The sequence below is a fragment of the Pectinophora gossypiella genome, chromosome 26 (genome assembly GCF_024362695.1).
Source record: "Pectinophora gossypiella chromosome 26, ilPecGoss1.1, whole genome shotgun sequence".
NCBI lineage: Eukaryota > Metazoa > Arthropoda > Insecta > Lepidoptera > Gelechiidae > Pectinophora > Pectinophora gossypiella.
In genome coordinates, this window is record NC_065429.1 from 4,700,728 (window position 1) to 4,810,342 (window position 109,615).

The window sequence follows — 109,615 nt, forward strand, 5'->3', positions numbered from 1 at the left end:
ATAGTGCAAATACAGAATTTTGTTCTCAATGCCTTAAATTGCAACACAATCGAAACATTGTCCGAAAATAAACATTTCCGAATTTAAATAAATTAAAAGCATTTTGAAAAATAATTTACTTAAAGCGCTCTTTAATTAAATATAGTTAATATAAATTATTTACACACAAGTCATGGTATTATTAAAGACTTAAAATTATTATTTCTTGTTCTTTGTTACAATATTATGTACAACTATTTTTATTATTAATATTTACAAAAATGCTATAGGCACTTATGAATTATTATTATTTTGGATGTTGCGATTTCGGCGACACTTTTAGTAAGTAAGTTAAAATTTCACCATTATCACATTTTCTTTTCTAGTAAGACTAAGGGAATCTTAAAAAAAGTTGTTCTGCAGTTTTTTTCTCTCTCCCACTTGGGAACGAATGTAAATCGAAAAATCTTAGAGAAGACATCAAGTTTTTTTTACATTTGATTATTAGAAGAAACTGGCAACATTAACAATAGTTTTTGTGAGTGTTGCCATTATTATCGCTTGTATAATTGTAAAGATTACAGTATAACATTTTTTTAAAAATAAGTACACGAAATATTCATCCGAAATTAAAAAAATATAATTGGAAAAAAAAATGACTGAAATAAAATTACAATTTGACTTTTTAGTATCCACATTTTATATAGGGACCTGATACGAGTTTACTTTTCTGACCACTTATTACGTTTTACTTTTTTTTTCGAGTGAAAATGTATGGGCGTCCTATTAGTCCCCTTACGCGGAATTATGCCCCTTGCATGTGAATTCCCCTACATTTTTACTTGAACTCAATAAGATACGACAGAACGTTTGTTCCAACACCACTGAACGTGTCTTGACTCTTGACAAATTCAAGCGTCATTGCTTCGGTCGTCATAAAAAAGTTTTGAAACTTTCATTATTTAATTTTAGCAGATGGGCAGCTAAAAAGCCGGACCTGTCAAATCTTCAGGTTAGGTAAGCGGACCCAGAAAAAAAATCGATATCGCTAGGGAGATGATGATGAGTTTGGAGCATGTCACGATCAAGATCAGCATCATCTTCACGTGGTCTGCCTGTCTGACCTTCCAACCCGCGAAGGGAAAACCAGCCCATTACAGATTAGGTTACATACCTCCGAAAATGTATTTCTCGGGAATGTGGGTTTCCTCACAATGTCACGATCAAAATGTCTTTTAAAATCATACTGGGGACTAATTATTACAAATGAAAAATATTCCATAAACGACTTGAAAGTAGTGACTTTATACAAATTTATCCTTCGAAAATACTTTTCATTCAGGAATGGCCTTATTTTTACTGAATGACCCCATTAATTAGTGAGCGTCAGAATCGCTGGTTGTCTGAACCGTTGCCCAATGAGAGTTGATTCAAGAATTGCTACATATTTGCTTATATTTGCTACATAGTTTAGATAATTGCTACATATGATATATATTTCGAAATAAGATTTTCTTTTTTGACCAGCCATACTGACGTTTGGTTAGCTGGTGGCCTCCTAGTTTAAGGTCAAGCATACGGAGTTACCCAAAACGTGTTGTGCCTATAATTGCTACATATTTACTTCATTTATATATGAATTTAGTTGTAGCCTTATACGTACATTAAATAAAAAGACAGCTTTAATTTGAATTTGTCCAAGGAAAAAGTGCCTGACAAAATTATAAAGGCAAATACCTAATTATGCAGCGCAAGCCGAACAATATTTTTAGGCTCTGGCAACCGAATGTAAGCTGTCTTTTTATTTAATGTACGTATAAGGCTACAACTAAATTCATATATAAATGAAGTAAATATGTAGCAATTATAGGCCCAACACGTTTTGGGTAACTCCGTATGCTTGACCTTAAACTAGGAGGCCACCAGCTAACCAAACGTCAGTATGGCTGGTCAAAAAAGAAAATCTTATTTCGAAATATATATCATATGTAGCAATTATCTAAACTATGTAGCAAATATAAGCAAATATGTAGCAATTCTTGAATCAACTCTCATTGGGCAACGGTTCAGACAACCAGCGATTCTGACGCTCACATTAATTATACAAGATGTTAGTGACAGTGTACCAAATACTGAAGGGGATGAGCTCATGATTCTGAGTTAATATCAAATGGAATTTTCCGTCGCGGAATCTCCCTCAGTATTCCGTTCTGTGTCACTAACACCATGTATGTACAGTCATGAGCAATATAATGTACCCACTTTAGGACTCTGTCGCACTAACATATTTGACATTTAGTGAGACTTGCAGTTCAATTTGTCAAAAAAGTTAATGTGACATGGTACCAAAGTGTATACATATTAATGCTCGTGACCGTACTATACATGAGCAATTGCTATTTAATGCTTAATAAAATGTTGGCAACATACAAGTTAGAAATATCTACAAGAAGTAGGGTCTTCCCTCAAAAGAGTTTTGCTGTATTTGACAGCCAAGCAGATTTATTGCGAATTGCGGTCACTCGGCGAGTTTAAAGTTGGAATGGTGCTTAACCATTGGCCCCGATTCCTGCAGACAGCTCCTAATTTTAAGTTATACCTGTCATTTTCATATGCGCCGAAAAGAAAAGGGACGGATGATTGACAACTGTTAAAGTGTGTGAATAAAATAATATTATGCATCTCGCTTATATGCAACCCGTTTGACGTGTGCTGTCAACTTAATTCTGTCGGGTTGGCCAATATAAAATTTTGGAAGGGTTTCTTAAGTTTCTGCCTAAAATTGACGTGTGTTCCATAAATTTTATGCCCGTCCCTTTCTTTTTCAACGGATAAGAAAATGACGTATATAACTTAAAATAAAATTAGATAGTATGTACAGGAATCGGCAGCATTGCTCGTATAAAATAATATTTAAAGGTGACCGGCCAAATTGTTGTCACGGTGGCCGCTCACATTTAAACATTAAGTACTTAATTTCTAAAATACGTTGGAAGCAAATGTCTGCTAATAGGCACTAAGCGGCACTAATAGGGAAGCATTTGCTGAACAGCATCTCAACTTCAACAGTACATTTACCAAACAGGGTCTTAGTGACCCAGTAACGAAAACTTTGGACCATGATTCAGACCATGATTTTGAGTTGGATTTCCTGTTGGAAATTCATGTTGATTTTGACGTTTTTTTTTTTGAGTCCCCTAACGTGCTCTGAGCTGCATAGAACCAAAGTACTTCAATAATAAACAAGTACAAATACTAATAAACTTTTCGCGTTGAACGATTTCCATTGCGTCACAGCAAAAAGTTAAAATCTTAATTAACCATTTTCGACAAGAAAAACACCTACCATCGTTTTTTAATACAATCAAGTATGCCTTCGAAATGTTTTGTTACGGTGACACTAACACCTTGATGATCGAAGTTCATATCCAGGAAATCTACCAACATCTCTTGAGCCTCTCTAAGTTAAACTATCGCTATGACAACGTTGTAGCGTGTGATATCCAGTCGACGGTGTGCGCGACGCGGTGGTAGATGCCGGGTTGGCCGCGACTTGCGCAGGAGTATCCGGCAGAGACCACTCCTATGAGGTACCAGCGTCCTGTCCGCTCCAACATTAAAGGGCCCCCACTGTCCCCCTGACAGCTGTCCTTGCCGCCCCCTCGGTACCCCGCGCACAGCATCTCGGGATAGATTACCACGTTTATACCTGGAATTGGAAAGAAATATTATATTCATCTTCTTCTATCGTGTGGGTTGTGAGGCGGAGTACCAACCTCATCAACCCATGGTTGACCAAATCACTGACCTGACCAAATCAGGTCAGGGTTACTATTGAGCCGCCAAAGGCCCCTGAAATGGCTCATGTGACAACTGCTTACTTACATCAATAAGTAGTAACCGGGACCAACGACTTAATGTGCCTTCCGAAGCACGGATCGTCTTACTTTCGGACAATCAGGTGATCAGCATGTAATGTCCTAACCAAACTAGGGACCACAAAGTGATTTTTTGTTTGTAATTAATAATGTGATACGTGGTAAGTCCGTGGTCCGTAAATTGGGGGATTCGTTCGCTCTTCTTTCGGGTTTCCCTCCGCACAAGGTCACAGGGGCCATTCGGGCTTCCCTCCGCACAAGGTTACAGGGGCCATTCGGGCTTCCCTCCGCACAAGGTCACAGGGGCCATTCGGGCTTCCCTCCGCTCAAGGTCACAGTGGCCATTCGGGCTTCCCTCCGCACAAGGTCACAGTGGCCATTCGGGCTTCCCTCCGCACAAGGTCACAGTGGCCATTCGGGCTACACCAGCCCGACCCATTTCTATTTTATATTTAATAATAATCTTTAGTAAAGATTCTTAGTAAAAACTTCGGAAGGCATGTTAAGTCATTTTTACTTAGATGTAAGCTTGTTACATGAGCCATTGGTGGCTCAATAGCAACCCTGAAGCCAGGGTTGAAAAGGTCGGTCTTTGATCTTACAACTCACACGAGAGAAGAAGCATGATCGTATCAAAAGTGGTATCGAATCAATTTATGTTTATTCTATTTGATTGTCGTTACTATTATTATTATTATTATTATTTATTTTTTACGCCTGAAATAAATGAATATTATTGTTTTTAAAAGTAGTAAGTTGTCTACTGCTTGGTGTTCTGCCCATCAAGGCTTCAATGTGTGTATCCCAAAACCCACCGTTAGCGCGATGCCACCGCTCGCAGACTCTGTTGTCGAGCACGGGTACGTCGACCGCCTGCAGCGTGCGCGGACGCAACCGCGAGCCGGGGCTCAGCGCGCCCCAACCCGCCGCCCACCCGTACTGGCCCAAGAAGTCTGAGCCGCGCTCTGGAAGGCATATTGGTGCTGGAAAGAGAGAAAGATAGTTTTAAAAAATGACGGAAATCTACACCCACGGCACAGCCATCGCGTCGCGCGTGGCGCGATATATCGAGGGTTTAGACCAGTAGAAGCAAAGAATGCTATCTATGCAGATAATATACGTGTGGCTGATAGCAGTTTTCAAACTTTTATGGATACCAGCTGACTCACAATAATCATGTTACAGCCTGTAACTACTTATAAATGTTTACAAATATTGTCATATATTTAAGGCTTATATAGTACAAATAAAATATATTATTGTGTAAGACAATCATGTCTTCCAAGTGAATTATTATTGTTATTATTTATTGAAAGTGTCGAGGTTTTGTCACTACGTTTAGGACATAGATGTCACGACTCGACTCGCGACTTTGCTGCGACTTCGCCTAGACATATTCGCGACTTCGCATCGACTCTGCTGCGACGTCGCTTCGACTGCCGCGACGTCGCTTCGAGTGCCGTGACGCCACTTAGACATTGCTGCGACGCCGCTTAGGCTATCGTGGGAGCGACGAGTCTTACGCCTAAAATTATACTTACCTATATGCGGCATGTAATGAACATTCCTGTCCAACGTTAGTACTGCGACGTCAAACCTATCGGCTTGAGGCGTAAACTTGAAGAGTGGATGCACTTTTATGGCGCGGACGCCGAAGGTATACGCCGGGAGGGGTTCCGCAGCCGAGTTGATGACGTAATCTCCGAGTGTCACTCGAACATGTCGAGGCTGCGCACGCGCCACGCAATGGCCAGCCGTCACGACGTGGCGACGAGATATTAGGGAGCCGCCACACCTGGAATGTCCAAAATTGAGATTTTAGTTTTTGGTATTTGAAGTGTTTTGAACACCCGTCCTGATGAGTTCTGACCTGGTGAGCGCGTGGAAAACGCAAAATTGGGTGGCCCAAAGAGACCACACGACGCTCGGTTAACCGGGAATTAAAAACTCGGCATGTCATGGGAGCAAGCAAAATATCGCGAGGAGTCGAACATACATGATGATGATCTCCGACCGATTTCGGCCATGGCGACCACTTGGACTCCTAGTCGACAGACGCTGATGCGCCCGAAGATGACTTATATAGCCTGCTATGGCTTATGTAGGAACATACATACATAAACTCACGTCTATTTCGCACCGGGGTAAGCAGAAACTATGGAATTCCATTTGCTTCGACTCAGACATACTTCTCTTGCTTCCTCCACATTCATCAATCGTTTCATACACGCACGCCGGTTCAGATTACGTGCATTTAGTAAGTAGGAAGGCTATAACGAGGAAAGTTATGAGGTAGGGTAGGGGACGACCCAAGGAAGTGTGGATGGATTGTGTAAGGGATATATGTGTAAAAGATGTGACCACGCCGGCGGGGTCGGTATTAGAGTCCTCATACAAGTACTTAATACCAATAATAAAAATACAACGGTATATAAAAAAATTGCAAAAAAATCTTTACCCATCTCAGAAGGCCTCTATCATGAAGATAGAAATCTCACATCGACTTTTGCGCAACTCAGTGATTACCCTGTCTGAAAACCCCCTGCGCTCTAGTTAGCACAAACCAGAGATCACAATGACAACCGGTTGCATAAACCAAGATGGCACTTATTGTGTAAGATTTGGAAGTTTTTTTTTGTTAAAAATTATTTGTACGCATCCTTTTTATGATTGAGAAGCGAAAACAATAAATAGCAGGCGGGAGACTTGCTTCCTTCCTTTATCGTGTGGGTTGTGAGGTGCATTACCAACCCCATTAACCATGGTGTCAGGGTTACTATTGAGTCGCCAAAGGCCCCTGACACGACTCATGTAACGACTAACTTACATCAGTAAGTAGTAACCGGGACCAACGGCTTAACGTGCCTTCCGAAGCACGGATCATCTTACTAAAACTAACTACAAGTTAAGTGATCAAATGAAATCAATTTTCTTTACTTTTTCTTGAATTTTAATTATATAATTTATACATTGTGCAATTAACTTCAAAGTAGCATGGAGAGTATTTTAAATGCTACACCGACAAGAGCGTGGCTCTTAATTTGATGATGATGACAATTAACTTAAGGCTGATTACTTATAACTGGTTCCCCAGGATACGCCAGGGTTGATGATAACACAACCCACACAACAGAAGAATATTTTTCTACCAGTCCCAGAGAAAAGAAAAATAACTTAAAGAATAATGAGATATTGAACCTACAAAATATGTACTATACCTAATATATGTATTTATAAAAAGAAACGAACGGAAACCAGGCAAATGACCTGTACAATATAAAACATTCACTTTTTATATCGCGTCGAGATTAACTACTTATATCTTTGCACTGGGGTTTTAAAAGTGAAACTTTTTGCCGTTCACTTGAAGCCTATGTAGCACCATAGAATTTTCATCATTCAAAAGAAGAAAAAAAAAAAGAAAAGAAGAAGAAAAGAGAAAGAGCAGTTCACGCTATTTATAATCTGCGTCGTCGGGACTCTTTAAGGGAGCTGTTTAAAGAAACAAATATACTGACGGTCGCAAGTCAATATATTTATGAATACATTATGTATGTACGTAATACATACTTACAATACAAGGAATAAAAATAAAATTGCTATTCAAAATTCTAGATTAAGTAAATTAAATTAATCTTTTTTGGGGTTATGTATACGTTTTTACAATAAAATACCAGATAAAATCTTAAATTTGTCAGAGATTAAATTTAAAGCTCACGTGAAGCTTACTTTATGTAAAAAAGCTTATTATAAGATTAATGATTACCTAAATGATAAAAATGTCTGGTATTGAATGTGTTCCTCTAGTTATTAAATAACTTGTAATGTACCCCCATTGATTTAAAAGATGTGTTGCTATTGCAGTTTCTTGACATATCTTCTGCTCAGCCATAACACCTTGCGAAATGACGTAAATTCAAAAATGTTACATTGACCTTCAACAAGTTTATCCATGATAATTACGTTGGATAGGTTGGAATCCAGCACAGGCCTAAACCGTCGACCCTAGTGGGCCGATAGCGACTCCTTCTTCTTTTCGTGTCGATGGCAAAAAAGATAGCAATAAGTGGTGAATGAGGGGAATAGTCGACCACGCGGGCGGGATCGATATCGGGGTCCTGAATTAGGTTAGGCTCGCTCAAGCGAGCTGATTGGCCGCCTCTGAGGTTTTGTAAGAAGGCGGATTGTAAATAAGTATTAAACTATGTTCTTTTGTTAAACTGTAACAATGTGAAATTTCCACCCTATCAAACAATGGCACGGCGTGTACCATAGAACAATGATTAAGGTTTCACATATCGTGGTCGCTTTTGCAACATATTCCACTTAGTTTCAATAACATTTCTTACAAGGTTCTGTTACCTTAGCTTAGCGATTGACAAATGCCTTAACAAAAAGATGATACTTAAGGGGCCAGTCTTGAAATGCAGTGGTTTTATGCGGATGAGACGTTCGTTATTTAAAATTTGACATACAAACTATGTTACCTACGGGCTTAGCACCGTAAGCACGCGACTCTTTCTCGCCGCGACAGAGATCATCTGTCTCTTTCTGTGCAGTACTGTGAGAGAGTGACGGGTGACGTATGTCGAGGCGAGAAAAAGTTGCACGCTTAAGGTGCTAGAGCCTGCTACTGAATAAATATATTTTTAATTTGAACTTTGAATATAGAATTCAGAATTCTTATTTTTTCACCTCTCTCGGTGAGCACCCACGCTGTCACTATACCTGAAGTTGCTCTACTTAACTACTCCAAGCAATTGACAATAAAAGAAGAAAGTGTCAACTTAATGCTAGTCCTAATAGGGTCTGGAATTGAATCTTCCCCTTATCGTGATTGTCCGAAAGTAAGATGATCCGTGGTTTGGAAGGCACGTTAAGCCGTTGGTCCCGGTTACTACTTACTGATGAAAATACGTAGACGTTACATGTGTCATGTCAGGCGCCTATGGCGGCTCAATAAAAACCCTGACACCAGGGTTGATGAGGGTGATAATCCACCTCACAACCCACACGATAGAAGAAGAAGAATGATTCTGATTCTGAGTTGGAAGAGGAAGACCTAGGCGTATACCGTGATCAGTTCCAGGATGTTTTAAAGAAAACCAGGTCAAGAGTATTCTTAACCTGAAGACTTTGATGAGAGTGGAAAAAGCGACAGTGGTGGGTCAGGATCGTAGTAACTGGGATTCCGTGGTGTCTGCGTAACCCAATGGGGAATAGGCGTGATCTTATATACGTATGTATGTTTTATACCCACGGATGATAAGCAGCTGGTTATTATTTCAAGTTCAATTTGAATATATTTTTTTCAAAATAAAAAATTAAAATTATTTTAAGCTTTATACAGGTTTAAGCAGGTCTTTATATATGGTGTATCTACTTACTGAAAAATAAAATAAGCACTTACCTTGTTCCAAAATATTAAGTAATTCTTAGTTATATTAGTGTGGTTAGTAAGCATGTTAGATGTTAAGTTAAAATATAATGTACAATACATTATAAACATATTTACAAATATAAAAAAGAAGAGGAATGTGCGAAAAAGTTTGTGAAGAAACAATATAACCTAATACGATAATCATAATAATAATAAACAATAATAATTAAAAAGAAATATAAAAAAATAAATTAACTACTTCACTAAACCTGAAATTATTTTAAGATGTATTTACAATCATGCATTTAAATAATGAATTTCTAGATTAAAATAAAAACCTGTCTACTTATTTGTTTCATATAAACATGCTCAAACAACTCTACTGTAGAAAAAAATAAAGATTCCAAATAACTACACATTACTAACAAAAACATACGAATACCCAATAGTGTCGTTTCAGACAGACCGAACTTAATTTTAATTTAGTTTAAGCGGTTTTAAAATCGTAGACCACCCCGCCCCAATTCGTATTGGGCGCCCACCTCACCCCTTTGGGTCTTCCTTTAGTCTAAATGGCCGTAAGGGAGAGCGCACGCGGACTATACAGTGCGAGCGAGACTTAAGTCACTTACGCAGTAAGGTGGCTTACGATAGAATAAAACTAACGCCATTTCTTATAAAGAGATCATGTATGAAATAAAATCAATGAACCAGATTTACTTATGGTATTTTACATCTGGTAGAGTCGGAAGATATATTAAGATGAAATGGAGGATATTTTTAAAACTTTTTTTTGATGTAGTTTGCCATTCACTACTTGGCCGGCCATTTTTTTTAAAGGAGGTGCTTGCAACCGGCCAGCTAGAAACGTATAATTTTGAGCACTACTTTTAGGGCTTTTAAACTAAAAGGAAATTAAATTCAGTGCACTAAAATCGACACTAACAACTAAACAACTCCTTCATGAACCTTGAACTCTAAAAACTGCTACTACCATTGAAAGTGTAACTGACAGACATAGCCATCTCTTTCGCACATTTACCTCTCTATCCAACATTGCTTCCATCCGATCAACTCGAATATTGACATTAGCATGTTGCATCTGAAATGTAATTTTATTAATTGTATTAGTAACAAATTAAATTGTTATACACAAACACACAATGAGGTACTTTAAAGGCCACGTTTCCCAAAAAAAATAAAGATGGCGCTGTATAACGTTACCTTCGTCTAATCTTCTAATTTCATGGATAACGACATAAACCTTTTTTTCTTTATCTTTTATGATTTACTGTTTTGTTTTTTTCTATTATTATTTTTATTTTTATGTTATAGTTTAGTTTTTAATTCCGAAATTATAATTTCCTTTAGTGTTTTTCATGTTATTTATAGTCTTATTTTCCTTTTTGTATCTTTTTTTTTCATTCAATGTTTATTTTTGTTGTATTAGTTTGTATATTGTTTTCTCGTCATACAGCGCATTGGGCCATGTTGTATGTACCTTAATAAATAAATAAAACCTTTGTTTTTGGATATAAATGATGACCCTTGTTATTACACTCAGACGTTCCACCCGTTATCATTCTGACCAAAATAAAGAGAAGCAATTTAAATAACAACATAATTTTATATATAGATCCAAATATCAATCAACAATTTTTATGACTTGACAATGCCATTAAGTACATTATATTTTATAATAATTATGTTGCAGAGTAAGGTGAAAATAAAGCAGATAAAGGTCTACAGCGCCATCAATATATTTTTTTGGGAACGCAGCCTAAAAATTCCGTCATTAAATATAAAATTGAATAAAATTCCTCAAAGATTTCTCTTCAAATATATTGTGCTTGAAAAAATATACAGGGTGTTAGTGGCACCGTAACGAACGAACAAATTAGAACGTTTACTTGATCGTACTAAAAAAGAAACAAAATAAAAAAAATATGGTTGAAGTTTTTCTTGTCGGAAATATTTAATTGGCTACTTGACAGTTTCCAGATAAGTACTTTAGAAATTACAAGCGCTTATTTTATGCTGTTAAAATATTTTATTTTCTCGAAAAAGCTTTATATAATAGAAAAAAAAAATTTTTTTTCTTCAATAATTTCAAATTTCGAAAACGGTTGGTGACGTGTTTTTGTCCACTGACGTCACATTTTCCATAAACAAAGAAACTACCGAACAGTATAACTTAAAACTTGACAGATAGTTTTAGTTTTTTTGTGATATGTGATGGTCTTGTAATTCTACTTTTAATATTGACTCAGAATAATCACACCCCAAAGTTTTAGTTTTTCGGTGTCACTAACACTGTAAGTGCCTTACCTTAAATATATTATGAAATTATAATATTGTAAGTATGGATTGTGAGGTCTTCAGAACCCCGATACCGACCCCGCCAGCGTGTTCGACGATATCTCTCATTCAGCGCTTATCGCTATCGACCCGCACGGGCGTGGTCGGTATCGGGGGCCTATGCCTATATACCGAACATAGGCAATACACTCATAAGCCTCAGAATTTAAGCATTGATTAAACAAACATATAAAAATAAATTTATTTCTCCACTATTTTACATTTATAAAATTGTGGTAAAATACTGTACTGCTGTTGTGGCGGTGTATAGTGGTGAAGGAAAACATCGTGAGGAAACCCACATTCCCGAGATTTGAATTTTCGGAATAATAGTTTTTCTATAAAAAAAACCGGACCTCTCAAGTGTTCAAGTTAGGTACGCGGACCCTGTGTAAAACGGAGATAAATATTATTTAAGTTAATAACATTTTACATTACAATATTTCTACAGTAATGAATGTTAAATGAATTTATTATAAAAAATGGTAATGAAAGTGTTAGATTAAAATTAGTAACATGTAGTGTGTATGACGAAGTTGATAAAATCGTGTACTTCCTTGTTAATATTTGCATGCATTAATTACAAAATGAATTATATTACAGGTAATGTACAAAGTATTAGGTAGGTATATTCTGGCTTTTACTTGAATTTTATATAATGGCCCCGATTTCTGCGGATACATCCTAATTTTATTTTAAGTTATACCTGTCATTTTCTTATCCGCCGAAAAAGAAAGAGACGAATAACTGTTAATTTTAAACGGTATTAATAACCCGGGTGATTAAAATAAGCATCTCGCTTGACGTGTGCTGTCCACTTAATTTTGTCGAGTTATAAAATTTTGGAAGACCAACTTGTCTTTAATTTCTGCCTTAAATTGACGTGTATTTCATAAATTTTATGCCTGTCGATTACCCGTCCCTTTATTTTTCAGCGGATAAGAAAATGAAAGGTATCCATTAAAATTAAATTAAATGGTGTATACAGGAATCAGCACCATTGTGTATAATCATGCGTAAAAAATAAAAAATCATAAATATTACTAACAATATCCGTAATACGAAAACATACTGACATTATTGTATTGTTTAGATATGTGTGTATATGGTTGGCTCAACCACTATAGACGGCGATACGGCTCGCCACCTATCACGTTGGTCAAACAGAAAACTCGGTGAGGTGTGGGTACTTAGTTCATTTTGTAATGAATGTACATCTACCCAATCTCGCGAGATTTCGTCAAATTTTTCGGGATCAGTCCTGAAGCATAATATGACGAAGCTACACTTTTGTTTTGATCATGTTGATTTCCAAACAAAACTTAATTATTTAAGTACTTACCTAGTAATATTGAATGATAAAGGTTTTTTTTTTTTTTCAAAAAATTTTTGTTTTAATTTACCACAATTTAATCTATCACAACAGTTTTCAGATAGCTGAAAGATAGATGAAAAGTTTGCATAGGCAAACTTTTCATTTTTTAATGAACTAAACGAGATTCCGAAAATTTCGGGATCTCGCGAGATTGATATTTCCAATCCCGCGGGATCTCGAATTTGCGATCTCGAGACGGTATTGCATTCCCTACTATTGAGATGCCAAAAGCCCTTGGAATATATCGTGAGCATATGTTGTGTGTGTGTTTACTGTGTGTCATGAAGGAGTGTTACCTAGAGGAACCGATGCGTATGTAAGCCTGCCAGGGAAAGGTGCCGAAGCCGGCATCATCGCCACCCACGATGCGGCGCTGTGCAGTCTGCTTGTTGACGGCTATGCCACAACCTGGAACAGACGGACAAACATTCTGTTAATACCTAATACAATACCACACCCCGGATACTTCATACAAAACACCTCGTTTTACGCAGACACTATACATTGACGTTATCGTACACACGCATCTGTGTGTATGACATCTGAAAAATAGATGACGCTACGCAATGTTGCCTTCGTTTAACCTTCTAATTTCATGGATAACAGACATGAACTTAGAAGACATATTCTTTTTTTTAATATACCTAATAAATGATGCACACCCAGGCACAACACCTCCTCCACCCATTATTTTTACGATCTAAAAGATGAGAAGCAACATAATTCTATAAAAATCCTTTCGCGATCTCATTAAGTGTGTGAAGTGGAAGTCAGGGGCCATTCGCTTACGAGATTAAACTTCGTACTCATTGTCACTTAATTCCAACTTAATTCACAAATAAAATTCTAAAATAAGTAAAAAAGAAATATGCGATTGGATGTCGACCATCTTAAGGCTTCTATGTCTACATTAAAATTGTATATAATTTATCTTTAACCCAATCATGTCAGATTAGAAAAGAGATACATAGTACCATAGTCCTCGAAAACAGTACTTAATCATTACTATAAGTACATCAATGCATTTAGGTATGAGAATCGCCTTAAGCTTAAATAAGTACATTATATTTGTATTTGTGATTCTACCTTCTTCAAATCCAGAAAAGATTTGATTCTTCACGCCCGGCAATGGTAGGGGGTTGCGTTGAAACCAGTTCCTTATCTTCACCACTCTAATCCTACATCTTGTCTCCAGTACAAGTAGGAATAGGAAGAGAGTAAAGTATAAAGTCTTCATTTTTTTATTTCATTTTTATGACTTTCACATATTAAATAGTATTTTTTTAATAGTTATTATTTTATTTTTTTATTATTTATTACAGGCACATAAAATATTACATAATTTATTATATGATTTTACAAATAAAATAAATATTTGTAATTGACACGATGTCTTCTTTTCATCTTCTAATAAATATTTTTTGTTTGTATTTAGGTATATTTTTCTGTTTTACATGTAAATAATTTTGACAATTTTTGTAAGAATATAATTTCGTCATTTAATTGTTAACTATATTTACTCAGATTATTTTAAATGTTTTCAGTTCTAATTTTAAATATTTTTTTTAATAATAAGTATTCTACTTTGCACTTTTTATTTTGCTCGTAGTCATTTATTACTTTAGAAATAAACTTATTGTCAAATACATGTATCATTTCAACGTTACGATTAATATTATTTAAATTAAATCATTTTAAATGGAATTTATTTTAAACACACGACACCCCCATCTTCGTACCTCTTTCATTTCACTCGATTTTTTCCTATTTATTATGTTTATCTTTGAGAAATATAGTGTTATAATATTTTATTACAAAATATATGGAATCTTTTCACTCAACACAAAAACAAAATAAAATCACTAGCTAAAAAATCCCCATATTTGTAAAGCCCAATTCACATCAACTCCTTCCCCTGTCAATCAAAGTTACATACTTGAAAAAAAATCTATTACACCACCACTTTTTCAACGTCTGCCACTTAGTAATTATTCGAACACACTACCGCCAACACGTAACTGTTATTACGAGCAGAACATAATAACACTTCCTTGCGGAAATAAGTTACTACGTGCAATATGGAACGAAAATGAGAACGTAGTTAACGTACTTAACAACGTAGTTAAGTAATAGGCTTATTAAAACCGCGTAGTTGTCCCTTTCATTGTTTTAATACTTTTACTGGATGGCAACACTGAATCCTCGATTGGGATTAAGACTTGGCCCAAAGAACTTGATTCCAGGCCTTAAAAAAATGGGATCTAACACCCGTATTAAGGGATGTTAACTCAAAATTTACTCGACTCCGTCTTCAATTAAGTTAATAAAAAAGTGAAGTTAACAGTTAGTCTGATTGCTGAAATTTTAGTTATGTGCAATAAAGTATATTTGATTTGATTTGAAGTAAGGAGCAAGGAAGGAAGTCACTCGACCCGAGTGAACTTCTTAGAACACGAGTGTAAACTACTAAAAGTTTTGAATTTGAATTCATGTTTGGATCTATTTTGGACATATTTTTGAATTTGAATTTGAATTTGATCATAGATAATTGATGTCACGTGGTTCTCAGGATTTTAGCCTGATTAACGGCAATAGGCTCGCCCCCTTTACATACATACATACATACATAAACTCACGCCTATTTCCCACCGGGGTAAGCAGAGACTATAGAATTCCATTTGCTTCGATCCTGACACACTTCTCTTGCTTCCTCCACATTCATCAATCGCTTCATACACGCACGCCGGTTCAGAATAGATCGTATTGAACCTTTTCTAAGGACATCTCCAATTTGGTCATCGTAAGTCCTTCTCGGTCTTCCTCTGCCAGCCCTACCATCAACTTTCGCTTTATATACCGCTTTTGCAATTATGTTATCCCCCTTTACATGGGACTTAAACTAAACATATTTGCATTGTCATCTTTTTTTTGACGTGATTTATTGTAGATTTGCCGCAGATGGCATTAACTACTTGGCCGGACAAATGGGGAGCGCTGAAGGCTCTCACCCGGTACAAAGCTTAAGACAACAGGCCTGAGGGTGCCCAGTTGGGCGCGAACCTCGGGTCAGGGCGTCGTCGTCCGAAAGGGAAAAATATTTGAAAGAATGAATCGACCCTAGAGGATCGATAGCGATAAACGCTGATTGGGGGAAATCGTCGACCACGCCGGCGGGGTCGGTATTGGGGCATTGTCATTTATATTTAAGAATATTTTAAGGTTTGAAAATTCCAAGATTATACGTATAATGTTCAGTTTTTTTCCAAAAAGACTGTAAGTTAAAACTTGTACCCAGACGAAATCGGATCAAACTGCTTGTATTAAAAATAAAAATGATAGTTGCGATAAGAAACAATGGAAGTTATACAAAAACTTAACATGGCCATGTTTATCTTTAAACAAGCATCTAATGCTTAATATTCATTTAACATGACGGGTCGTGAAGAGGTTTACGTTTGGAAGATCTATGGGAACATCTGCATTAAAAATCTAAGGCCCTATTCACATATACGTAAAGTACGAACCGTAGCATACAGAGGGGCTTATTTCTTATTCTTTTTTTTTTATTAAAATTATGTACTGATACTTTTGTTATTCACCTTACGTATTATATTTATTGTTATAATTGTGCTGTTGCAGTGTTATTACCTATTCTCTATTAATATTTATGCATACCTAATATATAATTGTTCAAATATATTTTGTTTATATATGTAACTCTTTCTGATAGATACCTACATTGCTTATTTGCGCTATGAGTCATGTCAGCTTCGCGGGATCCAACAAACGGAAAATTAAGGAGCGACTGAAAAACAGCGTCTGTTTCTTCGGAAATAGACACAATGCTGAGTTCGTGTCCTATTCACTGCTGTGCCACATTATGTACTGAGTCTTAAAAATTGTTTTATGATATTCTGTTGTTTTTACTCTGTTTGTAACACTTCGTATGTAATGTGTCACAATTTGTTGAATAAACATTTTCTCTCTCTCTCATTCTTGCATGTTGATTATCATGATTATTATATACAAAAATATTAATTTATGTTCACTGAGACTGTGACTGGGACTGTAGTTGTTTCTGACTGTCTTATGTTCTATTTTGATTATTTACTGTATTTTTTCAGAAAGATATAACATACATACATACATATACAGCCTATATACATCCCACTGCTGGGCACAGGTCTCCCCTCAATCAACCGGAGGGGGTATGGAGCATACTCCACCACGCTGCTCCACTGAGGGTTGGTAGATTTCACGGTTAATAGCCGGGACCAACGGCTTAACGTGCCCTCCGAAGCACGGAATCATCTTACTTTTTCAGACAATCAGGTGATTCAAGCCTGAAAAGTCCTTACCAAACAAAGGACAGTCGAATAAATAATACCTAGTTACTTAAATAATATATTCAATAATAATAATATTATACAGTGTACTGCGGGGCGGAAGGGGGAAACCACTGCCCTATTTTCCCTAAAAAAGTAGCATGGAGAATTAGGAGAATGCTACACCGACAAGAGCGTGGCTCTTAAATTAGTGATGATGATGATGATGAAATAATTATATTACATTATAATTATTTACCTTTAGTCAGAGTCAGTTTTTTTTTTCTTTGTAAGTAAAAAGAGTTATTAAGATGGTTTACAAATATTTTCACGCCACTTCGTAACTGCAACTACACGAATTAGAATCCTGCGATGCGCCCACCCAGTCTGAATCGAACCTAACCGTGACATCGTCTTACACATTGCGACATCACGCGTATGACGAGTCTATGTGCGCGTGCGCCGTTTTCATGTTTGGCTGACAATACACTTTCACTAGGAAGACTTAGCTATTATGATGGGTGAGATAATAAATGTCATGGCAGAACTATAGTTAATATTAATAGTATTTCTCAGTACAATAAGATGTTTCAAAAATCATCATCTTCCTAGCAATATCCCGTTTTTCACAGGGTCCGCTTACCTAACCTGAAGATTTGACAGGTCCGGTTTTTTACAGAAGCGACTGCCTGTCTTACCTTCCAACCCACGAAGGGAAAACCAGCCCAATATTAGGTTAGGCCACTTCTCGGGAATGTGGGTTTCCTCACGATGTTTTCCTTCACCGCTGAGCACGTGATAATCATTTATGATTCAAACATGAATTCGAAAACAAATACGACAATCATTAGTTTAGGCCTGTGCTGGATTCGAACCTGCGACCTCAAAGTGAGAGGCAAGCGTTCTACCAACTGGGCTACCACGGCTTCTTAAGACATTTTAAAAAAATATTAGTTTAAAATCTAAAAGCGGCTAAGGCAAAATCACGCTCTAAAAAGTATGAAATAAGAAAAAAAATCTCTGTTTTTGTTTAGGAGATAACCGTGGTCAAAAGCCAATTCGTTCTAAGAGTCTGCTTCCTACGGAATACACCGCAGCCCTGTTCAGTTTGCCTGGTTTAAATCTCGGCTCAATCTCTAAACCACTGAATTCGACTTTGTAAGTTTGAATTCATATTTGAATCATGGATAATTGATAACACGTGTTTTCCAGGATTTGTGACGGTATATTTTGTGTTTTTTATTTTATTCTTAGGTTAAGTAATTAATGTTGTTAAATTGTGTAAGAAAATGTATAAATATGTGTGTTGTGGTTTGTCCGAAATAAACTTTTTAATAATAATAAAATAATAAAACACTTTATTGCACACAAATTCACAAAACATTTACAGGGTAAACTTATTCTAAGGTAGGCAAAGGCGGCCTTATCGCTAAGAGCGATATCTTCCAGACAACCTTCGGCAGAGGATATAATATTATTATATTATTTTAATATTATTTTATTATTTACTCCTGATATTTCAACACTTGCAAGTGCCATGATGAAGTGGTATATATTTTTGTATTTTTTTACCTTTGATGGGTTTGCTCTTGGCCCCCAGACTTGCCCGAAGGCATTGACGAGGCCTAAGATGGAGCGAGCTTGCCCAAAAGGTGCCTGTTCACTCTGGCTTTGAAAGCACCCGAGTTATATGCATTCGGAAATACTGAAGACGGCAGAGAATTCTACTCCCTAGCAATGTGTATGTTTTAATTATGATAATAACCGCGTAAACCTCAATGCATGCATATTGTTTTTTTTATTATGCTACGTTATATCCAGATCCCCTGGTAGTTGCGGCTTCCAAATACATCCCACTTAGGGACGATATTGAAAAGTATCGGCGTCCGAAGGATGTAATATACGATCCCGACGAACCGATTACTCTAGCCATAGACGCAGCCAATCAGCTCGCGACACCAAACACTTCAGGACCCTGATACCGACCCCGCCGGCGTGGTCGACGACTTCCCTCAATCTGCGCTTATCGCTATCGACCCTCGTCGTCGATTAATCGTCGTCGATTAATTCTTTCAAATATTTTTCCTCTCAGACGACGCCTTGAGCCGAGGTTCGCGCCCAACTGGGCACCCTCAGGGCTGTTGTCTTAAACGTTGTACCGGGTGAGAGCCTTCAGCGCTCCCCATTTCTCCGGCCAAGTAGTTAATTCCACCTGTGGCAAATCTACAATAAGTCACGTCAAAAAAAAACTACGTTATGCTATGTTTACTGTAGATATATCAGTACATATAAAAACAGCTATAAGTATAACTAAACAGATATCAATAGCAAGTGACAGTTGAGGAAATCGAGACGATGCGACCGCAAGCGAAAGTTCACGCGAAACTACGCGGAATATCTCTTATGTTCACGCTCGTTACTTTAGGGGGAAGGCAGAGAGGTTTTTCAATCAATCAATATTTTTTATTGAACAAAACATCATACGAATAAAAATAAGCACAACATAATATTATTCATAAATGTTCTTAAGACTTGGAATCAATTTGCTCTTTTAATTTTATGTTTGTAAATTTTTATGTTTGTAAGTTTTTCATAATTATTTAGAGTCTCATTTTTCTTTTTTTTCACTCATTTTTTATTTTGTATATTCGTTTATATATCGTTTTCTCGTCAAGCAGCGCATTAAGTTACACTGACATACGTTTATATATAAATTAATAAAAAAAAAATACAAGTCTATTAACCGGGCACAAACACTCGAAACCACGTGATATCAATTGTCTATGATCCAAACATCAATTAAAACACACACACGAAATGACAAAACAAAAAAAACAATAAAAAATCCGAAACTAAAATAAAAGATGCTAATGGAACGCGTTGATGTCTTTTGTACCAAACTGTTGTCGCGTAGCGAAGTTTACAATATTTAATTATTATTTTTTTTACTTATTGTAGATTTGCCGCAGATGGCATTAACTACTTGGCCGGACAAATGGGGAGCGCTGAAGGCTTTCTCCCGCTACGACGTTTAAGACAACAGGCCTGAGGGTGCCCAGTTGGGCGCGAACCTCGGCTCAGGGCGTTATCTGAGAGGATTATATTTAAAAGAAATAATCGGCCCTAGTGGGTCGATAGCGATAAGCGCTGAATGAGCGAGAATTGCAAAGCTGAAGTGGCAGTGGGCAGGACACATAGCGAGGAGAACCGATGGCCGCTGGGGCGGAAAGGTTCTTGAATAGCGACCACGTGTCGGACGACGCTCAGTGGGTAGGCCCGCTACAAGGTGGACCGACGATCTGGTGAAGGTCGCGGGAAGCCGCTGGATGCGGGCAGCGCAGGACCGATCGTCGTGGAGATCCTTGGGGGAGGCCTATGCCCAGCAGTGGGCGTCGTACGGCTGATGATGAGCGAAATCGTCGACCACATGGGCGGGGTAGGTTTCGGGGTTCTGAAGTGTTTGTTGTCGTGAGCCGATTGGCCGCCTCTATGGCTAGAGTAATCGGGTCGTCGGGATCGTATGTTACTTCCTTCGGACGCCGATGCTTTTCAGTCCATTCTAGACTTTATTCTTTGATACTAGAGTGTAACCCTCGACGCCACTTGATAACATTGTAACGCTTGTCAAGTGAGCGTGAAATGAGCCTGTGTGTTTGTTTGTGCAATATCCTGTCTTAGACAACTACAAGCTTGCTATTAACTTGATCATGACTTAAAAGTGAGCGTCTATAATCTAACATCACCATATAGGGGTGGGCAGAGCCTCAATTTATCACCGAAACCATCTACAATGAAGCAATTTACCTAAAAAAAAATCTTCTGTCGTGTGGGTTGTGAGGTGGATTACCAACTCCATCAATCCTGGTGTCAGGGTTATTATTGAGCCGCCAAAGGCCCCTGACAGAGCTCATGTAACGATTACTCACTTACATCGGTAAGTAGTAACCGGGACCAACGGCTTAACGAGCCTTCCGAAGCACGGATCATCTTACTTTCGGACCATCAGGTGATCAGCCTGCAATGTCCTAACCAAACTAGGGATCACAAAGTAATTTTTGTGATATTTCCCCACCGGGATTCGAACCCGGGACCTCTGGATCGTGAGCCTAATGCTCAGCCACTGGACCATGGAGGCCGTTGGCTCGAACGGTATGCCAACGGTACTCTCTACTTAGCCGGACAAATGGGTACCTTGCATCTTACCGGGTTAACTCCTCATCTATTTATGTCCCCAGACACGCGCACGCGCATAACAGCTTACGATAAATATTGGTCAAATAAATGTAGGCTTCGACTTTCGCCGATGACATAACGAGTTACGTGCTACATCTACCAGAGAACGTAACAAATTCGGGTCAAACTGCCTGCTACGCCATACACGATGCAGTTTGGCTGTATTTGGTGGCTATAATGTCCTAACGCGACTAAAAAAAAATATATGTATAATGTCCTATCCTGAGCAAAAGGTTAGGTGATTGAGTATATAAGTGTTGATGTAATGTTCATTTTTTTAGGAGATTTAATTTAGCAATGGCTCTCATTTTGAGGTCGCAGGTTCGAATCAAGCACAGGCCTAAACCAATGATTGTTGTTCTTGTTGATTCAAATTCAATTCAAATTCAAAAATATCTTTATTCAGTAGGTAACATAGTTACACTTTGAATCGTCAATTTTTACATAACGAACGTCTCATCCGCCTAAAACTACTGCAGCTTCTCACAACCTGTATAGCCGGGGAAAAGAAGCTGCAAGAAAAACCTCGGCACAGGGCCCTAGACGTTCTTTAAAAAAAAATATATAAACATAAAATATTGATATACAATTGAGTAATTTAGCTGCCTAATATCAGTTCTCAGACAGTTAATCCCATGCATTCATATCTTCTAAATAATCACTAACTTTATAATAAACTTTTTTGTAAAGTTTTTGTTTAACTACTGTCTTAAAGCAGTTGAAAGGCAAATTCTGATGTCAATGGGAATCTTATTGTAAAAACGTATACATTGCCCCTTAACAGATTTAGTAATCTTATGTAATCGACTGACTGTGATTGATTCGATTGATTGATTGTGATTGATTGAATTAAATATGTTTTTATATTGTTTAAACTTAAGTTTCATATGTTTTTTATTATACTGTTTATATTTAAAGTTTCACGGCGCATTGGAGCTTTTGCACTGTAAAGTCGCGAAATGTAAATAAATTAATAATAAATAATTGTCAAATTTTCGAATTCGTGTTTGGATCGTGGATTCGGAAGGCACGTTAAGCCGTTGGTCCCCGTTACTACTTACTGATGTAAGTTAGTAGTCGTTACATGACTCATGTTTGGTGCCTTTGGAGGCTCAATAGTAACCCTGACACCATGATTGGTGAGGTTCAGTGCAAAAAGAAATAAATACCTAAAGTACACTAAAGTTAATATAATAAATACTCTATATGTCTATATGTGTATTAGGGAAGCTACAAGGAAAGAGAGGAAGGGGAAGACCAAGAAGAGCTTACATGGAACAGATTAAAGAGAAGGCGAACGTCGTGTCTTATAAGGAGGTGAAGGAATTGGTCTTTGATAGACAAGAATGGAGAATGCTACACCGACAAGAGCGTGGCTCTTAAATTAGTGATGTGATGTACATATATTAATAAATACTCAATATAATATAATACATATTTAAACGTAATGAAAAGAAACTATAATAATAAATAATAGACTATAAACACACAGACAAAACAGTATTGAAACAAATAAAATACATCATACATCCCAACATCTATTAAATATTAATTTATGTCCAAGGCTAAATCTTATCAAGGACACATACTAATTCGTACCTAGTATGTAACCAGTACGTAACTAGTGCTGTCCTATTTAGTATCGCTTCGTGCGGAATACTGATATTGTAAATACATTATTGATACTACGTTTATACTTGTGATGCATAGTTAATTGTTATTATATAATCGGTTGTAGTAACAGCCTCTGTGGTCTAGTGGTTACAGCGTTAGGCTCACGATCTGGAGGTTCGGGTTCGATTCCCGACGGGGACATTGTCGAAATCACTTTGTGAGACTGTCCTTTGTTTGGTAAGGACTTTTCAGGCTTGAATCTCCTGTCCGAAAAATTAAGATGATTCCGTGCTTCAGAGGGCACGTCAAGACGTTGGTCCCGGCTATTAAAAAAAACACCTCCACCAACCCGCAGTGGAGCAGCGTGGTGGAGTATGCTCCATACCCCCTCCGGTTGATTGAGGGGAGGCCTGTGCCCAGCAGTGAGACGTAAATAGTTTATGTTATGTATTAACTGCGGTCATGTGGTACATCGGCTTGCTTCTCGCCAGTTCGAACCCCGGTACAGAACAGTCGATTAAGTTTTCAAATATTTTTCCTCTCAGACGACGCCCTGAGCCGAGGTTCGCGCCCAACTCGGCACCCTCAGGCCTGTTGTCTTAAACGTTGTACCGGGTGAGAGCCTTCAGCGCTCCCCATTTGTCCGGCCAAGTTGTTAATGCCATAGCAAATCTACAATAAGTCACTTCAAAAAAAGATACCGAATGTTTCACTAACACAGTTGGCTCGACCATTATAGACGGCTATAAGGCGTTACACGTTCTACAACTCTGCCTACCCCGTTAGAACAAGGAGCGTGAGTTTATGCGTGTCTTGGTGATATTAATGTATACATGGTGTTAGTGACATTGTAACGAATACTGTGGGGGATGATTCAGACCATGATTTTGAGATGAAATCAAGTGGAATTTTCTGTCGGAAAATTCATGTCAATGTTAAGTTGTTAATTATTTTCAGTTTCATACTTTTGCGACGGAAAATTCTACTTGATATTAACTCAGAATGATGAGTTGAATCATCCCCCTCAGTATTCGTTACGATGTCACTCCCAAGTAGCATCGGTCTGGAGGCTTAAAACGAAATTATCTATTGATAGTCTATTCGTGGTTTATTTCTAGACAAGGGCTTTCTACAGATGGCTTCTATAAAGTATTAGTATTCTTATAGAGTATCTTCACTAATATTTGATTATTTTTAGATAATTTGCTCTATAGAGAACTTATTTTAAGTACATTTCTAGGTATGACGATTATCTTAAGACAATATTATCTATAAATAATGAATAAAGCCTAGAGGAACCTATTTTCAAGATATTTTATAGATAAGATGGTATATTTTAAGATATAACTTTCTACAAATATTCAATTTTAGCTAGAGGTACTCTTATCTTTGTTTTAGAGAGACACTAAAGTCTAAATAAACTACTTTTATAGATATGTTATAGTTATTCTAAAAATTTGCTAGTGAAACAGTGTTTCCAGTGTTTATTTGCCTAACAATAGCATAACTAAGTGCAATTTTACTAGATCGATTGGCTTTATGCAACGGAGACAGTAAAAATTTAAAGATCACGATCTAATTTTTTGGGGTTCCCAGCTGGTCCTGACGTGAGCGTTCAGCCGATATATTGCCTCATACTCAAGATATAGTTCAAGAGGCGAGAGATTAAATGCTTTGGACAGACTTAGAGGTCTTAGAGGACCTTGGATGTGTCAATTTCTTAGATCGTAATGACATAACATTTTATATTATTCATGGATGTGTACAAATTGACGCAGCGCCGAGTATAAAGGTGATTTTGTGGTGGTGCCTTTGAGATGGAGAGGGCTGGTGAAGCGATTTGCCACTTATACCTGTAAGAGGGGTATTAATCTATCCACCAATTTAAATTTAAAACTTATTTGTCAATCATGACTTTTATTCAAACAAAAATCGACTTTATTATTACTTCACTGTAATTGTTATTGGTATTTGTAGGGTCGTATGCTGATTGACGGATTGCCATGGACAAACCACCAAACCACCACCATAGACAAAAGAAATGCACAAAAATGAAGTTTAGAAAAAGCGACCTTATTATTACTGCACTGCGGTCACAAATCATTTTAGGGTCGTGTGCTGATTGACGGAATACCACAGGGCCCCCAACTACCTGCGGTCGGCCACCGGCAAGACCGTGCCTCCCAATCCCACTACCCTCCAGAGGGAGCTTCCCGGCCTGACGTCGCTTAAGGAACCAAATCGGTTCTAAGCAACACAACTTATTAGTTGTGTTGCTTACATCCCCTTACATCCCCTTACATCCCCTAAAGGCACTGGTACTCCCGCGCACAGACGGAACGCAGCAAGTGGCTTGGCGCCTGGCTCCGGCGGGAGGGTGGTAGCTAACCAGGTGGCGGGGTCTACCACCAGCTAAAAGAGGTGTTATGTTTGGAATTACCCTTAGTCAACTCTTACGACACCCACGGGAAGAGGGAGGCGGCGACAATCGTATTCTTTCTCCGTCGCCGCACGGATAAAAGTGAATTCTATTTTGCAATAGCGAGTTCTATTTTGCAAAATGAATAATATCAGGAGAAAATAACGGACCTGTGTCATCGTCATTATATACCAGTAAAAAAAAAGAAATATGCTAGATTTGAAAAAACTAAATCTCTAGGAATCTCTAATATTGCAAGTAAGTCCAATAATAAAATTCACCTAAGAGGTAGAAAAACGTACAGAACGTCTATCATTAAATTTCTTTATATTTAAATAAAAAAAAATATTAAAATACATACATACATAAACTCACGCCCGTATTCCCTGAAGGGGTAGGCAGAACTACAAATCAAGAAACTATTTGCAGCCACTTATGATACAAAATCCTAAGGTGGATAATGATGAACACAAAAATTTGAAAAATGTTACAAATATATAATATCGTTTTGACGCTAATATCATAGGGTTACGCATACGCACGAAGTGTCTTCACGGGAGTTAAAAACAAAGTAACTATGTTTATATACAAGAGGTTATCGTCTGAGCATTTTTGGATAGATGTAATACCACTCATACATTTTATCGCCTTCTTTAAACCATACTAGACTGAATTTAACGAAAGATCTAAATGACTTAAGATTATATTTCGCATTGTTTACAAATAAAAATATTTTAATTTCCCTCGTCAATTAATGCAATCGATTGCTTCTGTACAATTCCATCCATAATTGTTTACAACGTAAAAAATACAGTTCTCTGATGAATGTCTAGAAATACTCCGAGAAGATAAAACAGTATACAAAAATGACAGTTTATAGGCAATCTTAAATCACTCATAAACCTGTTTTTTCTTCGACTAGTAAGTTTAGTATGTAACAAGTACAAATAGTCTTGTCATTATCTAGAGCCATACTACAGATAATTCTTTAGAATGTTTGTTCTAAAGGAATCGATTTTCTAGACAATTTTAACTAGACGCCATTTTTATTGCTTGATACGTTTTTACATTATTATAACGAACTATTTATTCGTGTTTTTATGAATAAATTATGTCTAATAAATCATTCTACACGTTTTAAAATACTATATTATAAATGAAATAAATGGTTAAAGCATTTAAATCTAATTTAAAAAATATTATTTTTACAAAATATTTTTTTATTTGGTAAATTATTAATTAAATATTACATTTAAGGTGGGCGCTCTTATTTTAAGAGAGTTTTACACAAATTCCACGAGAGACTTTCATCCGCAATAGGTTTTTCATGTCTAGGTGTCAGTATCAGCCCGTATAAGCGGTAAATAAATAGGAATTTAGAAATTTGTAACGCCATGTTGTAATATTAACTTTTACTCTTGTGAGATCTGCGCCATTATGAATCGTTGTCTATTTCAAATAAAAATTATCTTAAAGCTGTTAATGATAAGAAAATTTGGTCTTAAAACTTCACATGCAAAGATTTCTGTTTAGCTCTTAACATTATCTATAGACTATCTACTAGTGCACATTGTGGTCTATAAACAGTTTAGAAAGACTCTAGAAGTACGCCTTTAGACTTTGAAAATTTTCAACTCTTAACTCTATCTATTCGTGCGTTCTTAACTCCTTCTTATGAATAGCTACAAGGTTGTGCCCACTTGGCTAGAGGTTATCTATAAGCGTTCTTGAAGATAACTTGAGGGATATTTTACTCTAGAGGTAGACAATCAAATCGCATTCTATTAGATATCTAATATCCCCTTTTTAGACTCGCCAATGCTACTTGGGACTTGCAATGCAGTACTAGTACGTATGGGTGTTAGTGACACCGTAACAAATACTGAGGGGGGCGATTCAAACCATGATTCTGAGTTGAAATCAAGTGGAATTTCCTGTCGGAAAATTCATGAAAATGTTAGTCTTTTTTTTAATTATTCCGTCGCAAAAGTATAAAACTGAAATTCAAACCTTTGCGACGGAAAATTCCACTTGATACCATGGTCTGAATCATCCCTCAAAAATTCGTTACGTTGTCACTAAGAACCTTATTATACTCAGTGATATAACTCCAGTCTAGACGGGGTATCGAACCTTTGACCTGTGGTTACGAAACGCAGTATCAACTGAACTATCACGTATACATAATTAACACAAATATTACGCCAATGTTTTTTTTAATAGCCATGTCGCAATAATTATTAATTATCACCTTCCACACTAAACTTTTTCAACTTTCTTCTAGTTGTTTGAGGATATCATAACATAACTCGCCACATAGGTTAGTCGAAATAAATTTCTATGTTTTGGGATAAGGTTACCTGTACTGTGCGTTTCTTGTGTCTGTTTCTTTGTTTACAAAAAAACGAAAAAACATGCTTGCGACTATAACCCAATGGGGTAGTCAGAGGTTACATCCATCGCAAGATGAATTAAGCACCCACACCTCACCGAGCTTTCTGAGTCCAGTAGTTGAACGTTGGTCTCACGATCCCGAGGCCCCGGGCTCGAATCCCGGTGGAGACATATCACAAAAATCACTTTGTGATCCCTAGTTTGGTTAGGACATAACAGGCTGATCACGAGATTGTCCGAAAGTAAGATGATCGTCAAGCCGTTGGTCCCGGTTACTACTTACTGATGTAAGTAAGTAGTCGTTACATGAGCCATGACAGGGGCCTTTGGCGGCTTAATAATAACCCTGACGCCAGGGTTGGTGAGGTTGGTATTCCACCTCACAACGCACACGATAAGAAGACTACAATGCCTTGAAGGGGAGTGATTCAAACATAAACAACAAACCTCATCAATAAAACATAATGGCCCATCATTACTCTTGATGACATAATGATGGACAATCTATCTGATGATGTAATCATGACGACAGTAGGACCACCCCTTCCGATGCAGGAAGTAATTGGTTGCTGGTAGATGGTTGCAGATCCTTGATTTGTAATGGTGGTGGTTGATTAGCGCAACCGCCGACGGAACTAGCCGGTTGACTGCCGAAGGCTTGGGGTTGTCTAAGTTATGAGAGATGGGTGCATGACGGAAGTAGGACTTAAGGAAAATTATAAATAATCAATTCGCGTTGGCCTTGGTGAGAACGTGGCATTTAGAATAGAATACTATACTAAACCACTGAATTTGACTTTATAGATTTGAATTAAGAATAAAAATAAGAAAAAAATAATTTATTGCCAGTAACAATTTACATTGCTATAACAACTCTGAATTATGAATATTAGTAATTATGAATAATAATAATAATAATTAAATTAATAATAATTAATTATTATTAATTAATAATTAATTATAATTATGAATGCGGGCAAAAGGAAATGGCTCAGCTTGTGCTGTGATGGAGTCATGCTATGGCGCCATCCAGCGCTGGTTTTCAGTCATTTCCTCTTCCTGGGATGCGCGGAAGTAATTGTCAACGAGGGCTATAGGACATTTAAATAGAAATATATACAGCAGCTTTAGGTAAAAAAAAACATAAAACTCAAAAGACAATCAAATGAAATTATAAGTAGGTACTCTTGAGTGTGTCTGTGTGTGTGTGTGTGTGTGCGTGTGTGTATTTGTTTGGGATAGTTTCCAAGATTTGTGCCCGGTTAATGACCATATTATTTATTCCGTGCTTCGGAAGGCACGTTAAACCGTTGGTCCCGGCTGCATTAGCAGTCGTCAATAACCATCAATCCGCACTGGGCCCGCGTGGTGGTTTAAGGCCCGATCTCCCTATCCATCCATAGGGAAGGCCCGTGCCCCAGCAGTGGGGACGTTAATGGGCTGATGATGATGAATAAGCTCGCCTCCTACTACAAGGGAAACATAGCTGGCGAGGACACACATACACACACTCACCCTCACACACATTCATAAGCAGCCACACTTACTTCAAAGAAGGTGACAACCCTAACTGGAAGAGCTATGGAGCATATTCCACTAAAGCGTTTATATAAAAAAGCGGTTATTTGACTTAAGGTGGTATTAATAAACTAATCTCAGCTGAGACTGCCCTCAAGATCATGCTCAAGTCCCTATTTTTATATAAGAACTGTCACATTGACAGGATCTTGAGGGTATGTGTGTGTATGTGTATGTCATACACACACATACATACACACGTACCCTTAGGGTGTAATAACATACATACATACATAAACTCACGCCTATTTCCCACCGGGGTAAGCAGAGACTATAGAATTCCATTTGCTTCGATCCTGACACACTTCTCTTGCTTCCTCCACATTCATCAATCGCTTCATACACGCACGCCGGTTCAGAGTAGATCGTATTGAACCTTTTAGGGTGTAATAAACTAATCTCAATGTATGTGTATATATATTTATTTACGGTATTTTTAAGGGTGGTATTAATAAACTAATCTCAGCTTCGAGACTGCCCTCAAGATCATATCAATGTGACAGTTCTCATATAAAAACAGAGACTTGAGCATGATCTTGAGGGCAGTCTCAGCTGAGATTAGTTTATTAATACCACCCTTAGTTATGTTGGTATCATTATATGTTTATTGCACCATCCCGTGCTCCAATGCATAAACTTCTTTCACCTTGAGGTTGTCTGGCAGAAATTGCTGTTTAGCAATAAGGCCGCCTATTGTTTTTATTTTTATGTTTATGTCATTATCCCGTGCTCAAGTGCATAAACTTCTTTCACCCTGAGGTTGTCTGGCAGAAATTGCTGTTTAGCAATAAGGCCGCCTATTGTTTTTATTTTTATGTCATTTGTATATGTCGTTGTGCAATGAAGTATTATTGATTAATTGAAAATGACGGTGACAAAATGTTATTACGTTGCGCAGTTAGTCCTACTGCATCGGCCAGGATGGATTCAACGACCTCAGTGGTCCAGTGGTTGAGCGTTGGGCTCACAATTCTGAGTTCCCGGATTCGTTTCCCGGTGGGGACATATCACAATAATTACTTTGTGGTCCCTAGTTTGGTTAGGACATTACTGGCTGATAACCAGATTGTCTGAAAGTAAGATCACCCGTGTTTCGGAAGGCACGTTAAGCCGTTGGTCCCGGTTACTACTTACTGATGTAAATAAGTAGTCGTTACCATGAACCATGTCAGGGGCCTTTGGCGGCTCAATAGTAACCCTGACACCAGGGGTGATGAGGTTGGTACTCCACCTCACAACCCATACTAGAGAAGAAGAAATGGGATTTGGGAGCCACGTAACAGCGGTAAAGTGCTCATGACTTATACCACACCCCAAAACCGCCTGCAACCGCAGCGCGGCGCATCGTTTCCGCCACTCGTTCATCGCCTTTCACTCCACCATTCCAACAACACTATCTATATAGGAAACATTCTAGTCAATAATGTAAATAATATTACACTTAACAATCGGCTGTCTTTGTCTGGTAGTTGGCAATTTAAAAAAAGCCTGAGGGTGCTCAGGTGAGCGCAAACCTCGACCATAGAGTAAAGATTAATTCTACTTATATATGTTACCGGCCGAACCCGATTTTAGGACAAACCAGTTTTGCCTAGACTCAACTAGTTCTTCCTATACGCGATAGGATTAACTAGTATAGCCTTGTCCAAACTAATTTGTTCTAAGCCCGATAGGATAGACTAGTTTAGGCTAGGCCAAACTAGTTTTGCAGAGTGTCATTGCCTTCTTCCACTGGCATCTGTTGGTGGAACAGTTCTTGTTGCAGCTGCATCTCACAAAACCTTGGCCTGATCCAACAAAATGTTTCGTAGCTGCAGTTCATATGTTTTGACTAGGCTATACCAGTTTATTCTAGAGTGTGCGTACTTATATCAGGATCAACTAGTTTGGCCTAGCCTAAACTAGTCTATCCTATCGGGCTTAGAACAAATTAGTTTGGACTAGGCTATACTAGTTAATCCTATCGCGTATAGGAAGAACTAGTTGAGCCTTGGCAAAACTGGTTTGTCCTAAAATCGGGTTCGGCCGGTAACATATACATTGTTTTAAGTTTACGCGGTTATTATTTTTATTTTAAGTTATATCCGTCATTTTCATATCCGTCAAAAAGGAAAGGGACGGGTAATCGACAAGCATAAAATTTATGGAACTCGCCCCCAGGGCTGTTTTCTTTTTTATGTGACTTATTGTAGAATTGCCGTAAGTATATAGCATTTACCATTTAGCTGGTTACACTTGTCCAGAGCAGAGTGCAAGACATAGATTTACACAAAAAACATCCCCCTAGTATTATCCCGTTTTCACAGGGTCCGCTTACCTAACCTGAAGATTTGACAGGTCCGGTTTTTTACAGAAGCAACCGCCTTTCTTGGGAATGTGGGTTTCCTTGCGATGTTTTCTTTCACCGCTGAGCACGTGATAACCATATAAAATTCAAATATGAATTCGAAACCAAATTCGAAAATCATTAGTTTAGGCCTGTGCTGGATTCGAAACTGCGACCTCAAAGTGAGAGGCAATCGTTCTGCCAACTGAGCTACCACGGCTTCAGTCTGTCCACATAATAGAGCAGTTACAGAAGGGATAAAGGGCCCTCGGAGAACATTTCCTTTCTATCAAATTACCCATGTTGTTAAGACTGTGACAGAGGCCATTTTGCCTCTTTACTATATTGATTGCACCTTCAATTTCCTGTATAAAATAAATTGCACTGTGCAGTTATGGCTTTCATACTACACTTCAGGATCAGATTTTTTTTTACGTGACTTGTTGTAGATTTGCCGCAGATGGCATTAACTACTTAGCCGGACTAATGGAGAGCGCTGAAGGCTCTCACCTGGTACAACGTTTAAGACAACAGGCCTGAGGGTGCCTAGTTGGACGCGAAATTTGGCTTAGGGCGTCGTCTGAGAGGAAAAATATTTGAAAGAATTAATCGACCCTAGTGGGTCGATAGCGATAAGCGCTGATTGAGGGAAGTCGTCGACCACGCCGGCGGGGTATCGGGGTCCTGAAGTGTTTGGTGTCGCGAGCTGATTGGCTGCCTCTATGGCTAGAGTAATCGGGTCGTCGGGATCGTATATTACGTCCTTCGGATCAGGATCAGAATCATTTATTTAAGGTAATTAAATCATAGATGAGCTTATTGAAGGTGAATAGCATTTTTTAAAGTGTTATGTTGATAAAAAATGACTAGAAACCGCAACAGCAACACATCTTTCTTCTTACTACTTATCTTCTCGTACATTTCGTAAAAATCACATAAAATAATATAAAGCTCACGACTATGTCTAAATCGGAATAACTACTTACGGAACAAGTTATGAAAAGTATGTCAAATCCGTCCAACAACTTACTTATTCATTACTTACTTAAATATATGAATCACACATTTCTCACTCTATTACAAACATTACGACACTTATGCAATAAGACGCTATTTGTGAAATAGCAAAGGAAATCCCATATTCTGAATGATTAAGCTAGAGTCGAAGGCTCATTGTTAACCTTCATACAACGGTCGAAAAATATTGCATATTATGGAAAATACGAATTTGATGGCGAAATAATTATAGTGTACTTATTTGAAAAGAACGTCGCGTTTCATATTCACTCTTATAACAGAAAAGGGTTATTACGGGTTTTTTTTTAGAAAATACAGTCAAAGGCACTTGCAACCATGATTAGTAATAGTTATTTCGCGATCAAGTCATTTTACGATGAGGTCAAGTAAAATTATATACATGGTGTTAGTGACATCGTAACGAATATACATTGTTTTAAGTTTACGCGGTTATTATCATACTTAAAACACATAATAACGGGTTCTTACCGCGTTTAAATGGGAATATGAGAGTGATCCCGTGATCATGGCACTTGCAACAGTGTCGAAATATCGGGAGTCTCATATCCCCATTTAAACGCGGTAAGAACCCGTTATTATGTGTTTTAATTATCGTAACGAATACTCAGGGGGATGATTCAGACCATGATTCTGAGTTAATATCAAGTGGTATTTTCCGTCGCAATATTCATGATTTCTTAAGTTCTTTAAAATTATTTTCAATTATATACTTTTGCGACGGAAAATTCTACTTGACATTCAGAATAATGAGCTGAATCATCCCTCTCAGTATTCGTTACAATGTCATTTACACCCAGTACAAGTGCAGGTAGCCATACAAGTAGGTATGAGTGTTAGTGACACCGTAACGAATACTGAGGGGGATAATTCAGACCATGATTTTGAGTTCATATCAAGTGGAATTTCCTTTTGGAAAATTCAAGATTTTTTTTTACTTATTTACAATTCCATACTTTTGCGACGGAAAATTCTAAAAATTCTCAAAATTAAAATCATGTCAGTAACACCCTGTATACGTAATGTGTTTATGTAATACAGAATATAGGTACATTCTTCATTCTTATATTTTGCAACCATTGTACAAATTAATTAGCATAAAACTAAGTAACCCAGTCAAAATATGTCTAAAATGCTATTACTCTCTTAATAGCACGTAAAACTTATAAAATGCTACAGTAATTTTTGTAAATGACTTATTTTAACCAGACATTTTGCGCAAACGCGTAAATATAATGACTTTATTTAAACGAAGCATAATTTTATGCAAAAATCTGCGTATCTCACTTCGACGCGACGGGTTAAATTGGTCAGTTGGCAAAGATAAGTAAAAAAAACAGAAGTTACATCGGTTTGTTTATACCTACTAACACACACGGCCTCCGTGGTCCAGTGGTTTGAGCGTTCGGCTCACAATCCGGAGGACCCGGGTTCCAGTCCCGGTGGGGACACATCACGAAAATCACTTTGTGATCCCCAGTTTGGCTATAGGACATTACAGGCTGACCACCTGATTGTCCGAAAGAAAGATGATCCGTGCTTCGGAAGGCACGTTAAGCCGTTGGTCACGGTTACTACTTACTGATGTAAGTTAGTAGTTGTTACATGAGCCATGCCAGGGGCCTTTGGCGGCTCAATAGTAACCCTGACACCAGGGTTGATGGAGTTGGTAATCCACCTCACAACCCACATGATAGAAAAAGAGAGACACACCGGATCATCGTCACTAATTTAAGAGTGCCTCTCCGGGGCGGAGAGTTGCCGTTATATAAGATAAAATAAAATAAAAAAAATAAAAATGTTTATTTCTTTATCTTTGTTATTTTTACATTATCATTATCATTGCATTATCATATTTTTTTTACAATATTCTATATATATATATATATATATATATTCTTTATCCTATGCTACTACTACACGAAGATCATAAATAACATTATTCGTGAGACTATATCCCAATCGGGGCAGTCAGAGTGTTTTAAATCTACGCAGATATTATCATAATTAAAACACATAATAACGGTTTCTTACCACGTTTAAATCAGGGATATGAGACTCCCGATATTTCGACACTGTTGCAAGTGACATGATATGTCTAGCCGTAGAAAATTATGGATCTACCTACTCCACTCCAATCTCATCAGTCATCCCGTGATCATGGCACTTGCAACAGTGTCGAAATATTGGGAATCTCATATCCCTATTTTAAACGCGGTAAGAACCCGTTATTGTGTGTTTTAAGTAAAAGGCTTCTTGATACAAGTTCGATACCGAGGTTCGAATCGGCGCTCCCCGTACGATGGGGTTAAAACTGCATCTCAGAGAAGTTTCGCGTCTGCGTGACCGCGGGCCTGCGCCGGCGCCACGCCAAGAGAAAGTGGCGCTTGCGCAACGATCAGCTGAGCCGTGATGTAAACTGATGATACAGGACCCGCTAACTGGGACACACTCGTAATGTTGTGATCAGCTGTGTGGTACTCTGAAGCTTTCAGACCTTTCTGTGTCTGTTCGTCGACAATTCGTTTCATTCAGTGTTACCTATCGATAGATTACAACAACAATACTACAGACTATCGATAAATAGTCCTTGCAGTAGTATAAACAATATTATGAAATGAAATAATATAATATAATATCAGCATCGTGGTTCACGCCGCGACTTGTGCTGAGTGAGGAATTTATCTCAGGACGTCCACCACCACATTATGATCATTTCGACAAATATCCGTCTTGCTTTTTTGTAATTGTTTTAGTGGAAAGATATGATGTTGTTGTCTTTTTTTGTGTAGCGCCCTTTTATAATAAACTATTTCTATTCTATTCTAAATGAAATGGAATGGAATGGAATGGAATGGAATGGAATGGAATGGAATGGAATGGAATGGAATGGAATGGAATGGAATAGAATGGAATGAAATAAAATGAAATTAATTTTATTGTCATAAATGTGGTAGGTATATAGATGGAAGTAACGCTTTTAGTGCGCGCATTTAGTCATATTGTGACATACAATAATAATTACATAAGGTAAGTAAGGTAGGTAGCCTAGAAATATCATTAACAAAAGCAGAATCGACCTTTTTTCTAATTACTTCTACTTATAATTAAAGTTGGCACTTATAGGTAGGTATGTCACAAATTTTCAAGCAATAGTTTTCCTAACATCCGGCTTACAGTAATCAATGACTGTTTCAGCATGTTGAAAAATACGATGCATGATCGCACTTAGGCGAATATTGAATGAAATAGCACTTATGCTGCACAGTACAGTCATGAGCAATATAATGTACTCACTTTAGGACACTGTCGCACTAACATATTTGACATTTAGTGAGACTTACAGTTCAATTTGTCAAAAAAGTTAATGTGACATGGTACCAAAGTGTATACGTATTAATACTCGTGACCGTACACGTTATTAATGCTATCTGAACCAAACCCACAACAAGTCACGTTATAAAAAAGAAAAAAAATAGTTGCTCATCCTCCTGGGCATGTCATAAAAACTAAGGTGTGTACTTTCTAAAGGGAGATTTTCTTTTCAAGAATTAAAAATTAATAGTTCTCAACAACCCGCTAGATGGCGCTTAACCAACTACGTTACTGGGCCATTGCCAAGATGCCAAGGATAGAAAAAAAAACTTTCATTTAAGTAATTTAAGAATTAAACGAGACAAAGATTCCTTTTCTTATTCTCATTCTCTCGGGACATTCTGATAAGATTCCGTTTTCTTTATTCGTTATTTGTTAATTAATTTTATTATCAAAACATACTCATTGTGAAAAAACGTTTCGTGATTTCAAAAAACAAATCACAAATAATATTTAACAACGTTCCGTTCCTTGCAGTACCCTACAAATTTCAGCGCCATCTGTCCAGCAGCTAGGACAAAAATAAAAAATAAATAAAAAGGAATTCCCTCATTCTCACTCCGTATTTTGAACTAGAAAGAACCTTTTTAGAAAAAAAGTTACATCAAAATGACAGACCGTGGAAAAGGCGGGAAAGGAAGTAATTGAGTCCAGTTCATATTGTAATTATTGTATTGTATTAATTGCTTTCTTTGGTCAATATAATTAATTATTATTATTTCTTTTTCTTACATACATACATACACATACATAAACTCACGCCCGTAATCCCAAATGGGGTGGGCAGAGCCACAAGTAATCAAAGACAACTTGCAGCCACTGTTGATACGAAGTCCTAAGATGGATATGATGAACCTTATGGTGATAAGGGATCAGCCTATCGCCCATAACATTAGTCCATCATGTTAGAGGACGCAATCCCTCTTCTTTTTCTTTTTCCGTGCAAATTAGTTCTTTTACTGATATTTATCAGTTTTTATTTTTCTACATCAATTTATACTACTTTGAATGATCTCAATTTGCTTCTACACACAATAATTTATGATGAATATGGAAGTGTTAAAAGCATAAATTAATATAATTAGGTATAATCATGTTTAATAAAATCGAAAAATAAACATTTAAAACGTAATCACTTACCTTACATCCTGTTGAAAGTCATTACCAGAAAAAAACATAAATAAAATAAAATACGGAAAAAATATATACAAGAACAAAAATTTTGTTTTGTTAGTAAAATAAAATATATAAATAAAATCTGACATATACATACAAAGATGTGAGAAAGCAAGACATAGGTAGTTAGAAAGAGAGCGAAGATTAGAAAGAAAGAGAATATATATATAAAAATTACAGTATTTTACACATGTAATACCTGTGATGTCCGGAAAGTAAAATCTGGATCGAACTAGAAAATTCTGGAACATTCTAGGACATTCTAGACTCTTCTAGAACTAGCTATGTCTTGCCAACGACCACATCAGCTCATTAGTCACATTGTGCTGTGTTATTCAATTCTTCTTCTGGATGCTTATCACACCGAAGCGTAATGCGTGTGAACCTGACTAAATTCTAAATTTAAAAATAAGTAGTTTGTTTTTTATCAGAAAAAAACTCAATGAATATTTTAGAGAGAGAGACATACAAAAAGGTAATTAGGTAATTATTATATTTGTTTGCATCTAAATAAATTAATTTAAAGGCAAAATCCTTTCGTAAATGTCTGTTAGTAAGTAAGTAGCTTTCTTAACTTCTTACTGACTACTAATCTCAAATGAATGTAGGTAATACTTCACTATTTAAAAAAAAGTGTTCTGTTAGGTATGTCGTGTAAAGCCAAAATACCGAATGCACCCACTACTTAATTTACACCGACATAAACATAAAATACCAAGCATTCATTACTTAAAGTGCCAATAAAATACAGTTGAACATTACGCGACAGTGTGACAGGCCATTCACTTACTTTCATCATTTATCACTGGACCGTAACTTAGTCCTTCGTTGCCCGAATATTCTATGCTATTCGAGTCTTGTACTCCCAATATGCCAGCCTTCGCTACTCTGTGACAACAGCCTTTAAGCAAGCCTCCGCAGGACCCCTCAAGCAGGCCTCCGACCATCCAACAGTAAAAAAAAAACTCACACGTCCCTCCCTGAGGGCACCCCTCCTGCCGGTCTTTCTTGTCTGTTTCACTCACGGCTTCCACCGAAGCGGTTGGAACACTTGGCACTTCTAAGAGCCTGCCTTTTCGGGTACTTGGCATCAAACTCGGCATGTGAGTAGGTTTACTCAGTCTCGGCATATCTTTCAAAATCTGGCTCATTCTCAACATCTGCTCGTCGGATATAGGCTTGAATTTCGGCAGGACTGTACTTGTCACGTTTGGGAAATAATAATCTATTCTTTTTAGATTCCCGTTTTTAATTCCATCTGTTTGTATAAACATTGGCTTTTGAAAAAACGGTTTGCGGTTCTCCGTTATCCGAGCTCGATGGTGGTCGTTGGCATCTGTCGTAAATTAAAAAAAAGAAGTATTTTAATAAAAAAAATAAGAAAAAAATATTTCAATGCACAGAAAAGAAAAGGAAATGTAAAATCTAAAATTAAAATGTGTATTGTATATTTATAAGGCAAAGTGTAAGCGGAATGAATGAGTTCGTTTTTAATGAAAGAAATTAAAGTTATGTAAATGTAAAATACTTGTAAGTAGTACAGTTTTTGTAGAGATTGTGAATATGCAACGAATCGATTATAAAATACAGGGTGTTAGTGACATTGTAACGAATACTGATTAAGCCCATGATTCTGTGTTAATATCAAGTAGAATTTTCCGTCGCAAAATTCATGATGCTTTTCATGTTTTTTTTAATATCTTTTCAATTCTATAAGTACTTTGGCGATGAAAAAATCTATTTGATATTAACGCAGAATAATGAGCTGAATTACCCCTCTCAATATTCGTTACCATGTCACTTACACCCCGTACAAGTACGTATATGTACCCGTACGAGTACGTATGGCTGTTAGTGACGTAACGAATACTGAGGGGGATGATTCAGCTCATTATTCTGAAATGATATCAAGTGGAATTTCCTGTCGGAAAATTTATGAAAATTTTAGTCATTTTTAAAATTATTTTCCGTTCACTTTTGCGACGGAAAATTCTATTTGATATCAACTCAGAATCATGAGCTGAATCGTTCCTCAAAAGTTTTAGTTACGTTATCACTATTAAAATGTGTAAATATTTTACAAATTAGATTTTTTAAAATGCGGTGAACGAAGTGTTGTCACTAATACTATGTTTTTGTGATTCATTTAGATAGATATATAAAATCAATTATTTGGTTTACATGTACTTATACAAAAAAAAGTATAAAAAATTAGGTACGGTCACGAGTACTAATATGTATACACTTTGAAACCATGTCACATTAACTTTATTGACAAATTAAACCGTAAGTCTCATTAAATGTCAAATATGACAGTGCGACAGGGTTCTAAAGTGGTTACATGATGCTCATGACTGTACAGACAGACAACGCCATCTAAATTATTTTTGGAACGAAGTCTTTATTTCTTTGTCTATTAATTCAAATTAAGTTAGGTTCGAATATTCCAGAATAAAGACGGGATAAAAATAAACAAATTTGTAAACAAAGTAGATATACAGGGTGTTAGTGACATCGTAACGAATACTAAGGGGGATGATTCAGACTATGATTCTGAGTTAATATTAAGTGGAATTTTCCGTCGCAAAATTCACGATTTTTTTTTTAGTTTTTTTAAATTATTTTCAATTTTATACTTTTGCGATGGAAAATTCCACTTGATATTAACTCAGAATAATCAGCTGAATTATCCCACTCAGTATTCGTTACGATATCACTTACACCCCATACAAGTACATACGGTAGCCATACAAGTAGGTATGGGTGTTAGTAACACCGTAACGAATACTGAAGGGGATGATTCAGACCATGATTCTGAGTTGATATCAAGTGGAATTTCCTGTCAGAAAATTCATGAAAATTTTAGTGTTCTTTTTAATTATTTTCCGTTCCATACTTTTGCGATCGAAAATTCCACTTGATATCAACTCTAAATCACGGCCTGAATCATCTCGCTCAGTATTCGTTACGATGTCACTAACACCCTGTATAAAAATAAAAAATAAAATATAATAATTAGCGTGTTTTAAAGACTTGTTTGATATAAAAGAGAATGAAAACGAAAAGTGCAATAACACTAGGAGAAATGTATAACTTACAGCGCATGCGCGTAACACGATCCTGTAGTGTTGTGCCATGTAACTGGTATAAAAGTAACTGAGTATCAATTATAATGTTATTTTTAATTAATAGGTACAAGGTGCCGTTTCTGGAAGACAAAATTATTTTATTTTAGCACGATAGTTCTAAACCTATATCTTTCTTGCGTCTGTCGTAATTAAACTATATTTTTAGAGGTGTTAAAATAAAATGAAGTTTTATCCGATGGAATTGCCGACCGATTTGATTGGCGATCGAGTTCGATTCCCGATAGGGACATTGTCGAAATCACTTTTTGAAACTATCCTTTGTTAGGTACGGAATTTACAGGCGTGAATCACATGTCATGATTGTCTGAAAAATAAAATGATTCCTTGCTTCAGAGGGCACATTAAGCCGTTGGTTCCGGCTATTAGCCTTAAAAACACCTCCACCAACCCGCAGTGGAGCAGCGTGGTGGACTATGCTCCGTACCCCCTCCGGTTATATAGGATTGAACTGTATCTATCATCATCTGTGTTAATTTGTTTTGTATGTTGTGTGCAATAAAGTATATTTGATTTGATTTGATTTGATGTTTATGTTTTTAGCATTAGCACCTTTGACTTTGTAATTAATGTACGGTGCACACAGAGGCCGAAAACAGGTCGGGCGCGAGATTTTGTATAGAACCGCCAACAAAATCACGTATGCAAAAAAGCTTGTTAGTTATAAGATTAACGACTACCCAAATGCTAAAAATGTCTAGTATTGAATGTGTTCTTCTAGTTATTAAATAACTTGTAATGTATACCCTCATTGATTTAAAAGATGTGTTGCTGTTGCAGTTTCTTGTCATTTCTTCTCCTCAGCCATAACACCTTGCGAAATGACGTTAATTCAAAAATGTTACATTGACCTTCAACAAGTTTATCCATGATAATTACTTTGAAATGATTCTGATTTTGATTTCACGCTTTTCTCGCTATTCAGCCTAACTTTGTTTGAAATTTTAAATATTATATCAGTTGGCTAGATCATTATTTATAAGAACTATTTGTACATATTAAACCAGAAATGAATGAATTACCAATTACGGCGATACGGCTCACCACATGTCACGTTAGTCTAACAAAAAGCTCGGTGAGGCGTGGGTACTTAGTTCACGTTAAGCTGTTGGTCCCGGTTACTACTTACTGATGTAAGTAAGTAGTCGTTACATGAGCCTTGTCATGAGCCTTTGACGGCTCAATAGCAACCCTGACACCAGGGTTGATGGGGTTGGTAATCCACCTCACAACCCACATGATAGAAGAGAGAGAAGAAACTTACTTCATTCATGTAGCGATGGATGTACCTATGACAACCCCAATGGGATATAGTTATCAATTCTTAGTCAGAAGATGAGCTATCAATTCTATCGATAGTATAGATGATTTTCTAGGTCAATAATCGATAATCTAATTAATGACAGTTCGGCAACAGTACCTGTGAGTTATATCTGTCAAAGTGCAAACCCAATGTTGTGACGTTCATTAGCCTAGTGATGTATTAGATTAGGTCGATAGATTATCTTCTAACACTACTAAAAAATCTTTTAACTCATAGCTGTTCAAACCAGTAAAACCATATATTTCTATAATAACATCGATATCCATAGATAACATCTATAAATTAGATTGCGCAAGGCTCCGTAATAAGTGGACCGTAGCGTCGACAAAAAAAAAGAAAAAAGAAAGAATCAGGCATTCGACGCAGTCCCAATAGAATTGGGGTTCTAACCGTGAACGCGGTCTCTATGGTATTTTACTTTTTTATTCTATTTTTAAAAGTGCTTCTTTCAACTCTAACGAGGGTATTAAAATGTTGTGCCGTGTTCAATTTAAGTTTAAAACGACGTTACAATATACCTTCTTTGCTTTACTCTTGTAGGTTGTAAGATCAATGATGACCAACCCAATCAACCCTGGTGTCAGGGTTACTATTGAGCCGCCAAAGGCCCCTGACATGGTTCATGTAACGACTAAAAGAAAGAAAGAAAGATACGTTTATTATAAAGGGACACCACAGTAACAAATATAAAATAAATAACAAATATATAATATAAAACACGGAGTAACACATAACTTACAATCAAACACATAATAAAAAAAAATTAAAAGACAACATACACGAGAAATACAAATAATTGTGTGTATGGACTGGTCAACGATGGTGGCCCTTTATAAAAGGGCCTCACTCAGCATAAGCCGCGGCGCGAGCCATAACGCTGGTATTCTGTGGACCCTGCTAAGTGAGGCACGGAAGCCGTGTCTCCCACAAATACAACTTGAATGAATACATAATAATATTTACTTATAAAATACTAAATATAAATTACTAAAGTAAATAACGGACAGACTGCTTCATTTGCTCTCCGAAGCACGGATCCTGGGCTCGAAACCCGTATTACAGATCACCAAGCTCCCCCCCTCTGAACTATATACAGTGCTATACTAATTAATTAAATGCATTATAGCACGTAGTATGTTACACATGTTACATATCAACTAGAAAGAGAAAGAATACATTAAAATAAAGGATAAAAACAATAACAGAACAGCAAAAAAAATTGAAAATTAACTAACCAAGATAACAGCCTCCGTGGTCTAGTGGTTAGAGCGTTAGGCTCGTGATCTGGGGCCTGTTTAATAAAACTTACAATTGTAAATTACAACGACAATTTGATGTTCATTACGTAGCTAATTTGAAACTGCAAAATATTTGTGATCACACACTCCGCAATGTACATCAAGTTGTCATTGTAATTTACAATTGTAAGTTTTATTAAACAGGCCCCTGGAGGTCCGGGTTCGATTCCCGATGGAGACATTGTCGAAATCACTTTGTGAGACTGTCCTTTGTTTGGTAAGGACTTTTCAGGTTTGAATCACCTGATTGTCCGAAAAAGTAAGATGATAGCGTGCTTCGGAGGGCACGTTAAGCCGTTGGTCCCGGCTATTAGCCGTAAAAATACTCCAACCCGCAATGGAGCAGCGTGGTGGAGTATGCTCCATACCCCCTCCGCTTGATTGAGGGGGGCCTGTGCCCAGCAGTGGGACGTATATAGGCTTTTTATGTATGTATGTACTTAATAAATAAATAATTAAATGTCATTTTCATGTTATTGCGCACTGTACTCACTTTCACATGCAATGTGCGTTATCGTTGCATAGCGTTATTCAATCAATACTATTATCGTCTGTCCGTCTGTCATATAATGTGTATGTATGGCATATGTATATATGCATACATTGCTCAACTATTACACATTAGAGATGTACCTTCTACTGTTTTGGCCGATTAGTCGATTAGTCGGCTTCACACAACCGACTTGAAGGGCATTTGACTGAGTCAAAGATAAATTATAAAATGCTTATCTTGAAATAGAAGCCAGTCTAAGAAGACCGAAAATCTATATAAGCAGACTTTGAACTTGTCACAGAACTTGTACTTACCGTCTAATTTTGATAAACCCGTAAAAACTAATTACCAAAAAATCTGAACATAATAAAAAAGGAAAAGAAGAAAGTACTTAATAAAAATAAAATAATATTAATTAAAACAAATAACAACGGGTTCTTACCGCGTTTAAGAACCCGTTATTATGTGTTTTAATTATGATAATAACCGCGTAAACTTAAAACAAAATAATAAATAATAATACCTGATTGTCCGAAAGTAAGATGATCCGTGCTTCGGAAGGCACGTTAAGCTGTTGGTCCCGATTACCACTTACTGATGTAGCTAAGTTAATAGGCGTTACATGACCCATGTCAGGGACCTTTAGCGGCGCAATAGTAACCCTGACACCAGGGCTGATGAGGTTGGTACTCCACCTCACAACTCACACGATAGAAGAAGATACTAATATTATGGTAATAATAGTTGGCGATTATGATATTGAACACCTAGTCGACTTTCCGGACTAGTCGGCGACTACTCGGTACATCTCTACACGACCGTGACATTAAAAAAGGGCGGGAAATTGGTCAAGAAAAATTGAATGACATAGTTTTTATTTTTTGCGTAGTCCTAAGGGTCCTATCATGGATTTAATAATTATAATTATATCGGTTAAAATAAGAGTGAAACTACTCTTACATACATACATACATACATAAACTCACGCCCGTAATCCCTAATGGGGTGGGCAGAGCCACAAGTACTCAAACACAACTTGCAGCCACTGTTGATACGAAGTCCTAAGATGAATTATGATGAACCTTATGGTGATAAGGGATCACCATAACTCTCTCAACTCAACTCTCTCAACTCGGGACTCTTACAACTACGAATATACTATTCTATAGTTTTGTATGTTGTGATACAACGAATAGGGTTCAATAACTTATTACTAAACATGTTTTTTTTTCTTCCACAGATTTTGTAATGAAAACCCAATTCTCTATGAAACCCGCTATGCGATGTCATTGACACTGTTGGAGGGGGACAGGAAATAGGGAAACTAGCGAGAGTGAGCGGGACAACTGTATGTTTGTATGTGCAGTCACATGCCACTGCGCATGACAGTGAAATCACTTAAGGAGATGTCGTTGACTTATAAAGATATCAATTTTACTTTTATTTAATGACAGTTTCGTATAGATGTAATATAGACGTAAGTCATTTTAGTCCTGTACAGTCATGAGCAATATAATGTACCCACTTTAGGACTCTGTCGCACTAACATATTTGACATTTAGTGAGGCTCATAGTTCGATTTGTCAAAAAAGTTAATGTGACATGGTACCAGAGTGTTGAAGTTAAGCAACTTTCGCAAAGGCCGGTCATAGGATGGGTGACCACAAAAAAAAAAGTTTTCATCTCGAGCTCCTCCGTGTTTCGGAAGGCACGTTAAGCCGTTGGTCCCGGCTGCATTAGCAGTCGTTAATAACTACCAATCCGCACTGGGCCCGCGTGGTGGTTTAAGGCCCGATCTCCCTATCCATCCATAGGGAAGGCCCGTGCCCCAGCAGTGGGGACGTTGATGGGCTGATGATGATGATGATGATACAGTTTCCACTAACACAGTTGGCTCGACCATTATAGACGGCGATACGGCTCACCTATCACGTTGATCTAACAGAAAGCTCGGTGAGGCGTATGTGCAGGGACAACTGCTTAACGTGCATTCCGATGCACGGATCATCGTACTTTCAGACAGTAAGGTGATCAGCATGTAATGTTCTAACCTAACTAAGTTCACAACATTTTGTTAGACAATAACCTCTAAATTAGTTTAAACTAAGGCATGCAATTTACAACTCTGTGTTTGATGCTATTAAGTCTAGAATATACTCCTCTCGAGGGTGGAATTAACCCTCGGGGGAAACTAAAAAAAAAAAAAAAAAAAAAACTAGAGATCGCAAAGTGATATTTGTGATATGTTTCCACCGGGATTCAAACTAGAGTCTTCCAGATCGAGACCCCAGCACTCAACCACTGAACCACAGATGCTGCTACCAGGGTTAATGAGCTTATTCATCCACCTTACGACCCACACGATAGAAGAAGAAGTAGCGACGAAAACCCACCCCAAAAGCACCACCTTTAACAATCGCACTCAAATTCAATTCAAATTCAAAAATATCTTCATTCATCAGGTAACATACCTAGTTACACTTTGAATAGTCATTTTGCTCTATCTTAACAATTACACTCAAATTCAATTCAAATTCAAAAATATCTTTATTCAGTAGGTAACATAGTAACAATTTGAATCGTCATTTAATACATAACGAACGACTTATCCTTCTTAAACTACTGCAGCTTCTCACAACCAGTATAGCTGGGGAAAATAAGCTGCAAGAAAAGCCTCGGCATAGGGCCCTAGAAGTTTTTTTTAAAATAGACATAAAATATACAATTTAGTAATTCGACTGCATAATATCATTTTTCAGACAGCTAATCCCATGCATTCATATCTTCTAGATCACTAATCTTATAATAACCTTTTTTACAAAGTTTCTGTTTAATTACTGTCTTGAACCTGTTCAAAGGTAAATTCTGAATGTCAATGGGAATCTTGTTGTAAAAACGTAATACATTGCCCCTTAAAGGAGCCACTTAAAGGAGAGCCTATAAAAAGCTTATCCAATTTATTTTTCGGTGAAGATTCTACCAGCTTTGATAAGCGTGAAATGAGTTATAGGAGAGGTATACTTTTTGTAACAATACCAAGTAACTTCCACCTTATATGTGGTCAACGGGGCATTCCAAACTACAGGAGGGATAATAAGCAAATTTCCAGGCTAAATTCAAATTCAAATTAAAAAATATCTTTATTCAGTAGGTAACATAGTTACACTTTGAATCGTCAATTTTTACATAACGAACGTCTCATCCGCCTAAAACTACTGCAGCTTCTCACAACCTGTATAGCCGGGGAAAAGAAGCTGCAAGAAAAACCTCGGCACAGGGCCCTAGACGTTCTTTAAAAAAATAAAAATAAACATAAAATATTGATATACAATTGAGTAATTTAGCTGCCTAATATCAGTTCTCAGACAGTTAATCCCATGCATTCATATCTTCTAAATAATCACTAACTTTATAATAACCTTTTTTGTAAAGTTTTTGTTTAACTACTGTCTTAAAGCAGTTGAAAGGCAAATTCTGAATGTCAATGGGAATCTTATTGTACGTGCTACGTTCACCAAAAACAATGTAGATCGCGTTGTATAACTTCAACATGATAATTACCTATTTTCTCATTACTCGAGTACAAAAATATTCCAAAGTACAATGTAACGGCAGAAGCCTCATCATCATCAGCCCATTAACGTCCCCACTGCTGGGGCACGGGCCTTCCCTATGGATGGATAGGGAGATCGGGCCTTAAACCATCACGCGGGCCCATTGATGGTTATTAACGACTGCTAATGCAGCCGGGACCAACGGCTTATCGTGCCTTCCGAAGCTCGGAGGAGCTCGAGACGAATTTTTTTTTGTGGTCGCCCATTTTGACCGGCCTTTGCGAAAGTTGCTTAACTTCAACAATCGCAGACCGAGCGCGTTTACCGCTGCACCACCGAGCTCCAGAGGACCACTACTTACTAATACCTAATTATAATAACGTCTAAGATATGCCCCTTAAGTTGCATACCCATGCACCGGCTGCGTTCTATGCAAGTATAACGGTACTATACATCTTAGAACAACTTACGTAATTTCGGCTCTCAGGCCAGTTAACAAATACATTTGGATATACTACAACTAATTATTTGTTATAACATTCTTATGAAGATTTACTTAACTGTGAATATGTAATAGAATTATTTAGTGTTATTGAATCAGGAAATGTTGAATAAATTAGAATCAGAATAATTTACGTGATTATCATGGATAAACTTGTTGAAGGTCAATTTAACATTTTTGAGTCTACGTCGTTTCGCAAGGTGTTATGGCTGAGGAGAAGAAATGACAAGAAACTGCAACAGCAACACATCTTTGAAATCAATGAGGTACATTACAAGATATTTAATAACTAGAGGAACACATTTGATACCAGGCATTTTTATCGTTTAGGTAATCATTAATCTTATAATAAGCTTTTTGATGTAAAAAAGATATTACATTTATTTTCTGACGAATTCAAAATATTATCTGGCATTTTATTGTAATTGTATACGTTAATATTTGTTTCAAAATGTAGAAAATACATAAAATTCTAAACACTACTAAGCCACGCCCTATATTTTATCTAACATGTAGAGTTTTTAACTTAGGGCTTGTATAGTTAGGGTGTGTAGAGTTTAAGCTTGGCTCTACATGAGATCTGATAACTTTTTGACATTCTTCTTCTATCGTGTGCCTTGTGAGGTGAATTACCAACCTCATCAACCCACCAGGGTTACTATTGAGCCGCCAAAGGCCCCTGACATGACTCATATAACGACTACGTACTTACATCAGTAAGTAGTAACCGGGACCAACGGCTTAACGTCCCTACCGAAACACGGATCGTCTTACTTTCAGACAATCAGGTGATCGGCCTGTTTTGTCCTAACGAAACTAGAGATCACAAAGTAATTTTTGTGATATGTCCCCACCGGGATTCGAACCCGGGACCTCCGGATCGTGAGCCCAACGCTCAACCACTGAACCACGGCGGCCGTTTTTGACATTGCGATCGATATGATCTCGTCGTAATAACAAGAGTCATCAATTATAAGTACCTAAAAATAAAGAAAATAGATGATGATGATGATGGATGAGCCTGGAAAATCCCTCATTGGCCAACAAGTAGACTAGTCGACCTAACAGGGTCCACATAATACCAGCGTCGTGGTCCACGCCGCGACTTGTGCTGAGTGAGGCCCTTTTATCTCAGGACGTCCACCACCACCTTATGATTATTCTAATGAACATCCTCCTATGCTATTTGTAATTGTTTTGTGAAAATTTTTAATATTGTTTTGTCTTGGTGTGTAGCGTCCTTTTATAATAAACAATTTCTATTCTATTCTATTCTATACTAGCCGACCGAACCTATAATAGTCCCATCTCATAAACCAACACACCTTAGCTGACTAACTAGAACAGTTACCAAGGGCCTGTTCACACTAGTGTGATTTGTCCGGCGATTTTTTAGCGATTTCACAGCGAGGCGAAATCGTGGCGTCGGCGCCGCGTGCCGTCGCGATTTACACATCGACGTGTGCCCGCGGCGAGCACACATAAAAACAAATCATAAATATTAATTTTTCAAAATTGGCTTACATAGTCAGCGTTTTTTAAACATCAAAAATTAATTTACATATTATGTAACTAGCTGTAAAACTACTACCAAATCTGTAACGGCTGAAGGAAAGACGTGGCCAGAAAACCTCCCAGCACACTGCGATCTTGCCGTTGTAACCGTCACGGGCTTTCTTCATTCACAAAATAATAGCGGCGAAATTGCGGCGCCCCGCGAGCACACAGCGATATCGTGGCGATGGATAAATCGCTGAAAAATCACTAATGTGAACAGGCCCTTGAAATTTCTTAAGGCGTGAAAACCAGGCAACTATCCAATAATTAAGTAATATTGATTGATTAGTGATTAGATAGACCAAGCTTAACTATTTCCTAGATCGATCGATTGGTATTCGTGCAGTCAGTTTCTGTTTAACGTGCGTGACAAATTAGGATTTAAAGGAGGTTAGGTAAACCCAGCTTGCTTGGTGGAATACAAGTTGCACTTTAAGGTGTCAGAATTACCACACGGCGTATTAACTAGACGGACAGGACAGGTTGCAGGACGGAAGGAGCAAGTCACAGGGACTGTAACCTGGAACCTGACAGAGGGCAGCAGTAACTGTCAGTACTATTCAGAGGTGGAGGACAGGAGTCCTAGTCATCATCATCACCAGCCCATTAACGTCCCCACTGCTGGGACACGGGCCTTCCCTATGGATGGATAGGGAGACCGGGCGTCAAACCATCACGCGGGCCCAGTGCGAATTGATGGTTATTAACGACTGCTAATGCAGCCGGGACCAACGGCTTAATGTGCCTTCCGAAGCACGGAGAAGCTCGAGATGAAATCTTTTTTTTTTGTGGTCACCCATCCTATGACCGGCCTTTGCAAAAGTTGCTTAACTTCAACAATCGCAGACCGAGCGCGTTTACCGCTGCGCCACCGAGCTCCTCATTTACCGCTGCCCTAGTATCCTAGTATGACTTTGTAATAGACTACTCTGGGTGCCATCCCATTTGCGTCAGACAGAGTACTGCGGGGCAGAAGGCAAGAGGGAAACCACTGCTCTATTTTTCCCTAAAAAGTAGCATGGAAAATGCTGCACCGACAAGAGCGTGGCTCTTAAATTGATGATAATGTATTAACTAGTTGTATTAGACAAAAATGAAATATACATAAATACATTCCATTCGACTACAATTGTAACAATACACACAATATTAAAAACATCATCCCCCTAGTAAGGTAAACGCTCCTATTACCGCCAGGTTAAGCTATGCTCTGATTACCTCTCAGAAATTAAGTACTTCTGTATTTGCTAGTGCAGCTTATTTATTTTATTTGTATTGTTATGACTGTCTTCTGCTAAATACATCAAGAATTTTTAATTTTGAGTGAATATTTTGGATAAAAAATAATTTTATGTCCGAAAACATACTTTCCTCTATTACCGCCACATAAATTGCGGTTTCTTTCTATTACCGCCTTTGCTGCATCGAATACCGCCAACGAGATATCTAACCAACTATTCAGGTACAATAAAATACTTTATTTAAAAAAAAAAGTTGTTTTTACCACTGTTAATGTAGTTAATAGATACATAAATTGGGAAGGCACTGTCTCTCAAAATACAGGTTCACCTAGTTTGAAAGACAGCGTTCCAACAAAAACTGTAAACGAACTGTTTTCAATAATCATCATCATCAACAGCCGTATGACGCCCACTGCTGGGCATAGGCCGCCCCCAAGGATCTCCACAACGATCGGTCCTGCGCTGCCCGCATCCAGCGGCTCCCCGCCACCTTCACCAGATCGTCGGTCCACCTTGTAGCGGGCCTACCCACTGAGCGTCGTCCGACACGTGGTCGCCACTCCAGAACCTTTCCGCCCCAGCGGCCATCGGTTCTCCTCGCTATGTATCCTGCCCACTGCCACTTCAGTTTTGCAATTCTCCGAGCTATGTCGGTGACTTTAGTTCTCCTGCGGATTTCCTCATTTCTGATTCGATCAAGCAGGGAAATACCGAGCATAGCTCTCTCCATTGCCCGCTGAGCGACACCGGGCCTCCTCACGAGACCCATAGTAAGCGGCCACGTCTCACTGCCGTAGGTCATCACTGGCAACACGCGCTGGTCAAAGACTTTCGTCTTGAGATACTGGTATTTCGGACGAGAAGATATTCCGCAGCTTCCTGAACGCTGCCCATCCGAGTTGGATCCGACGAGAGATCTCTTTCTCGAAGTTGGACTTACCTAACTGGATTATTTGTCCTAGGTAAATGTACTGGTCTACAACTTCGAGTGTAACGTTCCCAACCTGAACTGGAGTGGGTGCGACATGGTCGTTGGACATAATTTTTGTCTTTGCCATGTTCATGCTAAGACCCACTCGTTGGGATGCGTTACTGAGATGCTCGAGCATGGTGTTCAGTTCTTCCAGGGTCTCAGCCATTAGGACTATATCATCGGCAAATCGAAGGTGCGTCAGGTACTCACCGTTGATGTTGATGCCAAATCCTTTCCAGTCCAGAAGCTTAAAAATATCCTCCAATGCAGCAGTGAACAGTTTTGGAGAGATGACATCTCCCTGTCTCACTCCTCGCTGCAGTTGGATCGGATTAGAGCTCTGGTTCTGTACTCGAACTGACATAGTGGCATTTTGGTAGAGGTCTCTTAGCTTTTCGATGTACCTATGGTCCACTTGGCACCTCTGAAGAGACTGCAACACCGCTCAGGTCTCGATCGAATCAAAGGCTTTCTCATAGTCCACAAACGCCAAGCAAAGTGGCAGATTATACTCTTTGGTCTTCTGTATAACCTGCCGCAGCGTATGGATGTGGTCTATGGTGCTAAAGCCTTTTCGGAAACCGGCTTGTTCGGGAGGCTGGAAGTCGTCAAATCTGCAAGCGAGACGATTCGTAATGACCCTCGAAAACAACTTGTAGACATGGCTCAGAAGCGAGATAGGTCTGTAGTTCTTCAGTAGGGCTTTATCACCTTTCTTGAAGAACAGGACCACCTCGCTTCCGCTCTATGCCCTCTGCGTTTTGCCCTGAAATATGACGGAATTGAAGAGCCTCTGGAGGGCTTTGAGTATTGGCGTTCCGCCCGCTCTCAGAAGTTCTGCTGTGATTCTGTCATCTCCTGCCGCTTTGTTGTTTTTGAGCTGTTTGAGGGCCATCCTAATCTCGTACAGGCTGACGTCCGGGATATCTTCAGTGTAGTGTCGGGTAAGCTTGGCTCGAGGGTCTCGAGCCATGCTTTCGCCTGATGTTTTCGTGGAATATAGCTGTCTATAGAAACTCCCAATCTCCCTCAGGATTTCGGGAGTCGACGAAATGATTCTGTATGAGGAGTTTTCAATAAACTTTATTATTATTGTTATTTTTTTATTAAATGAATTATGACATAAACTACAGAAAAATCTTTTGATTTCATAGATTTATATACATAATTGACGTCTGTCTCTGTCCATCTGTCTGTCTCTGTCCGTCCGTCTGTCCATCCGTCTGTCTCTGTCTATCCGTCTGTATCTCTGCCGGTCCGTCTGTCTCTGTCTATCCGTCTGTCTCTGTCCGTCCGTCTGTCCATCCGTCTGTCTCTGTCCGTCCGTCTGTCTCTGTCCGTCCGTCTGTCTCTGTCCGTCCGTCTGTCTCTGTCTGTCCTTCTGTCTCTGTCTATCTGTCTGTTTCTGTCCGTCCGTCTGTCTCCGCATGTCCTTCTGTCTCTGTCTGTTCTTCTGTCTCTGTCCGTCCGTCTGTCCCTGTCCGTCCGTCTGTCTCTATCTGTCCGTCCGTTTTGGTCTGTCCGTGCGTCTCTGTCAGTCCGAAGAATAATGCATCACCCTGTCTATAAATCATAAGAGGGAATCTATGGTGGCGGTAATAGAAACATGTATGTAATTTCTGTGTTTCAATTTCCGCCACATAAAAATTAGCCTTAAGAAAACAAATAAATATTCAAAATGAGAGCTACGTATGTAATAACCAGTTTCAAAGCATATTTTAATAAATATATAAAGTATTTAAATTAGAAATTCATAATTACTTCAACTACTTGTTCATACATTTCTTAAAAAAAATACATTAACTTATATGCAGCACAGGATACTTGAATTCCACCAAATGCGTGGCGTTAATAGATTTTAATATAGTTCATGAACCATACTATAAAATAAGATGATAACATTATGAATGATTGGGCATGTTACCTTAAATAACTAAAAAATACAAATATCATACAAATATCGATCGCCGCCATAGGTGGCGGTAATAGTAACCAAACTGCAAATGTATGCTTCTATCACCGCCACATTTTAAAACTCAAATTAATCATTTAAAACTAACACAAATATCAAATATAGCATGCTTTCTCAGTTCTTAAACGTATTAACAAGTAGTTATAATTACTAAAATGAAGAAAAATATGTTTCATCGGACACAAAACCTTAAGAAAAAAATGTTGTATGCTTATGCATTTCAGTAGTGGCTTGTATGGAGCGCGTTGCTTGAGCGGACACTGCACACTTACAGACCAATCACAAATTAGACTGTTGTTGCCCACGCTCAGGGGTATGTTCGTTTCATGGTCAATTAATACATGTATCTTGTGACATTTGAATCAATTTTCTATCTCGGACACAATTCAAAATATCCGCATTTTAAAAAAGGTGGCGGTAAACGATGTCGATTTTTGGGTGGCGTTAATAGGAGCGTTTACCTTATCATCCCGTTTTTCACAGGGTCCGCTTACCTAACCTGAAGATTTGACAGGTCCGGTTTTCTACAGAAGCGACTGCCTGTCTGACCTTCTAATCAAAGGGAAAACCGGCCCATTACAGGTTAGGTCGCATCGAAAATGCATTTCTCGGGAAAATATAGAAATAAAAATAAAATTATGTGTTTTTTACACACAAAAAATACATGAATTTTGCGACGGAAAAGTTTACTTGATATTAACACAGAATCATGTTCTGAATCATCCCCTTTTTTACGTGACTTATTGTAGATTTGCCGCAGATGGCACTAACTACTTGGCCGGACAAATGGGGAGCGCTGAGGGCTCTCACCCGGTTAACTGAATCATCCCCCTGAATCAGCCCTTTTATCTCAGGACATCCACCACCACCTTATGATCATTTCGACAAACATCCGTCTTACTTTTTGTAATTGTTTTAGTGGAAATTTGATATGTTGTTGTCTTCTTTTGTGTGTGGCGTCCTTTTATAATAAACTATTTCTATTCTATTCTAGATCTGTATTATGATCAAGACAGTCTCGCCCTTTACATAACTTGTCATTCACGCAATTAACCACATAGGAAGGAAGTTCAATCTGTAGGTCGCGCAGGTCACTGCGCAAAACCGACCATTACATAAGCATTACGAAACATATAAATAAATAATTATTATGTCATGGTAACACAAATGTCAGAGAATACTTATTTACCGCTGTATAATATTATGTTTGTCTGGTGTCTTACTGCTGGGGTTTTTTGTTATTTTTTTTGCAGACGGCATTAACTACGGGAAAATGCAGACCGCTGAGGTCTCTCACCCTGTAAAAAAATTAAAACAACAGGGGGATTAAAATGGCCACATCGAAGCAATTCATCTAAGAAAGCAATATTGCAATTTGACATTTGCGCATATAAAAATAAGTGCGCAATGCAAACAAATGTCAAATAGCAATATTGCTTTCTTAGATGAATTGCTTCGATGTGGCCATTTTAACCCCCCAGGCCTGTAAATGCCCAGTTGGGCGTGAACCTCGACTCAAAGCGTCGTTAGAGAGGAAGAATATTTGAAAAAATTATCAAAAATCTAAAGAGATTTATTGCAATTGTATAGTACAAAAAAAGATGTCATAGTTACTTACATCATAAAAATAAAAAATACAGTTCTTAGGTACAATGTTACCTAATCGGGCGTGCAACATTACATACTTATATACAATATTAAATTTAATTTATAGTCAATCGAACGTGCAAATTAATCGACCCTAATGGGTCGATAGCGATAAGCGCTGAATGAGAGAACCTATTGCTGGGTAAAACGTTCTGCTTTCCAGCTTATCTGTATTCCCGAAAGGGATGCCAAAAGTGTTATAATATATACACTCACTCCTCGCCAGCTATTTTTAAGTCCCACGTAATACGGGACGAGTCTATGACCATAAACCGGACCCAAATCCTGAAAACCACGCGATATCATTTATCTATGATCCAAACATGAATTCAAATCATAATATACAGGGTGTTAGTGACATCGTAACGAAAACTTTGAGAGGTGATTGAGGCCATGATTCTGAGACGATATCAAGTGGAATTTTCCGTCGCAAAAGTATGGAATTGAAAATAATTAAAAAAACACAAAAAAATTCAGGAATATTCAGACTGAAAATTCCACTTGATATCAACTCAGAATCATGGTCTGAACCATCCCCCTCAGTATTCGTTACCTACTTGTATGGCTACCGTATGTACTTGTGTGGGGTGTAAGTGACATCGTAACGAACACTGAGGGGGATGATTCAGCTGATTATTCTGAGTTAATATGAAGTGGAATTTTTCATCGCAAAAGTATAGAATTGATAATAATTTAAAATAAAATAAAAAAAATCATGAATTTTGCGACGAAAAATTCCACTTAATATTAACTCAGAATCATGGTCTGAATCATCCCCCTGAGTAATCGTTACGATGTCACTAACACCCTGTATACTTTTTTTTTTACTTTTTTTGGAGAAGCTCGGTGGCGCAGCGGTAAACGCGCTCGGTCTGCGATTGTTGAAGTTAAGCAACTTTCGCAAAAGACGGTCATGGGTGACCACAAAAAAAAGTTTTCATCTCGAGCTCCTCCGTGCTTCGGAAGGCACGTTAAGCCGTTGGTCCCGGCTACATTAGCAGTCGTTAGTAACCACCCATCCTATGACCGGCCTTTGCGAAAGTTTCTTAACTTCAACAATCCCAGACCGAGCGCGTTTACCGCTGCGCCACCGAGCTCCTCGCGAAATTATTCATCACAATTTCCAAAAACCAACATGAACCAAAACGAAATCAGTAAAGCTACTCTCCCACACTTTACAAAAAAAATAATATTGAACCAAAAAAGTGCGTTTAAAAAAAAAGACAATGGTTAATAATGTCTATAGCACGTGGGAACGGGCAGAGATGGGTGAAAATTTTAGTTTCACTGATGGTAAAGCAAAAAACAGATAGCTGATGGGAACCTTCTATTGTTCAGAAGAAAGTGTTGTTTACTGTTGCTAGCAACACAAGTTTAAAAATTATAGAATATTTTTATATGGCAATATTATACCGACTCGATGGCAATCACCTCCCGCGAAAATGTAATGTTGTGTTTATAATAATTTCATAATCATCATCAATTTAAGAGCCACGCTCTGGTCGGTGTAGCATTCTCCATTCTTGTCTATCAAAGGTCAATTCTTCCACTTCCTTATAAGACACGACGTTCGCCTTCTCTTTAATCTGTTCCATATAAGCTCTTCTTGGTCTTCCCCTTACTCTCTTTCCTAGTAGCTTCCCTTCTATGATGTTTTTGATAAATTCGTCGTGTCTTCGTGTCCAATCATCTTGCCTCAATAACTCTCAATATTTGCCTATTTTCTCTTACTCCTGCTAGCACTTTCTCATTAGTAACTCTTTCTGTCCAATTTATTCTTTCCATCCTCTTCCAACACCACATTTCGAAGGCCTCGAGTCTCTCTCTGTTTTTCTGTCTCAGTGACTAAGTTTCACATCTATAGAGGGCTATACTCCATACGAAAGTTGATGATGAGATTGATAATCCCACTACTCACACGATAGAAGGAGATTACCATCCTAAAACAATATCGAAATTAATTGGTTTGGACCCGTGCTGGATTTGAACCTGCGACCTTGAGAGTCAAGCGTGTTTCCAACTATGCTCCATCCATTTGTCCGACCAAGTAGTTTAAATGCGCCGAAAATCTACAATAGGTCACGTCAACAACAAATGTGTTCCTTCAACAAAACATTGACTAACCAAAACAAATCAAACACAATGAACCTAAAACATAAAATTTACATACATAAACTATTGGCAGCCCATAGAAAGAGATAGTCTAATACAGCTTACACTAAGTTAGAGAGAGATAAACGATTCGAATTCAGACTATTATTACATCAGAGTTACATCACGGCGATTGCGTAAGGAGTTAGAAAGCTGAATGCATTTCGGTGAATGACAAGGTTGCCTCTAACCTCATTTCATCGCCCCTCTTCGCTTCAGAAAGCATGGTAAGTAGGAAGTGTGCTCGTTGTAGAAAAGTGTGATTTATTAAGTGAAATAGGCATTAGTAAGTGTCGAAATTGGTCAGATTTTTTTTAGCCTTATTTTCATACTCAAAACCTAACGGCATCTCTCCGCTCCCCACCAGTGGCTGAGCTAGATTTACCTCACCCCCTCGATTTACTTTAGTCTTCAATCGTATGGCGTCAGACGTCACACACACAGATGCACGTGTACGATAACGTCAATGTGTAGTGTCTGTGTAAAACGAGGTATTCTGAATGAAGTGTCCGTGGTGTGCGGGCAAACGGGAAGATCTTACAGCACAAATAAAATAAAAAATCGTTAATTTCTTGTTTGTCACAAAAAGGGGCGGTACCAACAGCCTCCTGGAACCCATTGTTGATAGGTGGGATAGTCCTATTCTGGGTTTTTGGGTGAAGATGCATGTGTGCTCAAGATATGTTACGAAGAGGATGCTGTTGTAAATAATAGCAAATTGGCAGTTCCTATGTATGTGTAATGTGTGTATAGGATAGGTACTAACATAGTTTAAGTTCACATTGTTACTAACAAATATGGATTTAAATCTGAAATAAAAATAATTCATTCATTCATTCAAAAACAGTCTTTACGATTACAAACTAATTTACAGTTGGTAAACAAATAGTCACCTATTTCGATGCATGGAAACAATAGTCTTTCAACGGACTTGACCAGGTTTTTTATTAAGTATATCTATCTATTATCTTTCTTGTTGAGGTCAGCTCAGCGGTGAAGGAAAACATCGTGAGGAAACCCACATTGCCGAGAAATGCATTTTTGGAGCTAACCTAACCTGTATTGGGCTGGTTTACCCTGCGCGGGTTGGAAGGTCAGACAGGCAGTCTGAAAAACCGGACCTGTCAAATCTTCAGGTTAGGTAACCGAACGCTGTTAAAAACGAGATATTGCTAGGGAGATGGTAATCTTTCTTATTGAAGTCAATCTAAAATTAACATAAACATCTACAGTGAACAGAACGAAATACATTTTTTTTCATGACTTACTGTTTTGCATTAACTACTTGGCCGGACAAATAGGGAGCGTTGAGGGCTCTCACCCAGCCTGAGGGTGCCCAGTTGAGCGCGAACCTCGGCTCAGGGCGTCGTCCGTAATTTCGTGTTTTTACGTTTAGTAAAAAGTTACTGATTTGACTAGTTGGAAACATCTTTTTCCTTGCAGACGACGCCCTGAGCCGAAGTTCGCGCCCAACTGGGCACCCTCAGGCCTGTTGTCTTAAACTTTGTACCGGGTGAGAGCCTTCAGCGCTCCCCATTTGCCCGGCCAAGTAGTTTATGCCATCTAGTATTAGGAGTATTTATTATTTTATACTAGATGTTGCACTGTCCCGTACCAAATTGTAATAATGTTTCCTATCCACTGGTTGCCTGGAAGAAATTGCTGCTTAGCAATAAGGCCGCCAGCTTGTACTGTATCTATCATCATCTGTGTTAATTTGTTTTGTATGTTGTGTGCAATAAAGTATATTTGATTTGATTTGATCTGCGGCAAATCTACTATAAGTCACGTCAAAAAAAAAGCTAGTTGGAAAGTAGCCTGTTTGAACCCTAAAAACATTGTCATAAAACCGCTCCACTTTCACTTTCAAGGATGTATCGACGGCTAAAAATACTTCGACGAAGCCTTCAACCGATGACGTCACTCACATGTTGTTTCTGGGCCGGTGAGACTTTACTTGCCAAAACAAAAATATTTCACTTTCTAGTGCGTTGCGTAAAACTTGGCGCATCGATGCAAAGATATTAACTTACTGCATAAAATTGCTTCTTTGCTAGATTAGAACACAAGTAGGGTTGTCAGATTATGGCGCCGAACGAAGTAAATACTCCTTTGGCAAAAACTCTATGGTCCAGTCCTTTAAAAAGAAATATTATGGCGGACATTTTTAAGAAGAAAGAAGAGGGGTTGACAGTTGGCGATCGGGAGCGAAAAGGATCGGGCTTTTGGCGGGAACGGGAACGGGACAGTTGCTTTCTTCATAGAATAATCTAAATAATTAATACAAAGTGGTGTTTTGTAGTTAATTATCGCATTTAGTTAGTCGGGAAACATTCGAAATAGTGTTATTATATCGGAATATTTAATAAACAAAGTGTACCTATCTATTTTCGCTTCGTGCCGACAAGCCGCTTTATAACTCGAAAGTTTATGCGGACTTTTGAGTTAATTCGTTTGGGGTTCGGAGTAGGAGTCTGCTCTGAATGTGGGGGCTTAGGTTTCAATATTCATCGTCATCACCTTTCATCATTTCATTAATCATCATCAAGAAAAACAATACATAAGACATGGCTGTATGGGCATAGTTCCCTTTGCCTTGCCCTTCGGGGAAAACCAAAACAAAAAAAAGCGAAAAGGATCGGTCATGGTTGAATTACTTGAGTGTCCCCATAGGAAATCGAATCAGGACCTTCAGATCGTCAGGTCGCTCTAACCACTAGACTACAGAGGCTGATAATAACGATCAACATAGTATATGGGTAGTGTTATTATGTGATTTGGGTTTCCTAGGTCAAAGATAAATTATGAAATTCCAATTACTAAATAAAGACTGATCTAAAGGTGACAAAAACGTTTTATTTATTCTATTTAAATTATTTATGAATTTTAATTTTCAAAAATATAATAATTTTAAGTGTGACATTTTGTCACGTTTTTTTATGACGTCACAGTGTGCTTTTTCATTCAAATTCCATAGTAATTTCATGTTTTGACGTTTAGTAAAAAGTAGGTAACTGATTCGACTAGTTGGGAACTAGCCTATTGGACCGAGGTATTTTTTTTTAACGTGACTTATTGTAGATTTGCCGCAGATGGCATTAACTACTTGGCCGGACAAATGGGGAGCGCTGAAGGCTCTCACCCGGTACAACGTTTAAGACAACAGGCCTGAGGGTGCCCAGTTGGGCGCGAACCTCGGCTCAGGGCGCCGTCTAAGAGGAAAAATATTTGAAAGAATTAATCGACCCTGGTGGGTCGATAGCGATAAGCGCTGATTGAGGGAAATCGTCGACCACGCCGGTGGGGTCGGTATCGGGGTCCTGAAGTGTTTGGTGTCGCGAGCTGATTGGCTGCGTGGTCCGAGGTAAGAAGCATACTAGTTACCAGGTGGGTTAAAAAGGCCATATTGAAGATTCACCTAATTTTGCTTTTTAGGCGCATTGCCTTAATGTAGCCTTTTTAGAACCCCTGGTTATCACCTATAAAAATATCTATAACACATCTATCAATGAGGATATAAACTAGAAGCTCAAATATAGGTGGCAGTACTGTTGAGTGTTCCTAAATTTTGACAGTTTTCCATACTGTACGATCACGAGCATTAATATGTATACACTTTGGTACCATGTCACATTAACTTTTTTGACAAATTGAACTGTAAGTCTCACTAAATGTCAAATATGTTGGTGCGACAGAGTCCTAAAGTGGGTACATTATATTGCTCATGCATGACTGTACAGCTAAAATTCTTGATGAACTGCTATAAAATGTGGAGCAACGTAAGGATAAGTTACGAAAAAGAAAAGTCGTCAGTTGGAAAAAAGGCAATTTTGATTGAAAATGTTTTTCTAAGATTTCTTCTTTCCGATCTTTAGGAAATAAATATTATTAAAACTATGTTTTACAGTTAAACGTTTTTTTTTTTTTTTTTTTTGACGTGACTTATTGTAGATTTGCCGCAGATGGCATTAACTACTTGGCCGGACAAATGGGGAGCGCTGAAGGCTCTCACCCGGTACAACGTTTAAGACAACAGGCCCGAGGGTGCCCAGTTGGGCGCGAACCTCGGCTCAGGGCGTCGTCTGAGAGGAAAAATATTTGAAAGAATTAATCGACCCTAGTGGGTCGATAGCGATAAGCGCTGAATGAGGGAAATCGTCGACCACGCCGGCGGGGTCGGTATCGGGGACCTGAAGTGTTTGGTGTCGCGAGCTGATTGGCTGCCTCTATGGCTAGAGCACAGTTAAACGTCGCGCAAAGGGTTATAGTGTAAAAATATAACCAAAACAATTATGTTTGTTCACTTAAATACTTCGGAGAACTGTCAAAATATAAGAACACTCAACAGTAGCGACACCTGATGGGAGAATTAGATAGTTTATATCCTCATTGATTCCAACTCTTAACCGATTTTTTTAACTAACTGAAATTCTTAGTCTCAAATTATGCATGAAAAAACTAAAAAAAAAGTTTCGGAATTCCTATCCATTAAAGTGGTAAAAGATAATTTAACTTTACACAACAGACAGACAGACATGCAATATTATTTCACTATATAAAGTTTAGTACGCTACAGAGCGAGGAACCGAAACATGCTACCTCTCTACTAGACGCGACTTTATTAATATATCCCTTATAACTTGTATGCCATGTAGATGAAAGCTCCCCCCTCAGCGCTCTGCTATTTGTCCGGCCAAGTAGTTCACGTCAAAAAAATATAGACCACACGTATTATCAACATGCCGATAAAGTTTTTTTTTGTAGGTAATTTAATAACAGAATGTGTGTTAATTACACTTTCACTAATCCCAATAGCGCATAGAGCAGCGTGGTGGAGTATGCTTCATACCCTCATCGGTTGATTGAGGGAAGACCTTTGCTTAGCAGTGGAGCGTATAAAGACTATATAAATAATTAATATGTTTATATACAGACTAGAATTTGCGTGGTTCCGTATTTGTTCGAAACTGCTTCACCTGACACTTTGTATGGCGGCCATATTAGATTTTCCGCCATTTTGTTGCACATATACAAAAGTAAGTAAAGCAAAATGTAAATTTTTCATAAAAATACAAAAAATATTGGTATTACAATAAAAAACCAATTTCTTGGTTTGTCTGTGGGAAGATAAGAACACGCCCATTTCCCGTTGGGGTAGGCAGCGACTACGGATTTCCATTTACTACGACCCTGACACACCACCTTCGGCTCTTCCACCCTCATCAAAGACTTCATGCACGTTCGCCGGTTTAGAGTACTGTTGGCCTGACCTTCTTTAAAATATCCTGGATCTGATCGCTTTATGAACGCCTTGGTCTTCCTCTTCCAACCCAACCACCTACACTGGTCATAGCAATACACAATTTATTTATTCGTAGACAATAGGTAATCTATAAATAAATATATATAAATAGGTTGTTTTCATTAAAATTTATGAATTAAATGAAATATATTGGTGTGCAATAAAGTGTTTTTATTATTATTTTCTTGTAAGATTAGTATTATCTCAGCTTAATGCTGGTATATGTATGATTTTTACGGGCTGGCGCCAAGTAAATAACATAGGAATTAAGGATTTGCAACTGTTATCGATGTGTGGCATTCATCTGTTTGGAGGAACTTTCTAACTATCCGGCAGGTGTTCAGAATTGAGGCTTTCTGTAAGTTTATGTATGTATTTCTATTCAGATCTAATAATTTCAAGCTATGGTGCAAATGTTTATGAATAATACCTGTGGTGGACACAACTATTGGAACTATATATACTTTACCTTGTTTCCATATTCTTGTTATTTCTGTTATTATTATTATTATGATTATTATTATATTTATTGTGGATCATAGGTACCGTACAGGCGTTCATGTCAATTATAAGTTAATTCATCCAGCTATATCCCGCCATACAGGCATACAATATTAGGTCTTATAAATCTAAAGTCATGCCACCTCTAACACTTGTCGGGGTAATATTTTAGCTGTGCTCTGTGGTTTATGCTTTATGAACACGTGAATCGTATTTCACTTTACGTTCGCACGTATTTTCCTGAATTTGTTAAACGATAAATTACGTAAAAACGATAATTACGTAACGTTATTAACGGTTATACAATTGAACTTCCTAGAAAAAGTGTGTGTGTTCAGTGGAGCTGGGACAAGAGGGGAAAATGTATGTATAGGTGTCAAGATTATAAAAAAATAGGCATTTCATGTCTTTTTAGGAAAAAAAACCTATACCTCTCAACCGGCGTGCGTGTATGAAACGATTGATGAATGTGAAGGAAGCAAGAGAAGTATGTCAGGATCGAAGCAAATGGAATCCCATAGACTCTCCTTACCCCGGTGGGAAATAGACGTGAGTTTATGTATGTATGTAATTTCCTAAACCTAAGCCTCCTTGGTCCAGTGGTAAGAGCGTTCGGCTCACGATCCGGAGGTTCCGGGTTCAAATCCCGGTGGGGACATGTCCGAAAATCACTTTGTGATCCCTAGTTTGGTTAGGACATTACTGGCTGATCACCTGATTGTCCGAAAGTAAGTATGAACGAAACAAACAACACAACATAACACAGCATCATGCGTATATCCCTTAAGGAGTAGGCAGAGGTCTATAGTATACAGGGTGTTAGTGAAATCGTAACGAAAACTTTGAGGGATGATTCAAATCATGATTCTAAGCTGATATCAAGTGAAATTTTCCGTCGGAAATGAAAATAATTAAAAAAAAAACACTAAAACTTTCATGAATTTTCCGACAAGAAATTCCACTTGATATCAACTAAGAATCATGGTCGGAATCATCCCCCTCAGTATTCGTTACGGTGTCACTAACACCCATATCTACTTGTATGGCTATCTGTACGTACTTGTTTGGGGAGTAAGTGACATCGTAACGAATGCGACGGAAAATTCCACATGATATTAACTCAGAATCATAGTCTGAATCATCCCCCTCAGTATTCGTTACCATGTCACTAACACCTTGTATACCCTCGCTCCTCGCCAGCTATGTTCTCTCTTTATTTAAGAGCTGCGCTCTTGTCGGTGGTGTAATCGCCTTCATTACTCCATAGATAGGGCGTGTAGAACGGTGGTTGCCCCAATCGCCTTCCGTTCCGCAGCACACCGACCAATTTCTCAATCGGTGATGTTCTAGCTAGAGCCCTACCAGAATCCATTTCCTCGGCCTCCAACCAGTACTGATACCGCTGCTGCCCGGCATCAGGGGTGCGCTTTTGAGGTAGCGGCGCCTACTCGCTACGTCACAAGATCGTCATAGACCCTAAGTAGCATTTTATAGGTTAGCCCGTCCCAGTGAGCTACCCACTACGTTCTGCTAATCCTGTCGCTGTTTGGTTGGGGACTGCTTATTTTTATATTCACAGCTAACCATCATATCTGATGGCCGTCCCACTATCCGCCACCTGTGGACCCCGTAGATGGCCTACAGCTATGTTCAAGTCCCATAAAATAGGGGGCGAGCCTATTGCCATTAACCGGGCACAAATTCTGGAAACCACGTGATATCAATTATCTAAACATGAATTCAAATCAAACTCAATAAAGTCGAAATCAGTGGTCTAGAACCCGAGCTAAGATTCAAACCCGTGACTACATATGTATAAAGTCACGCCCTTTATCCCTTGCGGGGTGGAAAGGTATCAAGTTATCATAACATAACATAACAAATACTTTATTGCACAAACAGGAAAAAACAAAATACAAAACAAAAGAGAAATAGAATTAGTACAATAGGCGGCCTTATTGCTAAGTAGCAATCTCTTCCAGGCAACCTTTAAGTATAGGAGATATTGAATATTATGTAATATAGCGGGATAGTGCAGCATGGGAATACTTGTACGTATAAAAATAAATACACTTTCGACTATTTAAACTACTAAGTACATATACTATTAATTTTAGTTAATTATCTACAATTGACAAATTCGAACTCAAAAATTGAAACACGGTACCCTAAAAAAAGAAAAAGTTCGAATCAATTTTTCGACTACACGTAAAATTCAAAAGAAATGTTCAAACAAAACTAGTCTTCATTTCAGCTTCAAATAGGACTCAATATCCATTGTTTTGTTGGAACTCTCATTTTTATCGCGTGACAATATGCGTCGTGCATACAAAATTAAATGCTATTCAGATGACAATAGGGGGTACAATTAATTGAACCACTGATTGGCAGTGGAAGTAGTAGAAATTGTAGTTTATACGATTGTCGATGACATCCTCATTACATAAATACACGCTGTTAATACCTATTGGGGTAGGTTGACTCACAAACAAAAGGCAAAAGTCAAAAGACAAAAGGCAAAAGTTATGTAAATAAGCTTACCATAGGCTTTACGCAAGGTTATTATAAGGTTAGTGATTATTTAGAAGATATGAATGCATGGGATTAACTGTCTGGGAACTGATATTAGGCAGTCAAATTACTGAATTGTATAACAATATTTTATAGTTTTTAAATCAAAAAACGTCTAGGACGCTGTTTTTTCTTGCAGCTTCCTTCCCCGGCTGTGAGAAGCTGCAGTTTTAGACGGATGAGACGTTCATTATGTAAAAAATGACGATGCAAAGTGTAACTATGTTAGCTACTGAATATAGATATTTTAAATTTGAATAAAATAATCCGTGCTTGAAGGCACGTTGGTAAGCGGTTACTACTTACTGATGTAAGTAAGTAGTCGTTACATGAGCCATGTCACGGGTTGTGAGGTGGATTACCAACCTCATCAACCCTGGTGTCAGGGTTACTATTGAGCCGCCAAAGGCCCCTGACATGTCATGTAACGACTCCGTACTTACATCAGTAAGTAGTAACCGGGACCACCGGTTTAACGTGCCTTCCGAAGCAAAGAAATAAAAATAATGATTGTAATTAAAAATTAACGATTTAATATATTTCCTTAACAGCCTTCGTGGTCTAGTGGTAAGAGCGTTAGGCTCACGATCTGGAGGTCCGGGTTCGATTCCCGATGGGGACATTGTCGAAATCACTTTGTGAGACTGTCCTTTGTTTGGTAAGGACTTTTCAGGCTTGAATCACCTAATTGTCCGAAGTAAGTTGATTCCGTGCTTCGGAGGGCACGTTAAGCCGTTGGTCCCGGCTATTAGCCGTAAAAACACCTAACCCAACCCGCAGTGGAGCAGCGTAGTGGAGTATGCTCCATACCCTCTCCGGTTGATTGAGAGGAGGCCCGTGCCCAGCAGTGGGACGTATACAGGCTATTTATGTTATGTTATGTTATATTTCCTTATTCACACGATTCGCAATCTCACCTTAACATAATAATTTCCTTACCTTGTTAGACTGTTTAATTAATTGTACTCAACGAAAGTCTAGTTAGAACAGAACTTCCCATAAAACAACTAAAGAATCGTACATAGATATAAAAATGTTTTATGCGAATTGGAAAGGTTCGCTTGTAAACCAATTGTATGGTAATTCAGTTATGCTGGTTGTGCAATTGTTTTTGTTTTTTGTTAAACAATCAACATAAAATAAAAGTGGTTTTTGATAAGACACCTATTGTGTAGCTGAAAGCTCATCGTGATTTTACCGAATTGAATTAGAATTTTCAAGTTCGTATTGAGGTAATTGTAATCATTTTTACAGAACAGATAAAGTCGTTTTCGGATTTTACATAGCACAAGCTAATTAAGCACACACAATAGCCTAGTTTTCAACTAGTCAAATCAGTCAATCACTTTTTAGATAGATACACTAACCCGTTTTTAGACTCGGTGGTGTAATGGTTAACACGCTCGTCCCAGTTTCACAAGAGCTGGGGGTTCAAGTCCCGTCCTAGTCAATTTTTTTTAGATTTACTTCTTGTGAGGTCGATTTTTTTGAACTACCGCAGTTGACAAGCGCACATGCCGGAATTTTTAAGATAACAAAATATATATTCCACCTTATCTGTTATGTCATTTCAAGTAAAATGTTGCCAAGACCAGATCATATCGATCGCACTGTCAAAAATTTGTCAGATGTCATGTAGAGAAAATTTCTAACTCTACACGGGCTAAGTATACAAACCAGTTTACAAACTCTATACTGCCTATTTTTAACCCCCGACGCAAAAACGACGGGGTGTTATAACTTTGATGTGTCTGTGTAAATGTGTATGTCTGTTTGTGGCATCGTAGCTCCCAAACGGATGATCCGATTTTAATACGGCTTTTTTTTGTTTGAAAGGTATATCAGTCGAGAGTGTTCTTAGCTATGTTTGGTGGAAATCGGTTCAGGTCTTCAAGGTCATCAGGTCGTTTGTTAAGTGTGATAGGAATGTTACACGCTCAGTTTGCTTACAAGCATATGTGTGATAAGTTATTTTTGCTTTTTTATAGTTTAGCATTTTTAACCTTTTGTCAAAATAATTGAGTAAGTACTTTTTTTTGGTCGGGGGTTTATATATATATATTTTTTTCCATCGTGTCGCTACTGTTGAGTGTTTTTAAATTTTGACAGTACAATTCATCCTTCAGACGGGATACACTCCACGTTTCTCCACATTTTACAGTAATTCATCACGAATTTTAGCTGGACAGTATGGAGAACTATCAAAATTGAGGAATACTCAACAGTTCTGCCTAAACAAAGAAGGAAATAGAAAACGAATTTATGTACATACTACTTAATTACGTACCATTGATATTTTACACGTCACCAGTAAAGGAAACATGGCGCTTCCAGTAAAATTAACTCCACGTCAACAATGGAACTTTTACCGATTGTGTGATAATTGTGCGCTCAAAAACGACTCTTGCGCATGTCGAATGACGGCCATGAATGCTTGGGGCTTTTAGTGCAGTTAAATCAATTTACGTTCGTTTTTCAATCAATCTATTTTTGTGGCGAGGTTTTTGATGCAGCTTCTTTTCCCCGGCTATACAGGTTGTGAGAAGCTGCGGTAGTTTAGTGCGGATTGGTGGTATAGCCACAACACACGGATGAAATGCCTGCCGACGTCAAGTTGTCCGTAGCGTCTGCGCACACTCACCGAAGTGTACGCAGGAACACCGACAGACAAGCTACCATTCCTCTGCTTTTTTTTTTGACGTGACTTATTGTAGATTTGCCGTAGAGGGTATTCACTACTTGGCCGGACAAATGGGGAGCGCTGAGGGCTCTCACCTGGTACAAAATTTAAGACAACAGGCCTGAGGGTGCCCAGTTGGACGCCAACCTCGGCTTAGGGCGTCGTCTGAAGGAACCATATTTGAAAGAATTAATCAACCCTAGCGGGTCGACAGCGGTGAGCGCTGAATGAGGAAAATTAACTATATAAAATAAGTAAAAAATATATACTTAATAACTTCTCATTGTTCTTGTAATGATGACACCAAAGTATCAAGTTTTTGTGAATTGATAACTTACATGTCAAGGATGTCGCGTGTAATTATCGTGGTAAAGGTGATAATGCCATAACAACTTTATCTCCTATCTATTTTTTTTCCGTTTTCCTTTTCAATTCAATTCAATTCAATTCAAATTATTTATTTTCAGACACAGGTCCATAGATGTTTTCGGCGGATTAGTAAATTACAGTTAAGTCAAATCAAATCATCATCATCATCAGCCCATTAACGTCCTCACTGCTGGGGCACGGGCCCTCCCTATGGATGGATAGGGAGATCGGGCCTTAAACCACCACGCGGGCCCAGTGCGGATTGATGGTTATTGACGACTGCTAATCCAGCCGGGACCAACGGCTTAACGTGCCTTCCGAAGCACCGAGGAGCTCGAGATGAAAACTTTTATTTTTTTTGTGGTCGCCCATCCTATAACCGGCCTTTGCGAAAGTTGCTTAACTTCAACAATCGCAGACCGAGCGCGTTTACCGCTGCGCCACCAAGCTCCTCCAAAAAATCAAATCAAATATACTTTATTGCACAGAACTAAATTTCAACAATCGGGCATAACACGTGAATACAGTAAAACTTGGACGGCCTTATTGCTCTAGAGCAATTTTTTCCAGGCAACTACTATCAGGCCTACTACTTGCAACAGTGTCGAAATATTGGGAGTCTCATGTCCCTGCTTTAAACGCGGTAAGAACCCGTCATTATGTGTTTTAACTACTACCAGAAAGCAAACATTACCTAAGTACTTACTTACCTATTAATTTGAAATAAAATTAGGAGATTTAGGGGATCAATTTTACTAATTTTGCATACTCTTCGAACCAGAGAGCGTAATGTGCAAAAAAAAGCTATTCGCGTGAGTAAAGTCACGAGCAAACACTAGTAGACTCATACATATTAGTTTCAACCACAATACACTTTCATACGAACCTTTCCTTATTCCGGATTGCGTAACTGCTTACCCTGTTAGAAGTAAAGCGTGATATATGTTACGACATAACGTTATCTATACCTATGTTAGTGACGTAAGCCGCAAAATTATTTGGCCGTTTTAAATAACACCTTTTCTTTTTTTTACCGACTTCAAAAAGGAGATTATTATTTTTTTATTTTTATTGACGTGACTTATTGTAGATTTGCCGCAGATTGCATTAACTACTTGGCCGGAGATTAACTACTTGGCCGGAAGTAGATTACCGCGTATAGTATTAACTATTTGGCCGGAACCATTTTTGCAACTATGCTGTTCAGTCGGTTATCTTCCCGGGCGTGTCGTAAAAACCGACAGAGGGATTGTGTCCTTTCTAACACGTTCACTGTGTATGAACCACATATGAGGCACTACATTTGAAAGTCATACATGCATGTCCCATACGTGGGGCACATTTTTTCTTGTCATAGTGTGTTTTACATAAATTTAAATGTGTTTATCGAAAAATAACATTGCATGTGAGGGGTTGATATCTAATTTTCAGTTACACAAGGACCGTGTTAACATAAGCATTATCCCTTTTCCACAAGGTCCACTTACCTAACCTGAAGATTTGACAGGTCCGGTGGTTACAGAAGCGACTGCCTGTCTGACCTTCCAATCAAAGGGAAAACCAGCCCATTACAGGTTAGGTCACATATGAAAATGAATTTCTCGGGAATGTGGGTTTCCTCACGATGTTTTCCTTCACCGCTGAGCACGTGATAATCATTTACGATCCAAACATGAATTCGATAACAAATTCGACAGTCATTGGTTTAGGTCTGTGCAGGATTCAAACCTGCGACCTCAGAGTGAGAGGCAAGCGTTCTACCAACTGGGCTACCACGGCTCTAGCTCTGCCTACCCCACTAGTGGGTTTATTCATGTATGTGTGTTACGAAATACCATGTGGACATAACCTTACCTATATGCCAGTTACATAATTCGCGAAATTATTTGACTTTCTTAGAATAGACCCGCTCATAATGGGAATATAAATCTTCTAAATTACTCGCAGACGATGGCGAAATTACTAGACCGATTTGGATGGTAATTTCGCTATTCAACAAGGCATTTCTACAGAATATGGGCAAATTCGTAGGCCGAAACGATTAGTCTTTATGTATATTTTAATGATTATTGACAATTGAAAAAGTTGTCCTTACGTAAGGATGACACATAATCGAAAGCGTTTTCTTTCAGAGAACGTTACTGACTCATGTATGCGAAAGACCACGCTTATTTCCAATAGGGGTAAACAGAGAAAATGAAAATCCACAAAAAAAAATATAAAATTTGATTTTTTATTGAACTTATAGCTGTCTACTCATTATTCTTTTTTTTTCGTTCCGGGTTCGAATCCCGGTAGGAACAATTCAACAAAAATCACTTTGCGATCCCAAGTTTGGTTAGGACATTACAGGTTAATCACCTGATTGTCCAAAAAGTAAGACGATCCGTGCTTCGGAAGGCACGTTAAGCCGTTGGTCCCGGTTATTACTTACTGATGTAAGTACGTAGTCGTTGCATGAGTCATGTCAGGGGTCTATGGCGGCTCAATAATAACCCTGACACCAGGGTTGATGGGGTTGGTAATCCACCTCACAACCTGCACGATAGAAGAATCTACTCATTTATCGTGTGTTAACATCGGCCCACTGACTTTCTTTCATGTAGTCCAAGGTTAGCTGGAAGTCTTGTTACTAGATTAGTACTTAAACACGCTCGTTGAGTTCATATCCATACAATTAGGTTGTATTATTGAGACTCTAAGACCAGGCCGCACTACGAGATTTTCGCCGCGCGGCAGAAAAAAGCAGCGGCATAATGTCGCACTGTAATACTGTACCAAACAGTTTTAAATTGTATTGTGCGCACTTGACGGCAGAGCCGCCGCAGCGGCGCAGTATTACAGTGCGATATATGCCGCTGCTCTTTTCTGCCGCGCGGCGAAAAAACTCGTAAGTAAGTAAGTAAAATCTTTATTTCCTCTACAAATAATAAAACACATGGATACATAAATACATACAAAAATACAATATTTGTAGAGGCTGGAGCCTAAACTAGGATACCCTGTGTTTTAGGACTCCAGGCCTCCACCCCCAAAAAGTCATGGTCAAGAAAAAATAACAAAATATAAAAAATATATATTTTTTTAAATTGTTAGACTAAATCATAAAATATTTCTTAAAAAGAAAATATCAAATCTATAAGTTCTTGTATATGTATGTGCGTGCGTGCGTGTGTGTGTGTGTGTGTGTGTGTCGTAGTGCGCGCTTGGCCTTAAGCAATGGTTCCTAACTTAGGGTAATTACCCCCTCAGGGGTAAAAAGGAGATTCTAGGGGCGTAACACGGGATGGCACGAAATAGTATTATTACTCTTGTTACATTAAAAACAAAAGCCAGAAACCGTCTGAATGTTGAGCATGACATGAGATGCGCGTTGAGTGAAACCGAACCTAATATTGTCATACTTGCGAATTCAAAGCAATTTCAACCTTCACACTAGTTAACTCCGAGATTTATATATTACTTTACTGGTTACCTAAACGTGCATTTTCTTACTTACATAATAAACATAATTATTCGTTTTGTGTGGTTTTAATTATTTTAAATTAGGGGTAAACTCAATTTACATACTTGTTCACAGGGTTAGTGACATTAAAAAGTTTAGGAACCACTGCTCTAAAGGCCTATGAATCGTTTGTTGATAACTGAAAGCCTATCCATAACATAACCAGTAGATAAACTGGTATCAGACACTTACTTAATGCATTTTTCTCTGAATTCATAGCTGTCAATTTGAAGTATTATACTACTGTTATTTTGTATTCATTTTAAATATGACATCAGATAAAAAAGTTATCGTCTCGTCTTCAATTTATCTATATATACTTTATAAATAAATAAATAAAATCTTTATTTCAAGTAACCATATGTGTTAGTAAATGACTTATTTCTAATGTTAGTATAAAATAAAAATAACACACAATATCAAAAGCTTATAATACATTTGGGCGCGTGCAGCCCACTGCAGCGACGCAAATAAGGGCTCTCATCCCCAATCGAACAGAGAACAAGGTTGGGGCTGCCCCGTACGCGGCGCACCAAAGATGCTCCCCGCTTGCGCAGTGTGTGTATTACTTCAATAATATTCATTGTTTTAGGTTTACGCGGTTATTATCATAATTAAAACACATAATAACGGGTTCTTACCGCGTTTAGATCAGGGATATCATGGCACATGGCATGGCAGGGGTTGACCATGGCACTTGCAACAGTGTCGAAATATCGGGAGTCTCATATCCCTGATTTAAACGCAGTAAGAACCCGTTATTATGTGTTTTAATTATTCATTAATATTTATTCTTTGTGTAAAAGTTGATAAGTTACATATGAGTTGTACGTCATACACCTTTGCGGGCACGACAAAATAGAAGTTTAAATAAGAGTAGGAATCTTTTCAGACTTTAACATCAGTATCATTTTAATCACTAGAGTTCTAGTAACATTTATTTATCGTTTTTTAATATGTTTATTTGAACAATAGACAACATAAAAAAAACAACTTACCTCTCTCAGCGAAAGCGTCTCCGTTCCCGGATCCTATATCCTGAAGGCTATGTTCATCCGTCCCAATGTCGTTAATGCCAAAATTCTGTTCACGGAACACCACATTATCTATACCACCTGGTCCTGCGTGGGAATTAGTCTGCACTAACGAATTAACACTATCTGACGCGTATGGAAAGACTACACGAGGACTTCTCGCCTTCCAACCGGTGTTTTGCCCATAAAAACTGTTCCGTGACGGCGCAAAAGGCACCTGTGGTATGTAAGGGTCGAAGCCAAACCCTGGAGCGTAAGGACGACCGAACCTTCCCTGATAATAAGCAGGATAGGCCTGATAAGCCGGCCTAAATCTCGGTAGAGGCTCATAGAATCTTTCGTTCCCAGATGGGGATGCAGCGATGGATTTCTGGTCTTCTGGCGACGTGAACTCGTAATCCTGATTGTCGTCGAACTTAATTTTGGAGTCGTAACTTTTGTCGACAGTCAGGTCGATTTCTCCGCGCCCGAATGGCTGGTGGTTTTCGTCCTCATCCAAAAATAACACTCGCTGTTTTCGGTTCCGTCTGTAAAGGTTTTTGGGAACGAACATGATTTGTTTGTATGGTTTTTGATAGACCAGGCTCACAGCCCGGCTCGGCTCGGCCGCCATCGCTCCTACGATCACCACTAGCAATACTTTCCATCTATTTTCGCGTAACATGTTAGCCGGTCAATGCACTGTTGGTTTCACTTTCATTTTACGTTGCAACTTTAGTTTTAACCGCTTATCGACCCAACGACATTTGGGGATTATTTTGTGTATGTTTAAATTATTATTTTTTGTTGTTTATTTTAGTGTTTATTATCATTGTTTTGGACGCGTGGTTCGCGGGCGGGGGCCAATGGGCGACTGGCGTGCGCGCGCGCACCCGTCCCCACTTTCAGAAGTTATATAAATCTACATATGACGCTCAGGTTTTATGTAACAACGATTACTGTTGCCTAGCAACGCTTGTTTTGGTGTTTTTCGGCGCCATAATTGTTTTGATGGAGTTTTATGTAATTGGTGATAAGTAAGTGGCACAACACGGCATAAGTGACAAGAAGCTTAGAGGCTTTTTAAAGGTTTGACAGGTAATGGAACTTCGAACGTAGCCCGTTTTTGTATAGCAGTGAAGGATTCCAGGCTGCGTTCCTCAAAAACAAAATAGATAGCGCTGTACAGATTTTCAAATCAAATCAAATCAAATCAAACATACTTTATTGCACAGAACTAAATTACAATAATCAGGTAAGGACATGACACATGAATACAGTCTCTCTCTCTCTATTTAAGAGCTGTGCTCTTGTCGGTGGAGTAATCGCCATTCCTCTCTTCTTCCCGCCAAATCCTTCACCTCCCGATACGACACGACCTGCACCTTCACTTTTATTTGCTTCATAAATGTTCTCCTAGGTCTACCCCTTCCTCTCTTCCCTTCAATTTGACCTTCTATAACGTTTGTTATAAATGAATCGTGTCGTATGAATACAGTACAATTTGCATTTTTTTTTCCTTCGTTTAACCTTCTAATTTAATGGATAACACACATAATATATGCATCTTTTATCTTTGTTTTTGGGTATAAATGATGTCCCTTTTAATACGCCCAGGCTCAACTGCATCTTCCACGCGTTATTATTCTAATCAAAATAAAGAAAGCTATATAGGTAGCAAATTAATTCTATACATATATATGTGATCCAAATATCAATCAACAATTATTTTTTTATAATAAATAAATAATAAATCTTTATTTCAAGTATCCATTGACTCATATGTGTTAGTAAACGGCTTATTTCTAATGTTAGTATAAAATAAAAATAACACACAATATCAAAAGCTTATAATAATACATTTAGGCGCGTGCAGTGGGCTGCAGCGACGCAAATAGGGGCTCTCATCCCCAACCGAAAAGAGAGCAAGGTTGCTAATGCTTCTGCCATTACATTGTATTTTGGAATAATTATGTATCCGAGGAGCTCGGTGGCGCAGCGGTAAACGCGCTCGGTCTGCGATTGTTGAAGTTAAGCAACTTTCGCAAAGGCCGGTCATAGGATGGGTGACCACAAAAAAAATGTTTTCATCTCGAGCTCCTCCGTGCTTCGGAAGGCACGTTAAGCCGTTGGTCCCGGCTGCATTAGCAGTCGTTAATAACCACCAATCCGCATTGGGCCCGCGTGGTGGTTTAAGGCCCGATCTCCCTATCCATCCATAGGGAAGGCCCGTGCCCCAGCAGTGGGGACGTTAATGGGCTGGTGATGATGATGTATCCGAGTAATGAGAAAATAGGTAATTATCACGTTGTCACTCCACAGTGCGATAATTTGTGTGTGTGGGACGTTTATGTTTTATAAGTTTATCACCAATCCTGTTCATAACATCAAGCGACGTAACTTTAAGATAAAATGTAAAATAAAAACAAAGTTATCGTACTTTTAAATACCGTCGAGCCTCGTTTACATTTTACATAACCTGTGCCACTTTCCTCAGACGGTGGAGCCGCTTACCGAATAATAGTTGCAAGTTAAACATCGGAAGTAACCATGGCGACCTTTCTTGTGCCACTTTCAATATTGATAGGCCCGAAGCGACAGACAGATTAAAAATAGACAACTAATACCTTCGACTTAAACAGATAGTCGTAACCAGGCAACCAAGCTTGTTCAGAGGGGTTGAAAACGCCACATCAGTTACTTTTTACTAAACGTCAAAAACAGCCTCCGTGGTCTAGTGGTTAGAGCGTTAAGCTCACGATCTGGAGGTCCGGGTTCGATTCCCGATGGGGACATTGTCGAAATCACTTTGTGAGACTGTCCTTTGTTTGGTAAGGACTTTTCAGGCTTGAATCACCTGATTGTCCGAAAAAGTAAGATGATTCCGTGCTTCGGAGGGCACGTTAAGCCGTTGGTCCCGGCTATTAGCCGTAAAAACACCTCCGCCAACCAGCATTGGAGCAGCGTGGTGGAGTATGCTCCATACCCCCTCCGATTGATTGAGGGGAGGCCTGTGCCCAGCAGTGGGACGTGTATAGGCAGTTTATGTAAACGTCCAAACACGAAATTACTATGGAATTTGTATGAAAAAGCACACTGTGTTGTTATACACACCCCCTCCGGTTGATCGAGGGGAGACCTAGCCATAGAAGCAGCTAATGAGCTCGCGACACCAAACACTTCAGAACCTCGATTCCCACCCTGCCGGCGTGGTCATCGATTTCCCTCAATCAGCACTTATCGCTATCGACCCCCTAGGGTCTGAGCGTGCCCAGTTGGGCGCGAACCTCGGCTCAGGGCGTCGTCTGAGAGAAAATTTGAAAGGTCAGACCTTCCAACCCGCGAAGGGAAAACCAGCCCAATAGAGGTTAGGTCACATACCTCCGAAAATACATTCTGCGGGAATGTGGGTTTCCTCACGATGTTTTCCTTCACCGCTGAGCACGTGATAATCATTTATGATCCAAACATGAATTCGAAAACAAATTGTACAATCATTGGTGCCTGTACTGGATTCGAAACTGCGACCTCAAAGTGAGAAGCAAGCGCTCTACCTAAACTAGCTATCTAGCTAATTTATCTTATCTGGCCACGGATGATATTTACTACTTGGCCGGACAAATGGTGAGCGTAATTGCGACTGCTGCCATCTATAAAGTGGATGGAGACTTGTTCTCTACTTTTCCTTGACTTAATAACTCTGCGTTGTAATTCAACTTGCAGTTTCGATGCAACCTTTCACTTCACTACGTAGTTCTAGAAGCGGCTGAGAGATGGCGCTAGGTTCGATTTTTATATAAATTGTAAAATTCAAAAATATTTATGTTTCAAAATTGGCTTACAAAGTTAGCGATTTTTGAACGTCAAAAAATTAAATTACATATTTTTGTCGCCATATACGGTGGGTGTTCGGGTGATAAAGGAAAGACGTCGATGCCCGAGTAAAAAATATTTATTTCTCTCTCTCATAACGAAATACATGCGTTCAAATATTGCTATGCCAACGTAACACATAGATATAAGAGTAAGGCTTGATACACACACTACATATGTAACTAGCTGTAAAACTACTACCACATCGGAATCTGTAACGCTGAGGGAAAGACGTGGCCAGAAAACCTCCCAGCACAGGGCCCTGTAATGTAATGTAGCCTATAAGATCCCACTGCTGGGCAAAGGTGTCCCCTTCCTCTCATCATGAGGTCATGCTCCTCATGGTCAATTCTTTTTGTCCTATCATTATGCGCCTTAAGGTCTGAAATGAAGATATTTAATTATGTTTATACACCTAAATAAATAAACATACATACATTCATAAACTCACGCGTATTTCCCATCGGGGTAAGCCATGGAATTCCATTTGCTACGATCCTGACCTGACACACTTCTCTTGCTTCTCCACATTCATCAATCGTTTCATACACGCACGTCGGTTCAGAGCAGATCTTACTAAACCTTTTCTAAGGACATCTCTGTTTTGGTCTAAATATATTTTTTTATTTTTTTATTACCATATTTCTTTTACAAACTATTCAATAATAATTAAATTAAAATACTATTATTATAATGCCTAATTATTATTAAAATATCTAAGAGACTCAAACCGAATGGTTACATTTTAATTAATTAATAATTAAATTTTATTTTTTTGACAATATAGTTTTTTACTGAAACTCTAAAAAGGTAAAATAAAAGCACGCTTATCTAAATTCAAATAGATAAAATAATATAAAAACAAGTACAAAAATATCCCAGAGTTGGATACGACGTAATATTAATAATGTTGGTAACAATGTTTCGTTACAATAAATGTATAAATTGTATTTATTCCTTTTGTATAAAACTTTTTATAAAATTAAAATAATCAAAACATAAAAAAATAAATACTTAAAAATAATAATAATAAAAAACAGAAAATACCTAATGTATAAATAAATAAAATATAGTACAAAGTAAAACATTAAAACGGACTATTAAACTACACGAAATGCGATATTCCGATCTAAATTAAATTAAAATGAAAAAAAATGAAATGAAAATGAATTCTTGAAAGTTTAAGCACTATATACGAAAATGATATATCAAGAAAAGTTTAAGTTAAGGAAAATTTAGGTTTTAAATAAAATAATTTATTATGCGCAAGAGCTTTTCAGTACAGCTCCCGTTGATGTCTTTTGTACTGAGCGAGATTGTGACTTCAATATCATGCTGAAGTCCATGTTTTTATATAAGAACTGTCACATTTTAGAAGTCTGACGAAACTGCCTTCTTCTCTCGTGTGAGTTGTGAGGTGGATTACCAACCTCATCAACCCTGGTGTCAGGGTTGATACTATTGAGCCGCCAAAGGCCCCTGCCATGTATATATGTCCTCCTTGTCATATCCCACAACGGCCACCTCAGTCTCTTCTCTCATGCGCTCGAATGTGACTGGCAAAGCCAAACTTAAGCCCCTGACATGACTCATGTAACGACTACTTACTTATCTGTAAGTAGTAACAGGGATTAATTGCTTAACGTGCCTTCCGAAGCACATATTATCTTACTTTCGGACAATCAGGTGATCAGGTGACGAAACTGTCCATCGCTTCTTCTTATTTTATTTATTAGCAGAAAATTGAATGTGAAAGCGCATATTTTTCATAATAAATTAATTGTCGAAATATTTCATGTATTTACATAACATAGATTAAATATAGTAGTATCGAAGTAATATTACTAGATTCCTAATTATGCCTAATTTCGTTCTACCTCTAAGAGACAAGTATGATTATATATGTATTAATAACATAACTTAGCATCACACCTGCATCCCCTGCATCTCTCAAGAAGTACGTAGACACATATACACATACATAAACTCACGCCTATTTCTCACCAGGGTAAGCAGAGACTATGGAATTCCATTTGCCCCGATCGTGACATACTTCTCTTGCTTCCTCCACATTCATCAATCCTTTCATACACGCATGCCGGTTCAGAGTAGATCGTACTGAACCTTTTCTAAGGACATCTCCAATATGGTCAATGCACGTCCTTCTAGGTCTTCCTCTGCCAGTCCTACCACCAACCTTCGCTTTATATACTGCTTTATTATTATTATTTATTTATCCAAAAATATACACTGCAATTGTACAAAAAAATATGTTTCAAAAAATATTTACCCTTCATCTGCTCTATACGCAGAGCTATTAACATTTTCCCTATTTATGTAATTATTGCAACAGCCTTCGTAGTCTAGTGGTTAGAGCATTCGGCTCGCGATCTGGAGGTTTCCAAATTCGATTCCTAATGAGAACATATATATTTTTTTAAGTAGCATGGGGAATGCTACACCGACAAGAGCGTAATTGGTGTGATTTTTTTATTTGTAAAATAAGTGACTTCAAAAAAACAGTGACTGTAGGTAGAAACAGTGTCACGTCTACATTATAATATACTCTGTGCCTCGCCGCGCACGCGCGGTGAGAGCGTGGCGCCGGATGACGTCACATGTTTACATTACCGTCGCAGTATGGTAATGCCTTTATAATGCCACATCAATGAGGCTCCAGAAGTAGTGATGGTTTTTTTTTTGATGAAAGCTGTGATAATATGCTGGGTTTAGTACCTAATCATATACTTTTATTGTTAGTCACTACGGTTGTGAATGGCCGCCATGGTTTAGTGGTTAGAGCGTTAGGCTCACGTTCTGGAGGTCCGGGTTAGATTCCCGAGATTGAATTGTCTATCGTATCGTTCTACCGGCCTCTGTGGTCCAGTGGTTGAGCGTTGGGGCACACGATCCAGGCCCCGGGTTCGAATCCCGGTGGGGACATATCACAAAAATCACTTTGTGATCCCTAGTTTAGTTAGGACATTATCACCTGACACCAGGGTTGAGGGTGGTAATCCACCACACAACCCACACAACGACGGTATTAAAGTAATAAAGTAATAAACAATAAGTGTGTAGTGTGAAAGTGTGTGTGGTTTGTGTGTGTGTCGTGTACGGTCACGAGCATTAATAAGTATACACTTTGGTACCATGTCGCATTCACTTTTTTGACAAATTGAACTGTAAGTCTCACTAAATGTGAAATATGTTAGTGCGACAGAGTCCTAAAGTGGGTACATTATATTGCTCATGACTGTAAATGTGTGTATGTGTGCATGTGTGTATGTGTGTGTGAGTGAGTATAGGTAGTTAGTTAATCTTCTCACTTTTTACTTCATAACTTTTTCCATAAATAAATAAATAATTAATAAACAAAATCGTTAGCGCCCTTCCGCTGGGCTACCGACATCCGCGTCTCATATAGTGATGTGCCGTTCCCGGAAATATTTCCGAAGAGGGAAAATTTCCGACAGTAAAAAGACGCAAAAGTTTTATAAAAAAAACTTTATTAAGTACCTAACCTTTACTTTAGAAAACTACTACTACACTACTACTGATACTTACGGATAAACTTTAAAATAACTGATTAGTTTTTATATTACAATTTGTATAATTCCATAGAGATTCCGTGAATTATCTGTGGAAACTGTTTTTAAATAAATCTGTTATAAAACACAACTGATTGTTTCCCAATTAAACTAAAATAAAAATAAAATGAAAAGGAATAATACAACGGCAACGGTGGTTCAGAATGCACGTTAAGCGTCACGATTCAAGGCTAAACTATGTTCGCGGGGGATCGAGGTAAACCTAGCTCAGCCGCTGGTGGGGAGCGGAGAGTTGCCGGTCTATACGTAGTATTATTCCTTATTCTATTCTTTAGGCAGATAAAATCAGAGAAGAAAGAACAATTCGAAAAACAAAGCAGCCAGTGTCCTTATTATATGGGTCAAAATCAAAGAGGTGAACATTATGCTTCTGACAAAGTTTTTCTTAATAAAATAATGTTATATTACAATGATAGTTATTTCAAAATAAAGGTTTTGTGCATAATTACAAGGCACTTAGCATATTTATTTTTCTATAATAATGTTTTATTTGTTTTTAACCAAAAACAAGTCTAAATTGTCATTCCGGGAATGCGTCCTTATACCAGGTTTCATAGTTCAGACAAGTCAAAAATGTTTACAATTAGGACTTAAAAATGTCAGATTTTACTATTAGCTTTTAAAACTATCAAATTAAGAATTTATCTATAAATTAAATTAATATAAATTTAATTTCTTCATATTTTGGCTATTCAAATACTGTCTGACGTTTATCAAATCATTCCGTGAACGCGGAGGTCAACGGTCGATTTATTTAAAACAACACACCCCAGGTTGCGTTAGTGAGCAGCAGTGTGAAGTTCGCTTGTGAAAGCAAACGGCATGCGTCGTGTTCACGGAAAAAAATAATTGACTTTTTTGGTAAGTACCTTTCAATTTGATATATGTGAAGCGTACTTTAATTCCCTGTCACTACGGGAACGCAGTTTGCTGATAGGTTTTTCGAAAATTTGCATACTTTTTGCAAAATTTCTATAAATTTTGCAGCTTACTTGTTCATAACCTCTAAAACCAATATCTAACATGGCGGCGTCAAGCATGACATGAAAATACACTTCTCATCAAAAAAATCGAAACACTTCCGTTTTCATTCTTTCTGTCCGAATTTAACACAAAAAAGAATTCATACGATGAAAAAAAATACATAAATGTATAGCTGGCAGTTTGGCCATTACAGTAATAAGCGAAAATTCTAAATTCAAAATTAGAATTTCATTTGTTTATCTTATAAACGAAATGAATCACTGTTTTGAGACAAATGTGTGTTTAGGGTTGGAGTACATTTAGCGTTTAAAAACTAAAAATTGGCGCCTATCCTTAAACTTTTTGTTTTTTATTTCAATACTGTGACTTTGGGACGTCTGAAAAAAGGTTTTTTTTCTAAAACGTATGGATACTTCGCCCACAGAAGCCGCCCAAGTTGTGGCATTGCTGGATTCTGGCCTTAGTCAGCGTGTTGTGGCTGCAAGACTGCATCTAAGCCTGTCATCTGTTCATAGAGTCTATAAACGTTATCGGGAGACTGGTTTGTTCACGCGCCGTTCAGGATCTGGCAGGAATCGGGTCACTTCTGAGCGAGATGATCGATTTATTGTAACAACTTCTTTAAGAAATCGACGCCTTAACGCTTTTCAACTGCAGCAGCGGCTTCGTGTTGTACGAAGGGTGGCTGTAAGTGACTCTACAATTAGAAGAAGGTTGAAGGATCGTGGACTGGTACCGCATAAGCCAGCAAATGGGCCGAAATTAACTGCAGACCATCGAAGAGCGCGCCTTAACTTTGCACGTGAGCACCTAAATTGGTCATACCTACAATGGAGCAAAGTTCTCTTTTCTGATGAGTGTAAAATTATGCTGTATGGTAACGACGGAAGGAACAAGGTCTACAGAAGAGACGGAGAACGCTATGCACAATGCTGCATTGAAGAAAAGGTCAGCTATGGTGGCGGTTCGTGGACGGTTTGGGGAGGAATCAGCGCCGACGGTAAGACAGAGCTTGCTTTCGTGTCTGGGCCACGTCTGCCTGCACTAAACTGTCATCGGTACGTCGAAGAGTGTCTCGAGCCTCATGTGATGCCCTATGCATATTTTATTGGCAACGGCTTCATATTCATGCACGACAATGCTAGGGCTCACACCGCGGGCGTCGTACGAGATTATCTTAACGAAGTCGATATCTCTATTATGGAATGGCCAGCAAGAAGCCCGGACATGAATCCCATTGAACATCTGTGGGATGAATTAAAGAGACGAATTCGAGCAAGAGATCCTGCCCCAGAAACACTTAGCCAGCTGCAAGATGCAATCCAAGAGGAATGGGACAATATACCACAGCATGTGATCGTGACTCTCATCCGATCGATGAAGAACCGTATGGAAGCAGTAATTAGAGCTCGGGGAGGGAATACAAGTTATTAAATAAACGTTTTTTAGCTTTTTTTTTCATTTACGTGTGTTGTTTTATCCATTTCCTTTATACTCCATACGGAATAAAAATGACTCATTTAACAAAATACGAAACCTATGAAAAATTCATTTAAATTTAGAACATTAACATTAAGATTTGATAAGCTCATATTACTCACTATTAAACGACATTTAACATTTATTCCTAAATGTACACATTTTTCTGATAATCCTGACAAAACGTAAACTTGCAAGGTGTTTCGATTTTTTTGATGAGAAGTGTATTTATTGAATAGTCATTTCGGGAACGGTCATTTAGGAAACGTTCTCGTATATGATGGACGTTCCCGAAATGACATGGGCGTTCACGAAATGACAATCTTTGAACAAAATTATGCTTTAATGCTTTTGAAATGCATAACAAAGTAAAATTTTGGTTTCAGGTATCAAATTATTACCAGTAACATGGAAGACGATAAAAATGAAGATAAAAGGAAGTCCAAAATACGATTAAAACAAGATAGTATAGCTTATAAGAGGCATCGTGAAAAGGTTAATGCAAGGAAGCGCAAGTTTTTAAATAAAATGACACCTGAACAAAAAGAGATGAAGAGACTGAAAGATAGGGAATATTACCAAAGAAAGAAAGCTGAAAATAAAGTTAAGACTGTTAGTGATATGACTGAAAGAGAAAAGAGGAAACAGAAAATTGTGGAGAATAAATTCACAAAATTATAGACAGAAAAAAAAGATTATGAAAAGTATTTTAGCTAACAGCCCCCCAGATTCTGAAAATGAGATGGAAAACGATATTCGAGTATTGAGGAAAAAATCAGGAAGAAAACAGGTTAAAAAAGATAAAGCGCAGGCTTACAGAACCGTTAAAAAACAGAAACATAAAATACAAAAAATGCAAAGAACCATAGATAAGTTACGTAAAAAAGTAGAGAGAAACAGAAAATGTAAAGAAAGAGTTTCCCAAAAAAAGTGCTGATACGCCTACTCGCAAAGTTAATGAATTAACAAGAGGTTATGTATACGGATCAGACACTTCGGATGACGAGAATCTCCAAAGCGTTTCAGATCGACTTCATCGAGAAAATAACGATATTGGTGCTGGTACATCGTACGGAAGTGATAAAGAGAACTTCCATCCAAACATGATATGCCCAAAGACATTTTTGCTAGTAAATGTAACAACTGAAAATAAAAACATCAAATATAGATATGTTGCAGTCGCTGACACCTCAGTTGATGAAGATGGTGAAATAAAAGTCACCTTTCTTCGTTGTCAGCGGAACTCACCAAAAATATTTACAATTGAACAAAATGATGTTTCATATGTCCCCTGTGAACAAGTTGTTAAAATTTTACCCACACCGGAATTACAGAAAAAAGGTAGACGTAGTTTTTATTGTTTTGATGAAAATATGGACATATTCGAAAAGTGAGGTATTGTTAGACTTTAAGTTCAAACTTTGAGACTCGAGTTACTTTGTGATATTATGTTAATGTGATTATGCATATATTGTTTCTTATTCCTAATGTCTGTTTATTTTTAAACTACAAAGTGTAGATTTTGATTTTAAGCATTGATGTGCAATCTTAATGTTTGTTGTTGATTGAAATTACACACAGTTAAAATTACAGTTAAATTACAGTTTAAATTTTGATACTCATGTTCCTCATTCCTTAAAGACAAATAAAGGTATAATACTGTAAATGTGAATTATTTTCATTCATAAAATATGCCAAAAACCGGGTGTTGCGTTCAATCATGGAAAGTCGACATCATTTTAGGAACACTCCCATCATTTTGGGAACACTCCAATCATTTCGGGAACATCACATAAACGGCAAATAAATCATAAATAAGTAATTGTATAGTTAAAACTTGCATATACAAGATGAAATAATCTTTAAACTTTTGTGTTCATATTATTATTATATAACGTAGAGCAATTATGTATACAATAAAGTGAAATTTTGGGGCGGAATTTACACAAATTGAAAAATTATTGAGAGTAATTTGAAAAATAAGTGTTTTGATTATGAAAATATATAAAATAACAAGATTTTACGATTTAGGAACAGGCTTATTACAGTTTATTGAAGGTGAATCTTAAATGCGTTGATTTATTTATTATTTAAAAAAATAATTTAAAGTGTTCCCGAAATGACTTATGGCCGTGGCATTATTCTTATTAAAAGCTACAACTTCTAAAATAAATATTTATGTGCGTGCCCCTTCACAGGTAAGGTTCTTGACAAATGACACAACAGACTCCACTTATTAGTTTTCTTCAAAAGGAAACTTAATTTCTCAGTTATTTGAAAACCTAAAATGCTCACCTCTCTGATTTTGACCCATATATAATCTAAATATATTATAAAAGGAGAAACTGACTGACTGACATATCAACGCACACCCTAAACGGCCAAACGTAGGCACTTGAAATTTGAAAGGGACGTTGCTTAGGTACCGTAGAGGTGCACTAAGAAAGGAATTCCCGAAATTCCCACGGGAACGGGAATTAGCAGGAAAATCCTTTTGTATGAAAAATCTAAACCACTTAAGTTAGACGCTTGAAATTTGGCATGCAGGTACCTTAGTAAACTTAAAGCTTAGTTGCAACAGGATATTGCAAAATTCCCACGGGAACGGGAGTTATCAGGAAAAAGTATTTGTATGAAAAAATCTAAACCGCGTAAGATACGAGTAGATGTTTTCAATCTAGCATGCATGCATACCTTAGTAAATATAAAGTTTAGTTATGGCTATATTTTGAAAAATGGGAGTTAGTGGGAACAAAATGTTGTATCAAAAAGATCTAAACTGCATAAATTAGATGCTTGAAATTTGACATGCATTCCCACACACACAAAGATCTCTATTTTGTAACACGCCACGCGGACGAAGTCGCGTGCAAAAGCTTGTAATATATAATATTATATATTGGCCTTTGTGATCCCACTGCTGGGAAAAGGATCATCGCGCCATCGTTTCCGGGATTTACCACGTCTACGGTGTCCGTCCTGTGGTACCCAGCGCGTGATGACCTTCCAGTGTCCTTTTAGTGTCAGTGTGTGTGTTTCGGTGTCCTTTCAGTGTGAGTGTGTGTTTGTGTGAGTGTGTGTGTGTGTGTGTTTGTGTGTGTGTGTGTGTGTGTGTTCCTTCCTTCCTTCCAGTGTCCTTACTATTCAAGAGTTTTTACAACGGGAACATTCCCACTTCGGGAATATTCCCGGGAACGGCACGCGGAGTCGTTAATGTCAGAATTAATAGGCAGAATGATATAATTTCTCTGGCGGTTTCTCTCGCCTGCATTCGAGCCATTGATGTATAAGAAGTAACTGTAGATCAGTGCGCAGACGCGGGCGTGGCTAATTCTACTACCTTTTATAATAGTAATTTATCACTATGGTCCTGTGGTACCCCGGCTTGCTTCGCAAACGGGGATCACCGGTTCAAACCCCGGTACTATTGTAGACGAACGAACGAACGATTGGCCGAACCTTCAAATCGAAGTTCAGTTTTGCTAGTCACATTAGAGCTTATCATAACATCGACCTGGGATAGACATTTAGGAGTCGCCGTCGCTGGACACGGCTTGGATGATGATGATGATGACTATTGTAGACGGCTGTATAGCGGTGATAATGCCATAACTTTATCTCCTATCAAATTTTTTCCATTTTCCTTTCCGGACGATTAGTAAATTATAAGTCAATCAGGATGAGGAGCTCGGTGGCGCAGCGGTAAAAGTGCTCGGTCTGCGATTGTTGAAGTTAAGCAACTTTCCCAAAGGCCGGTCATAGGATGGGTGACCACAAAAAAAAAGTTTTCATCTCGAGCTCCTCCGTGCTTCGGAAGGCACGTTAAGCCGTTGGTCCCGGCTGCATTAGCAGTCGTTAATAACCACCAATCCGCACTGGGCCCGCGTGGTGGTTTAAGGCCCGCTCTCCCTATCCATCCATAGGGAAGGCCCGTGCCCCAGCAGTGGGGACGATAATGGGCTGGTGATGATGAAGTCAAATATACTATATTGAACAGAACTAAATTTCAACAATCACGCATGACACATGAATACAGTTAAATTTGAACGGCCTTATTGCTCTAGAGCCTTATTTCAGTCAGCTAATAAATAAAACATTTAAATATATATATATATATATATATATATATATAATTAATGGCGTCGGTGATCCAGTGGTGGACCGTTGGGATTGCGATCCGAAGGTCCCGAGTTCGAATCCCGGTGGGAACATATCACAAAAATCACTTTGTAATCCCTAGTTTGGTTAGGACATTACAGGCTGATCACCTGCTTCCGTGCTTCGGAAGGCACGTTAAGCCGTTGGTCCCGGTTACTACTTACTGATGTAAGTAAGTAGTAACTCATGTTAACGACAACAAACTTAAGTAAATAGTAGGCTTTATCTGACGTGAGTTATTGTGAATTTGCCGCATAGATATGTCACTAACTACTTGGCCGGGCAAATGGAGAGCGCAGTCTTTTATCAGGAACAAAAATCACAACAACAGGACTGAAGGTGCCTATTTACCGCAGTCAGAGCTAAAAATAACTTAAACAACAAATTAACCGTTACTCGAATCGTGCGCAGGTCAGAGTGGCGCCATTTTGCATGCGCCGGCGCCGCGTGCTATGCAGCTGATTGATTGGGCCAGTATCGATAACTAACGCATTCTTTGCTTTTACATACATACCTTACCCACCTTGCCTTATGTTTTCTTTTTTTTTTGTTCTATTAAGTGTATCTTGTACCATTGTATTCATTAAAGTATTTTATCTTAAATATTTTATGTCGTAAAATCCGACAGAGGGATTGGGTCTTTGCAAACATGGTGAACAATTGCTATGGGCTAGAGGCTCACCCCTTGTCATCATTTAGCTCCCATCTCCAGATTCGTCTTTGATTTCTTGTGGAGCTGCCCACATGGGCGTAATTTTTTTTTGACGTGACTTATTGTTGATTTGCCGCAGATGGCATTAACTACTTGAGCGGCCAACAAACACCTGCGTGTGTGACGTCTGACGCCATACGATTGAAGACTAAAGTTAGACCGAGGGGGTGAGGTAAACCTAGCTCAGCCGCTGGTGGGGAGCGGAGAGTTGTCGTTCTATACGTAGTGTTATTTCTTATTCTATGCCTGTGTTGAGCTTATGTTTATTTTTTGAGTAAGCGGACTGCTATTCTCGATATAAAATCGACTTGTTTGTTGTCATTTGCAGATGAGATAGCAATTTATAGCTCGTACTTTCACTCACTTTCATATAGGCCTATAATCATATACGATAAAAGATAATATAAGCAAACTCTCACAAGGTCACATTTAAATGAGTTATTTATTTATATAACATAACATATTTTTTTTGACGTCATTTACTTACACTATATTTGAGGAGCTCGATGGCGCAGCGGTTAACGCGCTCGGTCTGCGATTGTTGAAGTAAAGCAACTTTCGCAAAGGCCATAGGATGGGTGACTACAAAAAAAAAGTTTTCATCTCGAGCTCCTCCGTGCTTCGGAAGGCACGTTAAGCCGTTGGTCCCGGCTGCATTAGCAGTCGTTAATAACCATCAATCTGCACTGGGCCCGCGTGATGGTTTAAGACCCGAACTCCCTATCCATCCATAGGGAAGGCCCGTGCCCCAGCAGGGGGGACGTTAATGGGCTGATGATGATGATGATGATGACACTATATTTATATTTGGGTTCGAATCCCGGTGAGGAAATATCACAAAAAATCACTTTGTGATCCCTAGTTTGGTTAGGACATTACAGGCTGATCACCTGATTGCCCGAAAGTAAGATGATCCGTGCTTCGGAAGGCACGTTAAGCCGTTGGTCCCTGTTACTACCTACTGGGGGGTTAAAATGGCCACTTGGAAACAATTCATCTAAGAAAGCAATAATGCTATTTGACATTTGTTTGCATTGCGCACTTACTTTTACATGCGCGAATGTCAAATTTAATATTGCTTTGTTAGATGGATTGCTTCGATGTGGCCATTTTAACCCCCCTGATGTAAGTACGTAGTCGTTACTTGAGTCACGTCAGGGGCCTTTGGCGGCTCAATAATAATCCTGACACCATGGTTGACGAGGTTGGTCATCAATTGTATTCCAATATTTTATGTTTAATTTTATTTTTGTTAAAGAACGTCTAGGGCCCTGTGCCGAGGTTTTTCTTGCAGCTTCTTTTCCCCGGCTATACAGGTTGTGAGAAGCTGCAGTAGTTTTAGGCGGATGAGACGTTCGTTATGTAAAAATTGGCGATTCAAAGTGTAACTATGTTACCTACTAATAAAGATATTTTTGAATTTGAAGTTGAATCCACCTCTCAACCCACACGATAAGAAAGAAGCTCAGTAACGGAACGTACTGCGTTTCGTTTTTGCAAAGCGACGAGTAACGGGTACTATACAATTGCATCGTATGCCGAAGTGGCGTTTGGTTCACACATTTGTTCTAATTGTTAGTAACCGACTTTGAACGAAAGAGGGTTACAATCGACTGATTATCATAGCCACTTTATATGCAGGTCTGACACGAATGATACTTTTTATCATCATCGGCTCACCACCTATCACGTTGGTCTCATCATCACCAGCCCATTAACGTCCCCACTGCTGGGGCACGGGCCTTCCCTATGGATGGATAGGGAGATCGGGCCTTAAACCATCACGCGGGCCCGGTGCGGATTGGTAATTAATTATTAACGACTGCTAATGCAGCCGGGACCAACAGCTTAACGTGCTTTCCGAAGCACGGATCATCTTACTTCTAAGTTAGAAGAGTCACTGTAGTCCTGTGGTACCCCGGCTTGCTTCTCAAACGGGGATCGCCGGTTCGAACCCCGGTACTATTGTAGACGGCTGTATAGCGGTAATGAAAACTTTTTTTTTTGTGGTCACCCATCCTATGACCGGCCTTTGCGAAAGTTGCTTAACTTCAACAATCACAGACCGAGCGCGTTTACCGCTGCGCCACCGAGCTCCTCGTTGGTCTAACAGATTCAAATTCAAAAATATCTTTATTCTGTAAGTAACATAGTTACACTTTGTATTATCATTTTTTTTACATAACGAACGTCTCATTCGCTTAAAACTACTGCAGCTTCTCACAACCTGTATAGCCGGGGAAAAGAAGCTGCAAGAAAAACCTCGGCACATGGCCCTAGACGTTCTTTTAAAAAAACATACACAATATTGTTATACAATTTAGTAATTTGGCTGCCTAATAACTCCGGCCAAGTAGGTAATGCCATCTGCGGCAAATCTACAATAAGTCACGTCAAAAAAAAAAAAAAAAAGGTGCCTAATAACAGTTCCTAGACAGTGCATCCCATGAATCTTAAAAAATCTTAAAAATCATAATACTTTATTCAACGTGATTATCATGGATAAACTTGTTGAAGGTCAGTATAACATTTTTGAATTTACGTCACTTCGCAAGGTGTTATGGCTGACGAGAAGAAATGACAAGAAACTGCAACAGCACCACATCTTTTTAAAACCAGTGAGGGTATACATTACAATTTATTCAATAACTAGAGGTACACATTCAATACCAGACATTTTTATCATTTAGGTAGTCATTAATCATATAATAAGCTTTTTTACATAAAGTAAGCTTCACAAGAGCTTTAAATTTATTTTCGGACAAATTTAAAATATTATTTTATCTTCCAAATAATCACTAACCTTTTTACAAAGTTTCTGTTTAATTTTTCTTCTTATCGTGTCGATGGCAAACTAAACAGTATCGGCCCAAATTTGGCAACAAGTATGGCGCTATCTGCAGCGCTCATCAGATCCTCCTGCGTGCAGGTGTTCGGGCACGCAGGACACGATGTAAGATGTTCCAGCGTTTGGGGAACAGTGCTGCACTTGCACTTTAAGTCCGAGCCATCTGAGATACCCCACCTGAACAAATTGTCCTTACTTCGGCCCACCTGAGTCCGAAGTCTATTTAGAGAATTCCAGGTAAGCCAAGGCAAATCAAGACCTGTTTTTAATTACAGTCTTAAAACTGTTCACAGGGAAATTATTTTCACGTACACTATGTACATGGTCCGTACAACTATATCTTCTTCAACTGAATTGGAGGTGGTCCATCACACCATCTTCCACCAATTATTAAAAAGCGTCACCTTCACCAATTACATACATACATAACATAAACAGCTTATATACGTCCCACTGCTGGGCACAGGCCTCTCCTCAATCAACCGGAGGGGGTATGGAATATACTCCACCACGCTGTTCCACTGCGGGTTGGTGGAGGTGGTTTTACGGCTAATAGCCGGGACCAACGGCTTAACGTGCCCTCCGAAGCCAATTAAAATATTCAATTATTATTCTGATCAAAATAAACAGTAGCAATATAGGTAGCAACATAATTCTATACATAATGTGATCCAAATATGAAGCAACAATTATTATACTATACACGCTTCTGTCTTCTGTCTGTGTTGCTGTGTTGTGTCTGTTACATTGTATTTTTGAATAATTATGCACCCAAATAGTGAGAAAATAGGTAATTATCGCGTTAAATCTCAACAGTGTAGTGTTCAGTCATGAGCAATATAATGTATCCACTTCAGGACTCTGTCGCACTAACATATTTGACATTCAGTGAGACTTACAGTTCAATTGGTCAAAAAAGTTAATGTGATATGGTACCAAAGTGTATACATATTAAAGCCCGTGACCGTTCAATAACATATTTCTTTAGTTATTTTAATTAGAGATATAATAAGTTACAATAAAGAAAGAGCGCCTTTCGCCACGGATGCTGTGAAAGAAATGTAAAGGTGTGGCTACACGAGATGAAATTCAATAAATTGAAATTTTGTTCATTATGTAGGAGGGTAATCACTACATACTATTAAACAAAGTCGTTTTTTCTGTCCCTTTATCCCTATGTGTGCTTAAATCTTTAAAACTACGCAACGGATTTTGATGCGGTTTTTTTTTAATAGATAGAGTGATTCAAAAGGAAGGTTTATATATATAATAACATCCATTAAATAGTGGAAAAATACTGTTATTTTTGAAGTTTTTGTTGTAATGTGATGTCGTAAATAATTTCATGTTTTCCTCAGCATTGCACCCGAGCGAAGTCGGGGCGAGTCGCTAGTTTTATTTTAATTTCAGTCAGCTAATATATAAAACAGCTAATAAAAAGCATTTAAAAATATATAATATTATTAACGGCCTCGGTTATCCAGTGGTGGACCGTTGGGGTTGCGATCCGAAGGTCCCGATTTCGAGTCCCGGTGGGGACATATTACACAAGTCACTTTGTGATTCCTAGTTTGGTTAGGACATTGTGGACAGATCACCCAATCGTCAGAAAGTAAGGTAATCCGTGCTTCGGAAGGCACGTTAAGCCGTTGGTCTCGGTTACTACTTACTGATGTAAGTGAGTAATCGTTACATGAGCCATGTCAGGGGCCTTTGGCGGCTCAATGATATCCCTGACACCAGGGTTGATGAGGTCAGTCATTCACCTCACAAGAATAATTTCCCGCTGGTTACAACCATTCTGTCCTCCCAGTGGGACAGAACCAAATACCACACTCTGGACACTTCATACAAAACACCTTTTACTCAGACACTACACATTGACGTTATCGTACACGCGCATCTGTGTGTGTTTGACGACTGACTGCCATACTATTGAAGACTAAAGTAATACCGAGGGGGGTGAGGTAAACCTAGCTCAGCCGCTGGTGGGGAGCGGAGAGTTGCCGTTCTATACGTAGTATCATTCCTTATTCTATGCTAATACTCTTATTTTCTTTTTTCTTATTCACTTATTTATTTATCTAGTCTTTATTTTCTTGGAATACCTACCATTACTAATAGATAGGTACCTACTTCCTTACTCTACATTACTTAACCTCAAAAATATCTCGACTGAAACAAACAGGCAAATTACTTTTTAATGCCAAAACTTTAAAAAATACAATCACTTACAACAGTTACAATTTTATTTCACGCTTTGTTCCAACAGGCATAGTAAGACGCACCTGTTTTTGATACTGTAACCTTTCTATAGTTTATATTCTTTTATTGAAGTTGGATCGCAGTTGAACTGCAGTTGAATTGCAGTTGGATTGCAGTTGAATTGCAGTTGAATTGCAGTTGGATCGCAGTTTATTCGCAGTTTGGTTACAGTTTAATAGCAGTCTCTCAGTCATGTCCAGTCCGCATAAAACATACTTCTGAGCTTCAATTTTGCAGTTAACTTGCAGTTTAGCAGCCCGTTTGTAATAGAGAATAGGGTGAAACCAGGTAGGGTAACCTACTTTTCTACATTCAGGTACTGTAATTGACAGCCCTCAGACGTCACACACACACAGTCGCGCGTGTACGATAACGTCAATGTGTAGTGTCTGTGTAAAACGAGGTGTTTTGTGTGAAGTGTCCGGGGTGTCGTAGCTATTAGAAGACATATTTATAAAGGACATATTATCACAGCACATTACATAAAAGATCACATCCTGTCTAAAACGACAGACTTATTATAGGCTATCTACAATCTGACAACGTACTAGAATGACGCGTATATACTAGTAGTATATAAATGAAATCACGCCGTTATCAATATGAGGGTGGGCAGAGCTTCAAGTAACCAGAAGACAAGTTGCAGTCACTTTTAATATTGAGTCCCAGGATAAGTATACTGTAATGTTGATTTATTTTGTTGTTTGAAATGTGTCAAAATCGAAGCAAATGGAGTTCCATAGTCTCTGCTTACCCCAGTGAGAAATAAGCGTGAGGTTATGTGTGTATGTTGTATTTATAGTAAAATGTTCTTATATGAAGTCGATCATCATTATCAAGCAATGACGTCATAAATCGTCTGAAGAATGACGTCATTGCCTTGAAGTCGATATTCAATCAATAATAAGTCTAATTTCCTACACATTAGAAACGAATGGTGAACTGTTCATTAAATTTTTCCACAACAACATACTTTCCGATGCGATTAGATTATACTATGTTATTGTCGTGATAGCGCGACGACTTTAACAGGGGTGGACCTGGGAGCACCTCTGTGGGTCATATAGACCCCCACTCGGACCAAACATTAAAAAAAAACTTTATAACGTAATTATCGAATAGAATAAATAAAAAAAAATTCTAAGGGGTAAATCTTACCCCAGACCCCCCAAGACCCCCCAAGACCCCCCAGGTGGACTCCGCGCCTGTGTGAAACCACCTTTACCCAACTGGTTTTGAGAAACCGACTCAGTTCGCCTCACAGCCGCGCCGCAATCGCACGAATCACAACAAAACATTTTTTTTTGAAATTCGAATTTCATTCGAACAAAAACAGACCGCGCGCGTTGAACTTTTAAAAAGTCTTTTACAGTACAACGAGTCTTTTATAGTACAACTGTTATTTTACTAGTTATTTTTATTGATGAAAATAATAAAGTGATTTTATATTGAGACATTTATATGAGATTTGTTGAGTGAAAGTATTTCTAGATCTAAAAGTGAAAGGCCGATCTTGTGAAGTGAGTACCATAACAGCGTCCTCGGAGCCTGTTTGGATCAATCAGGTTAGGTCCAAGAGACTCCAAGCCTGTTCAGATATTTGAGCAAAACTTCAGCCGACCCTTAGGATGTTAGAAGAGATCGCTTTTAGCAATGAGAAATACAAACTCTTTATCTGCCTTTTTTTTTCTTTTTTTTTTTCTCTTTATTTTTTTTTTTTTTGAAGCCGGCTTTGTTCACTTTAATCTTTATACGTACATAAGCTCAGGAATATATCCCTATTGGGGTAGTCAGAGGTACATCCATCGCAAGATGAACTAAGTACCCACACCTCACCGAGCTTTCTGTTAGACCAACGTGGTAGGTGGTGAAGCGTATCGCCGTCTATAATTTATTTTTATTCCATTTCATCTCATTTTATCAGCTGTTTTTATTAAGTATAAGTCTTATGTACAGTCATGAGCAATATAATGTACCCACTTTAGGACTCTGTCGCACTAACATATTTGACATTTAGTGAGACTTACAGTTCAATTTCTTTAAAAATGTTAATGTGACATGGTACCAAAGTGTATACATTTAATGCTCGTGACCGTATTCGCTCTTATTATAATGTAAAATTTGATTTGTCATACTTTTTATTTGGCCAACAAGAATTTAAGCTATGTAATGATATAAATTATGTTAGCTGTAAAGTATGCATGGAACAATCCGGCCAAGTAGTTAATGACATCTGCGGCAAATCTACAATAAGTCACGTCAAAAAAAAGCATGGAACAAAAAAAAAATGGTCGAGTCAACTGTATTAATATTTTTTATAAATATATAAATTTCTATAAAGTCACGACTGTGTTCCTAAATGGTAGAGCAGAGGTTTATACGTTTTACCGAACTATATCTTACTAACGTAGGTTAAGAAGACATACCAAACTACGACAGTAATATCATTTAAAAAACATATTATTATGAAATTAGCCTATATACATCCCACTGCTGGGCACAGGCCTCTCCTTAACCAACCGGAGGGGGTATGGAGCATACTCCACCACGCTGCTCCACTGTGGGTTGGTGGAGGATATATTATTATAATAAAAAAAACCTTTTTTTTTTCTTTTTTTATCTATGTCCCGGTCCCGGGTGTTAAACCTTACCGAGCGCGTGACATTTGTCCGGCCAAGTAGTTAATGCCATTCGCGGCAAATTCACAATAAGTCACGTAAAAATAACGTGGCGTTACCACAGCCACGCACACAGCCTAGTTATCCACTGAAGGTTTCCAAGGGCAGTATCAATTTGACGCATAAAATCGACTTCAAAATGCTCTAGATAATAATTTTGTTATTTTTGTGCAGATAAATTACAATTATATGGTCAAATAAGTTTGAAACACCCGAAATAAATGTTTTTTTTTTAATTCATGTTTGGATCGTAGATAATTGATATCACGTGGTTTTCAGGATTTGCGTCCGGTTAAAGAGAAATGGATCAAATTAATAACAGAATGGTACCCAAGAAATGCTAAAAGAAGTAGAGGTAGACAGATGACAAGGTGGGAAGACGATCAAAAAAGAGGCGAGACCATTATGGACCCGAATAGGGCAGAACCAGATGGAAATATTTAGAGGAGGCCTTTGTCGAAAGACAAGCTGTCGCAAATCATCAACCGTTCACCGATACAGTTGATTAAATAACAGATTTAGTTTATTTTTATAAAGTATTGGTAATTAGATTTAAAATGTAAGTAACATCATCATCATCACCAGCCCATTAATGTCCCCACTGCTGGGGCACGGGCCTTCCCTATGGATGGATAGGGAGATCGGGCCTTAAACCATCACACGGGCCCAGAGCGGATTGATGGTTATTAACGACTGCTAATGCAGCCGGGACCAACGGCTTAACGTGTCTTCCGAGCACGGAAGAGCTCGAGACGAAAACTTTTTTTTTGTGGTCACCCATCCTATGACCGGCCTTTGCGAAAGTTGCTTAACTTCAGCAATCGCAGATCGAGCGCATTTACCGCTGCGCCACCGAGCTCCTCAATGATGACTCTTACCCTTATCCAAACGAAATCAAGATCACAATAAAAAGAGAAAATAAAATTAGGAAAGTTTTTTTTTTATTGCTTTATAGAAATATTTATTTTACGACCAGTAAAAAATATAATACCAACCTAACATAAAAATATAAACTCACGCCAACTCACGCCCACAAGTCATACATTCATACCGAATTGGGTATTTGACGGCTTCAGGACCCCGATACCGACCCCGCCGGCGTGGTCGACGATTTCCCTCATTCAGCGCTCATCGCTATCGACCCACTAGGGTCGATTAATTCTTTCAAATATTTTTCCTCTCAGAGGACGCCCTGAGCCGAGGTTCGCGCCCAACTGGGCACCCTCAGGCCTGTTGTCTTAAACGTTGTACCGGGTGAAAGCCTTCAGCGCTCCCCATTTGTCCGGCCAAGTAGTTAATGCCATCTGCGGCAAATCTACGTCACGTCACGTGTAATAAGTCACGTCAAAAAAAATAAAAAAATAAAAATGTATTTGACTGGGTCAAAGATAAATTATAAAATGCCAATCTAGAAATAGAAGCCACTCAATGATGTTCAAAAACCAATCTCATTTTACTTTTTGACTTATTATCGAATTTTAATTACGACGTAAGTAATAATGAGTACGACGTTTGACCGCTTTTATTGATGACGTCACAGGATGGTATTTCCATACAAAGTCGAAAGAAAACTGGCTTTTTGGCGGGAACGGGAACGGGACAGTTGCTTTCTTCATTGAACAATCTAAATAATTAATACGAAGTGGTGTTTTGTGGTTAATGATCGCATTAAGTTAGTCGGAAGCCATTCGCGACAGTGTTATTATATCGGAGTATTCAATAAACAAAGTGTATCTACCTATTTTCGCTTCGTGCTAACAAGCCGCTTCATAACTCAAAGTTTATGCGGACTTTTGAGTTAATTCGTTTGGGGTTCGGAGTAGGAGTCTGCTCCGAGGGTGGGGGCTTAGGTTTCATCATCATCACCTTTCATCATTTCATTAATCATCAAGAAAAAAAAATACGTAAGACATGGCTGTATGGGCATAGTTCCCTTTGCCTTACCCTTCGGGGAAAACCAAACCAAAAAAAAAAACGAAAGAAATCTTCCGTTTTGACGTTTCGTAAAAAGTATCTCATTTGACTAGGCTGTCAAGTAGTGTATTGGTTACCAATAACGAAAATTACGTCTCAAATTGTAACTTGAGCTGAGATAACTCTTTTTGGACTCAAAATTCAAACTCAAAAGTCATCTAAGTACAAACAAACAACTCAAAATTACTTAAGTAAGGTATATGAACAGTACGCATAATGTTTTTACTTTAATAGCACAGAGTCTGTTGCTGATAATCGATTTGTTATTAGTTTAAGTTTTTTGTATTATTTTTTAGGGGTCAGGCTGAAAATCGGCGTCGTATTGCCCCTCATGTGGGTCGATACGACATTAGCCGAGCTAGTACCCTTTTTAGTTTTAAGTCTTACATTTCATATATGTTCAAATTTTAATATTAAGAAATTTATGTAACGTCTTAAACCTAAATAAAGATTCTATCTATCTATCTAAGTTTGGTCTAAGTTAGATCTAAGTCATGTTTATCACATGACTCAGCTTACCATATCACCGTATCGACCCGCATATGGCGTAAACAATTACTTGGAAAGCCTCCACGCATCGAAAAACTACTGGGTCGCGACACCCGACCTGCACACTGCAGCCGCTCTGTATTCACCGACATTTCTCATCTTCACATGAGCCAACCGAACCGGGGAACGCCAATTCGAACCCCAGAACCGGTCTGGCCCATTGAGTTATTAGTTTATCTTAAGTGCAGTTTTCACAGTAACGGCCTCTGTGGTCCAGTGGTTGAGCGTTGGGCTCACGATCCGGAAGTCCCAAATTCGAATCCCGGAGGGGACATATCACAAAAAACACTCTGTGATACCTAGTTTGCTTAGGACATTACAGGCTGATCACCTGATTGTCCGAAAGTAACATGATCCGTGCTTCGGAAGGCACGTTAAGCCGTTAGTCCCGGTTACTACTTACTGATGTAAGTACGTAATCACTACATGAGTGATGTCAGGGGCCTTTGGTGGCTCAATAGTAACCCTGACACCAGGGTTGATGAGGTTTGTGATCCACCTCGCAACCCACACGATAGGTGAAGATGATTAACACAGTTGGCTCGATCCTTATAGACAATACGGTTCACCACCTAAGTGTATGAATTTAGAAATAATACCTAACGCCTAGCAAAACTTATCGAGCAATTACGCTCACACGTTACAGTCCGCACGAATCTGACACCAATAAGTACTTGGAACTATGGTATAACAAAACCAGGTATGCTCAAAACCGATAGCTAGCATTTCAAGGTTAGCCCAGCTGACGTCATCCGACCCTGCGTAGCCATTAAGTAAAAAATAAATTACCCACGTCCTTGCAAAGTAAGTTTTTAATTTACTTTTCAAAGGAACTTTGTACTTTTAATAAAAGGTTTACGCACTTACGCGCCCATTGGAAACAACCTTATTGTAGTTGAATAGAATGTATTTTTAATTTATACTTAATAAATACCTTAACTTTTCTCCGCATTTCAGAATATCTTCAACACGTGAAAGTCACCAACCAACACACGATATGTCAAAACTAACCAACCCGCCATGTCAACGGTGAACTGCCAACAATGGCCTCTACACAGAACACACAGAGACCCCACACAACTACACAGAACACATAAAGACTACACAGACACAATACACAGAACACACAAAGATTGTACAAACACAGTGCTGAAACGCAAGAACGCTAGAAGCTTCGAGATCAATCCACGATGGTTGACAAAATGGCGGTTGAAGGGAGTGCTCATTCCACTGATGATTCTCAACGTCACTGGTCAAGCTGGAGCCGTGGAAGGTAGGTGATGATGATGATTTATTAAATAGTATAGTAGTACTCTTCAGATTTAACATGATAATTACCTATTTTCTACTCGGGTACATTAATTATTAAAAAATACAATGTAATAACAAAAGCATAATTGTCGCTTGATATTTCGATCATATTGTCATGATCACTCATATTTTAAAAGAAGTTGAAATATCTACAATATCTAACATGAATATTAACTAGATTAAAGTTAAAAGTTGCGAAACGATGGAATTTATATGGACTATTAATTTACCTGCACTTTTATTGTTCAAGCAAATGGGCATATAATTTAAAAGTATTTTAATGATTTAAAATATTATAAAATAGAATTAATATAAATTATTTATAATTGTAAATGTTATACAACTAATTAATTAATTTAAAAAGTAAGTAAACAGAAAAGGCGGGAACGGAAGTGAGAATTACGCGGCGAGAAAAACAAATGAAGAACGGGGTTGGATTGGTTCCCCGACTTTTCTAGGAGACGTTGGTTGTGGAAAGTATTACGATGGAAATTAATAAATAGTCGATAAAGTCACCCAATTACAGTGTTTTCTTGAAAATATTATGTATATAATTACGTTGCTATCTATATTGTTTCTCTTTATTTTGTCATAATTTATACCCAAAAACAAAGGTACAAGATGCATTATGACTTTTATCCATGAAATTTGAAGGATAAACGAAGGAAAATCAGAATTAGAATCATTTATTCAACGTAATTATCATGGATTATAAATTTGTTGAAGGTAAACGTAACATTTTTGAATTTACGTCATTTCGCAAGGTGTTATGAGGAGAAGAAATGACAAGAAACACATCTTTTAAAAACCAATGAGGCGCGGTATACTCCGCTTCACCGCTGAGCACGTGATAATCATTTGATCCAAACATGAATTCGAAAAACGATTTCGAAAATCATAGGTTTAGGCCCGTGCTGGATTCGAACCTGCGACCTTAAAGTAAGAGTGAAGCGTTCTTCTAACTGGGCTACCACGGCCGGTTAAGTATGAACATAGTCAATTAAAATAATTGCAATGTGGTATATTAGCATTGGCTAACATTATGAACTATTGCGAAGTCACAATCATCCTTCACCTGTTGGTACACTGTAGGTATACTGGTATTTACTTACTTAATAACCTTTAGACCTCTGTAGGTTTACCTAATAGCCTTTAGATGTATCTCAAGCCTCATGTACACAGAACTGAGATAAGCGAACCGGCAGCTGAGAGTCTCTGAAAGACGTAATATACGATCCTGACCTGAACAACCTCCGTGGTCCAACGGCCTTCGTGGTCCAGTGATTTCAGCGTTGCGATCCGGAGGTACTAGCTAGAGGGCTAGTTTGTTTATAGAACATTACAGGGTGATCACCTGATTGTCCGAAATAAAGACAATCCGTGCTTTGGAAGGCACGTTAAGCCGATGGTCCCGGTTACTACTTACTGATGTAAGTTAGTAGTCGTTACATGAGCCATGTCAGGGGTCTTTGGCGGCTCAACAGTAACCCTGACATCAGGGTTGAAGGAGTTGATACTCCACCCCACAACCCACACGATAGAAGAAGAGCCGATTACTGTAGACATAGGCGGCCAATCAGCGACAACAGTACCCCGACATCAACGTCCCGTCGTGGTCGATAATTTCCCTCATTCAGCGCTTATCGCTATCGACCCTCTAGGGTCGATTAAGACACAGGGCGACAGCGCCGTCGACACAGGGCAATCGTCGTCGACATAGAGCGACTGCGTCGTCGACATAGAGCGACTGCGTCGTCGACATAGAGCGACTGCGTCGTCGACATAGAGCGACTGCGTCGTCGACATAGAGCGACTGCGTCGTCGACACAGGCCGACTGTATCGTCAACATAGAGCGACTGCGTCGTCGACACAGGGCGATTGCGTTGTCGACATAGAACGACTGCGTTGTCGACGCAGAGCAACTGCGGCGTCGACACAGGGTGACTACGTCGTCGACATAGAGCGACTGCGGAGTCAAGAAAACAAAATATCTCCCGCTCGGCTGAAAGACCTGTTTTTTATTTTTACTTTGTTCGGGGGTGAGGTAAACCTAGCTCAGCCGCTGGTGGGGAGCGGAGTTGCCATTCTATACGTAGTATTATTCCTTATTCTATGCTTTAGTATACAATCGGCTTAGGGTTTCACTTAGCATTTAAGTACTTACCTAACCTTTAGGTGCTGAGTATGTACCAAATATGGACTCGAAGTACCTATTTCTCAATATAGTAATGAACGTTCTATTGCTTTGATGCAACCAGTGATTAGAATCACCTTAGAATGTAGGTTGCTTGTTGCGTTTTATCATGATAGCACTTACCTTATGCATCAGTGCAAGATGTTGAAACGTTAATTCGTCCGGCCAAGTATTTAATACCATATGCGGCAAATCTACAATAAGTCACTTCAAAAATAAATTGTATTGTTAAATTATTAAATAGAATTAATATTTACATGATAATATTTGAATTGAATTTGAATAATACTACAAGTAAATAAAACTGCAACCTTCAAAAATAAAAACATATAATAATATTCTTTTTTTTTTGACGTGACTTATTGTAGGTTTGCTGCAGATGGCATTAACTACTTGGCCGGACAAATGGGGAGCGCTGAAGGCTCTTCTTCTATCGTCTGGGTTATGAGGTTTACCAAGCTCATCAACCTTCTGGGGGGGGTAGTCTTACACCTCACCATGTATCACCAAGGGGGAGGCGGCGCCCCTTAAGTAGAACGAAATAATATGACGTCAGGTGACCAAAAATGCATATGTTAGGTCTCCCATAATACCAGCGCCGGTTAGGTCTCCCATAATACCAGCGCCGCGGCCCGTGCTAAGCACGTGTCACGGCATTATGCTGAGGGAGATCCTTTTTTTATTTTGGGCGCCTCCATTGTGTATTTAATGTCTGTATTATTTGTCTTTTTGTCTTTGTTTTTTCTTTCTATTTTTTTTTTTATTTCTGTAATGTAAGTTTGTAAATGTGGCGTCCAATATGGTCAGGCTGATCACCTGATTGTCCGAAAGTAAGACGATCCGTGCTTCGGAAGGCACGTTAAGCCGTTGGTCCCGGTTACTACTTACTGTGTAAATACGTAGTCGTTATAAATGAGTCATGTCAGGGGCCTTTGGCGGCTCAATAGTAACCCTGACACCAGGGTTGATGAGGTTAGTAATTCGCCTCAAAACCCACACGATAGAAGAAGAATATGGAAATAAATATTTTCTTTCTTCTTTCTTTCTTTCATATTGCTTTTCCTCATCTTCCAGCTGCAAGTCGTGTGTTGGCGTCTCTTCTGGGATACCCCCCTACTTGCATGGTCGGGGGGGAGGCGCGGCCGTGCACGTTGACGCTGAGCTGCTGGCTGCGGGGGGGAAGCAGGGGCAAAGGATGCGGCGGGGGCTGGCTGTTCTCTTGCTGTACCACTCACGCTGACCGCGGATATGATGATGCTGTTAACAGGTGAGGACCCTGAAACCGACTCCGCCGGCGTGGTCGACGCTCTCTCTTTTGCACATCCGAGACAGAACGGATCATACTCCACTATGCTTGTCTACTTCATGTTTGTTACACCGATACCCACCCCGCCGGCGTGGTCGACGCTTTCATTCAGCGCTTCCTCACCCTTGATTGTCTGGTACCAAAATAGGGTATTTGACTGGATCAAACATGAATTATAAAAATGGTAATCTAGAAATGAGAAGCCAAGTCTAAGGCGATCAAAATTCAATCTCATTTTACTTTGTGACTTATTTTCGAATTTTATTTAAGAATTAGGTAACAATGAGTACGACGTTTGACCGCTTCGATTGATGATGTCACAGGACAGTATTTCCGTACAAATTCCAAGGAAAACTTTTGTTTTGACGTTTCGAAAAAAGTGTCTCATTTGACTAGGGTGTCAAGTAGCCTATTTTCCAGACACTACTTTGTATGAAAAATACTATTTCTTAAAACAGAGCAAGACTAGAAGGACTTACATTGACCAAATTGGAGATGTCCTTAGAAAAGGTTTAGTACGATCTGTAGCCTACTATTAATATAGGTACTATATTTTTTGTCTACAGCATACCATCATCAGACTGGAAGTACAAAGAGTACAAAGTGGTGCCTCCGCGGCTGCGCGAGGTGCCCCAACGCAGCGTGGTCCCCACCAACGTGTTGAGACGGCGAGTCGACGATGACACCACTCAGGTTTTTAAATCCTAAATATAACTGCCTCCGTGGTCTAGTGGCGTTGAGCTCATGATCTGGAACTCCAGGTCAGGTCATCACTATAAGGGGGAAAATATGGCAGTGGTTTCCCTCTTACCTTCTGCCCCGCAGTACTCTGTCTGACGCGAGTGGGCTGGCACCCAGAGCAGTCTATTTCAAAGCCGTACTAGGACTCCTGCCCTACGCCTCTGAATAGTGCTGACAGTTACTGTTGCCAGGTCAGGCTCCAGGTTACAGTCCCTGTGACTTGCCCCTTCTATCCAAAATAAATACATTATGTAAAATAATGATAATGCCTATTTGTTTCCATTCCAAATGAGAGCCGTGGTAGCCCAGTTGGTAGAACGCTTGCCTCTCATTTTGAGGACGCAGGTTCGAATCCAACACAGGCCTAAATCAATGATTATCGAATTAGTTTTCGCATTCATGTTTGGATCATAAATTATTATCACGTGCTAGCGGTGAAGTAAAATGTCGTAAGGTCATCCTAACCTAACGAAATAACCTGTATTGGGCTGGTTTTCCCTTCGCGGGTTGGGAGGTTAGACAGGCAATCGCTTTTGAGAAAAACCGGACCTGTCAAATCTTCAGGTTAGGTAAGCAGACCCTGTGAAAAACGGGATAATGCTAGGGTGATGAATGCGTATTTTATTCCAGATGGACTGCGGCCTGCCGTCAACCCGTATCTTGCAGAAGCGCATCATTGGTGGGCGCGAGGCCAGAGTGGCTGAGTTCCCATGGCAGGCTCACGTGCGCATCTCAGAGTTCCAATGTGGAGGCGTGCTCGGTAATGGGCTTCTTGACTACCTAGTGACATGAGATACTCTTTAAGTTAACAACTGTATTTACATAGTAGTACCAGGGACCAACGGCTTGACGTGTCTTTCGAAGCACCATCTTTCCACCATCTTACTTTCGGACATCGGGTGATCAGCCAGCAATACCGTAAAACTAGGGATCATAAAGTTATTTTTGTGATATGTTACCACCGGAATCTACAGAACGTGAGCCCAGCGCACAACCATTGGACCATGACGGGCAGTTTTGTCACTAACCTTTCATCTTCTGCTCCAGTATCCCACCAGTACGTGGCGACAGCAGCCCACTGCGTGTCCCGTGCCCGGGTGAAAGACATAGCCGTGTGGCTGGGGGCGCTTGACACCACTGCCGGCGCGGATACCGCCAGGAAACTTGGGTAAGTCCGCCATCTTTTTATCCATAACATACATAACATAAACAGCCTATATACGTCCCACTGCTGGGCACAGGCCTCCCCTCGATCAACCGGAGGGGGTATGGAGCATACTCCACCACGCTGCTCCAATGTGGATTGGTGGAGGTGATTTAACGGCTTAACGTGACTTCCGTGCCTTTATCTCACTTTCATCATCATCATCATCAATTTAAGAGCCACGCTCTTGTCGGTGCAGAATTTTCCATGCTACTTTTTTAGGGAAAAATAGGGCAATAGTTTCCCTCTTGTCTTCCGCCCCGCAGTACTCTGTTTGACGCAAGTGGGGTGACGCCCAGAGTAGTCTATTACAAAGCCATACTAGGACTCCTGTCCTCCGCCTCTGAATAGGACTGACAGTTACTGCTGCCCTCTGCTTTTAACTTACTTTACGGATGCATTATCCATTCCTTTTATATTTCAGGGTCGTCCAAAAGATCCTGCATCCTCTCTTCCAATTTCGCATGACCCAGCCGGATCGTTACGACATCGCACTCCTCAAGCTGTCTCGCCCTGTCTCGTACACCAGCCACATCCTGCCCATCTGCCTCCCGGAGTATGACCTTGACCTCCGAGGGAAGTCAGGTGTCATCGCTGGCTGGGGCAAAACTGACACCAGCAATGGTCACACTGGCACGAACCTGCTGAGGTCTGCGACCGTGCCTATCCTGAGTAAGTAGTATTAAGTAGGGTTAAAAAGGCCACATCGAAGAAAGAGGGACTTTCCAGGCTACGATCCTCAAAAATTTTCTTATTTAGAATTAAAAAAAATAAAAACACAACTCGTTGAGCTCGGTGGCGCAGCGGTAAACGCGCTCGGTCTGCGATTGTTGAAGTTAAGCAACTTCCGCAAAGGCCGGTCAAAGGATGGGTGACCACAAAAAAAAAGTTTTCATCTCGAGCTCCTCCGTGCTTCGGAAGGCACGTTAAGCCGTTGGTCCCGGCTGCATTAGCAGTCGTTAATAACCACCAATCCGCACTGGGCCCGCGTGATGGTTTAAGGCCCGATCTCCCTATCCATCCATAGGGAAGGCTCGTGCCCCAGCAGTGGGGACGTTAATGGGCTGATGATGATGATGAACTCGTTAGATGGCACTTAACCCACTACGGTGCTGGGCCATTACCAAGATGCCAAGGATCGAAAAAAAACTTATATTTAATTTAAGAATAAATAAATGAGACAAAGATTTATTTTCTTATTCTCATTCTCTCGGGGCATTCTGATATGATTCCGTTTTCTTTCTTCGTTATTTGTTAATTAATTTTATTTTCAAAACAAAATCATTGTGAAAAATACGTTCCGTTTTATGATTTCAAAAAGAAAATCACAAATAATATAACGTTCCGTTCCTACAATGTTCAGCGCCATCTATCCAACAGCTAGGATAAAATTAAAAAAATAAATAAGAAAATCCCTCATTTATCTTGAACCTAGTACACGACCCAATTGCTTCATCATCATCATCATCAGCCCATTAACGTCCCCACTGCTGGGGCACGGGCCTTCCCTATGGATGGATAGGGAGATCGGGCCTTAAACCATCACGCGGGCCCAGTGCGGATTGGTGGTTATTAACGACTGCTAATGCAGCCGGGACCAACGGCTTAACGTGCCTTCCGAAGCACGGAGGAGCTCGAGATGAAAACTTTTTTTTTGTGGTCACCCATCCTTTGACCGGCCTTTGTGAAAGTTGCTTAACTCCAACAATCGCAGACCGAGCGCGTTTACCGCTGCGCCACCGAGCTCCAATCGCTTCAATGAGACCTTTTTAATACCCCTGAAGGTATAGTTCAGTATAATTAGTGATTACACCTCAACATACAGGGTGTGTTTGATACGGTCATCGTTCCTTATTTGTGAACTTATAACATTTTCCTACCTACCCCCAGGTACAGAGCAGTGCATCAAGTGGCACCAGAGTAAGCAGATCTCAGTGGAGATCCACTCTGAGATGATCTGCGCAGGACACTCCGATGGGCATCAGGATGCTTGCTTAGGTAATGAAATGAAATAAAATGAAAATTTATTGTCATAAATGTAGTAGGTCTTCTTCTTTGCGAATCGATGGCGATCGATACTAAATTTTTGCTGACCAATAATTGGCCACGCTTACGGCATTGTCAGTGGCTTCGTAAAGGTCTTTAATAGTGCAGGTGTTAGGGCAATGTGGTAGGTATATAGATGGAAGTGATGTTTATAGCGCTCAGCACATTTAGTCATGTTGTGACATACAATAATAATTACATAAGGTACCTACTGACAAATAATTACAAAAATAATTATCTACGTATATATAAAAGAAGAAAGAAAATAAAAACCTATTTATAAACTGAAAAAACTGACTTAAGCTATAAAACTGCTTTCCCTTTAACGAATTTTTGAGTTGGGAACGACCTCCGTGGTCCAGTGGTTGAGCGTTGGGCTCACGATCCGGAGGTCCTGGGTTCGATACCCGGTGGGGACATATTACAAAAATTACTTTGCGGTCCCATGTTCAGTTAGGACATTACAGGCTGTTCACCTGATTGTCCGAAAGTAAGATGATCCGTGCTTCGGAAGGCACGTTAAGCCGCTGGTCCCGGTTGCTACTTACTGACGTAATAAGTAGTCGATACATGAGCCATGTCAGGGGCCTTTGGCGGCTCAATAGTAACCCTGAAACCAGGGTTGATGAGGTTGGTACTCCGCCTCACAACCCACACGACAGAAGAAGAAGAGTTGGGATCGAAACTTTAGATGGGGTAACTCTTCAATATGAGACGGAATGGCGTTATAATTATGTTCTCACACACATAGGTAGGTACTTACCTCTACCTAATTGACTAGTTCTATCTCTTACCTTTTCAAGCCTATTCGATCCCACGAACCACAACCTGCCTTGACCTTTCCAAACTGCCAACTTCTCCCACCAGATGTCGCTACTATTGAGTGTTCTTAAATTTTGACAATTCCTCATACTATTTGAGTAAACAAACATATTGGCTCCGATTCCTGCAGACACCTCCTAATTTTATTTTAAGTTATACCCGTCATTTTCTTATCCGCCGAAAAGGAAAGGGACGGATGATTAACAACAGACTGTTAATTTTAAAATGAATGAGTGGATGAATGAATAATCCGAACGAATCAAGGAGGTTATCTTATTAGAATGCAAACCCTTTGATGTGTGCTGTCAACTTAATTAGGTCGGGTTATTGATCAATGTAAAAATTTTAGGCGGTTGTTTTAGATTCGTGCCTAAAATTGACGTGTGATCCATAAATTGTATGCCTTTCGATTACCCGTCCCTTTCCTTTTCGGCGGATAAGAAAGTGTCAGGTATAGGTAACTTAAAATAAACTTGGATGGTGTGTACTGGCATCAACACCATTGTTTTGATTATATTTTCATTTTATTTATTTAAGGAAAACATACATACATAACATAAACTGCCTATATACGTCCCACTGCTGGGCACAGGCGTCCCCTCAATCAACCGGAGGGGCATACTCTACCACGCTGCTCCACTGCGGGTTGGTGGAGTGTTTTTACGGCTAATAGCCGGGACCAACAACACACATCTCATCATCAAGGAAAACATACATCTTAAAATTACATATATACGTATAGATATAACACACTTTAGGTAGTACAGAAGCCTATTAAGTTTTCTCCATAAATTAATGCATGCACTTGGGTATACAAAAAAAAAGTAAAAATAACACTCATAATGAAGATACTTAAAAGAGAAAATGAATTTAGTCATAACAATAATAATAGTCGTGTGTACAGAATATCTTTGAGTACAGTCACGAGCATTAATATGTATACACTTTGGTACCATGTCACATTAACTTTTTTGACAAATTGATCTGTAATTCTCACTAATTGTCAAATATGTTAGTGCGACAGAGTCCTAAAGTGGTTACATTATATTGCTCATGACTGTACAAATGTATGGTGTGTGTGACAGAGGGTGACTATTTTTGCTTATAACACCCCGCTGCATTGGAACATTCTTTAAAAAAACCAAAATAGTGAACACCATAATTACCTTTCCCCAGGAGACTCGGGCGGCCCCCTAATAGTCCTGGACGGAGGGCGGTATTACCTGGCCGGGATAACCTCAGCAGGCTTCGGCTGCGGCGTGGACCACCAGCCCGGGATATACCACAACGTGAAGCTCACCGCGCCCTGGATACACAGACTCACACACTACAATACATATTATATACATTACTGAACAAATAATTTCGTCTTTCTTTTCCTAATCAACTTAATTTCCGTAATAACCCAATTTAGTTTGTATATCGAGTAGCTCAGTTGGAAGAACGCTTGAACGTCACTGTGAGGTTGCAGGTTCGAATCCCAACATGTAGGAAGTCTCGATGTAGAGTATACTCTACTATGGTACCTACTCTACTGCGAGCTTCTGGTCAAGTACCATACCATTGGAGACAAATGTGTACACCAACACATCACCAAAGCAATAGCGAGTTGGTA

General features: G+C 38.7%; 2 protein-coding genes across 3 annotated transcripts; one reads left to right on the plus strand and one right to left on the minus strand.

Moving 5' to 3' along the window:
* Window positions 1-3,443: 3,443 nt before the first annotated feature.
* Window positions 3,444-73,929, minus strand: LOC126378382 (plasma kallikrein). The gene is made up of 8 exons (XM_050026693.1): window positions 73,230-73,929; window positions 38,495-38,781; window positions 38,236-38,452; window positions 13,267-13,378; window positions 10,280-10,339; window positions 5,399-5,652; window positions 4,673-4,840; window positions 3,444-3,688 (listed from the first exon to the last, which is right to left on the minus strand). Exons 1-8 carry the CDS (start codon window positions 73,927-73,929, stop codon window positions 3,456-3,458), a joined length of 2,031 nt encoding a protein of 676 aa, XP_049882650.1. The 3' UTR covers window positions 3,444-3,455.
* A 20,511-nt stretch (window positions 73,930-94,440) lies between these two features.
* Window positions 94,441-109,363, plus strand: LOC126378428 (serine protease 27). 2 transcript variants are annotated; one of them, XM_050026784.1, is made up of 9 exons: window positions 94,441-94,739; window positions 99,333-99,648; window positions 102,956-103,148; window positions 103,754-103,880; window positions 104,559-104,688; window positions 104,976-105,096; window positions 105,557-105,804; window positions 107,023-107,130; window positions 109,177-109,363. In XM_050026784.1, exons 2-9 carry the CDS (start codon window positions 99,396-99,398, stop codon window positions 109,353-109,355), a joined length of 1,359 nt encoding a protein of 452 aa, XP_049882741.1. In that variant the 5' UTR covers window positions 94,441-94,739; window positions 99,333-99,395; the 3' UTR covers window positions 109,356-109,363. The 2 variants fall into 2 exon arrangements, with proteins under 2 accessions (XP_049882741.1, XP_049882740.1); XM_050026783.1 differs by having other exon boundaries at window positions 94,441-94,694.
* The last annotated feature ends 252 nt before the right edge of the window (window positions 109,364-109,615 follow it).

What these genes read in the sequence shown, in the direction of transcription:
- LOC126378382 (XM_050026693.1), bottom strand. Translation starts at nt 73,929, where the DNA reads ATGTTACGCGAAAATAGATGGAAAGTATTGCTAGTGGTGATCGTAGGA. An exon ending in TCCAGTGATAAATGATGAAA is followed by an intron (nt 13,379 to 38,235) that starts GTAAGTGAATGG and finishes CGTCTGTTCCAG; the next exon opens with GTTGTGGCATAGCCGTCAAC. An exon ending in ATACGCATCGGTTCCTCTAG is followed by an intron (nt 10,340 to 13,266) that starts GTAACACTCCTT and finishes ATTACATTTCAG; the next exon opens with ATGCAACATGCTAATGTCAA.
- LOC126378428 (XM_050026784.1), top strand. Translation starts at nt 99,396, where the DNA reads ATGTCAACGGTGAACTGCCAACAATGGCCTCTACACAGAACACACAGA. An exon ending in TCGACGATGACACCACTCAG is followed by an intron (nt 103,881 to 104,558) that starts GTTTTTAAATCC and finishes ATTTTATTCCAG; the next exon opens with ATGGACTGCGGCCTGCCGTC. An exon ending in CCAATGTGGAGGCGTGCTCG is followed by an intron (nt 104,689 to 104,975) that starts GTAATGGGCTTC and finishes CTTCTGCTCCAG; the next exon opens with TATCCCACCAGTACGTGGCG.